Genomic DNA, 137,617 nt, shown 5'->3' on the forward strand with positions numbered 1-137,617 from the left:
ATTCTCTCTTCTATCTCTTGTATTCTGTTGGTGATGCTTGTATCTCGGCTCCTTGTCTCTTCCTTTGGTTTCTATATCAGGGTTGTCTCCTTTGTGCTTTCTTTATTGCTTCTATTTCAATTTTTAATTCCTTCATCTGTTTGATTATCTTTTCCTGGAATTCTTTCAGGGATTTTTGTGATTCCTCTCTATAGGCTTCTACTTGTTTATTTATGTTTTCCTGCGTTTCCCTGAGGGAGTTCTTTATGTCATTCTTGATGTCCTCCAGCATCATGATCAAATGTGATTTTAAATGTAGATCTTGCTTTTCTGGTGTGTTTGGCTATTCAGTGTTTGCTTTGGTGGGAGAATTGGGCTCTGATGGTGCCATGTAGTCTTGGTTTCTGTTACTTGGGTTCCTGTGCTTGCCTCTCGCCATCAGGCTGTCTCTGGTATTACCTTGTTCTGCTATTTCTGACAGTGGCTAGACCGTTTTATAGGCCTGTGTGTCAGGAGTGCTGTAGTCCTGTTTTCTTTCAGCCAGTTATGTGAACAGAGTGTTCTGCTTTTAGGCATGTAGTCTTTCCTGTCTACTGGTCTTCAGCTGTTCCTGTGGGCGTGTGTCCTGAGTCCACCAGGCAGGTCACTTGGAGCAGAAAAGTTGGTCTTACCTCTGGTCCCGCAGCTCAAGTTGCTCGTGGGGGGCTGCTTTTGAGCTCTCTGTGAGGGCGGCAATCAGAAGGGCCTGCCCCACCTTTTCCCGGGCCCCTGTTCTAGGGGTCCCAGATGGAGTTAGGTGTTTTCCTCTGGAGTCAGAAATGTGGGCAGAGTGTAGTCTCTTCTGGCTTACCAGGAGTGTCTGACTCTCTGAAGGTTTAGTTCTCCCTCCCACAGGATTTGGGTGCAGAGAACTGTTGATCCGGACCCTTCAGGTCTGGACAGTGTCTGGACTGCAGAGGATCTGCCGCTAGTGTGCCCCTATCTTCCTGTTCCCAGAGGCCCTATACAGTTTCCTCTTGGGCCAGTGATATGTGCAGGGGTGGGCAGTATTGGTGGTCTCTCCCGCTCTGCAGTCTCAGGAGTGTCCACCTATCCGGGCGGTGAGCTCTCTCTCCCAAGGTGTTTGGGAGCAGGGAGCTGGGGGCCGGGATCAGGGAGATTCAGGCTCCAGCTAAAAACTGGAAGTGTCCAGTCCCAGAGGAATTTTGCCTCTGTGTGTCCTGAAGTACATAGTTTTTAAATGGCCTCAGGGCATAGCATTACCTTGATTCCAAGGTTTAGCAAAAGTTCAATCTCTTTCAAGAAAAAAAGATATCTTCAGAAAAATGTATCACCACCTCAGATGACCAAGATTTGGAGGTACAGCCTTTATTCAGCTCTTCTGACTATATGTCCAGCCACTGTTCTATTGGATAATACTAACACATCGTTCATAGAAAAAAGCCTATGAACGCCACCAAGTCTATTAAGTCCATTAAGTGCTTGGATAATGGCAAGGATCAAGAAATAATGATAGACATTTTAAGAAGAAAATTTATTTTTCTTTATTAAAGGAAAATTTTAATACATTTGCTAGTGTTTAAGTACGAAAGATGGTTAGAAGTGTCTTGGAAAACTGAGAAAGTAAGAATGGTCAAACCAAAATGAAACCAGGAATAAAAACAAAACACCCCAAAAGCAAGATAATTTGGTATTCTATGGCATATATGAAGTGGTCTTAGTGAATGCACCTTTCTGGTTGTCTGATGATGTGACAGTCTGTGCTTACCTTTATTTTCTTGTAGCTACTGTCCATCCATGTCAGGGGGTGCACAAATTTAACTTCTTGATTGTTTTTTTATTAATTAATGACCTAAATACAAGCTGTGACACATTTTAAAATTGTATGAGAGGTATGGTTTGTCCTATCTTTTATGGGAAAGAATACTAGCTAATTATTCTACCACTGAGTCTAATTTTGTTTTTTGAAAGCGATGAACCCAGTGCTTTTTTAGTCTTGATCATTGTTCTTACCAAGGAAAGCAAGAAAACTGATCTTCAGAGCATACTGTAGTGTCAAGAACATCTCAGTTCATTCTTTAAGCTCATTCAAGGTGATCAAGACCTTGACATATGTGCATAGATGTTTGTATATTGAGGCCTCTAAGTGTACACATGTTTCCTACTGTGACCATTGTATTTTGCAGTTCAATTTAGAAAAAGATTGAAATGATCGGGGTAAGACAGTGGGGGAATGTAGAGAGAATATCCTGGGAGAAAATGTTTTGGTCACTGTCACTTATGAACTCCTTGGAGACTGGTCCTAGACAACAGGCCAGGATGAGACAGGCACTTAAAAGCAGCTTTTCTATAAAGCACTGACTCCTCACTTTGGACCCATGATGTGACTGAAGCAGGATGAAAGCCAGGCATCTGCCTTCCTGTTGCATCTGTCTGCTTCCTTTACTTTTACTGAAGGCATGGAGATAATGTTGTCTTTAACCTTTCCCCTTGAGTCCTTGAGGAGTTTCAGAGCAGCAGAACCTCACAGCATTACATACCCCCAGGACATTGGTCATTACCCTTGAAGGGAGACCTCCATCCCAGAACAGAAGTGATCATCTTGTAGAAAGTAGATTGGTCTCTTTAAGATTAAGAGTGATAAGGATTCCTTGGAATTATCTCGTAGAACCTGAAAGAGACAATGATAAACTGGACTACAACTTGGAAAGACTGCTTCTGAACACACACCTGTTAGTTTTCCAGTTCCAGCTCTCTTCCTCAATTTAAATGTAAACCTAGTATCAGCAAGAACTTGGTGCCACTGGGTTCCTTTATTTGTTTCTCTCTCCAGTGTGGTTACACAGGATAAAATCTTCTCTGCTTTGTACAATAGTTTACCTCTTTCACTGATAGATTCTGCTTGGGTTGTATATTTTTGAGACCAAGTTCTCATCCTAGAAACTCCAGTAACAAGAAAGTGACCAACTATAGGATAGTACTTCTGCCAAGGAGTAAGTAGACCTTTCTTTCTGAAACTGAAAGAAGAAGGCTCTTTTCTTAAAAGACCAAAGGTACATTAAATCCAGCAATTATAAGGAATATGAAAAAAAAGGAGAAAAAAAGAGATACATAGAGACGGGCATACAGATAGATCAGACAGAGCAACAAATACACACACACACACACACACAGAGAGAGAGAGAATGAAGAGAAGAAATATAGGAACCTAAAAAGAGTAGGGTTGAAAGATATTTGTGCTGGAATTGGTGAAGTGCTACTAAATTATGTCTTCTGTATTTCTCACAGATGATTGTGATCTTACCCAACTACCTTAGGAGTAAAGAATAAACATTGAGCCAATGATTGAAGCTATGCTAGCTAAATCTAGTAGCAATTAAACAAGTTTAGAAGATCATATCCCCAAACAATTCCTATTTATGCTCAGAGACCTACTGGGGCAGGTCCAGTCGAAAGCCAAGTCAGCCCCCTGGGGCTTGGTGGAATCAAAGTGGACAGGGAATTCTCCAGAAATGAGATGAAGAGTGAGAACAGAGAAACAACCAGAGTTCTAACTCCACAAATCCTCAAGCCCCATGCCTTTCCCTGGTAAAGGGGCAGTGGGGAAGAGCTGGCACATGGAAATGTGTGCTGTCCTCAGAGGAAGGCAGGTTCTCAGAGGTTCAGCTCTATTGAACCATTAGGAGGATCATAAGGTTCAGTTAGTCGTGTGCTGCGTATTAGTGCCAGGTCCAGGTAGGGGAGACCTGTCTGAGCTGCTGTGTTGTCTAGACCCTGAGAATGGGTCAATGAATGGTCTTTTGTTTGCTATCTCGTGAGAGGGTCTTTCTGGTCTTGAATGACAGATAGATTAGAGGATAGTTTAATCTCTTATGGATAGCTACTGAGGAGTCACCCATTTTGGGTACAAATAGTAACTATTACAAACCAGTCTTTAAAGCAAACATCCTCCCTGCAAGGGTTCAAAGGAGAGATCCATTTCCTTAGAATTGTGGGTCAGTTCTTAAGGTTGTCTGAAAATGGTCAGAAATATATCCTTCCTTGAGGAATGAATGCTTTGTTGCGATAGCCAGAATATTTACTGCAATTTACACAGCTTCTACATTACACAGTCAAAATCAAATTCTAGGAAGAGGAGAGACTTGTAGATGATGTTTTTGGAGACATACTGATTCTGAATAGTGATACCAGAGGATGACATATTGTTAAGGTAATGTGAGAAAACGACCAGAGCTTCTCAACCCAACCTTCAAGAGGCAGAGAGTTGTGGAGTCACAAAGGCAGCTTGGGAACACCAAAGGAGAGCACTGTCACCTGCAGCAGAAGCTCACATCTTTCACTCTTACTGTTTTGCAAAGTCCTCAGAGGAGCAATGAATCGAGCAGGGGAGCCTGGCGGGCTTTCTCAGTTATTCATCAATGCCTTGGATGAAGCCAAACAGCCAAGAGTAAGTTTTCATTTCTATGTTTATTATACTTTGGATGCTCTTAAAAATAAAATAACTCACAATCAAACCCCAAAACTCTAAATAAAATGCATAGAAAAAATTAAAAAAAAAAACTGGAGATAGAAATATCAATTTAATTTAAATTTGGGCTCAAGGATGTTTAATAATTGACTATCAAGCTTAGTTTGGGTTTTCTAACAGCCACCACATGTTTTCCTGATTGAGCAAAACATGGTATATTTTTGTCAAGTTGGATTCCATATGTATGCATGTCTGCTCAAAAGAAAATGTGTGTGTGACTCCAGAGTATGCTACACATTTGTAATACCAGCACCTGAGAGGTGATATGGGGAAGTCATGAGTTCCAGACCCGCCTTGGCTATAAAGTCAATATATGTCTCAAAACAAAACAACGGTATGTAGTGGTTCGTGCCTTTTAACACCACTACTTGGGAAGCTGAGGCAACAGGTTCTCCATGAGATTGAGTCCAGCCTGGGCTACATAGGTAGTTTCAACCTGTTTGGAGTACATTTTACAAAGTAAGACCCCAATTCAAAAACAAAAATAACAACAAAACAAAACAAAAGAAAAAATTAAACACAATGCCAAACAAACAAACAAGCCCAGCTAAGAACAAGTAATAAAGCAAAGAAGAGGAACACAGTGTGTAGTGTGTGAATGAGAGGAGTGGTACTCACCCTCTTAGTAGATGGCGTTGGTTTACAGACATGAAACACATCTAGGGTTTGAGTCTTTGGCATAGTCTACATCATGATCCTTTCCCTCTTTGGTCTTCTGACCTTTGAACTTACTTGAAACTTGTGGACTAGAAGAGTCTGATTGAGGGATGTAGCTCCCTGGAACTGAGGTTCAGTGAGCAGACTTAGCTTTGGGGCACAGATTCCTTGTAGTTGCAGATGCCAGTGTGGAGAACTTGGCTATGTATTGAATCAAAAATTGGAACTCTTCCCAGGATTTCAGAAGGCTGGAATGTTGAGTTAAGTTTTGTTGGCCCTTTAAAAATAATAGTTTTTTTTTATTTTCGAGAATTCAGATATGCATATAATCAAACTCAGTTATCCCCAAATCCTTAACATGCACCCCTACCTTCATGTCCTTTTTTTTTTTTAACCAGTAAGTCCAGTTAATGCAGCTCGTATATTCATAGCTGTGGGGCCATCCACTGGAGCATGAGAAGTCTATCACTGGCCACACATTAAGAAAAAAAATCTGTCGATAGTTCCTCAGTAATGTGCTAGAAGCTTGCTTGGATTATCTTGTTCAGGCCATAGCTGACAGCCGTAGCTACTATGAGTTCACAATTCCATAGCCATATTAAGTCCAGAAATTTGCATTTCATAGTACCCTGAGTTAATTTTAAAATTTTGTGTGTGTGTGTGTGTGTGTGTGTGTGTGTGTGTGTGTGTGTGTGTGTGAGAGAGAGAGAGAGAGAGAGAGAGAGAGAGAGAGAGAGAGAGAGAGAGAGAGAAAGAGAGAGTGTCTGGGGTATAGATACCCCTATGTGCATATACTGAGGCCAGAGCAGCACATTGGCTGTCTTCCTCTATCCCTGCCTGCCTGATTGCCTTGAGATATGATGTTTCCCACAAGCAGAGGCCTGATTCTTTGGCTAGACTGTCTGTCCAACAAGTTCTGAGCATCTGCCCATCTCTGCTTCCGAGGGCTGTGGTTACAGGCACAACCAGTCACACGTGACTTCTTGTGTGGAGTCTGGGGATTCAAATCTAGGTCCTCAAGCTTGCAGAGCAAGTGCTTTAAACCACTGCGCCATCTCCCCAGATCCTGTCCTCTAAATCTTACTCAGTAAATCTTCAGTATAGTAGTGGTCACTGCATGATTTTAGAGTGCCAGGCACTGGTTTAGGCTCTAAGCAACAGTGAATGTCAAGCAAAGTCATTAGTGCTGTTAGGGAGCTTGGAGCCACAGAGGTGTGGCTGTAAACAAACGAACAGGGAGGTAAACATGTCATCAAATGGGAAGAGCGACCCTTGATAGGTACAACAGTTCTCTTTATGGGCACTGACTGTTCCCTTTGTGTTTAATCATGGAGAGCAAATGCCAGGGATGGAGGTTAGTCTGCTCGTTCTCCTCAGTGCCCTGTGCACACAGAGAGGGTGGGAAGTGTTTTCTGCTCACATTCAAATCCAGGTCCTCAGCTTACAGAACAAGTGCTCTAAATCACTGAGAAGTTTCAACATTTGGAAACCCCCATCCAGGTATTCTCCTGTATTTCTTTTTCTAAAAATGAATTGAAGTATTCATTCAAATATATATTGTATATTGAACATACGTCTCCCCCATTTTTTACCTTCCCCTTTCTCACCTCTTTGCCTCTCAACCATTATCTGTGTCTCCCTAGAGTTTTACTTCTGCTTTCATGCCCTGTATACCCCATGATTTTATGTATCTCTGTGAAGTCTAATAAGCACAACAAGAGAAAGCAGGTACTTATCTTCCTGAGGTTGATTCATTTAAGTGTCTCCAGTTGCATCTATTTTCTTGCAAATAACAGAACTTCATTCGTCCTCATGGTGTTCTGTACATGTACCATGGTTTCCTTACCTGCTCTGCTCTTACTGGGAGCCCAGGTTGGTTCAATAACTTAGCCATTGTGAACAGTGTCACTGTCAACATCGATGTGCAATTATCTGTACCATATGTTCACTTGGAGTCTTTTGGATGAGTACCCAGTAGTAATGCAGCTAGCTCAAAGAGACATTTTAGATTTGTGAGAAAGCGCCATCCAGATTTCCACAGTGACTAGACTCATTTACATTCCCAGCAGCAATGGGTAAGTATTTCCTTCGTTTTAGATCTCTGGGAGCGTTTGTTGTTGCTTTCCTGTTGACTGACATTGTGACTCACCGGAGATGGAGATGGAATTCTCATGCCGTTTTGGTTTGCTTTTCTTTTCTCTGATGGCCACTACCGTGGCTGAGCCTTAAAATTATTTTAGGTTCATTTTTATTTATGTGTGCATCCGTGCGTGTAGTGTAAAATATGTTCACATGTATGTGGGTGCCCACAGGGGCCAGAAGAGGGCATCAGATCCTAGGGAGCTGCAGTTACAGATGGTTTTGGGCTGCCCAGAATGGGTGCTAGAGAGCAAACCAAAGTCCTCTGCAAGAGCGAGCAGTGCTGTTGATGTACAGCCACTCTCCCACCCCCTGAGCATTTTCATTTATTTATCTTTCCTAAACTGTCTGTTCCCTTCAGTAGCCCATTTATTAATTGGGTTGTTTGATTTCCTGTAGTTTATTTTTCTTTCATTTTCTAACTTCCTTACCAAGTGAGGCTGTCACAAATGCCTTGGCAGCATCAGGCAACAGCACAGAGGTAAATGTCTTTAGAGAGGGGAAACAACATTTTTTACAACATGAGCTTGAAATTATATTTTAAAAGGTAGGGTTATACCAAAATTGTGAAAAAAAGTTAAAGGAAGAGCTGCAACTAGTACAAATACTGTTAACACATTTTTCTGTGATGGAAAGGAACAATGTCCTTATATGACTGTCACAAGTACAAAGGTCATGGCAAGTCTTCAAACTGGAGCACAGCAAATATGGGCTGAGACACATTCTTCTAGAGATGTTCCTGTCACCTTGCAGGGCTGTACTGCTAACTCAGGGAGTGAGATACACAATAGCATTCTGTCTGCCATGGAAGATGGGATGCTTTTGAATGGAGTGTCTGTATCCAGCCCTGTCCAAATGCTGGTGTTGTACTCTGCCATGTGATGCTATTAGTTAGTGGAGCCTGAGGAGAAAGTAGGTTTGGATGAGAATGTGGGTATCAAAGCCCTGTGACAGGATTAGTATTCTAGAGGGGGAAGGGAGTACACTTTCCTCTCTCTGTGTGAGGATACAGAAGAAGGCAGCAATCTGCCATCCAGACCAACGGCATTCATGGTGACCCGACCCATGACCACCTTGAACTTGGAATTTTCCACCGTCAGAATTTTGGACAATAGAAATCTATAGTCTGAACTACTCAGTCAATGGTAGTTTAAAATAACATCCTGAATGAAAACAAACATTTATATTCTAGAGAATGAAAACAGATGTTTGTTCTTGCTTATACAAGGGTTCTGTGGCGAAGGCATGTGATTGCATATATGGTTCCCTGTGTTTATAATTGTGCATCTTTCTCTCTCTCTCTCTCTCTCTCTCTCTCTCTCTCTCCCTTTCTCTCTCTCTCTTTCTTTCTTTCTTTCTTTCTTTCTTTCTTTCCATTTTTTAAAGAATTGGGTATTTCTTATTTACATTTCAAATGTTATTCCCTTTCTCAGTTTCCTGTCCATCAGCCCCCTAGCCCCTCCAATCTCCTTCTATAAGGGTGTTCCCCTCCTCATCCATCTCCCCTTACCAACCCCCTGACAATCCCCTACATTGGGGGTCCAGCCTTGGCAGGACCAAGGGCTTCTCCTTCCACTGGTGCTCAGCAAGGCCATCCTTTGCTTCATATGCAGTTGGAGCTGTGGGTCAGTCCATGTAGTTTTTGGGTAGTGGTTTGGTCCCTGGAAACTCTGGTTGGTTGAGTTGTGCATATTCATCTAATTTTTTATTGTAGGCACCATGGAAACTTGCAGTGAAGTCTGTTTCTTTTAATTATAAGTGAGGAATACTCAATATTGGGACTTTAAAAAAATAAAACAAGAGATGTTTCTTTAAGCATCCATTAATCATTCATTATAACCTGCATTATATAGTTTACTATGGGTAGGCATCTAGTGTTGGGATTATTTACAAAGGCAAAGGAAGGCTTTAGGTATCCCATAATGGGCATCGGACCAGCAAGAGGCAGCAATGATGAGAGGCGGTTTCTACCCTTGGGACTGGAGTAACATGGTAAGGGAACAGTGCCATTGGAACTCAGTCATACCTCACACTATGGAGGCTAGGGCACTCACTCAGAGCTGGGGTCACTGAACCAAAGGGTTGGGGAAAGATGATAATTTGTGGGAGATGAACACCCTATCTCTTATTTCATAATTCTTCATTCTCCAGCCAGCTCCTACCTTTGATTAAACCTAACTGGAAGCCAGAGGGTGATGGGCCCAGCTGTACAGTTCTTAGAGACCAGCCTTCCACAGGATATGGAGGATGTGGTCACTGAACCAAAGGGTTAGGGAAAGATGATAATCTGTGAGAGATGAACACCCTATCTCTTATTTCATAGTTCTTCATTCTCTAGCCAGCTCCTCCTACCTTTGATTAAACTTAACTAGAAGCCAGAGGGCGATGAGCCCAGCTGATGCAGTTCTTAGAGACCGGCCTTCCACAGGACATGGGAGGATGAATGTAGATTTGGTGGAAAACACCTGAATAGTTGGCAAAACCTTTCCTGGGTGAGCCTTGCTAAGGAAGAGCAGGCTTTCCAAGGATTGAAAAGGGAGTATCCAGAGAGATGGGAGGATAGATTGGTATCACTGAGACAAGAAATGGGGAATTCCAGGAAAGGGGAGTAGCCAATGGATGTAGATGCAATATAGATGGACTCCAAACTACCTATTTGATTCAGGAATAGGAAGATCCTTGATTACCTTCATTAATATGGTCTCAAGGAGTAGAAGGATTAAATATAATCACACATTGTCTGCTTATAATAAAGAACAGATAATGACTGTTATAGGAAAGGGACAAAGAAGAATTCTTGTTTGCCCACCTTTCCTTTTCTTCTCCTCCTTCCTCTATTCTTTCACTTTGTAGACATGATCCCGTGATCTGATGTAGCCCAGGCTGACCTCAGAACTACTATGTGACTACGAATGACCTGAACTCCTAGTCTTTCTACCTCTGTTTCCAGAGCAGTGGGATTATAAACAGTTCTACCAAATCTGGCAAAAACATCTTAAAGGGTAACACTGATAATAACTGTTTTATATCACAGGAGGTAAAGATGCTTTAGAATGGGGACCAGTGGTGTAGATATTAGATTGAGCAAATACCTTATGGAGAAAAATCCCAGAGGAAGCAGGAAGGTCTGAGAAATTAGTTTGGCAATGAAGAATCCATATACCAAGACATATGATAATTTGTGATGTCCTCAAAGGTCAGCAGAGGGTGTTATGTCTAAAGTTGATGTGACTGGTATTAAGTGCAGGCAGCTTTTTATGATGATGGAGGCAGGATCATCAGTTGTGGTAGCTTGAATGAGAATAGACCCAGTAGGCTTAGATGTTTGAATACTTGACCCCATTTGGTAGATCTGTTTGAGAAGGATTAGGTGTGGCTTTGTTGGAGGAGGAGGTATGTGGTGGAGGGTAGGCTTGAGGTTTCAAAAGTATGCGCCATTTCCAGTTAGTTCTCTCTCTCTCTCTCTCTCTCTCTCTCTCTCTCTCTCTCTCTCTCTCTCTGTATCTCTGTCTTCTCTGAATCTCTGTCTCTCTGACCAAAAAAAGGAGTTTACTCAGAAGACTGGTAATTGTTGGAATTGATAATACCACTCAACTCTGGTGTCCCTGGTCATAAAATGTTACGATCTTGTCATGTCTAGTCTGTATTAGAGATGCTGGACATCACAAATGGTAGCAAGGTTACAGAAGGTCAAGGAGTTTAGGATGGTGTGTATTGGCAGAAGACTAAAAGGAGATGAGTCTGATGTTTTGATTGGATAGGATCAGGAGGGAACCCAAAGAAGACCTTTTTGGGAAGCTGGAGGTATCAAGGTAGTCTTGAAGAGATAGAAAAAAAAACAGAAATAGAATAGAAAAAAATACTATGTATATTTATGTTTATACTATATGTGTGTGTGTGAGTGTGTGTGTGTGTGTGTGTGTGTGTGTGTGTGTGTATGTGTGTGTTTTGTCGTTTGTATGTGTGTCTATGCACCACATTTGTGCTGTGCCCACAGGGGCTACCAGAGAGTATTGATCTCCGGGGACTGAGTTACAGACAGTTATTTTCTACTATATTGCTACCCACCACAGGTTCTCTGGAAGAGCAGTCAGTACTCATGACAGCTGAACCATTGTTCCAGCCCCTAGAAGAACAACAGTTTCCATGATTATTACTAACATTCATGGAGAGTTTACTAGGGCCCAGACAGATTTATTCTCTTAATGTTTCTATGAGTGGAGTCCCACTGTTTTTTTTTTTTTCCTGAGTGAGGAAATTAAAGCAGAAAGTATCCACAGGTCCATTTGTTGGTCTGTGTATTCTAACACTAGCACCTACTTAATCCAACTCCAGAGATTATCCTTTTGACTAGTAGGAAAAGGATCAAGAATGTAGAAGGGCTTCTTTCTGGTATACTCTGACTTAAGATTTCAGTGCTGACTTGAAAAGTCACTGGTATGCTGAATTATTCTAACATTACTTTCAATGGCCGAAAAAGGGAGAAATTATACATTGCTGATGAACTGATGAGTGGATAAAAACAACCATGCAGCATATATATTATATATAACAGAATGTTATCCAGTCATGTAAGTAATGTAGTTTAAAAGCCTGGTACAAGTTCATGCATGCATTCAATGTGTTGTGATCATATTCATCCCTATGACCATCTCTTATGTCCCTCTTGCTTCTGCTGATCTTCTTTCCAACTTTTCTCCTACTTTCAGTTCTTTGTCTTTTTATTTTTATGCAATGAGTTTAATTAGGCTCCCTTTTTGTTTGCTTGTTTGTTTTGTTTTTAGCCAAGGTTTCTTTGTATAGTTTTGGTTGTCTTGGAACTCGATCTATAGGCCAAGCTTACCTTATTTCAAAGATCAGCCTGCATCCTGAGTGCTGGGATTAAAGGCATCCACAATCATGCCCCATACTAGGGCTACTTTTATGAACATGATGACTAGGGACTATTTATGGGAGCATGGGAAAATTACTGGTGGGTATACCACTGAAGAAAATGATTCTAGCTCTCCAGGCAATTTGTCCATTGCTTCTTAAGGAGGGGTGCACCTTACAAGCTTCCCCTCATTTATGATGGAATGTTAAATGGCTTTATCTTGTGTAGGTAGATGCAGCTGCTGTAAGTTTGTGGTGCAACTGCTAGGCTACATTCAGAAGACAACATTTCCCAGCACTCCTCCCTATCCTCTCGCTTTTCAGATCTTTACACCCCCTTTTCTGCAATGTTCCTTTGGACCTTGAAAGTAGTCATTTAGATGTTTGCTCAGCACTCAACAGTCATCTAGCCTCTGCATTTTGACTACCTATGAGTCTTTATATAGCTCTCATTCATGGCAAAATAATTTTTTTGAGCAAGACTGAGAATAGAACTTGTCTATGGATAGAAATACATTTTTTTTGAAATTTAAAGAAAAAATTTATTGAAGATCTGAAAAACAACTCCTATAAGATTAACTTTTCCACAAAATTGTAGCTATGAGATCATGGTGTCTATCATGTTAAAACGTGCATTAGACACTAATACAAAAACCATGAAAACAAGCCACCATTCCTTAACAATTGAGCAAAGACAAAATGCCTAAGGAACAATATGGATGACTTGCAAAGGATGGGCTGTTTAAGCACCATTTAAAAAAAAGCACAGATGGATGACTGTTCAGTTGTGTGCACTGAAGGGAACCTTGGCACTAGGAGTCAGAGCATTTTGTCACAGAGCATTAACACATATAAAAGTGCGTAGTGTCAAAGGAACAGAACCACCAGCATTCAAAAGCAGCTTTGTCAACGAGGCAAACACTGTACAGCATGTCTCTCTGTTGTCCATCACTGATACACTGGTAGAAACTTTGAAATGAAAAAAAGAAAGAAAAAAGGAGCAGCTACTCCTTTTATTTTCTCTGTTTAAAATCAAACAGAAAACAAACATCAACTCTGTTATACACTAACGGTCTTCAAAGTATATCATTTGTACAAGAGAAGGACCAAGAACCAAACTGTTTACCGAGATCCAAGCACAAGTGAGAGAAAGAGAGAGAGCGCACTCCTCACACGGCTTTCCGCTGGTACTCAGGAGGGGCCACTTCATAATCACTGGCACTGAAGAGAGTTGCAGAATTCTTCGCCAGGTACTTGAGGAAATCATGTAGATAGTTCAGTAATAAAGCAAGGCTTTTCTCATCTAGAGGTGTATATGCCAACATCGCTCCAATTCGCACCAATAATCTCAGTAAATGTGGTGCTCCACACACCTGGGACATGGGTTCATCTGGGTGATCGGCCAGAATTTCAGCATGCTGTGGTCTCTCAAATTTGTAGAGTAGCTGAGTGCCCAACATTACATTGAAGTACTCCTTTATCCCTGCTACAACCTCATTAACAGCATACTCCTTATTATCTATATTTCCTGGAGACTTCTTATAGTTTGCATAATCCTCCAAAATGGAATCCACACTCTTCTTGGCAGATAAAAAAGCTGCTTTTGTCTGGTGATCAGGTCCCAGTTATCCACAAGCCATGGTTTCAGCTCCATAGGAATCTTCACTTTAACTTCATCTCTGTTCATCGATGTTTCTTCATTTTCAACAGTTGGATCTACCCCGGCTCTCTTCTTCCTAGGAGGCTGAGGTGTCTCACTGGTACTCCCACCATCTCTGTTTTCAGGTGTTTTCTGTTTGTTCTTCTTTGTTTTCACTTCAACATTTTTCTGTTGCAGACCAGATGTCTTCTTCCCTGAAGCAGCCTTCTGCATATTGTTCCTGATTGGCCTTTTGAAGTTCTCGCTGTTTCTGCAAATTGGTGTCCCCACATTTATGGCACCCATTCATCCCAATTTTTATTCCAACTACTGTAATGGATAATATATTTCACTTGTTTGTCCTTTATGGCAACCTTTACACACTTTGCTTCATAAAGAAGAGGCCCATGAAAGCACAGCACTCACTCACCCTCCTGGAATTTAGGCTTTGGGTCCTACTTGGGCGCCATTTTTAAGTGATTTGTTGCCTCCTCTTTCTCCCACCACCCCCAACTACAGCCCCCTACTCTCTACTCCACCCAATTTCAAAATACAAATATTCATAAAGCAAGTTTACTATATGCCCATTTATTAAAACAGCAGTAGTAAATCATCCCCATTCTCCTATGCCATGCTTAAAGAGTCTTTGACTATCCCAATCACAGGCTTTTGTTTTTCTAGAATTATGAACTCTGGCCAGCAGAGAGGAAGCTTCCAATAAAGTTTCAGCTTGATTTCTCTGTGTCTTGCAATAAAAGTATGTGGTGTGTCTTCAGCAATAGGATCCCACTACTATCTCTTACTGATAGGCAATCAAGAACCTCTGCTGTTTTGAGAACCTTTCAGGCCTCCTTAATCAACAACTCATAGGGAGTTATCCCTCCCCTGGTACTGTGACTTTCATTTAAAAGTCTGTGACTTTAGGGAGCACATTCATAAAAGATACTTTAGTTCAAGCTTTTTAAAAATGTATTTTGATATGGATATCCCTTGAAAGATTATGTTTAATAAACAGAATAATTTCATGTCTTTTGAGGTACCTTGAATAGGCAAATTCACAGAGACAGAATGAAAAGCAGGGGTCACTAAGACTCTGTAGAAGACAATGGAGAGTTATTGTATAATTAACTAGACTTTTGGGGAAAATGACATGATTGAGAGAAGTACAGTTATAAAATGAGAATGTAGTTAATGTTTTATTCCAAAAAAAAAAATTAGTACCAGAAATGAGCTGCTGACTGTAAGCGGGGTATAAAAACAGTTGATTTGAGCTGACAAGGGTGGGTGAGGGTAGGAGTCTAGCATATCATCCAGCAAGAGCATCAGGTACTAACATTTGTCTACCCTCAGGGTCATCACCTGTGCCGGTGGCAGACCTAATGCATTAAGTACATGGAGAAAGGAAATCAGACTAGCATGGTCCTCTTCCACTTCCGCCCCTTTTCCAAACTCCCCGAGGTGCAGATGCTGATCTTTGTGCTTTTCCTCACGATGTACCTGATCAGCATTGGAGGAAACATGTCCATTGTCCTCACCATCTGGATCAATCGGTGTCTCCACACCCCTATGTACTTCTTCCTGGCCAACCTGGCTAGCCTGGAGATCTTCTATTCCTCTACCATAGCCCCTCTGACTCTGGCCAGCATCCTGTCCACAGAGAGGACTGTGGTCTCCCTGGCAGGCTGTGGTGCCCAGATGTTCTTCTTCATCTTCCTGGGCAGCACTGATTGTATTCTGCTGGCTGTCATGGCCTATGACCGGTTTGTGGCCATCTGTCACCCTCTGCGCTACACCCTCATCATGAGCTGGCACCTGTGTGTCCAGCTGGCCCTAGGGTCCCTGTTGTTGGGTTTCATCTTGGCCATGCAGTTGACTGTGCTCATCTTCCAACTGCCTTTCTGTAGCAGTAAGGAAATCAGCTTGTTCTACTGTGATGTCCTCCCTGTCATGAGACTGGCATGTGCAGACACCCATGTCCACGAGGCTACTCAGTTTGTGGTCAGTGTCATCGTCCTCACCATCCCTTTTCTCCTCATCACTCTCTCCTATGTCTTCATTGTGAATGCCATCCTGAAGATCCGCTCAGCTGAGGGGAGGCACAAAGCCTTCTCTACTTGTTCTTCCCACCTGATGGTTGTCCTCCTGCAGTATGGATGTGGAAGCCTCATCTACTTGTGTCCCAGCTCCAGTTACTCTCCTGAGCGGGGCCAGGTAGTATCTGTGGTTTACACATTCATCACCCCTGTGCTGAATCCTTTGATCTACAGCATGAGGAACAGAGAACTCAAGGATGCTTTGAGGAAGGTGGTGATAAGGTTCCTCCTGCTTGAAAAACAAGGAGCACTGTGAATGACCCTCTCCAATACTAGGGAGTAGAGATGCTGTATTGACTTAATGAGATGAGGGATGGGGGCTTGCAGGCTATAGGTTTGATGTAGTTAAATTTTTCCAGTCATATTACTATTCAATGGTTGGAGTTTGTTTTCCTATCTTCAGTTAGTCATTCAACACGGGATGAAGAATATCTAAAGAATCTAAATGTTGAAGGTTATGAGGATTAGCAGACATGAGAGACATAACTTGTCACTTTAAAACTGAAATGTATTAGTGAACATAGCTGTCATCTCCCAGTCATCATCTATAACATCTCTCTCACCTTGGACTTTTCTCCAGATACTGATCTGAGGTTTATGGCAATCTTGAATACTGAACATGAGGAAAGTCAAAACTAGCAGCAAGACAAACATTAGGCCTGGAACTGTCTACTCTGACCTCTCTCCCATGATTCCCATTGCATATAAAGTTTGATTTCCTTTGAGTACTTCATACATGAGTACTGTATTTACATCTCTCCCTCTGTCCTCTCAAACTCCTCCCATATCCTCCTGCTCAACCCACTCTCAAATTCATGAACTCTTCCCTAATTAATGTCACACACACACACACACAGAGTATATAAACATTCAGCCCAAAGAATCTGTCCAGTGTGGCTGATTTGTTTCATTATGTAGCCCTAGGGTAGGCATAGTGGATGAATGGAGGTGTATGATAGAGGGTTTGGTATGTAGTTGGTTCTTGAATAGGAACTTATTAGACTGACCAAAGAGGCTTTCCCTAGTCAGACCCAAGGCAGGTCTGATAAGGAGACAAAGCTTGCTATTTACTATCTATCTATCTATCTATCTATCTATCTATCTATCTATCTATCTATCTATCTATCTATCTATCACTTTACTGCTCCCCTCCTAGTCACTCCCTCCCACAAGGTTTCTCCATTTCTCCTCTGAGCAGGTGGGGGTCCCTCTGTGTATCCCCCATCACCCTAGCACTTCAAGTTTCTGAGAGGTTAGGCACTTCCTCTTCCACTGAAGTCAGGAACGGCATCCCAGCTAGTAGAACATATCCCATGCAGAGGCAACAGCTTTTGGGATAGTCTCTGCTCTACTTGTTTGGGACCCACATGAAGACCGAGCTGTACATCTGCTACATATGTGTGAGGAGGCCTAGGTCCAGGCCAAGTTTGTTCTTTGGTTGGTGGTTCAATCTCTGAGAGCCCCAAGGGTCCAGGTTAGCTGATTCTGTTGGTCTTCCTGTGGAGTTCCTATCCTCTTAGGAGTTGCAACCCTACCTCCTATTCTTCCATAAGAGTTCCCAAGCTCCATCCACTGTTTGTCTGTGGATGCCAGCATCTGTCTGAGTCATTTGGTAGGTGAAGCCTCTCAGATGGGAGCCATGCTAGAATCCTGCCTGCAAGTATAACAGAATAATGTCAGGGACTGGTGCTTTCCCATGGGATGGGTCTCAAGATGGGTCAGTTATTAGTTGTCCATTCCCTCAGTCTTTCCTCTGAAGCCAACACTTTTTTTTAAATTTTCAGAGGATTTATTGGAGAAAGGTTAAAAAATAACTTTGAGAGCAGCAAATTGTTTATAATGGAGTACAAGTCTTTTATCCAATTTGTAAATGTCTTCAACACTAACACCAAATGGAAGAAGGAATTGTAAATGGCTTTTGTAAGTACTTTATACTCTAAGGATTTTGTAATTCCCACAGGTCAAAATATATTCTAAGAGCCAGGCTTTACTGTCAAACTGACTCCAGTGAAACTTCAGCTGACCACCACCTAACAGGTGGGTGACGTAAAGACATGATTTTACACACTTCAGTTTCCCCCATACCTCTCTTTTTTTCTTTTCCACTTTTATCTTGCATGTAGAACATAGGGCCTCACATACATCAGGCTAGCTTCTACCACAGAAGTGTCCCCAGATCCTGTACTGAATTTCTCCATTGATTAGTGTCTTTATTACTTTTCTGTGGCCAAGATAAGACACCATGACCAAAGCAACTTATTGAAGAAAGAGATAATTTGCGAATTACAGTTTCAGAGGGTTAGGATCTATGGTGGGAAGCCTGGCAGCAGGCGGGCAGGCATGGTGCTGGAGCAATAGCTGAGAGAGTACATCTCCATCCAGCAGCACAAGGCAGAGAGAAAAGAACGTTAACTGGAAATGACATGGGCTTTTGAAACCCAAAAGGCCACCCCCTCCCAGAGACACACGTAATCCTTCCCAAACAGTTCCATCGACTCAGAACCAAGTGTTTAAGCATCTGAGCATATGGAGGCCATTCCCATTCAAACCACCACACTTAGTTTTCTCAGTTGTTCATTTCAGTTGATAATTAACACCTGTTTCCTAGAAATGCTGTTGTGATTAAAGAAACAACACAGGTAAATGTCTTAGAATAACAACCAACATGTACTAGGCACTCAATTGTTGGTATGCTGATATGATTTATTTATTTTTTTAAATTAACTTGAGTATTTCTTATTTACATTTCAAATGTTATTCCCTTTCCCGGTTTCCGGGCCAACATCCCCCTAACCCCTCCCCCTCCCCTTCTCTATAGGGGTTCCCCTCCCCCCCTCCCCCCATTACCGCCCCTCCCCCAACAATCACGCTCAAGATTCAGTCTTAGCAGGACCAAGGGCTTCCCTTCCACTGGTGCTCTTACTAGGATATTCATTGCTACCTATGAGGTTGGAGCCAGGGTCAGTCCATGTATAGTCTTTGGGTATTGGAAGCCATTAACCCCTACAACTTTCCAGTGTGGGTGGAGGAATTGGGGTTGGTAAGGTATTCTAAGTTATAGGGGAAAGGCAGAAACAGACCTCTTCCCTGTGAGCTGAAGAGTTTGGCTGCAGAAAGGAAGAAATGAAGAAGAACAAAAAAGGTAAAGCATTCACTGATCCCTTTACATTAAAATAGCTTAGAGATTGGCTAAGATACAAAAATGAGCATAGCCAATAAATATTGTTTACAGAATCCTCAAGATTTATCATGACATCCTTTCAATCGGCATAGATAGAAAGTTATATTACAGCTTGGTTATACAATCCAAACTAACTTATAAAGAAAGACAGATGCCTTATCTTCTCAAACAGAACAGAAAATCATCTTTGACTAAATTGTGCATACTGCAATTCCATACATTATGGTCAATAACTGTTTCAGCTAGCTTTCTTAAGACTTGACAATTTTCCTAATTTTCTTGGGCCCAAAAGAAAGAAAAATGATTCCCCAAATCATCAGGAAGCAAGTTTAAGAAAACTATGCCTCATTACCAAGATGTGGGGGGATGGATGTTTTTTGGTGGTTCTATGGATGATGAATATTTCTTGTCAATTAGGGGTTGGTTACAAATTATAACAGTATTGGATCAGGGAGGAAACAAAATATAGGATGTTAGGCTCAGGGAGTTCTCTTTCTTTCCTATATCTTTCTTTTTCTCCTATCTAGTGTTAAGGAGAAAAGAAGATATTAAAAGAACAAAAGGGGAGAAATAGGAATAATATAGAAATAATAGAAAAAAGGATATATTGTTGAATTTATTTTTAGACCAAAGACTATTTATTAGTAAGCCAAAATAATACATCAGTATAGATCTTTGTATATTGATACAAATTTAAGGTTATATTTGGTTATATCTGGCTACAACATACTATGTTTCAACTCTGTTTAAGTTATTGTACCTATATAATTCTTAAAAATGCAACGTTCTAATCCATTTGAGATCTGCTATTGTAAACTGTTTAGGATAAATAAGAAATTCAAGTTAGTAGTTAGACAATTGAACTCATAGTCATTTTAGATACTTGTCTAATTTATTGTAGAAATATCTCTTCAAAATGGAACAGATCATAAATAGCTTAAAACAACAATTCAGACATGTTATAGATAGATAATCTTGAAAAACCTCAGTGATCTACAGGGTATGGCATTTAAAGATGTTTTATTATTAAAAGATTTTTTTTTTGACGTGGAAGTAGGTTTGCTCACTCCACTTCAGTGAAGATGATGATGAGCATCAAAGAACTTCAATATGGCGTTTGCTTCACATGAGGCCAGCTGCCCGACAGAATACTGTCCAAACTGGACAAACAAGATGTGGGAAAGTCTACTGCCAAGCTGTGCAACAGTGAGGCAGACAAGTCCTAAATAATTCCTGATTCACAAAATGTCTGTCATATATTGGGCCAGAAGGCTGAATATGGATGCCCAACATTATAGAGACAATTTTTTGGATGACTGTCTACACAGCCAGAAACCACTGTCATTTCAAAAGTTTCTTTTTTTAAAATTTTAATGTATTTACATTGTATTTTATGCATTTACATTTCAAATGGTATCTCTTTTCCCGGTTTCCCGTCCATAAACACTCTACTCCATTCCCCCTTCCCCTGCTTCTATGATGGTGTTCCCCCACCCAACCACCCACTCCATTGCACCTTTCTGCCTTGACATTTCCCTACACTAGGGCATCAAGCCTTGGCAGGATCAAGGGCTCCTCCTCCACTGGTGCCCAACAAGGCCATCCTCTGCTATATATGCAGCTGGAGCCATGGGTCTGTCCATGTATAATCTTTGGATGGTGGTTTAGTCTCTGGGAGCTCTGGTTCACTGGTATTGTTGTTCTTATGGGGTGGCAAACACCTTAAATTCCTTGAATCCTTTCTCTAACTCCTCCAATGGGGACCCCATTCTCAGTTCAATGATTGGCTGTGAGCATCTGCTTTTGTATTTGTCCTGCTTTGGCAGAGTCTCTCAGGAGACAGCTATATCATGCTGCTATCAGCATGCACTTCTTGGCATCAGTAATATTGTCTGGGTTTGGTGGCTGTGTGTATATGGGCTGGATCCCCAGGTGGGGAAGTCTCTGAATGGTCATTCCTTCATCTCTGCTCCAAACTTTGTCTCTGTTTCTCCTTTTATTAATATTTTTTCTTAGCCCTCCATCTAATGTAGGATTGGTAAAGATCTTTTCCCAATATGTTAGTTGCTGTTTTGTCCTAATGACAGTGTCCTTTGCCTTACAGAAGCTTTGCAATTTTATGAAATCCCACTTGTTAATCCTTGATCTTAGAGCACAGCCATTGGTGTTCTGTTCAGGAAAATTTCCCTAGTGCCCATGTTTTTGAGGCTCTTCTCCAATTCTTCTTCTTCTTTTTTTTTTCTTCTTTTTTTCGGAGCTGGGGACCGAACCCAGAGCTTGCTAGGCAAGCGCTCTACCGATGAGCTAAATCCCCAACCCCCAATTCTTCTTCTAATAGTGTGAGTGTATCTGGTTTTATGTAAAGGTCATTATCCACTTGGACTTCAGCTTTGTACAGGGCAATAACAATGGATCGATTTGCATTCTTCTACATGTGGACCTCCAGTTGAACTAGCACCATTTGTTGAAAATGATATCTCTTTTCCACTGGATGGTTCTAGCTCCTTTGTCAAAGAACAAGTGACCATAGGTGTGGGTTCATTTTTGGGTCTTCAATACTATTCCACTGATCTACGTGCCTGTCTCTGTACCAAGATCATACAGTTTTTTCTTTGTTTTGTTTTCTAATCACTATTGCTCTGTAATATAGTTTGAGGTCAAGTACAGTGATTCCCCAGAAATTCTTTTTTTATTGTTGAAGATAGTTTTAAGCTATCCTGGGTTTTTTAAATTCCAAAATGACTTTGCAAATTGCTCTTTTCTAACTGTATGAAGAATTGAGTTGGAATTTTGATAGGCATTGAATCTATAGATTGCTTTCGGCAAGACGGCCATTTGTCCTGCTCTTTTACCATATTAATCCTGCCAACTCATGAGCATGGGAGGTCTTTCCATCTTCTGGGATCTTCTTCAATTTCTTTCTTCAGAGACTTGAAGTTCTTGAAATACAGATCGTTCACTTGCTTGGTTAGAGACACACTAAGGAATTTTATATTACTTGTGACTATTGTGAAGGATATTGCTTCCCTAATTTCTTTTTTTTTTATTATTTTTTTTATTATTAACTTGAATATTTCTTATATACATTTCGAGTGTTATTCCCTTTCCCGGTTTCCGGGCAAACATCCCCCTCCCCCCTCCCCTTCCTTATGGGTGTTCCCCTCCCCACCCTCCCCCTATTGCCGCCCTCCCCCCAACTGTCTAGTTCACTGGGGGTTCAGTCTTAGCAGGACCCAGGGCTTCCTCTTCCACTGGTGCTCTTACTAGGATATTCATTGCTAGCTTCCCTAATTTCTTTCTCAGCCTGTTTATCCTTTGAGTAGAGAAAGGTTAATGATTTATTTGAGGTAATTTTATACCCAGCCACTTTGCTGAAGTTGTTTATCAGGCTTAGGAGTTCTCTGGTGGAAATTTCGGGGGTCACTTAAATATAGTATCGTTATCATCTGCAAATAGTGATATTTTGACTTATTTCTCTCCAAATTGTATTCCTTTGACTTCTTTTTATTATCTGATTGCTCTGGATAGAACTTCAAGTACTATATTGAATAGGTAGGAAGAGAATGGGCAGCCTTGTCTAGTCCCTGATTTTAGTGGGATTGCTTCAAGTTTCTTTCCATTTAGTTTGATGTTGGCTACTGGTTTGTTGTATATTTCTTTTACTATGTTTAGGTATGGGCCTTGAATTCCTGATCTTTCCAAGACTTTTAAGAAGAAGAAGTGTTGAATTTTGTCAAATGCTCTCTCAGCATTTAATAAGATGATCTTATGTTTTTTATCTTTGAGTTTGTTTATATAGTGGATTATGTTGATGGATTTCCATATATTGAACCATCCCTGCATCCCTGGGATGAAGCCTACTTGATCATGATGGATGATTGTTTTGATGTGTTGTTTTGTAAGAATTTTATTGAGTAATTTTGCATCACTATTCATAAGGGAAATTGGTCTGTTGGGTCTTTGTGTGGTTTAGGTATAAGCGTAATTGTGGCTTCATAGAGGAATTGGGTAGTGCTCTATCTGTTTCAATTTTGTGGAATAGTTTGGATAATATTGGTATGAGGTCTTCTATGAAGGTCTGATAGAATTCTGCACTAAACTCGTCTGGACCTGGGCTCGTTTTGGTTGGGAGACCTTTAATGACTGCTTCTATTTCCTTAGGAGTTATGGGGTTGTTTAACTGGTTTGTCTGTTCCTGATTTAACTTCGGTACCTGCTATCTGTCTAGGAAATTGTCCATTTCCTGCAGATTTTCAAGTTTTGTTGAGTATAGGCTTTTGTAGTAGGATCTGATGATTTTTTGAATTTCCTCAGGTTCTGTTTTCATGTCTCTCTTTTCATTTCTGATTTTGTTAATTTGGAACCAGCTCCTGGTTTTGTTGATTCTTTGTATAGTTCTTTTTGTTTTTACTTGGTTGATTTCAGTCCTGAGTTTGATAATTTCCTGCTGTGTGTGCTCCTCTTAGGTGCTTTTTTTGTTCTAGTGCTTTTGGGTGTGCTGTCAACATGCTAGTGTATGTTCTCTCCAGTTTCTTTTTGGAGGCACTCAGAGCTACGTGTTTTTCTTCTTTTTCTTTCATTCATTGTGTCCCCATAAGTTTTTACAGGTATGTTGTGTTTTCATTTCATTAAATTCTAAAAAAGTCTTTCATTTCTTCCCTGACCAGGTTATCATTTTCTTTCTTTCTTTCTTTTTTTATTAACTTGAGTATTTCTTATATATATTTTGAGTGTTATTCCCTTTCCCGGTTTCCGGGCAAACATCCCCCTAATCCCTCCCCCTCCCCTTCTTTATGGGTGTTCCCCTCCCCATCCTCACCCATTGCCGCCCTCCACCCAACAATCTAGTTCACTGGGGGTTCAGTCTTAGCAGGACCCAGGGCTTCCCCTTCCACTGGTGCTCTTACTAGGATATTCATTGCTACTTATGAGGTCAGAGTCCAGGGTCAGTCCATGTATAGTCTTTAGGTAGTGGCTTGAGTCCCTGGAAGCTCTGGTTGCTTGGCATTGTTGTACATATGGGGTCTCGAGCCCCTTCAAGCTCTTCCAGTTCTTTCTCTGATTCCTCCAACGGGGATCCTATTCTCAGTTCAGTGGTTTGCTGCTGGCATTACTTCTGTATTTGCTGTATTCTGGCTGTGTCTCTCCCAGGAGCATCTACATCCGGCTCCTGTCGGCCTGCACTTCTTGCTTCATCCATCTTGTCTAATTGGATGGCTGTATATGTATGGGCCACATGTGGGGCAGACTCTGAATGGGTGTCCCTTCTGTGTCTGTTTTAATCTTTGCCTCTCTATTCCCTGCCAAGGGTATTCTTGTTCCCCTTTTAAAGGAGTGAAGCATTCACATTTTGATCATCTGTCTTGAGTTTCATTTTTTCTAGGCATCTAGGGTAATTCAGGCATTTGGGCTAATAATAGCCATATCAATGAGTGCATACCATGTGTGTTTTCTGTGATTGGGTTACCTCACTCAGGATGATATTTTCCAGTTCCAACCATTTGCCCATTAATTTCATAGTCATTGTTTTTTGATAGCTGAGTAATATTCCATTGTGTAGATGTACCACATTTTCTGTATCCATTCCTCTGTTGAAGGGCATCTGGGTTCTTTCCAGCTTCTGGGTATTATAAATAAAGGGCTGCGATGAACATAGTGGAGCACGTGTCTTTTTTTATATGTTGGGGCATCTTTTGGGTATATGCCCAAGAGAGGTATAGCTGATCCTCAGGCAGTTCAATGTCCAATTTTCTGAGGAACCTCAGACTGATTTCCAGAATGGTTGTACCAGTCTGCAATCCCACCAACAATGGAGGAGTGTTCCTCTTTCTCCACATCCCTAGCATTTGCTGTCACCTGAGTTTTTGATCTTAGCCATTCTCACTGGGTGTGAGGTGAAATCTCAGGGTTGTTTTGATTTGCATTTCCCTGATGACTAAAGATGTTGAACATTTCTTTAGGTGTTTCTCAGCCATTCGGCATTCCTCAGCTGTGAATTCTTTGTTTAGCTCTGAACCCCATTTTTTAATAGGGTTATTTGTCTCCCTGCGGTCTAACTTTTTGAGTTCTTTGTATATTTTGGATATAAGGCCTCTATCTGTTGTAGGATTGGTAAAGATCTTTTCCCAATCTGTTGGTTGCCGTTTTGTCCTGACCACAGTGTCCTTTGCCTTACAGAAGCTTTGTAGTTTTATGAGATCCCATTTGTCGATTCTTGATCTTAGAGCATAAGCCATTGGTGTTTTGTTCAGGAAATTTTTTCAAGTGCCCATGTGTTCCAGATGCTTCCCTAGTTTTTTCTTCTATTAGTTTGAGTGTATCTGGTTTGATGTGAGTCCTTGATCCACTTGGACTTAAGCTTTGTACAGGGTGATAAGCATGGATCGATCTGCATTCTTCTACATGTTGACCTCCAGTTGAACCAGCACCATTTGCTGAAAATGCTATCTTTTTTTCCATTTGATGGTTTTGGCTCCTTTGTCAAAAATCAAGTGCCTATAGGTGTGTGGGTTCATTTCTGGGTCTTCAATTCTGTTCCATTGGTCTATCTGTCTGTCTCTGTACCAATACCATGCAGTTTTTTATCACTATTGCTCTGTAATACTGCTTGAGTTCAGGGACAGTGATTCCCCCTGAAGTCCTTTTATTGTTGAGGATAGTTTTAGCTATCCTGGGTTTTTTTGTTATTCCAGATGAATTTGCAAATTGTTCTGTCTAACTCTTTGAAGAATTGGATTGGTATTTTGATGGGGATTGCATTGAATCTGTAGATTGCTTTTGGTAAAATGGCCATTTTTACTATATTAATCCTGCCAATTCATGAGCATGGGAGATCTTTCCATCTTCTGAGGTCTTCTTCAATTTCTTTCTTCAGTGTCTTGAAGTTCTTATTGTACAAATCTTTTACTTGCTTGGTTAAAGTCACACCAAGGTACTTTATATTATTTAGGTCTATTATGAAGGGTGTCGTTTCCCTAATTTCTTTCTCGGCTTGTTTCTCTTTTGTGTAGAGGAAGGCTACTGATTTATTTGAGTTAATTTTATACCCAGCCACTTTGCTGAAGTTGTTTATCAGCTTTAGTAGTTCTCTGGTGGAACTTTTGGGATCACTTAAATATACTATCATATCATCTGCAAATAGTGATATTTTGACTTCTTCTTTTCCGATCTGTATCCCCTTGACCTCCTTTTGTTGTCTGATTGCTCTGGCTAGAACTTCAAGAACTATATTGAATAAGTAGGGAGAGAGTGGGCAGCCTTGTCTAGTCCCTGATTTTAGTGGGATTGCTTCAAGTTTCTCTCCATTTAGTTTAATGTTAGCAACTGGTTTGCTGTATATGGCTTTTACTATGTTTAGGTATGGGCCTTGAATTCCTATTCTTTCCAGGACTTTTATCATGAAGGGGTGTTGAATTTTGTCAAATGCTTTCTCAGCATCTAATGAAATGATCATGTGGTTTTGTTCTTTCAGTTTGTTTATATAATGGATCACGTTGATGGTTTTCCGTATATTAAACCATCCCTGCATGCCTGGGATGAAGCCTACTTGATCATGGTGGATGATTGTTTTGATGTGCTCTTGGATTCGGTTTGCCAGAATTTTATTGAGTATTTTTGCATCGATATTCATAAGGGAAATTGGTCTGAACTTCTCTTTCTTTTGTTGGGTCTTTTGTGGTTTAGGTATAAGAGTAATTGTGGCTTCATAGAAGGAATTCGGTAGTGCTCCATCTGTTTCAATTTTGTGGAATAGTTTGGATAATATTGGTATGAGGTCTTCTATGAAGGTCTGATAGAATTCTGCACTAAACCCGTCTGGACCTGGGCTCTTTTTTGTTGGGAGACATTTAATGACTGCTTCTATTTCCTTAGGAGTTATGGGTTGTTTAACTGGTTTGTCTGTTCCTGATTTAACTTCGGTACTTGGTATCTTGGTTTCTCCATCTATGTTAAGTGAGAGTTTTGATAGAGTTTTGAGTAGATAAATATAGTAACCTGGGCTGCCATTTGTGTTGTCTTAGGGTCTGTATGACATTTTGCATTATTGATGCTTGTGTCAATGTTTTCTATGGTATCTTCTGTCCCTGAGATTTTCTCTTCTATCTCTGGTATTCTGTTGGTGATGCTTGCCTCTATGACCCCTGAACTCTTTCCTAGGTTTCCTATCTCCAGGTCTACTTTTGTGATTTCTTCATTGTGTCTATCCATTTTTAGATCCTGGATGGTTTTGTTTAATTCCTTCATCTGTTTCGTTGTGTTTCCCTGACAATTTTAAAGAGATCCTGGTTTCCTCTTTAAGGGCTTCTACCTATTTACCTGTGATGTCCTGTATTTCTTTGAGGGAGTTATTTATATCCTTCTTGAAGTCCTCTGACATTATCATGAGTTGTGATTTTAAATCAAAATCTTGCTTTTCCTGTGTGATGGTATCCAGGAATTGCTGTGTTGGGGGAACTGGGTTCTAATGATGCCAAGAGGTCTTGGTTTCTCTCGCTTGGGTTCCTGCCCTTGCCTCTCACCATCAAATTATCTCTGGTGTTAGCTAGTCTTGCTGTCTCTGACAGTGACTTGACTCTCCTATAAACCTGTATATCAGCACTACTGGGAGGCCAGTTTTCTTTTTTTCTTTTTCTTTTTCTTTTTTTTTTCCCGGAGCTGGGGACCGAACTCAGGGCCTTGTGCATGCTAGGCAAGCGCTCTACCACTGAGCTAAATCCCCAACCCCGGGAGGCCAGTTTTCTACAGGGGGATCTCGGTACACAGAGCTGTGGCACAGCATCACCTCAGGGCACAGAGAGAAACTAGAAGGATCCTGTCCCAGACTGCTCCCTTGTTCCTGTGTCCTGAGGGCTCCAGGCAGGTTCCTTTTGGGCCAGGAATGTGAGCAGAAGTGGTGGTCTTACCTGTTCTCTTAGCAGTGTCAGCACTTCTGAGAATCCAGCTCTCTTCCTGTGGGATCTGGGAACTGAGAGCAGTGGTACAGGGTCAGCTCCAGGTGCAGGCAGAAACCGGGATGAACCTGTCCCAGATTGCTCCTTATTCCTGTGTCCTGAGAGCTCTGGCGGGTCTCTAGGAGCAAAAGTGATGGTCTCACCTGTGCTCTCAGGACTGTCAGCACTTCTGAGAATCCAGCTCTATCCCAGTGGGATCTGGGTACTGACAGCTCTGGCTGGTCTTCCTTCTTCTTGAGCTTCGTATGATCTGTGAATTTTTTCTTAGGTATTCCAAGCTTTCTTAGTGAGTACATACCATGTGTGTTCTTTTGTGACTGGTTACCTCACTCAGGATGGTACATTCTAGTTCCATCCATTTGCCTAAAAATTTCATGTAGTCATTGTTTTTAATAGCTGAGTAGTATTCTGTTGTATAGATGTACCACATTTTCTGTATCCATTTCTCTCTTGAAGGGCATCTGGGTTCTTTCCAGCTTCTGACTATTATAAATAAGGTTGCTATGAACATAGTGGAGCATGTGTCCTTGTTATATGTTGGAGCATCTTTTGGTTGTTTGCCCAAGAGTGGTATAGCTGGGGCCTCAGGTAGTGCCAGCATCCAGTCACCTGAGTTTTTGATCTTAGTCATTCTGACTGGTATAACGTGGAATCTCAGGGTTGTTTTGATTTGCATTTCCCTGATGTCTAAGGATGTTGAACATTTCTTTACGTGCTTCTCATCCATTTGATATTCCTCAGTTGAGAATTCTTTGTTTAGCTCTGTCCCCCTTTTTATTTTATTTTTTTTTCTTTTTTCTTTTTTTCAGGGCTGGGGACCGAACCCAGGGCCTTGTGCTTGCTAGGCAAGCGCTCTACCACTGAGCTAAATCCCCAACCCCTGCCCCTCATTTTAAAATAGGACTATTTGATTCTCTGGAGTATAACTTTTTGAGTTCTTTGTATATATTAGACATTAGCCCTCTATTGGATATTGGATTGGAAAAAAGACCTTTTCCCAATTTTTTGGTTGCCATTTTGTCCCATTGTCAGGGTCCTTTACCTTACAGAAACTTTGCAGTTTTTTGAGGTCCTATTTGTTGGTTCTTGATCTTAAAGCATAAGCAATTTGTGTTTTGTTCAGGAAAATTTCCCTGTGCCTATTTGTTCGAGGCTCTTCCCCCATTTTCTCATCTATCAGTTTCAGGTATCTTGTCTTATGTGGAGGTCTTTGATCCAATTAGACTTTAGCTTTTTTCAAGGAGATAAGAATGGGTCAATTTGCATATTTCAATAGTTTCTTAAGCTGTTTGCTTTGCACTCCCTGCATACTCAAGTAATATGTATTCCTTCTCAGGCTTCTGATAGGGTTGATGCTTACATTGTCAGGATTTAGAAAAACATTATGAAAAACATTATCATACATGTTAGGAAAGAAAGTGATTTAAATAAAAACTCTAACTCACCAAGATAAGACAGATAGTAGAGCACTTTCTCAAAAGTTGCCAAATACAAATTTGATTAGAAATTGTGAGTATAATTCTTACTAGATGTTTTTCATAATTGTTAATATTGTATATAATGCATAGATGTGAAAGAGCCTCTTATTAAACTAAAAGGGGAAATGTTGAGAAAATCTCTTATAAGCATACCTGTCAATAAAAAAGCTGATGGCCAATGAACTAAGGCAGGAAATAGGAGGCAGGACACTGGCCAGAAGAGAGAGGTTTCTGGGAAATAGGAGAGTACAAAAGAGAGATTCAAGAGAATGTGGGAGACAGACTGAGGATAGGGGTGTAATCCAGCAGGTAGATGAACTCAGGGAGATACTGAGGAGATAGGAAGGAAGAATTAGGGAAGAACAAATGAAGTGGTAGACATACAATAGCTTAAATGGTTAAATAATTGAAGAGCAAGTCAGGGTATGAGCCACACTTATAGCCTAGGCATTTCATTATAAATAATTAGTCTGCAAGTCATTCCAGGAGCCAGGGATGGGCTAGAAAAGCAGATTTAATATTTTTACACTGTTTAGGAGGAACAAATGTTGCATGATCAGACAATTGTGATCATGATGATATTGATTAAAATGATACCTGCTTACCACAGGGTTGCTCAGTATCTGCAAATCCCAATGCATAGTTTTGATGTAAATGAAGGATACAACTTTCCTTTTATTTTGCATATATATGTACATGTTCTCTGTGCATGTGTGCACTCATGTATATGGGTGTTTTTATGTGTGCAGGAACACATGTGTGTCTTAGTTCTATTACTGTGAAGCAACACTTTGACCAAGGTAATTCTTATAAAAGAAAGCATTAATCGGGGGCTTGCTTACAGTTTCAGAGGGTTCATCCATTTTCATCATGGCGGAAAGCAGACAGGCATGGAGCTGGAGCAATAGCTGAGAGCTTTAGAGTTTGATCCACAGGCATCAGGCAGAGACACAGACACTGGGCTTAGCTGTAAGCTTTTGAATCTTCAATATTCAGTCCTGGTAACACATCTCCTCCAACAAGGTCACATCTCCTCATCCCCTCCAACTTGTACATCAACAAGGGACTAAACATGGGAATATATGATCACGGGGAGGGGCATCCTTATTCAGACCACCACAGTAGGTTTGTTTGCATGCATAGGACAGGAGTTGATGTCACGTGTCTTCCTCAGTAGCTCTCCACTTTGTTTATTGAGGCAGGGTCTCTTGTTGTATGTGGAGTTCATGGATTCCAGTGAATCTTGGTAACTAACTTGCCCCAGTGATTCCTGTCTCAGCCTTCCCTGGCTGGGATGTAGGCAGCTGTTATGCTGGTGGGTTCTGGGGATCCAAATTCTGGTCCTTCCATTCACATGTCAGGTGCTTTCTCCACTGGCCCTCACCCGGTCCTGACCCTCCTTTGATCAGTGCGTCTGCAGGTATGTTGCCAGTGAATACTGAGAACGTTATTGTGTACGTGACTGACAATTTCCAGGCATTTTCAGTTCCTCACATCATTTTCTTTTTCTTTTTTCCTTTTTTTTGAAAATAGATTTTTTTCTCAAATAATACATTCTGATTACACTTTCCCCTCCCAGCCCCTCTTTCCTTCTTTCCCATCTGGATGTAACCTCTTTCTGTCTCATTAGAAAACAGAAAGGTTTCTAAGAGATAATAATAAAATATAATAAGATAAAACAAAAAACTAACATCAGAATTGAGCAAAAGAAGGAAAACAATCCAAGAGAAACAAGAAACAGAAACACTCATTTGCATACCCAGAAATCCCATCAATACACTAAACTGGAAACCAGGCATAATCTATATGCAAAGGGCCTATAGGGTAAAAAGAGAGAAGGAAATAAAATAAAAATAAAATGAAATTAAGAAAAAAGAAAAGAAAAAAGGGAAAAGCATTGTCATGGCACTGCAAGAATCCCCAAAGACACCATTGGATTCATGTTCTGTGGGTCACCTACTGCTGGGCATACCCACGAGAATAGTTCACTTCCCTAGTAAGACTAGCTTGGAAAAAGTTAAAATTTCATTTGCAAATTGTTATTAAGCAGGGACCTGGAAGAATGCAAGATTGGAAATCTCCTCAGGCCTTTGCTTTTTGATGTGCACAGCTGTAAGTCTGTTACGTTTCTAACCTGGGACACTGGTTTGAATAGGCTGAGGTGCCTGTTTAACATATCAAAATAGACCTGGCCTCCAGGTTCTCCCAGCATCCCTCACTCCACACGGTTACAGGTTATGCCTTGTAAACCCTCTACTCTGACCTTTCCAGCCCCGGGTCTGGGTTGCCCTTCCCTATGCAGTTCTCCCTACACAATCCAGACGTTTTGGTGACCCACCCCGCCTTTGGTCCTTTTGTATCTTTGTCCTTCCTTCCCTTCCCCATCTCCTCACATGGTTCAGGGTTATGACCAGATGTGTCCGCCTCTGGCTATTCTCTCACAAATCTACAATAAACTTCCTCTTCCACCATACCTAGGAGCAGTCATATTCTTTCCTTTTTATTTCTTTAAATTTAAAGATATGTATTGAAAAACTGAGGAAGCAATCAGGGAAGCAACACTTAGTCTGAATATACACTATCATATCATCTGCAAATAAAGATACTCTGACTTTTTCCTTTCTAGTTTGTGCTTCCTTGATCTCCTTCAGTTATTGCTCTAGCTAAGTTTTAAAATGCTTTATTGAAGAGGTATGGAGAGTGTGAACAACCTTGTCTTGTTTCTGATTTTAGTGGGGTTGCTGTTGGGGTACTGTTGTGGTAAATATTGAAAAGTGGGTAACAGTGGGTGCCATGGCTCTGCAGGAATCTTTATCTCAATGGCTCCACGCTGCCCCCCAAGTACTCTCAGACCCAAAGTCTGCGATACGCTTCAAGTGTGGCAACACTGGGCCCAGAGTTAGTACTAGAGTTAGCCATATGAACTAACTCCTTTTATCTCTGGTTAGTATCTCTCCCGGATGCTCTCTGATGTCTACGAGCTCTCTGGTTCCAGCTACCAAGACTCAACAAATTCCTACCCGACAATCAGATTTATATGTTAAATTCTCAATCCACAATACATCCACACAATAAACTCACAACCAATTGATAAGGATATAAAACACCCACCAAGATAAGATAAATTTACCTATAGAAATCCATCCCTTAAAAAAAATGCTACTTAGGGCCACTCAAGACCACCCGGATCTGGGACATCCTTTTCTGTCTTCATCTTGATTCTCCTCCTTTTTCCTTTTACTTCCCACCTTACAAAAGCTTTGCTCCCACCTTATTCTTTTTACTGTCCAATCATGGCCTTGACCTAACTTGTGCCAGCCCTCACCTGCATATAGACATCAGCCTACAGGGTACTCTATGTGAAGGTATGTCTCTGTATACTCAATTGTTAATTCTGTACCAGCAGAGAGCAGCAGTCTCATATTTTGTAAATATTCGCTCTTCCTTACCTGCCTGAGGCAATCTAGAATTGTATCTGATTGGTTGTAATAAAGAGCTGACAGCCAATAGCTGGACAGGGAATGGAGGGCAGATCTTCTGGGCAGAGAGAGGGACACTGGGAAAAGAATTAAGACTGGGGGATTTAGCTAGGGGATGTGGAGGTGAATGAAGGGAGGTGGATAGAGGGAGGGACCAGAGTGGAGCAGAGAGGGCAAGCTGGTCACATGGTGGGATATAGTGCCAGGATTAGTTGGGTTAGAGTAGCTGGGAGATTGTCCTAGCTGAAAGGCCTAAGCTTTAAAATATTAAAAAGCCTTTGTGTCATTATTTCTTTTGCTGGCAGGCCCAATGTAGTCACGCTATAGATTGCTTTGTGTTTATCTCCATTTATGCTGATGTTGGCTATGGTTTTCCTGTAAACTGTCTTTATTATATTTAGGTGAGTCCCTTGTATCCCTAATCTCTCTAGGACTTTTATCAGGAAGGGATGTTATATTTTAGCTTATTTATATGGTGGATTACATTTATTGATTTTTGTATATTGAGCAATCCCTGTATCTCTGGGATGAAGCCTACTTAATTAAGGTGAATGATTTTTTGATTGTTCTTGGATTCAGTTTGCAGGTATTTTGTTGAGAATTTTTGCATCTATGTTCATAAGAGAAATTGGTTTGTAATTCTCTTTCTTTGTATGCCTTTATGAGTGACTGTGGCCTCATAAAATGAATTGGATAATGTTCTTTCTTTTTCTATTTTGTGGAATAATTTGAGGAGGAGTGGCTTAACTATTCTTTCAAAGTCTGGTAAGATTCAGTACCCAAACCACTTGGCCTTGGGCATTTTTTGGTTAAGAGACTTTAACTGCTGCTTCATTTCCACTAGGGTTACAGGTTTGTTTCAGTTGCTCATCTGATCATTTGAGTTTAGTGAGTGGTATCTATCAAGGAAATTACCCATTTCTTTTACATTTTCCAATTTGGTAGAGTGTAGGTTTTTAAAGTATGTCCTTGTGGTTCTGAATTTCCTCAGTGTCTGTTTTTATTTCCCCCCTTGCATTTCAAATTTTGTTAATTTGGATACTTTCTCTCTGCCTTTTATTTAATTTGGATAAGGGTTTATCAATTTTACTGATTTTTTCCTAAGAACTAATATTTTGCTTCATTGAGTCTGTGTATTGTATTGTATTGATTTCATCCCTGAGTTTGATTACTTATTACCATGTACTCCTTTTGGGTGTTATTTCTTCATTTTGTTCTAGAGTTTTAGATGTGTTGCTAAGTAATTAGTTTGAGAAGCCTCCAACTTCTTTTAATTGTATGTACTTAGTGCTATGTGTTGAGTGGATTCCCTCAATTCTAAGAATAGAATATTCCAAGGGTGATGGAATTCAAGATATCCAATTATAAAAACACCTTAGGTGTGGTCCCCTGCCCTGCCCCCTGTTTTTTGAGACAATATCTTTTGACTGGCCTGGAGCTCACAACTAGGTAAATCTGGCTGACCAGTGAACCTCAGGGATCTACCTGTTTCCACTTTCCCAGTTCTGGGATTACTGGTATGTATCTCTGTGTTTGATTATCATCGTCGTCATTGTCATTGTTATTATTATTTTAAGTGTGTTCTGGGAATTAAACTCAGGTCCTCATATTTGTGGAGGAAGCACTTTACTGACTGAGTTATCTCCTAAGCTCTGATTTATTTTAAGTGTCTGGATAAAGGCAAGAATAATGGTGGAAGTTATAGGGAAGAAAACGTGTTCTGTATCATAACTTTTAAACAGAGTTGGTACCATTCAGTCATGGAAGATACTACGTTGGGAGTATACAGAAAAACTGAGCAAATTAAAATGACCAGTGACCACTAACAGAAAGCTGTTCCATGCTATGTATCCTATGGTGGCCTTAATTAATGTACCTTTCTGATTATATAATGGTCTATGCTTTTCATTGCCTTACAACAATTGTCCAGTCGTCGGTAGTAACCAAAGTGCTTCTATTCATGGAAATGAAAACTTTGTCTACAGAAGAAGCACAGTTTCTTCTCCCACCTCTCCAGAGCTGGTTTTGCATCAAGTAACCTATTCATTTCAGCAGTCCTGCTGTTTGTGAATCTGAATGAATTTAACCTCTTACTGGTTGCTTAATTAATAAGCTAAGCAACAGTTAAAATATTATTCATTTATATTTGCATGAGGGTCACAATTTTACCCTTTTGAAATTATTTATATTGTTTAAAATAATTTTCTGGGACCTTAAATTGTTTTTTACTCCTATGAATGTTTTTGCCTGCATATATCTGTATATCACATGTGTGCAACCTCTGCAGAGCCCAGAAGAGGGCGTCGCATCCCCTGGAACTGTGTGTCACAATGTGGATGCTGGGAATTGAACCCAGGTCCTTCAGTCGGTGCTCTTAACCGCAGGACCATCTTTGCAGCCTGAAAGCAATCGCGCCTTAACTGGAATCCTGTGTTCTTGTTTCAAAATGAATCCATCCTCTTTCCTGACTTCTGTCAAGATCTCAGATGTCTACACTTCTGGAGCTTTTCATTGTAACCACTATTACGGGAGAGGTTGAAACAGGAGAATGGCAAGTTCAAAGCTTGCCTGGGCAATTTAGGGAGATTCTGTAACAAGAGAACAAAAGGGCTGATGCTAGAGAACTAGCTCGGAGGTGGAATGCTTTTCCAAGTGTTTGCTAGGCGGGAGGTTCAGCTTTGGGGTTTACGACCACCAGGGGGCGTGGAAGCTTTCGCAGTCCGGGCGAGGCCAGCATCAGGACAGGAGCGGGATTAGACAGGAGAGAGGATTAGAGTAGAGAACCGCAGGGTTGACTCAAACAGCTCAAGCCCAGCCTTACTTGACTATCTTTATGGCAGCAGAGGAAGTCAATAGGAGCGTGCACATCGCAGAGGGTAAAGTCCGGTTGTAATTAACAAAGTATCTATGGCCTTTAAAATTGAACGGAAAGCCGAGGATACTTCTCGAACTTGAGACTAAGTCTTCGCTAGCTCCAATTGTTGACCACTATACTGGTTGATAGACATTTGTTACCCAAAACCAAATAGGGGAGGGGGATAGGGGCATGGTTGAAGAGGAAGGGCAGTGAGAGGAATCACACTTTTCTAAAAAATAAAATCAAATCCCGGGGCTTTTTACAGCAAGGAGGAGAGAGGTGGGCTTAAGTTTTCTAAATCAAACGTCTTTATCCTATAACCCTGCCAGATAGTTACAAGTTAGTCACTTCTTGTACAGGCTTCGCAGCAAATTGCTAAGCAGTTTCTGATTTATTTAGCTTTGGAAACGGAGTCCTCTAGAGGATCAGGATTTCCTTAAGTTATTCAAATTGTTAGTAAAAGGTGACTGAACCACGTACACGTCTAGGAGAGGCCCCAAAGCCACTAACAGTATAATCCCTCAAATTCCTCGCCGCTGCCAGATCCAGGGCATTTCATCTGCAGTTACGCTCCACCGGAACAGGTCTCTGAGCCTGGACCACGCAGATTCTATACCTCGCAGGTCCTTTCTTTAAGGCAGTGTATCTCTTGAGTATCGTGGGATCATCACTTTGCCTTATCAAGGGAGCAGGCACCAGCTTGTCTTCAACCGGACGAGTCCGCAGATGGCTGGACAATAAGCACAGTGAGGAAAATACCGAATCGAAGCCAGACAGATCCCCTCTTTTTTTCTCTGCCTTTCATGGGCGGCGGAGGGAGGATATCCCCGAATGCTTCCGGCGCTGGAGCGCGCGCTGTCCCTTTAAGCAGGAGCGCGGGGCGCGGCTCAGGTATGGGGCGTGTCCAGGGGGCGGGCGAGCCCTGAGCCGGCTCTGTCTCGCAGCCGGATTTGGAGCACGGCGCCGGCGGGGGCCGGAGGGGGCGGCGCGGCGGACCTCGGTGGCCTCGGACGCTCCTCCTCGAGAGCGGCCGCCGCCCGCCTCCGCCCGTGCTAGCGCTGCTCTCTCGCCCTGGCCGGCACCCCCGCAGTTGCTCCAGGCCGCTCACTTGGGACGCGCTTACCTGAGACGAGGCGCCCGCCACCCTCACCTGGGCCAGGATGAAGGACCGACTGGAGCAGCTGAAGGCCGTGAGTCCGCCGCGCTTGGGGATCAGGCGGGCCCAGGGCTGCGGGGATCCGCCGTCAGGAGAAGTGGCGTGGGAGAGGGTCTTTTCCTAGCTCCCCTAACCCAGGCCGCAGGGGTGCCCTGCGCGCTAGGCCTCACTCCCCAAGCCCCCGCCTCATCCCGCAGAGCTTTGAACCCTCCCCTCCCCTGTAGGGTCATGTGCTCGGTGATTCATCACCTAGCTGCGATTTCCCTGGACGCCCGCAACCTCCTACTTCTGCTCCCCTAAAGCTGGACAGGGTTCCTCCAGAGCTGGACCCACTCGGGTACTTGAAATCAGCGGGGCTAATGGAAAAGTCAGGGGGCTCACTGCACCAGCTGTCTTCTGCCGCCAGGCACTGTGACCCAAACTGGCCTCCTCCTCTTTCTGTTTTCCTCCCAGAGCACCCGGCAGGGATACTCCATCCCGGGAGTAGCTGAAAGTTCCGGGTGACTTCCGGAGCACTGAGCCTGTTAGGTGCTGGGATGGGCACCTCTCCTCCCATTCAGTGGTCTGTAATTATTTTGTCTTGAATGCCCTGAGACAGCTGTGGTCGTCTGCCGCACAAAAGCTGAAAAGCTTATGTCACTTACTCTTTTGAGCCTATTTCCTTGTTGGTCAAGGGAGAATCTTCCTTCCTTCCTTCTGTTATGAAGATTGAATGACACAACGGGACTTGACATAGGGACGTGCTGAGGCGTCATTTTTTTTGAAATATAGATTCATTTACTAAGTCACTGACTACATTCTAGGGGGCAGGGCTAGTGTGAAACTTTGGGAACCCACCCAGTGATACAGGCTGCCACTTAATGGGATATAAAGTGCGGTCCTGGATACTCAACAGTGGAGTCCACCTCCTAGCTAGCCTAGAAGCGAATCAGCTTAGGCCTCAGACTGGACCTGGTGAAGGTCTCACTGAGGCTTCCCAGGAGATTAATGAGCTTCTTACAGTAGGGAAGTATTAGTCTGCATTAGCACTGGGGTTTTGTCCTGGCCCTATTGCTTACTGGTTACCCTTTAAACTCCTAGCTTAAGTTTGGTTATCTGTAAAATGAGTAGTTGTGTAAGCTAAGAGCAGGTGAACTGCAGAAGAGCCCTTTGTATGACCCCTAGGACTTATGCTAATGACTGTTACTGTTTCCCCCCCATCCCTCCCCTCCAAAATGAAATAGAAATACTGGTGAGAGTGTGTTGGTGTTGTCATTGTTTTACTTTGCATGAATGAGATCTTCCTCACCCAGTTTGCATGCTCTGGATCCTGGGCTGGGGAGTAGGTTTGGGAGATAGAGAAAGGAGGGAAGGAAGGGACCCGTTACTTATTGTGGGAGGCAGCCTCTGTCCCCATATTTGCTTTTTCACCTTTGAGCCTCAGGGCATCCTGGTTAACTGGCGGGCAAACTACTTCTTTTGTAGTTGGGGAACCTTGGTGGAGCTCCCTCTGGATGGGAGGGGTGCCCTCCATCAAAAAGAGTTCAAAGCTTAACAGCCGGCAGAGGCGACTCCCTTTCGCTAGTCGGGCAATCTATTTCTAGACTAAGATACTCCCTGTCTCTTTGCAGTAGTTGGTTGTCAACAAAGTAGTCTTGAGTGAGCTTTGAGTTCCAACTATAAGGCATTTTCCAGGGAACTGGAACAAGCTCTTTTGCCTTTCAGTCCTTCAGGTTTAGCCTCTTGTAAAACAGGGCTAACGCAAGGGAGATGCTAGCTGGTGCCATATTATGGTAGTGTTCTAAAACCATAGGGAGGTCACTGTCCTGTTTTGGAGCAGTGCAATACAAAGAGGACAGGGCTGAGGTTCAAAGGCTTCTCTAATTGAAGCCTTGACACTTAATAGCTGGGATCCTTTTGCAACTCCACCTATGTGCTGCTGCCGCCACTGCTTCTTCTTGATTATTTTTACTTATTTATTGACAATTTTATACACGGATATAATGTATCTTGATCATATCTGACCCAAATCCTCCCTCCACTATCCTCAGATAACCTCCAATACACTTAACAGTTTTGTACCCTCATGTCTTCTCTTTTCTGTTCCTCTTTAAAAATTTTACATAACCAACTGAGTCTAGTAAGGACTTCCTATATGCAAATTAGTATGGGGCCATCTACCAGGTCATGGGTAGCCTGCCAAGGGGACACACTCCAGAAGGAAGAAAAATGATTCCCCCCTTCCCTGGAAGCCATCAACTGCCAATAGCTCCTCACTTGGGGTGGAGCCTCTCGAACCCTCCCCAATCTGTGATAGAATGTCAAGTGACTGGATTTTGTGCCAGCATTCACAACTTCTATGTGCTATAGCCATGTTGTGTCCAGAAGACAGCATTTCACACCGCTTGCCCCCATGCCCTGGCTCTTCAGTTCTTTCTGCCTCCTCTTCACCATAGCTCAAGAATCCGGATGGTGATAGCAGAAATACCCCATCTCGGGCTGAACACCGAACTACTCATTTTCAGCACTGAGCAGTTAGCAGTCTGTTGCCGCCCCATTGTACATAGAAGGTGCTCTGATCAAGGTTGAGGACAGCCCTAATCTATAGGCATGGACATAATTACTTGCAAGACGGCTTGACAGCATGACTATTTAGCAAAGCATCAGTAGTAGGTACACTCGTCTCTACGCTCCTTGATGCTTCCTTTGTAGAATAGAAAATTCAGTTGGTCTCAAAACATGCTTTGCCACTAATAATGGTTTCTGTGAATAATGTTGAGGTTTCTGAGCATTATCAGCGATGCTGGGTTGTATCATCCCATTTCTCTACACCGTCCCTTACCCAGGAACCACCTTTTTTTGGGTAATAAGAGAGGGTATGATCTGTTTTTGATTCCGATTATCTACAAAAAAGATTTGCTAATCTGCATGCAATACATTTCCCATTGAGCAGCCTATGCAATGTCTTTCTAAACCAAGGGGAGAGAGGGTGATGGCTGCCTTCAGATAGCTGGGACTGTGTCATGTGCTTGAAGTTAGTCTCACTGTGAGTAGATAACAGGGGAAGACAGGGGCTAGAAATCAGAATTCTTTAAGAAAGTAATTTTTTTAAAAAATGTAATTAGTTGCTCTAGGATTGGGCAGGCCTGCTGAATAGACTCACCCAGCCTGAGAGGCAGTCAGGAAGACTTTTGAGGTGTTGATTGCTGTAGGAATTTGAGTGTCTCTTGAGGGACGGAAGATGAAGTGTAGGAGATTGAAGGCCACCGTGACCCCAGGAGTGTCCGGTTCTGTGAAGTTCTAGTCAGTGTTCTCTGACTTACCGTTCTGGAGTCCACAAGGATTGGAGCCTCAGAGTCTCACCTGTCAAGATGGTCATCGGTCTTTCCCTCGGGGTCTCTGTGCAGGTGAAATGAGATCATCTGTGATGGCCATCTAACAGTGCATGGGAACTGTCCACACTTAGGTCCCTGGGAGCAATGTCCACCCTAAACCACACACGGTGCTAAGGCTGCGGTCACAGGACCTGGCTTAGCTTATCTCCTGACTGCTCCCCCTGAGGGGTTGCCATCAGCGTTTTCTTGTTTATCTCCGAGTTTGCTGGGAATGTGCAGTGTCTGCACCCCGCCCTCCTGTTCTTCTACCTCTCAGTAACTGAACTTTGAATCTGTCGGACAGTTCCCGACCCAGGAACCTTTTGTGTGGTCCTGTTTTTACTCAGTAAACATTTACTAACTGCTGATTGTGTGCCGGGCCCTGCAGAAAGTGCTGGGATATATTGGTGAGCAACATTTGTTTCTAGAACTTAGGAGGTTCACAGTTGGGTAGAAAGAACAGAGGACTAGACAGCATGACGTGTAATTCTTGAGATAGAAGCAACCACAGGAAGACCCTTTGGACTGGCCCTCTAGGAGGTAGGAGTTAAGTCTGGGGTGCCATTCCCAGCAGTAGTTTTTAAGTGGAGATCCCTCTTCAAATCTAATATAGTCTCTTCAAATGTAAATAGAATTTATTTGGAAGAACACATGGATCCTAGATTTTCTCATGTAATCCCTCTTTGGCGAGTGCATTTGGTGAACAAAGCCTTAAGAACATAAAAATATGCATTGTAACATCAGAGGTGTGTGTGTGTGTGTGTGTGTGTGTGTGTGTGTGTGTTCACACTACATCCTAGCCATCATATTCAGAACTTTTAGAACCTTATGTATCTTGCTGCATACAAGGTTTAACAGAATTATTGTATTAAGTCCTTATTTTAAAGAATATGGGTCAAATAGGGTAAACAAATGTACTACTTGGAAAGAGAAATGAGATCAAAATCTCATAATGAAAACAGAGCAGCCAGTGATGTATAGTATCAAGGTCAAGACTTTGGCATCCCCCCGCCCCCCATCCTCCCAGACCTACTAAGTAAAACTGAAATGACTTGGATGTGTTGGACCTTCTAAGACCAGGACCATCAGGGAACAGTAATGAATTAGTCACTCTGTAACCTTATCTTGGCCTTTTATTCTGCCTGTCTTGGTTTTGCTGATACCTCAGCCTGCACTTGTCCTTCTCCACAGGAAGTTCAGTGTCTCTAAGGAACAAAGTTTCTTAGGGTAATGCTATGTGGTAATCCTGTCAGAAATAAGGGGCTGCCTAGTGCTTGCCTAGTCCCACCCACTGCCAGGTGCCTTGGATCATAAGGAATCCTAACAGACCAGCTTGCCCTTTGTTGAGATTTTTTTTTTCTCTTTTTAGTAATAGGTTTTCTAACCACTCTGGACTCCTTCCTCATCTCCTCTCTGTGCCAGGGAGGATTCATTTCCTGGGAGGGATGTTTTGCTGTGAGTAGACAGAAGCAGAGATGAGAGTGATAGGGATTGAGAAGGGATTATAGACCCATCAGCTGGAGGCCAGAGAGAAATGCTTGGAGAGAAGGGGATTAATTTTATTTTTATTCCTGTGAGCTTGGGGGAGGTTAGGGGACTGGCAGGAGTGTGCCCATGCTGTCCTCTCTCCTCCCAGGGTTTCCTTCCGACCATTGCTGCTCCTGCCCCACTCCCCAGGCTCATTCTTCACCCACAGTCACTCCCTAACCGCATCCTAGGATACTCTCCATCCAGTCCCACCGCTATGTGTTGTTTTGCAACTAAGTAAGTTAGTGATTTTTAAAAATTTTATTGCTACAGAGTAGGTTTGAAGCCACCTTCCGTTAACTTCTTTTTCATTTTTTTTCAAGACAGGGTCTCACATTATAGTGGCGGCTGTTTTGAAACTCACTATTTAGAACAGGCTGGCCTCAAACTCAGAGAGATCTGCCTGCCTTTGCCTTCCAAGTGCTGGAGTTAATGTCGTGCACCTCTGCACCCAGCTTCACTAGCTTCTTAATGAATTACACTTTGTATTCTACATCATCTGTTTAAATAAGACTTGTCATATGAACTATTGCAAGTCTCTCCTATTGAGCAGATTATTTTTGTCCAGGACTTCAGTTTGAGCCTGGCACACCTTTCCCACAGTCATGTCCATTCTACAAGGAGAGGTGGTGGTATATGTCATTTCCCTTTTACAGGTGAGGCATGTGATGCTTAGATTTGACTGACATGCATGCTTAGCCTGGAAGTGATGGGATCAAGAATGAACGGGTTTGTTTTGCCTTTTGGGTCATCTTCCCACACCGTATCTGGCCACTTCCCACTGTACTGTGTATCCCCTCCCCATAAGCAATAAGGCCTCTGGGGTTCCAGTACCCAGTATTCTGCACAGTAGTCACATATTATACTTTCTCTGCCTGCTGGTCTGCATCAGCTTGGCTCTTACACATTCCTTATTCATATCAGGATTGGCATTTGTCGTTCCACTCCCTGTGGTTGGTGAGGACTCCTGACTGGAATAGAACATTTACTCAGGGAATCCATAATTTTGTTCATGAAGCCAAGTTGCTGATTCATCCCCATGGTGATTGAGTTCCAAGGCATTCCCTTTATTAAAATTCCACTCCAGGATGTCACAGAGGCTGTCTTTGATCAGAAAGACAATGACAGACAGACAGGGGGATACCTAGGTGAAAACCCAGCTACCTCATTTTTTCCTCTGGTAAATCCTTCTCATCCTGTAAGGTGTCATCACCATGGAGAAGCTTCCAGGGCTAAATATGTTAACCCTGCATTCCATGCTTTCTTCTCTGACTCCACAGATTCTTGATGTTGTTGATACAAATACAGTCATATAGCTAATATAGTATTATTGCTGTATTAGGTTACAGTTTGTATAGTTTGTTTATATATATGCATGCATATGTATATGTCTATATGCGAATACATTTTGCAGTTTGCAGTTTCAGAAGCTGCCAGCCCTGTCAGGTCTTCACGTACTTCATTTACTTCTTATCCAGTTGAAGAGTAGAAGGCCGAATGCCAAGCCATTCAGTAGGTGAACAGAGTTCTGCTGTTGATGAATTTACCTGCAGATTTTATAGTCCCAGACAGACTTTATCTCTAGCCTCCTTTATGTACAGCCGCACTTCAGCTTTTTCCCACCACTGTCTTTCCTGTTAGGTCACCCTGCTTTGTGGCCTTTGGCTGTTTCTATGGAAACATTTCCCAGTGTGTGTGGAGACAGAAGTATGGCTACTGCCTAAAGAGATTAGTAGAGTGTGTACTGTCTGGGTTAGGGCAGCTTGGCATAGCATCAGGTTTGTTTATTTTTTTCTTAAAATAATTTCTTTCTTTTAAAATACTTTCAGATTTCCCAAAGATAGTGCAGAGAGATTCTGTCTACTTGTTTCACCTTTCAATGTACATTCATCAAGCAAAGAAAGTGATCCTGGCACAAGATCCCTCACTAAACACCAGGGTATTTCTTTTATCCCACTAAAATCCCTTCTGTTCTAGGATTTAAGCCAGAATGCTGCATTGTACCCACTTGTCATTCCTTTTCCTTGTTTTTCTATGACCTTGCTTTACATTCTACTTGTTGACACTGAAGTCCAATCCCCATACATCTCTTTGATACCTTCTAATAATCCTCATTACTACATTACCTTTCCATGACATTGCTTTACATTATTTTTGAAATCCATATCCCTGGGCCAGGGCTTCATGCTGCAGCTGGGGTGGGGTCAGAGGTGGGAAGTCTCTCTAACTGGATGGTACACATTCCTGGCAGGGTAGCTGACATCTTTCAGCACCAGTCCCTAGAAGATTAGTGTAGGGATTAAATGCCATGGTATAAAGTACATCCTAAGAAGAGTCTTCAGTTCGCCTTGACTGTCAGTTAGTGCTAACTGTTGCCTTGGTGATTTGAGTATTTCAGAAGGATCATGCTGGGAAAGAGGTTAAGGGGTCAGCTAAAAGAAAGGATTCAACAGAGAGTTAGGAGGCAATAAGATGCTGTCAGTTCCTTCCTTCCTCTCTGTATCCCTGAGAGGTACTCAGGTCAGGACTCGGTGGAGAGGAAGAAATGAACATCAGAAAAGGAGTGAAGGAGGCTGGGGGAGGGGACGAAAGACTTAAAGGGAAGCTGAGCTCAGAGGAGGAAGAAGAAACTATTTTGTGAGTTTTCTCTTACAGCTTCAAGGATGACAGAGAATGCAGGGCTTGGTTTTTTCACTCAGACTGGTCTTGCTGGAAATTTCCTCTGGGTAAATTCTTAGTTTTCACAATTTCCAAACATTTTCTCATAAGCTTCCATCTCTGACCGCTCCCTGTGTTAAGGTGAGGTTGGGCACCCTGTCTGTCTTCTGTGTGTAATTTCTCATTATAATTGCTGTCCCCCTCCTCATGTGGTATTGTAGTCATCTGTTTGTCCAGCTGACTCCCAATTTAGCTGGAGAGAACTTGGAGAGTCAGGGGTGCTGAGTTTGCCCCACCAATCTCCAGCATTTGAACTATGACTTGACAGATGTTAGATGTCCTCTCTGTAAGATAAGTGAAGGGACACAGTTGCCTGTAGGGGAGGAGAGTACTTTTGGGGGTGGAGGTTGATTATAAAACCTTGAGATCCTTCTCCAAGTTAATGTGGTAATGAAGATTAGAAGGTATCCAAGAGAGGTCAGAATGAGCACTGTCCCTTAGCTGAGTGGCTCCAAGGGAATTAACCTTTATTCATAGCTGTAGCATCTACCACAAGGCCTCCCTCCGTCTCCCTCCTCTCTTGAGAACATTCACTGTTCTACTCTGGGTCTAGCGTAGGTCTTGAGAATCAAAACCAGGTGGCTGCTAACTCAACATATGGGGATGGGATTTCAGTGTTTGTTTCAATAAGTAGAATGGAAGGTATTTTGAAACATACATAGAAGATTATAAATGTTGACCCTGTACCAAAACACAAGAAAACCTTCAATTCCCTAGCATATATGAATTAGTGATAGCCTTAGAATAACAAAATGATAGTCCTTCAGGTTTATCCAGTGGAATTTCAAATTTTTCTTCTAAATAACACTTAGTATAAATCAAAACCAAAAGGACAAAGCATTAAGAAATGAATCATAATAAGTAGTAAATTTGTGAGACTGAAGCTGGAGCACAATTCAGAGGGGTTTTTTCTTAAACTCAGATCAAAGACTTAAAATAAATAAAATAAATCCTGATTGTATGACTTTCTTCCTCTGTGACCTCTGAGAGCTGGCATCGGAGTCACATGTAATGTGTACCCAGAGTTGCTCTAAACATTTTGTATGTAATAGCTGATTTGATCCTCACAAGAGTTTTGTGAGCAGAGTATTCTGGTCATGTTGCAATCGAGGAAACTGAGGCAGAGAGAAGTAACTTGTTCAAGATGGCAGCTCACAGCCGTGAGGTGCCATGCTGGGTCTTCACTATACAATTCAGATTTACTTGCTTATGTCCGTATTCATGAGCAGAAGTAGGAATATATTCATAATATCTCTTTCATTTGAGCATATAGAGTCATCTAGCTTAGATTTTTGGGTGTTGTAGCATTCTCTAAAATAGGTGAAGATTTGTCATTGAGACAGTGGAGAGGCACCTTCAGGCACTAGAGCAGGTACAAGTGTGAGCTCCCATGATTGCTAGAGCAGAGTCCTAATGACGCTATTTAATAGCTGAATTGCTTTGGATGAATTAATTAACCTAATTAGCAGTTACCATATCTGTGAGGAAAGTAATATTTATCTCTCAGAGGGTTGATGTGAGATTTAGATAATATGTTTGAAGTCATGGAAGTGCCTATGATAAATATATATACATCTACCATCATTGTTGTGACAGAGTGCACAGAATGAGTCCTCAGGGGCTTTGGCTCTTGTCCTGTGGCTTGCTGGTCTTGGACTAATCTTATAATGACTTTATTCCTCAGGTCTCCTCCTTTTAGGTAGGGCCAATGTTTTGCCTTCAACTGCTCAGCTAGAACACAATGTTGAAAGTAAAAGCAGGAGGCTCGCTAGGGTATCATTATCTGCTGATTTCCTCTTTATTCATATGACCAGGGTGTTGCAGAAGATGAAATTTGGTGAAAAGAGGAAGTGTTTTCTCAGGGAGGGTTTTGGTACTAAAGAAAATTATCCTTAGGAGAACTGGACATTGGCAAGGGTCATCTAAGTCTTCAGTGGGGAACAGAGAACATTTTCTGTACCAGTTGAGAACATTGAGAACCCACATACTCACTTCAAATTTCTGGCTCTTTAAACCACAGAAGATGGACAGAGTACTCAGATTGCTCTCCCTCCCCCAGTAGAGTGTGTGTGTGTGTGTGTGTGTGTGTGTGTGTGTGTGTGTGTGTGTGTATGTGTGTATGTGTCCATGTGTCTGGCTCTCCATGAATAGTGGTGTCTGTCTTTGAGATTCCACAGACCCTGCTCCTAGAGGAGGCAGCCTTAGAGCAGTGGGCAGCAGGGATAAAGAAAAGGGGATATAATTGTCCCTCTGAAATGGATCAGGAGAAGACTGGGTTTATAAAGAAGAGTCTATGCCTGGAGCAAAGAGCTGTTTCAACCAGGGGAGACGATAGAAATATTTGTGTTCTGTGCTGGGCAGGAAGGCTTCTTCCACATTGCACAGTCCTTTATTAGCCCTCTAAGGGGAATGATGGTGACCAGATGTCTCCTCTCGTTCATTGATTCAACTGTCTCCCTTCCTTCTCCCTCCCTCTCTTCATCTCTCTAAAGTCCCAGTGAAGGATACTGCTCCTGCACACTGAAAAGAGATGTGGGGCCCTGAATCCTACCTTCTGCGCTCCCCTTCCTTGACTATGCTGGATAGTTTCTGAGGCACATTTGAGGTATCCTGGGGTTTTCCCAGACCACAGTGTAGAGCTTAGGTCCTTACTTTGTGAGCAAAAGACATGTATTGTGTCCAAGTACTATAGCTCCGGTCTCTCAGCAAAGGGTGCTTCCTGCATGCATGAACTGCCAATTTTATGTTTCATGCTGCTGCTGGTGGTAGCCTTTGAGTAGGAAGCACTATAATAAGAAGGCCTTAGGACAGAGGCCCAGTGCCCAAGCTTTGGCACTGCAAACCAGTAGCCGTAAGACCTTGACTAATTGTAACTTCTGGTGTCCAGTTTCTTAGCTACAACAAGTAGATGGGATTTGTTGACATGATGTGGAAAAAAAAATTAAGGGTCTTATGGTCACCAAGCTGCTATTAGTGGATATAGATAGCAAATACATCTATTTATTCTATAAGCTGATGTAGATTGATCTGTGGTCAGGCACACGGTGATAGAGAAGGCCTTTGAGAGAAAGGCAGTCCCCAGAATTACAGGTTAAGTTGCTTGAGGTTGCATTCCGGACTCCTCAACAGTCATTATTGTGCAGAAGGAGTCAGCCTTAGTCATTGTCTTTGAAATTTGGACTATACTTTAGGCTTGAGGAGGGGAGATAACTGGGGAGCTTACTGGTGCCAGGTTCGTTGGTGGTATCTTTCATCTCCTCACGGGAGAGTCATCAAGAGGAAGTAGCTGGCTGGGCTTGTGGTTCTCCTGCACACTTTCCCCGGCTGTGGCTGAACTTTCAGCTGCTGTAACATCCTCATTACCACACGCCTTGATTCTTTGATACCGATGCTGATGTTCTCTTGTTTCAGTTCAGTCATGTGGGCAGAGGATAAAAGGCAGAGTGTGTTTTTCTTGTCCTATTCCCAGAGGGGGGAAACAAAGAGGGGGTCTGAGGACCTGGATTTACCACAGCCACCTGTATCAGCGGGAGAGGAGCCCCACCCTCTTCCTGAGATTGTTTGTAGAGAAAGAAGCCAGAGGATAGGTCTGAGTCCAGCGATGTCAGGTAGCATGTGACCATAGTCCCTTCCTTGTATTTTTTGATGTGTGTTAAATGTTCTTGTTACTTAATGTATTTAGAGGCTAAACATGTGAAGAACCTGAGAAGATGGACATACAGACTCCAGAGTATTCCCATTAGTGTCAGTCATCCTTAAGGTCCTTGTTTTACCTTAATGACACATAAACCCATAGTGAGGCCATTAAGAAGTAGCTCTCATGTACAGTATTTCACTCAGCAATGTATATGTTTCTTTTTCTATTATTTTTTAATAGATATTTTATGTATTTACATTTAAAATGTTAGCCTCTTTCTCCCCTCTCTATTCCTCCTCCCCCTCACTGTGTTTCCATGAAGATGCTCCCACTCCCACCCACCAACTCAAACCTCAATGTCCTGGCATTAACCTACACTGTGGAAATGAGCCTTCACAGGACCAAGGGCTTTTCCCCCTATTGCCTCCTATAGATGCCAAGCAATGCTATCCTTTGCTACATATTCGGCTGGAGCCATGAGTCCCTCTATGTGTACTCAGTGGTTGGTGGTTTAGTCCCTGAGAGCTCTGGGGAAGGGGGTCTAGTTGGTTGATATTGTTGTTCTTCCTATGGGGTTGCAAACTCCTTCAGCTCCTTCAATCCTTTTTCTAACTCCTCCACTGCGGTCCTTGTGTTTAGTTCTACATTAGCTGTCCTCATCTGTATCAATAAGACTCTGGCAGAGCCTCTCAGGAGACATCCATATCAGGCTCCTGTGAGCAAGCACTTCTTGGCATCAGCAGGAGTGACTAGGTTTGGTGGCTGTATGTGGGATGGATCCCCATGTAGGGCAGTCTCTGGATGACCTTTTCTTCAGTTCCTGCTACACTCCTTGTCCCTGTATTTCCTCCTATGAGTATTTTGTTCCCCCCACTAAGAAGGACTGAAGCATCCATATTTTGGTCTTCCTTCTTCTTGAGCTTCATATGGTCTGTGAATTGTTTCTTGGGTATTCTGATCTTTTAGGCTAATGTCCACTTATCAGTGAGTATATACCATGTGTGTTCTTTTGTGAATGGGTTAACTCACTCAGGATGATATTTTCTAGTTCCATCCATTTGCCTATGAATTTCATGAGTCAATGCTTTTGATAGCTGAGTAGTACTTCATTGTGTAGATGTACCACATTTTCTGTATCCATTTCTCTGTTGAAGGACATCTGGGTTCTTTCCAGCTTCTGGCTATTATAAAGAAGGTTGCTATGAACATAGTGGAGCATGTGTCCTTGTTATATGTTGGAGCATCTTTTGGGTGTATGCCCAGGAGTGGTATAGTTGGGTCCTCAGGTAGTACTATGTCCAATTTTCTGAGGAACCACCAGACTGATTTCCAGAGTCATTGTACCAGCTTGTAAAAACACCAACAATGGAGGAGTGTTTCTATTTCTCCACATCCTTGCCAGCATCTGCTGTCACCTGAGTTTTTGATCTTAGCCATTCTGACTGGTGTAAGGTGGAATTTCAGGGTTGTTTTGATTTGCATTTCCCTGATGACTAAGGATGTTGAACATTTCTTTAGGTGCTTCTCAGCCATTCAGTATTCCTCAGTTGAGAATTCTTTGTTTAGCTCTGTACCTCAGTTTTAATAGGATTATTTGATTCTCTGGAGTTTAACTTGTTGAGTTCTTTGTATATATTAGATATTGGCCCTCCATCAGATGTAGGATTGGAAAAAAGATCTTTTCCCAATCTGTGGGTTGCCGTTTTCTCCTATCGACAGTGTCCTTTGCCTTACAGAAGCTTTGCAGTTTTATGAGGTCCCATTTGTCCATTCTTGATCTTAGAGCATGAGCCATTGGTGTTCTGTTCAGGGAATTTCCCCCTGTGCCTGTGTGTTCGAGGCTCTTCCATACTTTCTCTTCTGTTAGTTTGAGTGTATCTGGTTTTATGTGGCGGTCTTTGAACCATTTGGACTTGAGCTTTGTTCAAGGAGATAAGAATGGGTCAATTTGCATTCTTCTACATGCTGACCTCCAGTTGAACCAGCACCATTTGCTGAAAATGTTATCTTTTTTTCCACTGGATGGTTCTAGCTCCTTTGTCAAAGAACAAGTGACCATAGGTGTATGGGTTCATTTCTGGGCCTTCAATTCTATTCCATTGATCTACCTGCCTGTCTCTGTACCAATACCATAAAGTTTTTTATCCCAATTGCTCTGTAATACTGCTTGAGGTCAGGGATGGTGATTCCCCCAGAAGTTCTTTTATTGTTGAGAATAACTTTTGCTATCTTAGTCTTTTTGTTCTTCCAAATGAATTTGCAAATTTCTCTTTCTAACTCTATGAAGAGTTGAGTTGGAATTTTGGTGGGGATTGCATTGAATCTATAGGTTGTTTTCAGCAAGGTGGCTATTTTTACTATATTAAACCTGCCAATCCATGAGCATTGGAGAACAAAACTGGAAGATCTAGAGGAAATGGACAATTTTCTAGTCAGATACTAGGTACCAAAGTTAAATCAGGATCAAATAAACCATCTAAACAGTCCCATAACTCCTAAAGAAGTAGTCATTAAAAGTCTTCCAACTAAAAGCCCAGGACTAGATGGGTTTAGTGCAGAATTTTATCAGACCTTCAAATAAGACCGAATACCAATACTCTTCAAATTATTCTACAAAATAGAAACAGAAAGAACACTACCCAATTTGTTCTTTGAAGCCACAATCACACTTATACCTAAACCACACAAAAACCCTACAGAGAAAGAGAACTTCAGACCAAGTTCCCTTATGAATGTCGATGCAAAAATACTCAATAAAATTCTTGCAAACCGAATCCAACTATACATCAAAATGATCATCCATCATGATTAAGTAGACTTCATCCTAGAGATGCAGGGATGGTTCGGTATATGGAAATCCATCAACATAATCCACTATATAAACAAACTCAAAGAAAAAAGCCACAAAATCATCTCATTAGATGCTGAGAAAGCATTTGACAAAATTCAACACCACTTTATGATAAAAGTCTTGGCAAGATCAGGAATTCAAGGCCCATACCTAAACATAGTAAAAGTAATATACAGCAAGTCAGTTGCCAACATCAAATTAAATGGAGGGAAACTTGATGCAATCCCACTAAAATCAGGGACTAGACAAAGCTGCCTATTCAATATAGTTCTTAAAGTCCTAGCCAAAGCAATTAGACAATAAAAAGTAGTCAAAGGGATACAAATTGGAAAGGAAGAAGTAAAAATATCACTATTTGCAGATGATATGATAGTATACCTAAGTGACTCCAAAAGTTCCACCAGAGAACTACTAAGCTGATAAACAACTTCAGTAAAGTGGCTGGATATAAAATTAACTCAAACAAGTCAGTAGCCTTCCTCTACTCAAAGGATAAATAGGCTACGAAAGAAATTAGCGAAGCAATATCCTTCACAATAGTCACAAATAATAAAAATACCTTAGTGTGACTCTAACCAAGCAAGTGAAAAATCTGTATGACAAGAACTTCAAGTCTCTGAAGAAAGAAATCAAAGAAGATTTCAGAAGATGTATCTGTTGTGAACAGACACCATGACCAAGGCAACTCTTAAGAAGTCAACATTTAATTGGGGCTGGCTTATAGTTTCTGAGGTTCATTCTTTTATCATCAAGGTGAGGACATAGTCTGGTAAGGTGCAGGATGAGCTGAGAGTTCTACATCTTCACCTGAAGGCAAATAGAAGACTGGCTTCCAAGCAGCTAGGATAAGGGTCATAAAGGCCACACCCACAGTGACACAACCACTCCAATAATGCCACACCTCCTAATAGTGCCACTCCTTGTGTTAAGCATATTCAAATCACCACTGTATGTATGTATGTATGTATGTATGTATGTATGTATGTATGTTTGTATGTATGAATGTGTTTATGTATGGAAAATGAAGCTTGAAAGCATTGTGTAAATTATGTATGTATAAAGTGGTAGAGGGGTAGGGGGCTCCTAATTATGAAGACTTTTCAGTGGGAGGGAGTGAAGGGCCATGGTGCTAGTAGAGAGCCCAGGAACAGGAGTAAGCATGACATGTGCAGATGATGTAGGTTCAGGTTGGAAGCTTTCCTCAGGTAGCTTCTTCCTACTTCTTGTAGCTTGCATGTTTGAAAACTGAATTCATATCATGTAGGTGTTTCTGTGTGTAGATGTGTGTATCAGATGTGTTCTTGAGGTCTCTTCCCTTAGTGGAGTTTCTAGGCCATGTTAGAAAAGAACATTCTTGGAACTGGAGTGACGGCTCACCAGTTAAGATTGGTATTGCAGAGGACCCTGAACACATTCTGAGCATGCCCATGGTGGCTCCCGGCTGTCTGTGACTCCAGTACCAGTGGGTAAACATCCTCTTTTGATGTTTGTGGGCACTGTATACAAGTGGCACATAGGCATTGCAGGCACACTCACGAAACATAAAACAGATTAATAAGTCCTTTTAAAAAAGGACATTTTGGACAAAAGCTCCCTAGACGAAGAATGGCTTTGCCTTTTTTAGGAAATTGCCCAGGTGTCTTCCCTGGAAAGAAGACCACATGGAGGCTTCGGAGAGGCTTAGATGTTGAGGGTGCTTGAATAATGGAACATTTTGTTCCAACTTTGGAAACGGATACGTGAGTTTGAGTGTGCATTCAGCTAGAAGTGATTAATTTTCTGTTAACTACTTGAGAAATGTGGAATAAATTATTGACATATGTCTTAGTCACCCTTCTATTGCTGTGAAGAGACATCATGACTAAGGCAGCTCTAACAGTGAAAGCATTTAATTGTAGGCTTGCCTGCAGGTTCAGAGGTTACTGTAATTATCAGCATGGCGGGGAGCATGGGCATGCAGGCAGACATGGTGCTGGAGCAGTAGCTGAGAGATCTACTTCCTGATCTGCAGGCAGAGAGAGAGACAGAGACAGAGACAGAGACAGGGACAGACAGACAGAGGAGGGAGGAAGCGGGGAGAGGAAAGAGAAGGAAGGAGGGAAGAGACAGAGACAGATATACAGAGAGACAGGGCCAGGCATGGGCTTCTGAAACATCAGAGCACACACCTAGTGACACACTTCCTCCCTCAAGGCCACACCTCCTAGTCCTTCTAATTTTTTCAAATCGTGCCACTTCCTGCACTAAGCATTTGTATGTGTGTTGCTAGGCCCAAGGGCCTCTTCCATTCTTGTCAAGGGGAGTGCTAACCTTCTCTCCTTTCATACAACACTTAAGCATTCAAATATATGAGCCTCTGGGGGCCATTCTTATCTAAACCACAAGTATGATGTTGCTCTTTAATTGCAGGTGATGAGACTGATTTTGGCTAAATAAACACAAGAACCTTTGAGCTAACCGAAAGAATACAAGTTGAGATCTTTAGAACCTGCCCGCAGCCAAGGGAAGTGGGGCTCAGGAAAGGAAAGGGGGCAGCTCTGTTGGATGCTGCCATTGGAGTGCTAGGCTTCATTGTCTTCAGGCTCTTCTCACAAACTCAAATTCCTCCAGGAGCTTGAGTGGTCCCAAAGGCCTTCCCAAAATCAGGTGGGAAGGGTGAAAGCAAGTTCCACAGAAGGTGCCCTGGGCTGGCAGTCAGGTAAGCCAGTGAATGTACTCTACAGCGAATGCACTTGATGAGCCCAACCTTCCCAGAGTTTGTCATCACTGGATACAGACTGATAAGTAGAGGGGCAAATGACAGTAGACCATGGAGGTTGATGTGGAAGGTCTTTAGAGTGTGGGGGCTTAAGGGAGGTTTAAAGTTTGCATGGGAGAGACGAATATTGGGCTGTCTGAAATGAATTTTTAAGATGAAAAAGATTTTGGGAGTTGGACGGATAAGTTTTTGGTTAGAACTCCTGTGTCTATAGCAGCATGGAAAGAAAGATGCTGCGTATAGAGGAATGAGGTGTCTCAGAAATGCAAGGAATTTCAACTGGCTGAACCCAAGGATGCATAGAGGGAGAAGTATGGGGCTGCATTTTAAAGACCCTTGTGTGATTATTCTGGGCAGAGAGATTTTGGTCCTCGGAGATGAGCTGTCATATGTGACCTTGGTGTCAGGAGGACACAATTTCTTTAGGAGTTTCTTTAGGAGATAGTCGTGGGATGGGTAGGAGACCCTCAGATTCAAGTGTCTTGAATGTAGCTATTAAGCTTGGGAGGCTGGCTGTTCCAGACCAGACAGAAAATGAGATGCTGAAGATTTCCCAGGTGGATGTAGATGTTGATGGGAATTTATGGGAGGCCTGGTTGCTTTCTTGCATGTGGAGTTCTGAGCCTTTGAAGATGATATAGCTGGATGTAGAAGGTTAGAAGGCACTGAGGGGTATTGTGAAGGCAGGTGTAAGGGTTCCCCCGACTTCACTTTCAACAGCCAGTGTTCTGTGTGCTTAGAAGTCAGCAGTGCCCTTATACAGGGGCAAGTGTCTGGGAGAGAGCAATTAGGAACAATGTGGAAACAGCTCAGGCTTTTGCTGCTGGGTGGGAATGGGGTCACTTCCTCTAGATAGCCATTTTGTAACTCTGAGGAGGAAGGCAAATGAGGTTGAGGAGGCTTGCATTCCCTGCAGTTGCTGGGGACTAGTGAAAGAACTTCCCTTTCCTTATAAACATGGGCTCCGTGACAGTGAGCACATGATTCTCTTTGCAGTAAGTAGTTTCTAAGCACAAGAAAATCTCTCCTCCAGCTGTGAGAACCAGTGGCTCATGCTTTGAAGGCACTGCCTGGAACTCATTTAAACAGTATGGACAGGTTAGAGTCTGCCTGTTACCAAACCTCTCTAAATTTTAGGTTCTTCAGCTAGAGTAAGCTTTAAAAAAAAAAGCTACCACCTATAGCCACAACGTTGGACTGGGGATGGAGTTCAGTGACAAGTACTTTGCTAATGCATGCAAAGGCCTAGGTTTTGACCCTCAGTATAAAACAAAGCAAAACAAGACAGATGAACAAAAACCAAGGTCTTAATTGTACAGTGTACTAGATTCTGTGTACATGTTTATGTTCATTATTTTCTATTTATTTATTTATTTATTTATTTATTTATTTATTTATTTATTTATTTATTTATTTATTTTGATAGGGTTTCTCTGAGCAACCCTGACTGTCCTGAAATTTGCTTTGTAGACCAGGCTGCCCTCAAACTCAGAAAGCTGCCTGCCTCCCAAGCGTTTGAGATTAAAGATAGGCACTACCACCTCCCAGATTATCTCATTTATTTGTTAACTAACTCTATGAAGTAGTGCAATTAACTTTTTGATAGTTAAGATACCTCAGGTCCGATAAACTGGATAGTCACTTGCTTGTCCTGTCTTTCTTCCCTCGCACAAAGTCAGGAGGTAGAGCTTGGATTTAATTACAGGCAACTCCAGAGCATGACAACATCAAATTTCTATTTATTTTAAAGAGAATCGTGAGTGTGTGCATGTGTGTGCGCTTAAATATAACATCTTCAATTACAGTGGCTGTTTATTGTGCTTTTAGCCTTACTCTCGCCTGTTCTGGTCTCTTGCAGAAGCAGCTGACGCAGGATGATGACACGGACGAGGTTGAGATTGCTATTGACAACACAGCATTCATGGATGAGTTCTTTTCTGAGGTGGGCAGCCTTCCCATGGCTTTTTGTTTTTTGTTTTGTTTTTGTGTGTGTTTTTTTTTCTAAATGTATATGAGGAAACAGAATTTCCTCAGTAAGAATAAAGAAACCTCAGATCTTTCAATGCTGGCAAAGGAACAGATGGGCAGGCAGAGTAATTCCAGGGAGATTCTGTTTTTAATTCTTGAGAGTATCTAGACTTTACATCTTATTAAGGAAGTCAGTAGAAAGAGGCCGCAGAGTTGACACAATGGTTAAGAGCACTTTGTGTTCTTCTAGAGGAACAAGGTGTGATTCCCAGCACACAAGAGGTGACTCACACCATCTGTAATTCCAGTGCCAGGGATCCAATGCCCTCTTCTTGCCCCTGCAGACACCAGGCATGCACATGGTACACATATACATGTAGACAAAACACCCATGCAAATAAAATAAAAAAAAAGATTTTTTTTAAAGTTTTTTTTTTTTTTTTTTTTATTAACTTGAGTTTTTTTTTTTTACATTTCGAGTTTTTTTCCCTTTTCCGGTTTCCGGGCCAACATCTCCCTAACCCCTCCCCCTCCATAGAGAGGCAAAGATTAAAACAGAGACAGAAGGAACACCCATTCAGAGCCTGCCCCACATGTGGCCCATACATATACAGCCACCCAATTAGACAAGATGGATGAAGCAAAAAGTGCAGGCTGACAGGGCCGGATGTAGATCTCTCCTGAGAGACACAGCCAGAATACAGCAAATACAGAGGCGAATGCCAGCAGCAAACCACTGAACTGAGAACAGGACCCCGTTGAAGGAATCAGAGAAAGGACTGGAAGAGCTTGAAGGGGCTCGAGACCCGATATCTGCCAAGCAACCAGAGCTTCCAGGGACTAAGCCACTACCTAAAGACTATACATGGACTGACCCTGGGCTCCAACCTCATAGGTAACAATAAATAGCCTAGTAAGATCACCAGTGGAAGGGGAAGCCCTTGGTCCTGCTAAGACTGAACCCCCAGTGAACATGAATGTTGGGGGGAGGGCAGCAGTGGGGGGAGGATGGGGAGGGGAACACCCATAAAAAAAGATTTTTAAAAGTTACATGTCATTAAAGATAGACTTGTAACATCTTAAGTACGTGACAACACTTTAATGATGTCTTATTCAGATCTTTGATTTGTATCGGTGAAATTTGTTGTTTCTGAAAATTTTTCTAATTGCTTTAATTCTGGTGGTGACAGAAAACAAGATGCTACGGGCTTATATTTGTAAAGCCGCACATGCCTACAGATTCATGTGCACTTTGAGCACGAGGTCTTACAGGATTCAGTTATAGTAACACTGAGAGGTTGAAGCACCTCTTGCTGAATTAAAATTATAATAATTATAGCTCACAGTCTTTTATTATTAAACATATTGGCATTAAAGTATTTTTATTTATTTTTTAATTGGATATATTTCTTTATTTATATTTCAAATGCTATTCCCTTTCCTGGTTTCCTGTCTATAACCCCCTATCCCCTCCCCATCCCCCATAAGGGTGTTACCCCCCCATGCACCCCTCGTTAAGACTTCCTGGACATTTCCCTGCACTGGGGGTCCAACCTTGGCAGAACCTAAGGCTTCCCCTCCACTGTGCCCCAACAAGGCTACTCTCTGCTACATATGCAGTTGGAGCCCTGGGTCAGTCCATGTATAGTCTTTGGGTAGTGGTTTAGTCCCTGAAAGCTCTGATTGGTTGGCATTGTTGTTTTAATGGGGTTGCAAGCTCCTTCAGCTCTTTCAATCCTTTCTCTAATTCCCCCAAAGGGGGTCCTGTTTTCAGTTCAGTGGTTTACTTCTAACGTTCACTTCTGCGTTTTACACGCTCTGGTTGTATCTCTCAGGAGAGATCTATATCTGGTTCCTGTCAGCATGCACTTCTTAACTTCATCAATCTTATCTAGTTTTGGCGGATATATATATGGGCCACATGTGGGTCAGGCTCTGTATGGCCGTTATTTCAGTCTCTGTTCTAAACTTTGCCTTCATATCACCTCCTATGGATATTTTTGTTTCCCCTTTTAAGAAGGAGTGGAAGCATCCATATTTTGGTCATCCTTCTTCTTGAGCTTCCTGTGGTCTGTGGATCGCATCTTGGATAATCCGAGCTTTTGGGCTAATAGCCACTTATCAATGAGTGCATACCAAGTGTGTTTTTCTGTGATTGGGTTACCTCACTCAGGATGATATTTTCTAGTTCATTCCATTTGCCTATGAATTTCACGAAGTCATTGTTTTTGATTGTTGAGTAGTACTCCATTGTGTAGATGTACCATATTTTTGAATCCATTCCTCTGTTGAAGGGTATCTGGGTTCTTTCCAGCTTCTGGTTATCAATAAGGCTGCTATGAACATAGTGGAGCATGTGTCTTTATTGTATGTTGGAGCATCATTTGGGTATATGCCCAGGAGAGGTATAGCTGGGTCCTCAGGTAGTGCAATGTCCAATTTTCTAAGGAACCTCCAGACTGATTTCCACAGTGGTTGTACCAGTCTGCAATCCCACCAGCAATGGAGGAGTGTTCCTCTTTTTCCACATCCTTGCCAGCATCTGCTGTCACCTGAGTTTTTGATCTTAGCCATTCTGACTGGTGTGAGGTAGAATCTCAGGGTTGTTTTGATTTTCATTTTCCTTATGACTAAGGATGTTGAACCTTTCCTTAGGTGCTTCTTATCCATTTGATATTCCTCAGCTGAGAATTCTTTGTTTAGCTCTGTACCCCATTTTTTAATAGGGTTATTTGTCTCCCTGCAGTCTTAACTTCGTAAGTTCTTTGTATATTTTGGAAATAAGCCCTCTATCAGTTATAGGATTGGTAAAGATCTGTGCCCAATCTGTTGGTTGCCGTTTTGTCCTAGTGATAGTATCCTTTGCCTTATAGAAGCTTTGCAGTTTTATGAGGTCCCATTTGTCGAGTCTTGATGTAAGAGCACAAGCCATTAGTGTTCTGTTCAGAAAATTTTCCCCAGTGCCCATGTGTTTGAGATTCTTCCCCACCTGCTGAGTCTTGTTCTCCTCATCTGTGAAGTGGGATTTGTTATATAATGATTTTCCACAGGGTTGGATTGGGTCTGATTATGCTCATAAAGCATCTTGAATGTTGCCAGGCATATATGCACTCAGTGAGTAGTACTTAACTCCCCTCCCCCTCCATAGTCTTTTTGTCACTGAAGTTTTTGTCTCTACTATTTGCCTTACTTAGGGTTTTACTTATATGAAGAGACACCATGACCAGGTAACTCTCATAAGGACAGCATTTAATTGGGGCTGGCATATAGGTTCAAAGGTTCAGTCTGTTATTGAGGTGGGAGCATGGCAGCATCTAGGCAGGCATGGTGCAGGAAGAGCTGAGAGTCCTACATCTTTATCTAAAGATTGCTGGCAGAATACTGGCTTCCGAGCAGTTAGGATGAGGGTCTTAAAGCTTATACCACCAGGGCACACCTTCTAATAGTACCACTCCCTGGGCTGAGCATACACAAACCATCACACTATTTATCTTTTTATTTCCTGGAAAGAAACAGAGACTCATTTTCTTTCTGAGGAGTAATTCAGGAGTTTTCCACAATTTGGATTGTGGGTGTGGAAAAGTGGACCTCCAGAGTTCCCCTGAATGGAATGGGTTGAATCCTACTGGGGAGCCTTGTCTAGTCTCAACAGGAGAGGATGCACCTAGTTTTACTGTAGCTTGAGAAACCAGGGATGGTTGATATCCATGGGAGACCTCCCCTTTTCTGAAGAGAAATGGAGGAGTGGTGACTGTGTGGGGATTGGGAGGAGAGATAGGAAGGGGAAACTGAGATCATGATGTAAAATAAATAAATTAAAAAAAAAGAGAAAGAACTGTGTGAAGAGCTAACCTGAGTTTGTTTTGTCCTGACTGGAAAGTTGGCTGTGAGCTTCCACAGTGCCTAATCTGCTCGTGGGTGGGCACCGTCTTTCAGTCAGTGACTCAAAGTGAGGTCAAACAACACTTGTGTTGTTCTACTTTGTGACAGTGGAAGGCAATGCTCTTGTTCAGTGGTGGAGGTGCACTTGAGTTGATGTCAGAAGACAGCTTCGTTCTCTACACTCTTTCCCTGGTGACTCACATGCAGTAAAGAATATCTTCTCTGTGGTGAGGAATTTTCTCTAGTACCTCTGTTCATCCTCTTTTCCTGAACCACAAGAGGGCCCCTAAAAGGCAGTATTCCTTGCAACTTAGAAAGATGGTGGGCTTTCGTCTGTGAGTAAAGGCTAGAGTCTGTTTTCCTAGTTGGTACTGGGTACATGGTCATAACCATCCTTTGTCGGAAGGGACATAGTGTGAGTGCTTCACAGAGAGATAAGATCACCAGGATTGCCATAGACCCTGGCATAATACACCCTCTAGAAATGAGCACATTACTGCCCAAACACAGCCATGGACTGTGTAAACAACAGGTCAGGGGTTGGGCGTGACTGTTTGGTCAGTAAAAGTGCTCATTCTGGATGGCAGTGTGAGATGCCTTAAGCCCTTGTGGTCAAGTATTTGAGAAATTGCCTTTTTTTCTATTAGAAATTTATTTGTTTAAAGATACTGCTCTTAAAAAATTAACTTACATTTATTTAGTGTGCACACATGGGTCTCTTCAGCACACATGTAGGTCAGAAGATGACTTGACTTCTGGGAGTTGGTTCTCCCTGGCCAGGAGAGAACACACACACACACACACACACACACACTGAAGGGATGAAACAAAAGGCAGAATTCAATAACCTGATACATACAAATATACATGCATATATACATATACACATAATACATGTGTATATACACACATAATATATGCATACAGACCTACAGATAGACATATACATATTGACACATAGAATGGTTAGACCAAAGCTCCAGCAAGCAGGCTCCAAGTATTCCGCACATACATACACAAATACACACAATTGGTGGATGGAAGAAACTATGTTCTAACCCCCATTCACACAAACTTTATACATACAAATAATGAATGGATGGGAGAAATAATGTTCCAGCCATACCATACCTTATTCTTTCTTCCACAGCTTGTATATCCTGGGAAAATCTTTCAAGCAGTATACAATTATAATATGATTATTGTGTTAGTTTTCTTCTAGTGAATGAATATGAAAAACAATGTTTTCCCCTACCTTTCCAAGAAATAATATCACTTAGTACAGTTATTCTGTTTTTTTTTTTTAAGATTTTATTTATTTTATGTATATGAGTACACTGTAGCTGTATTCAGACACACCAGAAGAGGGCATCAGATCCCATTACAAATGGTTGTAAGCCGCCATGTGGTTGCTGGGAATTGAACTGAGGACCCTAGCAAGAATAATCAGTGCTCTTAACCACTGAGCCACCTGTCCAGCCCTATACTATTCTGAAAGACCCACATACATCCATAAACAAGCAACTTGTTACTGACTAACAAAGTGTAAGGAAGCAAGGGAGTTTCCTCAGCCATTTTCTCTTACTGCCAGGCAGCAGTTTGCAGTTACAAAGAAAGAAGTAATTATTTTATTTATTATTTATCTTTAAAACTAATCTTGTAAAAATCTTAAAAGAATCACAAATCTAAATTTTTATATAAAAATCAGTCTTATCTGCCTTAAATCCTCAAAATACACATCTACTCAGCAACAAGTCTTTTTTTTTTTTATTAGATATTTTTTTATTTAAATTTCGAATGTTATCCCCTTTCCCGGTTTTCCCTATCCCATCCCCACTACCCCTTCTTCTATGAGGGCGTTCCCCACTGATCCACCCGCCCCTTCCTGCTTCCCCACCCTGACATTCCCCTATACTGGGGGGTCCAGCCTTGGCTTCTCATCCCATTGGTGCCCAACAAGGCCATCCTCTGCTACATATGCAGCTGCAGCCATGGGTCTGTCCATGTATACTCTTTGGATGGTGGTTTAGTCCCTGGGAGCTCTGGTTGGTTGGTATTGTTGTTCTTATGGGGTTGCAAACCCCTTCAGCTCCTTCAATCCTTTCTATAACGCTTCCAATGTTGACCCTGTTCTCAGTTCAATGGTTTGCTGCTAGCATTCATCTTTGTATTTGTCGGGCTCTGGCTGAGCCTCTCAGGAGACAGCTATATCAGGCTCCTGACAGCATGGACTTCTTAGCATCAACAATATTGTCTGGGTTTGGTGGCTGTATGTATATAGGCTTAATCCCCAGGTGAGGCAGGCTCTGAATGGCCTTTCCTTCAGTCTCTGCTTCAAACTTTGTCTCCATATCTTCTCTTATTAATAGTTTTGTTTCCCCTTCTAAGAAGGACTGAAACATCTGCACTTTGGTCTTCCTTCTCCTTGAGCTTCATGTGGTCTGTGAATTGTAGTTTGGGTAATCCGAGCTTTGGGACTAATATCCACTTATCAGAGAGTGCATACCATGTGTGGTTTTTTGGGATTGGTTTCTTAATACACCATTTCAGGAAGCTGAGGGCAAAAATGAATATAAGAAATCAATCCTCATCAGTCTAGCCTCAGTGAGAGTCCCGTCAGCCAGTGCTGCCGTTGTACTTGTTCCCTGACCATAGAACATCCCTAGCTTAACTAGTAAGAGCATGCCTTTCTGAACTTCAGATTGCTCCCTAAGAATTTTTATATCAGAGCCAGTAATAAAAACATCTCAACTTAGCTTCACTAACAACTTTATTTTTCCAAATATTTTCTAAGATTGTTGACAATCTGTATCTCTAAATTCTTCTGTAGGGTGGTCGTAAACTGCTCCAGCAGCAATGCCTGAAAGAGATCAAGCCTTAGAATTGCGAATGCCAGGGATACTGCCCAGTGAGGGACTGGAAGCCCCCTTAAAGTTTTCATATAATTCTTAGATTAAGATGTAAGTGAGGCAGCAAGCAGAGCAGAACTCATAACAGCATGAAGTCCTCAGCACACATAGTTCTCAAGGCTGTGCCACACCAAGGCTCACGCATGGGCTGCCTTTCATGAATTTTAAATCCATTTGTCATTCCTCCTGCATGGCTTTTGGAAGTCTTTCTAGATTACAGAGCACTTCAGCTTCTTATAGCCTCACAAAATGGAAAGAGCAAAGACAACTAATTCTATTCACATGAAGGGATCCACCTTCATGACTTAGTAACCTACAAAAGCCTACATTCAAATACCTTTACATTAGAGTCGGTGTGTGCATTTGTCGGGGTACAACATTCAGGTCATTCTGGGAAGGAGACTGTTTTGCTGTGAATATGAAGCCTCTCTCTCTCTCTCTCTCTCTCTCTCTCTCTCTCTCTCTGGTGTTATGCATATGTGTGCATGTGTGTGGCGAGACTGAAGGACAACCTCCAGTCTCAGCCTCAGGGAAATCCGTCTCTTTTGAGCTATGTTTGTTCACTGGCATACAACTCACCCGTTAGGCTAAACTGGCTGGTCAGGGGTCCAGGGGCCTTAGAGAAAGGGGTCCCTGCCTTTCCAGTGCTAGGATTCTATACCTTGTGTTTTTATCTGCGTTTTGGGAATTGAATTCAGCTTCTTAAGTTTATAAGACAAAATGCTTTACCAACTGGACCATTTCTCACAGCTGCAAGCATGCTTATTTCTTGAATTGTGTAGCCATACATTCATTGAACAGACATTTACAGAGTGACCCTGTGTTTGGTACCATGAGGTCTATCAAGTAGTCTGAGATGAGAAACACAACCCTAACATTTGAAGTGATCTTCACTTAACACCCAAAGTTTTCCAGAGCTAGGCTGGGGCAGGGGTCGGGGTGGGGTTAGGTAAGGGTGTGTGTAGACAGAACAGTAGGAGATACAGAGGGACTTGAAGTGCAGGGATTTGCTGTTTGGGCTTGAGTTCTGTTAGAGCTGGGACCTTTCAAAGTAATTGTAATGTGGAAATCTAGGCATTAGTGTCAAATCCAGCGGGTTAAGAACTTGTTAACTCTTTGAGCAGGGTATTGTAGGGGTAGGCAAGCTTCCGATTTCTAGACTCTTCAGTTAGTGAGGCAGGGGGCTTTGGCTAGGCACTTGGCAGTTTGTTTTCGACCTGTCTTTCCCACCGCCTTTTCTGCACTTTGCTCTTTATTGCTGGGAATTACATTACAGATGTGTATATTATACAGATTAGCAGATTTATATGTCATATATGTGTATACTGTGCCCTGCTTGACGCCACTGTCCTTACTGTGTGCCCTTGCTTTCTACTGTGTTCCCTCTCTTAAGTTCTTAATACTGACTCACCTTTCATGTCTGTGTGTGTGCTTGGTGTGTGTATAAATTCTGTGTGAGAGAAAATCTACCTAGTTGCCTTTCTGAGACTGTTTTAACATATTTCCCCCTTCACATGATAACCTCCATCCACTTTCCTACAAATGACAATATTTTACTCTTTTTGTCTCAATAATGTTCTTATATGCACACATTTTAAATCCATTTATCACCTCACAGATACTTGGGCTGATTCTATATCTTGGTAATTGTGAATATTGCAACAGTAAACATGGGCGTGCCATGTCTCTGCTGTGTGCTGACATCATTTCCTTCAGGTGTATTTGTAGGAATGATGCAGCAGGGTCATAAACAAGGGTCTGATTTTAGTTGTTTGAGGAAACTCCACACTGATTTCCATAGTAGCTATACTAACTGTATTGCCATTAACACTGTATCTCCTTATTCACTGTGTTCTTTTATGGTTGACATTCTGATTGGAGAAGATTAGTGTTTCAACTTAGTTGACTTGAGAATACTGTCTTACAAAACTTGTTCTTATTGGTGAGCACATCTCTGAGGTCATTCTTTTCACTCATAAAAAGAAGCTGGAACACTAAGTCTTAATAAAACTCGTTAGGGACTTGGGGGTTTAGGAGAGGCAGAGATTAATTTTTTTATTATTTTATTTTGCTTTTTTTTTCTCTCAAATTTTACATCCTGACAGTAGTTTCCCTACCTTTCACTCTCCAGACTCTTTACCCCGACTCCACTCTCTGCTGCTTGCTGGGGCTGGAACATGATCCCCTTTTTCTATCACATTATCATCAACTTTCTGTTTTCTAACTCCCTCACTGCCCGAGCTTGGCTGTCCTGGAACTTGCTCTGTAAGACTGACTTTGAACTCAGAGATCTTCTTGCCTTAGTCTCCTGGGATCAAAGTTGTATACTACCTTGCTTGGGCCTAAGCTTTTCTTAGCTATTATGCCTCAAGATCTTCATGCCAAGATCCAGGTCAGAAACCTGTGTTTTCCAGCCTCAATCTGGATCACAGGTGAGCTCTCCAATTCTGGATTGTAGTTCATTACAGATGTAGTCAAGTTGTTAACCAGGAATAACCATTATATCCATTAACACAAAATTTGACTTAGTGACCCTGCCTCAATGAATAAGGTGTTTTAGGGATTGAAGAGATTCCTGACATCAATCCCAGGCTTCCACACATGCTCACACATGTGCATTTGTACCCTGTGGTGGTTTGAATATGCTTGGCCTATGGGAAGTGGCACTATTAGGATGTGTGGGCTTACTGGAGGAGGTATAGCCTTAGTAGTAAGTGTGTCATTGTAGAGGTGGGGCTTTAAGATTTTGTGTGTGCGTGCGTGTGCGTGCGTGTGTGTGTGTGTGTATGTGTGCGTGCGTGTATACAAGATGTAGAACTCTTGACTCCTCCAGCACCAAGTCTGTCTGTACAATACCATGCTTCTTCTCATGATTATAATGGACTGGACTTCTGAAAGTGTAGGCCAATCATAGTTAAATGGTTGCCTTTATAAGAGTTGCCTTAGTCATGGTATCTCTTTATAGCAATAAAATCCTAAGACACACCCATATGTGCTCATACACTTGCAAACACATGTATATAAATATGTCTGGAAAAGGAAAAAGACAAAAACAACTTCCTCCTTTCAGTTAGATGAGCCTGGTTAGTATTATGTGGTCATTCTAATTGGCAGCACCTCCCATCAAGAGTAGTGACCTCATATCTTTAGGTTTCTGTAAATGGCTATTGAGGACTCTAGAATTGCTGTAGGAGTAAATGAGACATACCTTTAAAGGTGTAGCAGAGTGCCTGGCATATGATAAAGGGAGGTTATTGTTGCTGTTTGTATTTAGTATTTAACATTCCTTATGTACTTGATGTGGTGTAAGCTTGTTCAAGGTCATAAAACTGCTAAGAGGTAGAGCTGAACCCTGAACTGCTCTGCTTGCTGTTGTTTTTTTTAATTATATCATCTAGAGTCTCACATTGCTGACAGATCATTGATATACAGTCTGAAAATCAATATATGGTAAAAAGGCACTGGAGATGAATTAGCCTTGAATTTAGTGGTGATTTGAAAAACTCATTTTTGGTTATTTTCAACCCGTCAGCAATGTTCTGTTCACTGTATGAAAAGCTTCTGATAGGGAGTTTTCCGACAGAGCAGTAAGGCACAACCTGATCTCTGCTGCAAAATGCTGCTGTAACCAGTGCTCCCCCCCACTCATGTGTACGTGTACATATGAGCGTGTATCCATGAACATGCATGTATAAGTCCGCAGGATGTGAGTGCAGTCCTCTGTCACTCTCTGCTTACTGTAGTCTTCAGGCAGGGGCTCTCACTGAACCAGAAACTCACAGTTTTGACTGGTCTTGCTGGCCAGTGCTTTCAGTCAATGCTGCCCATCAATGCTGGGTCTACAGGCATGAGCAACTGTTCCTGGCTTTGCAGAACCAGTCTTACAGGATATTGGTTGGACATGAACATTAACTTGATGTACAGCAAATGAATGCACGTGAGCTTAATAAAAGAAGGAGTCTTCCACTGTGGTCCTTACCTGGGTGAGGAGACAGGGTCTGGATGCTTGGTTCAAACCTTAGTTTCCACTCGTTTGAAGGTTGGTTTGAAGCCTCTGCTTCAATTCTTTTGTATGAAAGGACACAGTGATGGTGGCCTCACAAAATTACTGCAAAGGGCCAAGCATTGACTAAATATATGATACTGTGGGGTAATGTCCAGCACAGGCTTTTAAGATTGAGTACTTATCAGTTCCTACAGAGCTTTTCCCCACCTGATGATTCTTTGATGATCGGGTGAATGCACAGGAGGAAATCACAGGGAACTGTCACCAAGACAGAAATTCAGAAATTCATCCTTCAGGAAGATGAACATTTTCCAGAAAAAACTGACTCAAAGCTCAAGGAGAGACAGAGGAAGGGCAGAGACGGGTGCTTTAGAGACCACCAGTGTTCACAGGCAGTAACATATGTGATCACACCTGGTAGGACCTATAACTTATTAAACTTTAGCTTTCTAATATGCATAACAATACTAATATACTCTTTTTTTTTTTTTTTCCGGAGCTGGGGACCGAACCCAGGGCCTTGTGCTTGCTAGGCAAGCGCTCTACCGCTGAGCTAAACCCCCAACCCCACTAATATACTCTTAAATGTTTTGGTCAGCTATTAAACTGCTGTATAAATATTTGAGTAGTTATACATGTTTGTACTCTAATATGATTACATTAATAAGCTATGGTACATCCAAGCCAGCATATTAATAGAGGGTGGAAAAGTCCTTTGAGTGGCAAAAATGCTAGTGTGAAGGATAGAAAGGTCAAGCTTGATCTTTGCTGTTTTTATTTTTATTTTTTGGGGGCACTGTGATTAGGTTTTTAAAAAGATGTGACCCATGCATTGGAGAACAGGGACGCTGGAAACCACCTGTGTTTTGAATCTGCATTCTGTACGTTAAGACTGTACTGTGTCAATGACAAGGCCCTTGTTGGTTAATTGTTGCAGTGCTAATGTCCTCTTCCCTTTGGAATGGGGCAGATAGGAACATTGGGTGCTGAAGTCTCAGAGTTCTGTATCTGTTGTCCCTACTGTGATCTGCTTCAGGGCCCATGGTGTCCAGGAAGTTGGTTCCTGTGGAGGGAGCTGAGGTACACTTAGTGCTCGTGCAACAGTGTCCTCTGATGTTCTGTCATGAGCCAGAGTGCTTTATGGCACACTCCTGTGCAGACAGGAAGCTTCACATGTGCAGAAATGGCCCAAGGCTGTAATTCCAGGTTCTGATCAGTGTTGGGGTTAGCTTGTAAGTGTTGGTTCGCAGAAACATGTGTCCAGGAGGAGCCTGGCTGTGTTCTGAGATGGCCTTGCTGAGTTTTTTGATTTTCCTCAGACCCTGTCTTCTTCGTCTGTCTTTCTTCTCTCTCACTTTTCTTTGGTTTTCATTTTCTATTTTTGCTCTGTTCTCTTCAACTTTCCCTTCCTCCTTGCCCTATCCTCATTCTCTTCTACTCTCACTTTGGGGCCAAAGAATCTTCCTTATACTGTTTGCAGTTACTTCTGGTTGTCTCCACCGATTTCCCCAAGGTGAGTGTGGAGGGGAGGAGGACTGTGGCTTTTAATGACTGTTCTTTATGGACTAATTTACTGGACAATGGAGATGGCACTCCCTGGGCAGCTGAAGACTTTTTTTAATGCTCTTCTACAAACACAGAAGGTAGACAGCTTGCAGCAGGAAGCTGTGCTAAGCATTCCTTTCAGGAGTGGACATATTTTCCCTCTTTGATCACCATCAAGGCTGTTGTCTTTCTGATTATAGATTGAGGAAACACGGCTCAACATCGACAAGATCTCAGAGCATGTGGAGGAAGCTAAGAAACTCTACAGTATCATTCTCTCTGCACCGATTCCAGAGCCAAGTGAGTGTTGACTGAGTTGAGTTACTGTATTGACCCTTGGCGTTGGGGCTGAGACAGGCTTGTTTTCCTCTGCTCTGGGAAAAGCATGGGAGCATACACATTCCCTTGTGCTAATATACATATGATATCACATATCACCTCTCTCCCTCTCTCTTTGTCTCCTAAGCTCTTAGTCCCAGTGTCTACCAGCTCTTCTCTTCGTAGTCCTGCTCAAACCATTGGCCAGCCTCTTCTACTTTGCAGCTTGTACCTCTCCTGACTAGCATTGCCTCTTACTGATCCTCACATTCCCCAAGCTCCATCCCAGCTTTGTGTCTTGGTTTGCATTCTTCTGACTGAAGTACATTTTCAGGCTCCCTTCCAAAATCCTACCAGATCAAGTACATTTATTTTTCATTTTTATGAGGTATTCTGGAATGGTTCACGTAAGTGCCCCTGTCTTTTACCTTGCATGCGTTACTGCTGTCGAGGCAAACTTTTGTTCTATATTTGGTGAATACAGTTTAGCACTATATTTATGTTCCTAAGAAAAGTGACTGTTCACTTGCTTTCTAGTTCCTGAGGGCTAAAACCAGAATACATATGGGAATTGTATGCAGAGCATATGGGAATTGTCCCGTCATGTTCCCACCTTCCTTTCTACGTTTCCTCTGCCACCACTGCCCACCCTGCTGACTTTATTCACATTAACCTCTGGCAAGTCTTCAAACATTACTTGTTCCCTCACACTCTTTATATATCATTCCTTCTCCTTGGGATTCCTGCTCTTAGTCTCCTTTGCTACCTAGCTAAGCTACAGACTTTTTTGACTGGCATATTCTCTCTCTCTCTCTCTCTCTCTCTCTCTCTCTCTCTCTCTCTCTCTCTCATCTATTTATTTATTTTTACCATTTGCTAACCTATAGTTTTTGTTGAGACTCAGTTCTACTATCTCTGCCCTTATGCCCTTAGGGGCTCTTCCAAGTTCCTTGAGGCTGTGCTAGGGTTTCTCCATAACCATCCCATGCACATCTTCCTCAGAACTAAAGCCATACCTTGTGCTACATATCAAGACTTCAGATGAACTCCCTCCGTATCCCCTGCCAGGCTCTGCCCCTTGACTGCTGAGTTTATATCTTCTCTCTGGTCCCTTAAGTTCTCACTCAGTCACAAGAGTGGAGGTTCCAAAGACTAATTCTGGAATGCATGGTTATTGTTAACTTTGCTCCATATTCCCACCCGAGTGCTCCGCGCATGCATCAGCTGCGACAGCTCTGGGAGTGTAGTAGGTGCATCATACACACGTGCCTTATGTAAATTAATGGGCTTTGGTTGAAATTTCTTTTCCTCAGAACTTCCATGGAATCCTCTCCTATCTCCTGAGATTGAGCTCACATGGTAAACAAGTTAATTCCTCTAAAAGCATGACTTGGATTGAGGAGGCTTGTTTTAAAAAGAAAATCCTATGCTCTAACCCTGTATTTGGTTCTTTAGGTCTGGAATAGGGTACCAAAATATGTCTTTTAATTTAGTAAATTAATAATTTTATTTTGGATATGAGAGATTGTACCCAGGGCTTGGTGCATGCTAAGCATGTAATCTACCACTGTTATTTCCTTAGTCTAAAAATGCTTTAAAAGAAAAAAAATTCTTTGTGACTGACTGCAGTGGTAGATTCTAAAAAGCACATTGAGATGAACACTGGTGGCAGAGGGCATCTGAGAGCCTCTGCCTCATCTGCTGACTGATCTATCTCGCAGAGCAGTTTGCTGTCTTTTGTAACTGAGCCTGCCTCTTATGTTTACCCAGAAACCAAAGATGACCTTGAACAGCTCACAACTGAGATCAAGAAAAGGGCCAACAACGTCCGGAACAAACTGAAGAGTAAGAAGAGAACACAGAAATAAGCCAGTCTCCACCACAGCCAGATACAACCTCTGAGGGCTCACCTCTCACCCGCCAGTCACCCCAACAGGAGTGACATCATTTGGCTTATTTTTACTGGAGTCTAGGGCACTGTCCCTGGACTGACCTTCTGTATCCTTAGACATTCATCACCTCTTAAATTCTCACTGTAGTTAAAAATGCCCAGCACCGAAGTTAGGAAGTGAAAGTTATTATGTGTTTCCCACCACTGTCGTTGTTATTTAGCTTAGTCCTTCAGTTCTCTCCTGCTGCTTTCTCAGCACCTATGTACATTTGAGAGGTAACTGTAGAGACATAGGTGCAGGGTCTGTCATTCAGTCAGCAGACATTTCTTTGTCTATACCTTCTCATTCCTGCTTCCCTCCCTGGTTTTGGAGCACAGTGTTCAGCAACGTCACTGTCATAGATTTAATCCTCCTGGGGATCTCCAACTCTTGCTTAGTTTTGCAGCTGTAATCCCTATTCCTGTCAAAGTACTTGCCGAGTATGTGCTATTGGTCAGAGAGGAAATCAGTATTATTTCTTCCTTCTCCAATAAAGTTTAACAGTTATTTTAATGGATAGTGAGGGGAAGGCAGCTTCCAAAAATAATGTTAATGTGACCGCCTCCTTGTTAAGCCGCTTGTTCAATCTTTGCATTGGTATTTTAAAGAGGTTCAGGTTGAGCATACTTAATCCAAAGTTTCCAAATTCAAAATATTCCAAAATCTGGAACTTTCTGACATTTATATGACACTGTAAGTAGAAAGCGTCATACTAAGCCTCACAAGTACACTAAAAATGTAGTTCTAAATTATCTCTAGGCTCTAAGATATATATGAAAAACAAATGAGTCCTGTGAGCCATCCCTAACATTATGTATATGCACATATTCCATTTTTTTTAGATATTTCAATTTTGACAAAATCCGAAACACTCCTGACTCGAAGCATTTCACACCAATGCTGCCCAGCCTCTGTTGCTACTTTTTCCATTTTATAAACAAGAGGACAGATGGTTGAAAGAGTTACACAGCTAGTCCATGGCAGGGTAGGGATTTAAGTGTCAGTCCCTTGATGGCCTGAACAGAACTATTAGTTGTGTTGCTGAGGTCTTAAGTGTGTAGCTTGTGGGGGTGGACACTGATCTTTTGTTATTGGATCTCCCTGTTGTCATCCATCTTCATAGCCTCTGTGTGTGAGGATGGCTAAGCAGGTCCGTATAGAATAGGGTGCTTTGTAGAAGGAAGGACAGATGTGTTGCTAGAATAACCCTCTCACTGCAGGCATGGAGAAGCATATTGAGGAAGACGAGGTCCGGTCATCAGCAGACCTTCGGATACGAAAGTCCCAGGTACCTTTGTTTCTGGTTTAACAACTATTTTCACCACTTTATAAAAATTATTTTTTTACCATGTGCATTTAAAAAAAAAATTCTATTGTATTGGAACTCAGTTTGAGGAACTGGAAAGGGGAACCATCTAGGCTAAAGCAGTGGCCAGGGCCCATTGTTCCCCTTTGGCCTTCTCTCACATTCTAAAGGAAGCCCCTAAAGTGCTCCCGTAGCTCCCCTAGACTCTTCAGACACACCTTCAACACTGCTTTGTTTTATAGGCAAAGAAAGTTATGTCTTTCTTCTAACAATTGTTAGAGTCACCAAGTTTGGAGTCATCAAAAACATGTTTCTTGTCCTATGAGAACCTGGGCATGGTGGCTGCCTCATATAATCCCAACACTTTCGAGGCTAAGGCAAGAGGACTTCTGAGTCTTCAAGGATATCCTGCCAGAAATATAGTGTGAGAACATTAAAAAACAAAAACAACAGGAAAAAAATGAGGGAGGAATCTGTCATGATGTTTAAGTGGTGCAGTAAATACTGTATAGCAGGAAATCAATGTAAGAGGTATAATCGAATCTGTGGTCCTCACATCACTGAAAGATCTCACAGCGAATTGGCGGTGGCCTTGGGTGAGCAGGAGTGCTGGTGTGGTGTGTGTGTGTGTGTGTGTGTGTGTGTGTGTGTGTGTGTGTGTGTGTGTGTGTGTGTGCAGTGTTGGCAGCAACAGAGAGTGGTGTTGGTGGCAGTGGTATGAAGATGGTGGTGGCAGCATTGGGATGAATTCAGGACAGATAAAATGGGAATACCCTACCTTGAGAAAAGAGTGTGTTGTTGGGTAGCAGTACTAAATTTCCAGCTGATAATGTAATGCCACACTCCAAAGGTCTTCAAATACTAGACGGGAGCATTTGCAGCTGATCCAGTAGCTGCCAGTCATTTGTTTCAGTCTACACAGCGTCTAGGGTCATATGCTAGCCCTTTGGATACGAGTGGGGAAGAGGCTAGGAGCTCCCTAGTTAGGCTTTCGTGATGATTTAGTCTGAATTTACATGGTAGTAGTATGTTTGGTAAACAGAGGAATAAGTAGGCTTGATGCTGTGAGGTAGGCAAGGAATAAAAGTTATTATTAAGTCTGTTGAGAGAAACTGTTTATTTGTAAGCAAGAAACCTTGAGGTTGTCATTTGGCATGTGACCCGAAGGAACATTGGCAGGCACTGCTTATGGGAATCATAGTTGAGAACTTTAGCCAAGGTTATGGTGGAAAATGCTACTCTCAGGTTCTCAGTAATTCTGTTTTTGACTAAAAAATATTACATTAGTTCAGTAAAGCAAGAAATGAGTAATGGAGATTACACATTGAAAGTTCAGTGGATGTGTCCCACAGCACCAAACTAGCTTAACAAAGTAGGGGTTTGCATTTTGGTCTTTTGGTTCCAAGCCTAGGACTACTGCAGACTAGGCTGTGTCAAGGTGGGATAGTTTTACATGGCCTCCTGGGGGGTCTACTCATTTAACATTGTCTCCATAGCACTCCGTCCTCTCCCGGAAGTTTGTGGAGGTGATGACAAAGTACAATGAGGCACAGGTGGACTTCCGTGAACGCAGCAAAGGGCGCATCCAACGGCAGCTTGAAATTAGTATGTGTTTGAAGTTGGGCCAGTGTCTGTCTCCACCTTTTCCTGCTATGTGGTTGTCCATCCTGAGTCCTGGGAGAAGCAACAATGACCCTGCTGCTTGTGCTTTCTTTATTCTATTTGACTCTCAAACACAGAGCAGATGCTATTGATTGATATATCTGTAATATGGTATCCTACATTGAAAAGTGACACATTTATTGAGCCAAGGAATTTTATTGTTTATGGGATCCATCCAGCACTTCCCTTACCTTTAAGGGAACCCACTAAATAGTTGGCCTCCTGAGAACTCATTACCATTTTGCTGTTAAATGAAAAAGTACATTTATGAAAAAAGATGTAGTGCTAGTTGCTGTGAGGAATCAAAACATTAATAAAACTGTATTGTTTAGGAATTTAGTGATATGGAAGAGTAGTCCCTACAAGGCACATGGCTTCAAGTGAGAGAAGCTGTGTGAACAAAGATGCTATCAAGGAAACGCAGATGTGTTTGTTTAGAAGTGGCAAGTTGTCCAGGGTTGGAAGGAGGGTGTGTTTGAAACTGCAGTGTAGGGTTGAAGGAGGGCTTCCCACAAATTGTGCACTGTCATGAGGCTCTTGGGCTCTGTGGTATGGTGGTTGGACTAATAAGCAGTCTGATCTGGAGTATGTGTTTAGAATGAAGATTATTGCTGATAATGTTAAAGATTGAAAGCGAGAGAAGTCAGAAGAGTTGGGAAGTTGTTGGGGGAGGTGTTTGGTAGGAAATTGTAAGTGGAATAGTACTTTAAGCTTATATTTCATGTATTTCCTTTGTTACAAAGCTGGCAAGAAGACAACAGATGAGGAGCTGGAAGAAATGTTGGAGAGTGGCAACCCAGCCATCTTCACTTCTGGGGTGAGTGGCCAAGGCACTCACTTCAGTGGACAGGGATGAGCCCATGTGGGCTGCACTTGCAGCTCTTTGGGGGGAGGGAACCTATGTGGACTCTGAGGGCTGTGCAGGGGCCAGTCTGTTACTAGGGTGGTTGACAGCCTGTCTGTCTGGGACCTGTTGTAGATCATTGACTCCCAGATTTCCAAGCAAGCCCTCAGCGAGATTGAGGGTCGGCACAAGGACATCGTGAGGCTGGAGAGCAGCATCAAGGAGCTCCATGACATGTTTATGGACATCGCCATGCTGGTGGAGAATCAGGTAGCGGGCACGTAGACAAGCAGACATTTCCTTCAGAACCACAAAGGGCATTTTGGACGTCAGGCTGGGCGGGGGACAGAGAATGTTCCTCCTGGGGCAACAGGATTCTAGTGTCAGAGGCAGAGGTGTGCATTCTTACTTATCAAGTGCTGGCCCCTTGAGCCACCTCAGTCTTGTTATTCTTGCTTGTACTTCACAGTGATTCCAGTTAGTAGTGAAGTTTCATATGTCATGACATAACCCAGTTTGCTTAGCCAATAATCACTGTGTTCCTTCCCTTTTAAAAATTAAAGACATGGGCTTTTTGCCTGGGGAATGTGTAGTTCAGTGTAGGATGCCTGCCTAGCATTCACAAGGCCTTGGGCCCAAGCTATCTTCTGGCCCAGGTCTGCATAAACCAAGCATGGCGGGATACACCTGTAATCCCAGTGCTTAGGAGGTGGGAGCAGGAGGGTCAGGGCTCAAGGTTATCTTCTAATACAGGGTGGGCTTCCTCAGACTCACCTCCCTAAAAACATAAAAAGGAGGTCTTATTGGCAATGCCTTGACAGTCTACTGATCTGAACTATTTTACTGAAAGCCTTTTCTTTTCCTGTAATTCACCATGGAAATTAAAAGCAAATTAGTTATTTTTTCCAGTTTTGCTTTTACACTTTTCTTGAGCATTTTGGTACCTTTTGCTAAGAATCAACAGAAGACATGATCGAAGGATTTCTTATGAAAAGAATATTTTAGTGAAAGAATATAGAAACACTTGAACCACTTACAGTTTTTATAGTTCATCCCTAGGGATGGGAGTAGAATTCGATATTGCTTGCATATGGCATTCATTTCTGTCAGGTTGTTGGTCCCCAGTTCTTGGGATAAAGTTAGGTGTCATGCAGGGTCACAGTGCTAAGCAGCTTTCATCAGGAACTCCCAGCTGTCAGCCACTGGGACAGAACTGGGCATGCTTGCTTGGTGGTTAGACCACAGAATGTAGTTGAAGCCTGCGCACTGGCTAACCAGTTTTTCATGAGTTCTTTGCCCTTTGGCACTCTCCTTCCATTCCCCTTTCTGGCCTTCGAGACCCCTCTCTCAATCCCCCCATTCCCACTTTTCTTTTTTCCCATCACACTGCCTTGCTGAGGATCTGGTTTGAGTTTCAAGTGATGGTAAGTGCCTTGCTGTGTCTCTTGAGAGTCCTATGGCAAAAGGGTGGGGATGACAAAGGTCTAGGTGGGTAAGAGGAATTCTCACTTTTAGATTCCCAGGAAGTAACTGGGGTGACCAAACTTCCTTGACAGGAAGTAAAAGCCAGGAAACGATCAGGAATCTTATTAAAAGATGGGTGTCTAGTGGGGAAGATTCAACCAATAAATAGCATGGGTAGACCCAACACCCGTGCTTAAGGGGCTTGGTGATTTATCTTGAAGGATTTAAGTACTTTCTACTGTTGCTAACTTGATGTCATTACTGAATACCTTTTATGTACCAGGCACTATTTCACAGTAGTGAGTAAACCTGGCTTAGGCTGAATGAACTTGGTTTGGGTTTGAATGGTTAATAACAGGCTAGCATCCTGGTGATAGTCTAAAAATATGAGGCTTTCTTATTTTGGTTCATCCCTATATGTTTAAAAAAATAAGAAAATTAAAGAAAACTGTGGGAGAGTGTGTTTGTGTATATATATTTACATGTAGTTACTGAGCATCTAGAAAAACTGCTTGGTATAATTAGTCAAGGAGTAATCCAATAGTTATTGAATAGTTATTGAATGAGTGACCACTGCAAAGGACTGGGGAATTGTATGTTATCACATGTGAAATGGGAAAGTTTGCTGTACAGAAGGCTGTGCTCTAAGGTTTCTGTATATGCCTTCGCACTGAAGACTGTATAGTCCTTCCCACATTAGCTGGGCTTTTGTAGGGTGGGGTTAACAGGTGTGACTTGTGTCTTCTTTTCAGGGTGAGATGTTAGATAACATAGAGTTGAATGTCATGCACACGGTGGACCATGTGGAGAAGGCACGGGATGAAACTAAAAGAGCCATGAAGTATCAGGGTCAGGCTCGAAAGGTGAGGTTTTCCTTCTGTCTTCAGACAAGAGAGTCCATTTTGTTTGCTACTGCGCTTTTTCTTTTCTCTCTTCCTGTCTGTTTCTGTTGCTACCACATCTTGCATCTGGGGAAAGGGAGCCATGATTGACCGTATTGAGAACAACATGGACCAGTCAGTGGGCTTTGTGGAACGTGCTGTGGCAGATACCAAAAAGGCGGTCAAGTATCAGAGTGAAGCCCGGAGGGTGAGCGCCTCAGTCTCTGTTTGTTGTACCTTCTCTTCCTATCCTTTGTTACCTTTATACCCTGATCATGAGCCCATGTCTTTTGTCTCTGTCCTAGACTTAGTCTCTTCCTACCTTAGAGCCTTTCCTAGACTTCCTTCCTCCCCAGGGTTCTGTGCATGGATCTGGCTGTCACATGCTTTTGGCCCAAGAATCCACACTTGAACAGCTCAGTAGGCTGGCCACATGGCCTAGATCTTGTTAGTAATCTCCTGAATTTGGCTTGTGAACCCTTAACATATTACGTGGCTCCTTGGAACTCTGGAAACCACATCCACTATTCTTTTTTTCTAACTTGAACCTAGCACAGTTGCTAATTGTTACGTAAGTTACTGCACATTCATGGAAGCACTTCTTTTCTCTCCTTCTAGATGAAGTAATTTGAGGGTCAGAGGATAAGTAGTTGGCCTCAGGCCACTCAGTAGTATAGGGGGTGGACCTGGCATTCACACCCCACTAGTATGTTCTACCATATCTTTGTGCCTACCTTTCCTACTGGCCTATGCTTAAGAACGTTGAAGCTTCTGTCTTCAATGACTATGGGTGCCCAGTTATGGCAGCCCCTGCCTTTTTTTGTTCTTTGTTTCTCTTGAACTCTACAATTTTCTTTCTGTAGTTTGTTCTTTTCCAGCTGCACCTATCGCTTGTGCAATTATTGTGGGAGTTGACAAGTTGATTTTCATCTGAACTATGCTGAATTGCATTTTGGACACCTATTCAGTATATGTAGTCAGAGGTGTATAACTGGGCTTTTAAGAATTCAGATAGATACAAGTTGGTAATCAGAACTGTGTTACAGCTATCTTTATACTCCCCATTGAAAAGGCAGACTTAAATGAGGTACTGCTTGGAGACCTCATGATACTGATTGCCATGAGTCCACATATGCAAGTGTGTGAGCGGAGAGCTGTAGGTGCTCCACATTTCCATTTGCTGGCAGTGCTAGGCAAGAAGAAATTTAAGAAATATAAAATACCCATGAATACATTTTTATAGAGAGATATATACTTCTTATGTGGGTTGAGATTACTTTTTCATTGTAAAAGAGATGAGAAAGGCTAAATTTTTGATGAGTTGCTACTACTTTTTTTGTAATAATGATTTTTTATTTCTTATTCCTTTCTCCAGAAATTGATAATTATCATTGTGATAGTAGTTGTGTTGCTGGGCATTTTAGCATTGATTATTGGATTGTCCGTTGGGCTGAAATAAGAGTGGCCTAAGGGGCTGCTGCACTGAAATGTAAGTAGATGAATGGTTCTGGATTGGCTTCTCCTGAGGAATTCGTCTGGGATTTCATTCTACTCTTTCCTAATGACTGTCATAATAGGCTTTCAAACTGTTGGTTGCCTTAATTCTTTAAATTCCTTAAAATCCCATTCGTGGGTTCTGGCTGCAGGATGTGGGTCAGGTCTTCCATTTTTTTTTTTTTTTTAGCCTGATTGCTTGTTTCTACTTTCTTGTCACTTAGAACATTTAGTACCTCATTCTGACTGTCTGTACCCAGGAGGCATGGGTAGATGTTGGATGTAATCTGGGAGCCATCTTCTAAATTCTTAGTGGCTTTCATGGATGTTGGGCTTAGCATTCCTTGTCCTTTTTCAGTAGAACTGAAGCTTTATACTGCAGTCTCAGGCTTTAAGAGTTATGTTTGTGGCTGAATGTTAGCTCTTGAATGAGGTACTTGATAACATTTTAAAGTGCTGAGTCATGGCAGAGAGAAACACTTAAAAAAAGAAAAATTTAAATCTTAAAGAAGGGTCAAATTTACACAGCTAATAGTGGACCTAGGAGAGTGCTTTACTACATCTTAATTTCTTTTTGTAAAGTAAGTAGTGTTTATCATTGTGTACAAAGTCCAGTGAACTCTAGGCTATCAACCAAAATTTATTAAGATACAGCTGGCCAGTAAATTAGGCTTAATAACGGTGAACTTGATAAAGATGATCTAATAGTCCTTGAGCCTTAAGAACTTTGTTTTTTTTCTGGATAAAATAGAGTAATGCTATTTTTAAAAGTGTTTAAGATACAGACAAGTGAAAGTTACCCTGTAGTATTATTCTTCTTAACATGTGACAGGCTCACACACTTAGTTTTGCACAGTTCAGACTATATTAATTATATAGTGCTTTTATCTAGTTAGAAAATCATAAGGATCATTCTTTATTACTAAAATCTTATTGAAAGCTATTTCTCAACATAAGGACATTTAGCATTTCCTCAGTGTTGGAGTTTATATTATTTTGCTATCATTGAGTGTGATGAGATTCCTATTTTTCTATTCTCTTGCTATAATTCAGAAACCAGATTACTGAAGTAACAGGCGTGGACTTCTTTGAGGGTTGATGCAGACTTGCATGTTCACACTGAGGCTCATCCTTCATTTTACTTCAGCCCCACCTAGGTGTGTCACAGTGTGCACTTTTTCCCTGACCATGTGGCTTGGGGATCTGGAAGTCAGATTATTAAATCTTAAGTGTTCAACTTCGAGAGGTACAGTGCTGAGGCAATCAAGCTCTTGGGTTCTTCTGATCTCCTTCTCTTTCTCCTGCCATCATTCTAGTCCTTGATGACTTCTGTTTATAAAGTTTCAGTTTTGTGCTCAGTCTTGACTATCTCAATGAAAAGTCAAAGCATTAGGAGGGCTGAGAGCCACTGACCTAGAGGTTTTCTTAGTTCTTTCACAATAGTTCTTGTATTTCACATGTCCAGCCTTAGGCTTGTCTCCGGGCTATTTCAATTTAGTGTTGACTTCTGTATGCTCTTTTTAGTAGGCATTTCTGATCTTTGATCTCCACATTTGGGGTTGTGGCTAATTCCCCTTGTTCTTTAACATTGTTCTGTATACTGATCAGCTTCCCCTCTCCCTACCTTTCTTAGAACCAGATTTTACTCCAGCTTGGCCTGACCACTCTTGTCTCCAGATGGGAACAAAGATTAAATGGCCTTCCTGAGAATGAGGGGTACCTGTTCCTTTATTTCCTTGTAACCATCCTTGGACCTGGCTCAGCAAACAATCTACCCCTGGAGGGGTCTAATCTACCCGGTGCAGTCCTGAGTTCTCAAAACACCTCCCATCCTAGCAGCTGAAGTACCCTCCTCCGGACCGTGTGAAGCAACCCAGTGTGTTGGTGTGTCAGTTATGCCTTGTGACTTGGAAAATCCCAGTGAGACCAGCCAGGGTGCTGTATTTCTACCTCATGGAGTATTCTCTCGGAATATACTTTGTAGGGGAGTAACTAACAAAGTAGAGGGTTTCTTCTAAGTTTAGCAGTAGTGTGGCTTGGATCAGAGTCCCTAGCTGGCAGGATACCAATCTTTAGTTTGTAGTCTGATGTCCTGAAAACATGAAAGACTAATGGATGCCATTTTGGTCTTACAAGTTGGCTTTTTTGAAATTCACCTTTTAATTAAGCTCTAACTTCACCTTGTGGGGCACATTGATTTTTCTCTATATTCACTCTTGTTTACTCAGAGAGACCAGGGTGACAAGTCCTCTGAAGCTACCATTGGCAAAGACTGAGGACATAGAACATACTTCCATGTCTGAGTCTTGGAAACTGGTTAGTCACTGTTAGAGAATTGCTCTTTGTGAAGACATTACCTTGAGGCCAAACAGAACTAGGGATTTACAACTGGTCCAGGGACAAGGTGCTACTGTCTCAGGCTCTGGAAATGTCAGTCATTTGTGTGTTCCAGGTGTACTTTTGTAACTGTGTATGTGAGAGGTATTTATATAACTGTCTGCCTCTCAGGAAGTAGGAAAACTAGAAGATACTATGATCTCAAAAAGAAAGAAAGAAAGAGACAAAGGTAAATAGAGCTTAGCTAGAATCAGGTAAGGAATATGTGCTTACCTCAGTGAATCATTGTAGAAATGTGATTTTCCCCTTGCTATCAAGCTTGTTTTCTGGATGGCTGCTGCCATGGGAATCAAATGAGACCTTTGGAGTAAGGACTAAAGTGATTCCCATTGAAGTTTTCTGCATAGCAGATAGTGAGTGTGTAATGTTATTTACCTCCATCTGCTGCTTACAAGAGGGTTGGCCAGAGAACATCTCCCAACTGTCTGATATTATTTATACTGTCCATGTGATCTTTCTTCTCTGGCAGGAGACTCGGGAGTCTATAGAGCAGCTCTTCTGCTTTCTTTTGTCCCCTGTAATTCCTATCATGGAGGCAATAACCTGGAAATCTTTGCTAGTGATTGCAGCCCAGTGGTAAGCCTTAGACCTTTGGTGATCCCTGCCAGTATCCCTGATTTGGGGTATTTAAACTCCTAATTTAACGTGTTTTGTGGGATGAGTGCTCTAGTCTGGGCACTGCCTATGAGCTTCCTTTGTAAAGGCACCTCTTCAGTCAACCAGCACTCAAGATGGAGCCGTAGGGATGCCCTCCTCCCTATGGCTGTGATGTCTGGCAGGACTGGCTCGAGCTAGGAGAGGAAACAACCCTTAGTAAAGGCCTTTTCTTTCCTCCTTCAGGTCAGGGGCTAAAAGTTTGAAATGCTACATGTGAAGGGCTTTTGTTGTTTGTAAATTTTTAAATGTAAACTTGATTATTTTATTGCTAATTTAAAAATAAATGACTTTATATTGATTGCAAAACTGCTCTGGGGCCATCTCTCTGCAAAATTGTTTTGGTGATTTGGTGCCACCATGTGGTGACTTGGTGCCTCAGAAGCAATTGTCCCTCAGTGGCTCTAGAAGAAAGTACATCTGTTGGAATGCCATCCAGAAGGCAGAGAAGACACAACACCTCCTTGTGAATCTGATTCTACGTCTCTAACCTGGAAGTATTGTCTGCACAAGCCAGATCCATCCATTTTCCTCCTGTATTCCCTGTCCTTTCTGTCCCTCCTCCATGTCCGGTCCCATCTGTCTCCTTTTTGTCAGAATGTGTTTCTGCACAGTGATGCCATTTCTCATGTATTTCTCTCTCCTTGTGACGAGCAGAAGAAGATCATGATCATGATCTGCTGTATAATCCTTGCCATTATCTTGGCTTCTACCATTGGGGGCATATTTGCCTGAAAAGGTGAGCTTTCTGGGGAGGGCCTGGCCTGCTGTCACTTACTTGACACACTTGTATTCTGGGTGCTCTCGATGTATGTCACCAGGTTGCATAATAAGGGGTAGGTGAGGGCTGGGCACTAGAATAGCTGAATGTTAGAGAAAACCAAGGAATAGGGATGTTTTGCAGAGAAGTAGGTGAAGAACAACTGGGAGTAGGTAGTTAGTGAGGGGGATGGGTAAATAAGGTAGCAAGCAGTCCATGTCCCATGACTGATCCTGGCAGTATAATACTTCTCAACAGTGAGGGATGTCCAACTCTTGTAAAATCTTAAGCCCTTGTATCTGGAAATGGTAGTAGAATTATTTTTGCATTGAACTTGATTTAAAATCCCCTGCTCCTAAGGATAGGGCAAGCTTGTGCAGTTTTGAGAGTAGTTTCTCACCCCTGCCGAGGAGAGGTGATGCCCTGGCCATGAACACCATGCTGCACAATATATGATTTGTCTTTCCATTTTCTGTTACTTCCTTCTGCTCTCACGGATGGGATCTCAACAGGTATCTCCAGTCTTCCACCTCTGTGGTGCCATCATGTCTTCCCTTCAGAGTCTTCCTCCGCTATGCCTCTTTTCATTAGGAAACTTTCAACACAGGGCACCAATCAACTGTTTATTAAATGTTACAGAAAGGGTGAACAAATTAATGAAAATATGGAATTGAAAGGCAGGGATGAAGGAACAGGGAGCACAGCAATATCCAGTGGGTTTAGATGGCCCTTAAAGGGCAGACCTGCATGCTAGAGAGGCATAATGGGTCCCTGTTTAGGGTCCCTCTGTGTAGACTCGGAGCCTGAAGGCCAGGGTGCTGGTGAAGAGGCAGGTATTACAACAGGCTCAACTGCACAGGGTGTTAACTGAAATCTGAGGCAGTCTCTCAGATCATGGTACTCCCTTTGATTCTTAACGGCCCTTCTAGGGCGCACTCTTAACCCACCAGATGTCTGCTTCCTTCTTTAGGGTCCAAAAATAGTTTTTACTTTACAGATTGTTTAAGGATAGATACTATGCCTGTCTCAAACACTACCATGTCCCTACTGCTTAGCACATACAGTGCCTGCCACTTTCAGATATCTGCTTGCTTGTAGTCAAGCTTTGATTTCATTCATGGATGAGCACTTGGGCTTGGCTTTTAAACTCTTTAAAGTATCATCAGTATTATGCTTTATTATTAATCAGAGGTGTATGGAAAAATACGGCAACACCCCTATTACCATTCCATACACTTCAAAGGTTTTGTTTTGAGGGATGGTGGTTAAGTAGAGGTTGGGTTTCTATTGGTGGTATAAATTTCCATCAGTAGCCTCTCATTTGTCAGATGATGGTTGGTCTCAGGATGGAGGTTCTGAATGCAAATTCATCCTTCCAACAAAAGAAGTTTATACTGTAACTCAGCTTCCAAACCAGCACACTGTGTTATCCAGAGTAACAGAAGCCAGGGGATAAAGCTGCTGCTTCAGTCCTTACCAGGTCTGTGTTAGCAGAAGCTGCAGGTCAGTGGCATGTAAGAAACTGGTCTAAACACGTTCCTAATTCTAGGTGTCATCGTGCTTCACTTTAAAAAATAATTTACTTAGAGACTATTATATCTTACATTCATTAAAAATAAATGAAAAACTGGGTCTAACTTTTGAAAGTAAGTGAAATGCTTCTGTTCTTTGCTGGATCTTGTTTTTTAAAAAGCAATGTTTTACCAGTATGCAGTTTTCTACTCACCTTCAAAAGCAAGCGGTTTATACTTCTATCCATTCCTATTTCCCTGAGTTTGAATAAGGAATGCTGGTTCCCTCAGAAAAACTGATCAATCTTGTTATGGACAAATGAAGCTGGCACCATGAAGTTTTGGATCACATGGGACCCTCTTTTATCCAGCAATAATGTGTGTGTTCCATATACATTAGCTCCGAAAGGGACAGAGGAGCCAAATGCCTCTCCTTACATAGTTTCAGATCTAGGAAGCTCCAAAAGGGGTTCAACTTTTGTTATCAGTTCTTTTGCTAAATGGTATATTGCTTGTCATACTCCATGTTTCCCCTTCTGTGACTGACAGAAGATGGGCAGCTGGGCATTAAAAAATATCTGTTGAACCTACTAGTCTAGGTATTGTCGTTTTTATCCTTATTATCCAAAAAATGCATTTGTAATGAGCAAAATATCATAGACTACGTAGTGTACACATTTATATTTCCAGAGCTGTGACATGCAAAGACTAATTTCAGCTCAGCTCTGGAGGTATGCCAGGTTCCTTTTTTTTTTCTTTGTGGAGACAGGGTCTTGCTTGTAGATGTGAGTGGCCTTGAACTCAAATGAGACCCACCCGTCTCTGCCTCCTGAGTGCTGGGACAGCTGGCTATGTCGAACTGTCCTTAATCCTTTAAGCAACTGACACTGACCAAAGAGAAGTTGTACCCTGAGATTACACTCGAACTTTAATTAGAGCCAATCAGGCGACACAGTGTTTCAGAAGTCACTCACTCATGTGCTTAGTTAAGATCCAAGAACCACCAAAGACCCTAAGGAAGTAAGGGTGCGGATTCTCAATGAGTCTGAGTCACGTTCCTGTGTTTTCACTACACGCGCTTGGGCATGTAGAATTTGCCCCAATATCGCCCTTTCTGAGTCAGGTCATATGGGCTCAGGAATTTCCGTATGCCAAACATGTTCGCAGTGGCTATGCGCTCAAAGGTCCAGGGATTCTGGTTATTAAGTTCTCTTTCTTTTTGATTTTGGTGCATCTTTTCTAGAGTCTTACGGCTCACGGCCTTTGCTGGAAAGGGCAACTTGTGGGCAACCTGGTTCAGGACACGCTTTACCTCTTCAAATTCACAGCGTCCACCCATCTCTACTATGAGGCATCCAGTCTTCACAGGTGTCACATAGTGATCAATGGCACCTTTACCTCCCCCCATGCGCTGCCCAACACCTTTGCGAGTGATGGGCTTGAAAGGGGCTGGCACTCGCCATATGGCAAACATGTTCTTGGGATCCATAAATCGGTTGATTGTCAAGCGCATCATTTCAAAATGGCCCCAGTGAAGATAACCACCTCCAAGTGCCTAAAAATGAATAGAAAAATTAGAACATGGGGATTTATAAGTTATGGAGTCTATTATCATGCCTTCTCTTTTATAGTAACTGGCTTTAATGATACATATGAGAAATAAACATCTAAGTTCTAATTAGTAATATGGAGGAAACACCTAGGCTACAGTAATAAAAGACAGCAAGGGTGGGGAGAGCCCAGGGAGGACTTTTACAGATACGACACTGAAAGCTGAGGAGAGAAGCCTAGGAACCAGTCAGAAGAGAACAGGAGAGTCCAAGGTGGAGAGAAACATTGATGTAAATGCCCTGCCACAGCAAAGGGCTGGGTGGGTTTAAGGAGAACCAGTGTAGCTGGGGTGGAGGAGGAATGCAGAGTGGACATAAGGTTCTGGGAGGTCAGCAGCTGCACTCTAGGGTACAGAGCAGGCCGGAGAAGAGGACTTTGCAAACATCACTCTGGCTGCCAGAAGTGCCAGAGCATATCCACGTGTGTGACACTGACATTAATCTTCACAGAAACCACTTTATAGAAACAAGTACTGAAGCAGCTGTTCTAATACTTCATTTTTACCAGAGGCTTGAAAAGGATCTTGTTATAACTGGGGGAAGGGGGTAGCACCTTTGCTCTCTGATTTTATAGTAATCTTCCTTACCACCTCTATAGTTTTAATCATTCTGAAATAGTAAGTGGACATCCTGCTGTAAACAACTTATAATGTTTCTGGAATAGCAAGATAAAAATCTAACATTACCCTGTTAGATTTCTGTTAACACAATTTCACCTGGATCTGAACCTCTGTCATTACCTGCCCAGTGTATACCTGTAGTATAGGCAACCTGCTTGTTGGGTACATTATCACAGGGCTTTTAGACACAGAATTTAGAGCAAACTCTCAAGCATCTAGAATGGGACTCCTGTTTTCAACCTTACACTGAAGAAAGACATAGAACTCATGTTTACTTGCGAACCCAGTAGCTTCGATCTACATCTGTGTAAAGAGCAGTTGGACTATGGCATGTAGGTGTGGCACTTTAAATATGGAAGAAGAGACTAAAGAGAAGAAAACTTCGTTAATCTCTTTTATCACTTACCAAAATTGCAAAATTGCCTTCTGTGAAGTCAGTGGCTTCAGCTGAAGGCCCTCGTATGTCCTTCAGATTTTTAGGTTCTCTCCTTACTTTTGGCACAAGTGGGACTCTTTCAACAAATTTAAGTTTGGATCTTTCAGGGATGGAGACATCTAGCAGGAGCAAAGACAACCGTGAATAAATAAAAGCGTGCTATTCAGAAGACCTCCTTCCTCTTATGGAGATTCACGTCAAGCAAGTGGAAGCCTTAGGCTAATGAATAATAATTCCAGTGGTCGTTATTTGCCTGTGGATGTTTCTAGTGATACTGGAATCTTTCAGCCATAACAATGCTTACACAAATGTTTCTAAGCCAAATTCACTCATTACCCCTTTGTATGTTCAGCACTGTAGGGACTGTTCTACATTTACTTTACTCACCGCTAAGCAGCTTTGGTATTTTGAGACTTTTTTAAAAAACATCCCAACTGTAGTTTCCTCTCTACCTCCGTCTCAATCTGCTCATTCCTGTTTCTATTCAGAAAAGGGCAGGCCTCCAGTGAATATCAACCAAATGTGGAAAATCAAGTTACACCTCCTGTCGAATTAAGGCAGGATGAGGCAACCCAGAATGAAGAAAAGGGTCCCAAAAGCTGTCAGAAGAGTCAGAGACAGCCCACTGTTAGGAGTTTCACAAGATGACTTAGCTATACAACCATAACATGTATACAGAGGGTTGAGGGAGTCTTAATGGGTGTCACGTGATCACTGTGTAACCTCGAACCTGTAAGAAGGACTAGAATGAGTGTTGTGTTACAATGCCGGGCAACTTTTATATGTTTTAGGGCTTCAACACTAAACAGACAAAGGGGGGAAATACAAAGTGAAGTTTTATAAATTGAAAACAAGGGGCCCATGAGATGTCTCAACTGGTACAAAGCACTGCTTGCCTATCTGACTTGGATCCTTAGGGCCCATATGGTGGAAGGACAGAACTGACTCTCCTAAGTAGTCCTTTGGCCTCCACATATATGCCATGGTACATATGCACCCACACAGGTACATGCATACAAAATAAGAGGAAAAAGTAATTAAAAATAAAAAAAATGAAAACAAGAACATATATAATTTTCACCTAGGCCAAGAATCATAATTGGGCAGGTAGTATTCTAATCTCCACTTTAAAGAAGAGGAACTTGGGCTGGAGAGATGGCTCAGCGGTTAAAAGCACTGACTGCTTTACCAGAGGTCCTGAGTTTAATTCCCATAAACCACATAGTTGTTCACAATCATCTGTAATGGGATATGATGCCCTCTTCTGGATTATCTGGAGATAGCTAGAGTGTTCTCATATAAATAAAATAAATCTTAAAAAAAAAAAAAAAGAAGAGGAACTTAAGGTGTAGAGACATCTCACAATTAACCCAGTTAAAACATAAAAGCCAGAAGCATGTTTTTAAAAAAGAAGAAAAGGGGCCACTGTTCCTCTATATTCTAATGGGGGCACAGAATACTATACTGTAGAAAAAAGGTCCTTCAATTCTGTTGGGAAACTTACAAACTAGGATTTCTCTGGTCTATTAACATCTTTACCCTCCATATGGGAACTTGAGAAAAACAATTGTGATTGATAAAAAAAAAATATGAAAAAGAACGGCTCCATGATAGAAATAAACAAAACAGGAAGCCTCAAGAAGTCATCAGATTATCAGTGTCATTAAAAGTTGGTGTTCCAGGTTATAACCCCACCCCCCACCTCTGACTTCTATGGGCAGCTACTGTGAAACCCGGTAACACTTTCTTTTAGAAGTCAGTATGCACTTCTAAGCGCACACAGCACTTTATTCAGAATTTTATGAGTGTTTTGCCTGCATGTATTGATGTGCAGAAGAGGATGTAGAATCCCTGAGGCTGGGATCACAGATGGTTATGAACCATTCTGTGGGTTCTGAGAATTGAACCTGGGTTCTCTGCAAGAGCAACACACGTTATTAACTGCTGAGCCATCGCTCCAGCCCACAAGACCCTCAGATGTCCAGGTCATTTGCATTTTGGGAGTTTTTAGTATATTAAAGACTAACGTTAGATTTACAGGACTGCAGTGCACCTGGTTACTATTGCTAACTGTCTGCATATATGTACTATTATTTAGAGAGAAGATAAAAAAATCTAATAAATGCCCAGTTAGTGCGGACTGGGTAGATCATGGGCCACACAGATCAGTGGTAGGATGCCTGGGAACTAACCCAATAGTTACTTGCTTTGCAATAGCGAGGGACTTCGTTGCCTCTAATGCTTATCAGAACACTGCTTGGCAGCACAGTTCTCCTTCCTTACATATATCTGTTGAATCACTCAATGGAGGGAGGAAGCACAAGCACACCTACGATATCTTTTATCAGAGGGGGAAAAAAAGTGGAAATGATAGGTACTTACTTTCAAAAGTTGGAACTGGGAGGAGCGTCTTCAGACCAGCACAGGTGGGAAGGGCTGCCCAAGAATCTACAAAGACAAATCAAACCATTGTTGTTATACTCCGGATCACTCCTGGCAGAGGTGTCTAGAAGTATGGGGGTACGAGTTCCACTAAATGTGTTCCCAAGGAAACAACTAGGATCACGGAGCACCGTCTCCCGCACAAGACCAGGACCCATGCATCCGCATAGTGGAGGCGGAGGAAGGAAAGCGCAGGTCCTATTGGAGTAAGCATATACTTTGGAATGTGGGGAGGAAGAACAGGGAGATGCCTTTTTAAAAGATCAAACAGATTTTCTGACCTGGAAAGTGCATTCGCCGGAGCGACGCGGGCGCGCGCGTCAGTAGCCTCCACATGGCCACGCGCGTGCAGCCGGGTCCGGATTCTCTCGGCGACAACAGTAGCTTTCCTCAGTTCAGCGCTCGGTCGCCTGCGGACACAAGACCGGAAGTGGCGTATTCTGTTCCATCTTTTACAGAGTCCTGACGGAAGTAGAGGAAATTTGAGCCCAGCACCTGGTTCCGGAGCAGGTATCTGCAGGTTAAAAGTCACGGAGGCCAAGCCACGCCCAAGGTGTTTCAAGTTTCCTTGAGGGTTGGCTGTTTTTTTTTTTTTTTGTTTTGTTTTGTTTTTTCTTTTTCCCCTGCTTAATGATCGCTCTGGGTTTACTTCTTAATGTAGAAAGCTGTGAAAGCCTGAGGTTTGGTGGTAGGCAAGTTGTTGCCTTAACTTTCCCTACATTTTTGTCCCTTCTCTAGGGACATAGAAAGATACCATTAATTTATCATTGGCTTACTTACTGTGCGTTTGCTGAATTTGGTCTTGACAAATCTATCATAAGAGCTGTAGCTGGACCAACCGGCTGGGTTCGATCGCCTGTCCTCAATATACTAATTAAAAGAAAATAAGGGCGAAAAGCTATTCATTTAAGGTGGCTTCACTTGGAATAACAGATGACGGGCTCCAATGACCATCCAAGATTGTCTTCATTGCCCCGAAATGAGCTTTAAGCCTGCATCTGTCCATCCATCCATCCATCCATCCATCCATCCATCCATCCATCCATCCATCCATCCATCCATCCATCTATCTATCTATCTATCTATCTATCTATCTATCTATCTATCTATCTATCTATCTATCTATCTATCTATCCATCTATGAGACAGAATCTCTATGTAGTTCTGTCTGTCCTGTCACTATGTAGATCAGGCTGGCCTCAAACTCACAGAGATCTGCCTGCCTCAGCCTCCTCAGTGTGGGATTAAAGACACGTACCACACCTGGCATCTTTAAGTTTAAATAGAGGACGAATCGGGGCATTGAATGGGGAGTGGGCTGAAAAGTATGCATAATTAAGCAGTCCAGGATTAGGTGTCTGGTTGATCATTGCTTCAGTTCTGATCTGGCACAGTGGTCATCTCAAGCTGGCACAGTTTAACAGGATTAATCTGTTTCTATAAATGATCAGTTTGGTTCAGATTTAGCCTTGTCTTCACAGAAGTGGGGCAGTGTTCTGTCTTCAAATTTTTCCCTTCAAGAATTCCCAGAGAGGGCTGGAGAGATGGCTCAGCGGCTAAGAGCACCGGACTACTCTTCCAGAGGTCCTGAGTTCAATTCCCAGCAACCACATGGTGGCTCACAACCATCTGTAAAGAGATCCGATGCCCTCTTCTGGTGTGTCTGAAGACAGCTACAGTGTACTTATATATAATAAATGAATAAATCTTAAAAAAAAAAAAAAGAATTCCCAGAGAAGGAGCTGGAGAGATGGCTGGGTAGTTAAGGGGATTGGCTGCTGTAGTGAATGGATTACACCATAATTTAATAACAAAGGGAAATGAAATAATGTATATTATACTTTTGGAAATAGTGGGCATGTTATTTTTCCTGAGGCTGGAGTTTTGTAATCATTAGAACAAGAGGATTTGTATCCAAGCATTTAGGGGATTAGCAAATGAGACCGATGTCTGCTGTGTTTAACTCATGTTAAATCTGTCTGCCCTTAAGAATTACCTTCCCAACAGTAAGTACAATCTACAATGCTTGTAGATAAGCTATACTGGGGAAATTGCTTACAAACCTATACACCTGTGCAACACATCTGCTTCCCAAGTATTAGTAGACTTTACAAACCCACCCTTTTAACTTGTTTACCTTTGTAAAGACCGCATTCCATTTTCTGCCCTGGCAAAAGACCACATTTTGAAGGACCAGAGAGGGGTCAGGACTCCAACTCCCCTTTTAAACAGAGATGTAATTCATTTCACGACAAGTGCCACCCATCCCAGGAACGTCAACAAAGGTGCTTGATCAGAAGCAGGCACCTTGATTGGAGGAGTCTAAAAATGAAGAAATAGAGAACCCCCTCCTTTCTGTCTTATTTTCACTATTATTTCTCTACTTAAAATAGCACTGAGCCAAGGAGCAGGTTTCCCCCTAAATTTAATTCAGTGTTGTATTATGTGTTGGGCATTTAGGTTTTAAAATTATGTTCTCTGTAACTATAAGAGACAGGTTTTTTTTTTTTTGACTTTGTGGCACACATCTTTAATCCCACGATTTGGGAGGCAGAGGCACTCAGATCTCTGTAAGTTTGAGGCCAGCCTGGTCTACAAAGTTGTAGGGCAGCCAGAGCTACATACTGAGAACCTGTCTGGAGCAAACAAATGGAAAAACCCAAAGCCAAACCAACTAAATGAACAGCAAACAAACAAATAGCCCCCCAAGCCCCCTAAGATTAAAAAGTAGCAAAATGTCAATTCAGGAAGGAGAAGCTGGATATCCTCAGGTCCTTTTTTTTTTTTTTGTCAGCTTAAAAACATTTCAGGCTGTGTGGGTGTTCTTTGGTTGGTAGTTCAGTTTCTGAGAGCTCCCCTTGGTGCATCAACTTTCTGCAGGATTTGTTGCATCCTCTCTCTCTCTGAGGCCAGACATGGCAGCCCTCTGCTACCTAAGTACTGGGAGCCTGGGACCAGCTCGTGTATGCTCTTTGGTTAGTGGCTCAGTCTCCGGGAGCTCTCAGGTCCGGGTTAGTCGACACTGTTGGTCTTCCTGTGGGGTTGCCATCTCTCTCTCTCTCTCTCTCTCTCTCTCTCTCTCTCTCTCTCTCTCTCTCTCTGGATATTTGGATATTTTTTATTTACATTTCAAATGTTATACCCTTTCCCGGTTTCCTGGCCATAAGCCCCCTATCCCATCCCCCTCCCCTTCTTCTGTGAGGGTGTTTCCTTTCCCCAACCACCCCCCTTCCCACTCCCCTGCTTCTCCTCCCATTGGTGCCCAACTAGGCCATCCTCTGCTACATATGCAGCTGAAGCCATGGGTCTGTCCATGTGTCTTTGGGTAGTGGTTTAGTCCCTGGGAGCTCTGGTTGGTTGGTATTGTTGTTCTTATGAGGTTGCAAGCCTATAGGGGACAATTTTAAGACATTTGCACCTATGTGCAGGTGTCTACAGAGGCCAGAAGAGGGAGCCATAGTTCTGCCCAGGTGCTTGTAAACTGTAGGTGTTTGAACAGATGGTCCTCTGAAAGAACAGGAATTGCTCTTAACAGTAGAACATCTCTCTAGCCACTAGCAGTTGCCATTTTTAAGTGGGGGAGTAATGAAGAAACACAATGGCAGCAACAAACAGCAAAATATAAAAAGGATACAGGTAGTGAACAAAAGCTGGGTGAAATAGACTAAAGTCGATGTCTGATGACCTCTTCCAGTCTAATGAATGATAAGTCACACAGTGGTGATGTGCCGGTTCTCATTTCTTCGTGGATGAGTGATGTCGTTTTTTAAAGCACTATTTTAATTGGTCAAGCCACAGTCCCAGTGTATAAGTAATTTGGCTCCAGAAAAAAATTTGAGTGGGTGGAGGATGCTTCTGCCTCAGTAGACAAGAAGTCAGAAGACAGAAGTGTAGAGCATGGGCTAAGGCAGGAACCACAGTCTCTCACTTTCCCTCATGCTCTTGATTTCAACATTCGTGATTTGTTTGTATGTATGCTAGTTTTTATGTGCATTTGTTCACTTTTCCTTTTATCGATTCAAGACTGCTTGTTATGTCTCATAGGCAGATTCTCGATTTAATTTGTGTGTGTGTGTGTGTGTGTGTGTGTGTGTGTGTGTGTGTGTGTGTGCTGAAACTAGAAAGGGAACCAATGGGAGGAGGAGTCTTAGAGGGTTGGGGAAAGCGGAAAGAGAAGGAGGGTAACGAATGGAATACATGGGGCATGCAAGCAGAAGCAGGATGATAGGGAAATGGAAAGGTACCAGCAGGAGTTGGGACAGGGGAGACGGTCAAGAAGAATAATATATCTGAGAACACCTCATAACAAAGCCCACTACTATGCATACTAACTTAAAAATAATGCTTATTTTAAAACCTTTTGTTATGTGTTGGTTTCCTATCTACTGCCTAGGCTTATAGATTGAAGCCATCTTTCCCACTCTGCAGACTTGCCTTTTCTGTGTCTCCATCGAAAGGGGTAGAAGGTTTCATTTATTTGGTTCCAGCTCCTTAAGAGGGTGTTGCACTTGTACTTAACATAAGTCACTTACACCTCTTACTTGGGGAAAACATCCACCTTTCTGTCTTCCCCCACAGCATTACAAAAACCTGTGGGACTGACAACTCCTCCAAAGTTTAGGCTTTACTATCTGTGGCCATTAGAGGGCCCAGTATGCCTGTGTAGTCAGACACCCAAGCCGAGCGCACTCCTGAGTGCTATGAGTGATGTAATCATGAGCTTGTGCTTGTGTTTGTGATCTGCTGGGACAGTTACATTTGAATTCACTTTTTAAAAATTCCAGTTAGTATGTTTTTGTTTTTGTTATATTATTATAAACTTACATATCTTAAAGGGTTCTTTCTCCTCTTTCTCAGTTTATATCCCAGTCTGGCTCAAACTTGGGATTCCATACCCTCCTATGTGTTGGGATTACAGGTGAGTACCACCATGCCTGCTAGGATGACAATTCTTTAACCTTTTCTAAGCTAAGGATAGACCAGGCTCCTCATTTTACGAATGAGGAAACTGGTGTCTTGGTTGGATACTCGCCCAGGTGAGCCGGTGTGTCTCTTACAAGCATGATCAGAATGCTGGCTCAGTCCTTTGGGTCCCAATCCAGATTTCTTCTCACACTGTTTGAAGACTATTGCTTTACTTTTGGATATGTTTGGTCTAGGTGGGTATACATTTTTGGATGTGCTTGTCCATGTATTGTATGTACATGTGGACTCCAGAGACCAACATCAGGTGCTTCCTAGAGTGTGCTCCATCTAGTCTTTGAGATGGGCCTTTAACTGAAACTGGATTGTGTTGCTCACTTAGCTGTCTGGCCAGTAAGCCTCCAGCACTTGCCTCTCTCTGTTTCCCCAGTGCTGTTGTGGATGTTCACACGACCCCACGCCTGACGATTTTATGTGGGTGCTGGGGAACCAGACTCAGTTCTTCGTGATTGTACAATGTGGACTTTATCCACCAATCAACCTCTTGATCCTTAGGAACATTTTCATTTTTTTAAATTTTATTTTATATGTATGGGTGTTTTGTGTGTCTTTATGTATGTGCATGTATGTCTGTGTACCATGTGCAGGGAGTGGCCAGAAGAGGGTGTAGGATTGCCTGGGATTGGAGGCACAAACAGTTGTGTAAGCATTTTTAAAATTCATTTTTCCTTGTCAGCCCCAGCTCCTGGAATGACAACTCTGAGACTAATTATTTATTATTAAATGTCTAGGCCATAAGCTTTGGCTCATTCCCTGACTAGCTCTTAATTTATTTAACCCATTTAAACTATTCTATGTCTACTATGGGGTTAGTTACCTCCTCTTCAGTCCCGGCCTGCTTCTGCCTTTGTGTTTCCTCAGTTTCTCCCTAAGTGTCTCCCTGAGTTCATCTACCTGCTGACTTATGTCGATCTCCTGCAGCTTTCTCCTCATTCTCTTAAATCTCTCTTTTACACTCTCACTATTTTCCAGAACCCTTTCTCTCCCTGCCAGTTTCCCACCTCCTGTTTCCTACCTTAGCTCCTTGGCCATCGGCCTTTTCATTGACAGGTGATGCTTATAAGAGATTCTCTTTATGCAGGTGTGAGCTGAAGGGCAGCCAAGTGCTCTTACCTGCCACCCAAGCCGCCTCTCTGGCCTCCTCCACAACCATCACACAGTTTAAAACACAAATTCACCCAGAAAAACTAGAAGTTATGACATCATTTACTGAGCTAAAAACCATTCTGGAATTATATATGGAATGATTTTGCTTATTTAATACAAATGTATCTGTATATATGTCTGTATTAGGTGAGTTGTGAAGGAACACTTAGTATAAGAAACCCAAATTGGAGTTTTAATAGTTCATCTGAATAAGTAGTTGCATCATTTAGTCCAGAAGATTGCTTTGATCTCCCCAGATATCACCGAGGCTTTCCTTCTCCCTTGCAATTGGTATAAATGACAACTGACAGTCTGTTTTGAGAAGCCAGAAATTTTATTTCATGAGTCACAGTGGTGAGCACCTCAGGAACCTGCATCATTTATTCCACACCGTGGCTCAGGAATGGAGTAGCACTGTTAACATCTGCTTTTCTTGGTACAGATTTGAAATGATATGAAAAGAAACCAAACCATCCTTTGGTCACATACAACAGAAGATACTCCTTCTCAGTATTGGGTGAAGTTGGCTGTGATGTGCTCGTAGTTGAAGGGAATATAGTACGCAACCCCTGGAATAAGGCAGAGGATAACAAGTGTTCACGGTGCACATAAACTTTCCAAATCAAACATCAGCATATTAACCTTGAGAGAGGTAGGTATGATTACCGTAGAGAGAAGAGGGCAGAAATGTGAGTTCTGTTTAAGGATTTCTTTTAAAATGTTTTTTTGTTATTGTTATTTATCTATGTGTATGTATGTGGATGAATGCATGTGAAACTCAGAAGACAACTTGTGAGAGTCAATTCTCACTTTTCATCATGTGGGTCCCAGGAATCAAACTTAGGCCTCTAAGCCTGGTGCCAAATGTTTTTAACCAGCTCTTGCTAGACCTGTAGGGATTTCTTTCTTTTAAAATTATTATTATTATTATTATGATGATGATGATGATGATATGTGTGTGTTTGTGTGTGTGTGTGTGTGTGTGTGCACGCACACGTGCACCACATGTGTAAAGGTGCTTGTGGAAGACAAAAGAAGGAACTGGGATTATAGCCGTAGAGACTGATTCCATATTTGTGTACTGTAAGATTGTGATTATGAGAGGAGCTTTTTACAAACCCTGTTGCTGCAGCCCATGAATTCCGCTGCCCAGCTCTTCCTAACTATATGGTAGATGGCAAGCAAACCATCTCTCCATGGTAAAATTGGAGAATGGAGCCTTCAAGAGATAGCCTTGGCCTCCTGTGACTCTGTTAGGAGTCACAGTCCTCTTCATAGTGACAGTCAGTGTCAGGTTAACATGATCCTTAGACAAAACCATGCCCAGTACTCTTTAAGTGGGAAGAAGTTTCAGTGCTTATGCAAAACCTTTCAGGAATATTAGTTGCTGGAGTCTGAATTTCATTCTTGCCATGTTTATTCCGTAAATACATAGTTACAAACATTCCTTTATCAGAGATTAAACAGAAGGCAAGGACTGAAGTTTTGATGACCCTAGTTAGAAAGCTCACTTATCTTAGGGTTTGGAACTGAACTTGATTTCTGTTCTGTCGAACTCTAGGCTCATTTTCCAAACAGGTGCCCTTGACATCTTGTGGCGATGCAATATTCTGAAATATCTCTTACATTCTAAGACACTGGGACTTTTGCTGGACCTCACTGCAGGGTTAATACTACACCTTGAGGTTACTTCTGACTTAAGACTGCTACCCTATTGCATACTCAGCCCGTTTGCTTAACCTGCCTTTAAGAGAAGTGCAAGAATCGACATACTTGCCTTGAATCCTCCATGTAGTCAACCTTTACAACCTAAGATAACGCACAGGTATAATCTTAAGTTCTTATTATGTACTCTTCAAGACCCAGACCCAGAACAATGCATGTTTATCATTTGCTGAGAGCAGCAAATTCATAAGATGAAAGCAATTTCCTAAACTCTACCATGAAGTTTGAAAACATCTATTTATGAAAATTGGCTGATAAACACTGGTGTTTATAGGACTGTTACGTATTTCTGTAAAGTGTCCTATTCCATCCCCGTATGATGCTTTCTGTGCTGTTCAGTAAAGACACAGTAAAGCTTTTGCCAGGGACATACACACAGCCGTCTAGCAGACACATAGCAGGTACACACAGTCACGCACAGGGCCAGAGAGACTGACAAGACAGCTCTTTATAGCAGGCACAGATTCAGACTCGTGCAACAGGAGGACAGAGGATGGAAGACACAGGGTTGGTGAAGTAGAGAATTCAAGTCTGAACTCGATCTTGGTGAAATGGCCCCCAGGGGAAGTGGGAAGAATTTTTATTTCTTTCCTTAATGCTACGCTGATGTACTTGGTGCCTTGGAGTTAACCACCAATGTATAATTTATTTCACATCTCTTAAATTTAGTTACTTTCCTGTAAAAAGAGTCACTAACAATTGCAGAGTGTTTATGTAATGGTTATCTGTGACACTCAATTCCTACACATATCCTTAGTATGAGCACACACAGTATAATACTAGCCAAGTATGTTAATTAAAGGACTAGTAAATGTAGCTTCCAGCTGGAAGGAAAAGGCATTCCTCTGCTCTTCTTACCTTCACCCAAAGGTGTTTTGCCACTAAGGAACTCCCAATAGGTCTTGTGCTTAACATTTTCAGCGATATTGTTGATAGAAGAGACAATAAGGCCCCAGGATGTCATTGTGGTTTCAAATCTAAGAATAAAATGTGAACAACCTTGGTTGAAGCCAGGCAACAGGAGGCAAGACAGAGGGACAGGTGTTCAAATGCTTTAAAGAACAGATAAAAATAATGTTCAGAGAGAAAATACAAATGACTAGTGAGCATGGAACCGTGCCACTTAAAGTGGAATTTCAACGAATAGCATTTGAATGATTTTGATTAATGTTTTCAGTTGAGTGGGTTGAGAGGCATTTCTATATTTAGGTATTCATGTTTTATGGATATGTTAGTTGGAACAAACACTTTACTTTGCACAGTACCCATTTGCCAGATTCCATAGGCTTATTTCTCTTTGGTATGTTGAGGACTCCAGGTGAATGAGTACCTCCATGTATGTACAATTCAACATTTCTACTCATTAAATTACATATATCTCCATGGCACAGTTGAAATCCAAGGTTTTTCTTGTATAGAATATTGTGTGGTAGTAAAAAGAGTAGCCATTGTAGAGGACAGTGTGCATGAGGGTCATATGGGGTGCACTCTGTTAATGATCAACTCTAGAGATGTCCAAATTCTTAAAGGATCTTACATAAAGAATCACGGAATTTGGTGCCTCAGGCCTCTGTAGGTACCTGCACTCACATGCATATATCTGATCCCCACATCATTAAAAATAAAATGTCATAGAAAACAAGGGACACAAATTTTAGAGGAAAATATGCCAGACCATGAATCTGATGAGTCACAGCTGTTTGTACTACATGTAGAAAAAAATTCTATGAGATTATTAAATAACTGATTATAATGTGGTTGAGGAGGCAGTTGGTCCTTTGTTTTTTCTCTCTAAGTTTCTACTATGTGTCATGTGTCATTTTTATATTTACAGACAGAAGAAGAATCGGGCAATATTAAATGCTAAACTTGTAAAGCATATCCAGAGGGTTTGGGTGTCAAGTGTCCTCTTTTCTTTCTCATGCATTCGCCCAATCCTTTGATTCCTTCTAAACTGTGACCTCTAATCTTCCCCTATTGCTTCCTCTTTTTTTTAAACAGTTGGCATTTCCCAACATTTAATTCTCTCCTCTGTAATCCATTTCCATATTCTACTCTTTCCTAACAGAATAGTGGGTAGAATATACATTTCAAAGGCAGACAAATTCATGCTTACCCGTTATGTGCTCTTAGGAGAGAGAAGATGGGGAGGAGAATATAGGGATTTGAGCCAGGCTTGGGGAGGGCAACACTGCTTGCCCCACTCACTTGAACATGTGGTTTCTGCGCTGCGCTTCTTCCAGGACAGCAAGGAGCACAGATCCACTTTTCACACTAACCTCGATGGTCACATTGAAAAGCAGATCAACCCCCCTCAGCTGGTTGTTTATGGTGTATATGACTGTGATATTAGATATTGAAGTGGGGACCGGGGTAGGATAGTCAGTTAAAGTTGGTGGCACTTCATGATCTGTGAGGAGCAAAAACACCAAGTTTATCAAAGGTTTTGGGATTTGAGTTAAGGATGCAAAAGCATTGCTATTGACAATATATCCCAGAAAAGATTTCAAGGAAACAGTAACCTTTAAACTATTTAACAGAACACTTGGACAACTAACTAGAGTCCTGGCAAAGACTCCATGTTAAACTTGTGATGTTACTGGCATCCTAGCAGCCTAGGCAGTAAGGCCAAGGTAGCAATGCTTCATACTATGACAGTGGGTTTGCTTGACTTTGGCTCCTGTAGATTCAGTATTGAAGTCTATGAAGATCCTATCATTTTTTCCTGTCACATGAAGCTGGTGAATCCAGGAGGAAGTATTTGATAAGAAAAAAGAATCGAAGGAATTGATTTCAGAGTTTTTTTTTTTTCCTGGAGTGACAAATATTTTAGGAAGGCTCCACACGGGCAATCTGAATTTTAAATATTTTGGTATTGTGTTAGATTGGATACAAAGATGCTATAAAGTAACATGTCAAGTTTCCACCCTATTCTGTTGGTGTTCTGTGAGTGTCAGGCTGTCATTAGATCTTAAAGGCTTGGATGAATTTCATCTGTGCCTTTTAAGCCCAAATAAGGTCAACGATTGGTAGTTTCTTCCTGCTTTTCTTCTTTTTGCTTTTACAATGTAGATGACATTGATTTCTATTTAATACTGGCTTCATTATGGTAAAGACTGTAGTTTTGTCTGTATGTCTGTTTTATGACTTTTTAAAGAGTAGAGAAGACATAGTGATCTTGGCAGTGCATTTGTAGAATGAATGACGCTCCTTGTTGTGACCATGGGCTTTCCATCTTCTTAAAGTAGATGTTTAGTGTAAGGAGATGAATTCTGAAGGCTAGACTCTGTGGTCGTGTGCTAGTACACATAATTTTTTTCCAACTTTATTAAATTGGGTATTTCTTATTTACATTTCAAATGTTATTCCCTTTCCTGGTTTCCAGGCCAACATCCCCCTAACTCCTCCCCCTCCTCTTCTATATGGGTGTTCCCCTCCCCATCCTCCCCCCATTACTGCCCTCCCCCCAAGAATCCCGTTCACTGGGGTTGGAGATCAGATGTAGCTCTATCCATGTGGGATAAATTAACAAAACAATCTTATATGCTGCTCAACATCAAGCCACATGCTATTGAACTATAAGTAGCAAATTTATGATGTAAGAAGGAAGGGTCATTGAAAAGTACTTACCAGGGCCACACGTTACTTGGGGCACATCTAGGTAAGTCTTGCCTTTCAAGGAAGGGAGAATCTGGGCAATGGACATGGGGTTCTGGAATTTCCCCTGCTTAATCTCCTTGAGTATCGTATACATAGTCTTCTCACAATCCCACTCTTTGGTAGGTTGCTCAGGTGTCACAGAGAGAGCCTAGGGTGGGCATGGGCAATGAGAGAGAAAGAGAGGGAAGAATAGGTATAGTGGGGAGTTGGCTCTTATGAGAGGTGAACTTGATTGCTAATCCTTATGATCTTCCAGAATCCAAATGAAGCAGCACATGGATTGAAATTGCGTTGTCTTTCGCAGCATTTGTCCTGTGATAGTTGTAGAAGGAGTGGAGGGTAGCACAGTGGCAAAGGCGTTTGCCTAGCATGAATAGCTGTGGGTACAGTTTTCTAGTTAACAGTAACAAACAAATGCTTATTGAAAGAATTAACAATGAGGGGCTGGATAGATGGATCAGTGGTTACATCACTGTCTGCTCGTCTCGGGGACCTTGGCTTAATTCACAGAACCCACATGGCAGCTCACAACCATCTGTAACTCCACTTCCAGGGAATCCATCATCCTCTTATGGCCTTCCCCTCTTATGGCCTCCTCAGGTACTAGGCATGCATGTGATGCATAGACATATATGTAGGCAAAACACTGTATAAGATAAAATAAAAATAAAACAACAACAACAACAACTAGCCACTGAACGATTATCTGGTCACTGATAAGAGTCAGGAAGTAAGGCCAAGGCTGCTGTACTCATGAATAGTTTTTAGCTGTAGAACAAGGGTAACAAAGCAAGCCTCAGAAGGAGCTGTAGTCTAGGGCGACCTGGACTGGCACATGCAGTACACTGCTTTTGATTTGTGTTGTCACGCACAGCTTTTGGTGAACTTCTCCCAAAGCCCGCGTCTTTGTCAGGACTGTTAGCCATAGTCTCAGCAGCCCTGGCCTCCAGATGGCGTCATGGCCTGGGTTGCACTGGTCTCCTTGGGAACAGTGACTGGAATCAACATGCACCAGTTGATTCTTCCCGGATACACCAGGACTGAAAGGAAAACCATTTCTCCTCTTGTGTACTTCAGCTGGGACTGTATGAGTAAACACCAAGCTGTCATTAACCATCGTAAATTCCACACTGTGGGAGAGAACGAGTGAAACCAGGGATGAGAGACTACTAAGAGCGGGCCCTGATGTCATCATTTGATCTTTTTATTCTTGAAACCACTTCATCTAGCCTTGGACATCCCCAAGTATGTGAAATATTAAATTGTCCTCTTAAAGTTGGACTTCTGGTACTTGCAAAACCAGTGTGGATTACTATATCAAGCAGTTTACATACTCTTGTAAAGTTTTCTGTCTCCTAGGGCTGAATTAGAAACTATAAATCCTGCTTGTCTTTGGAGGGGGCATCATTTGATGTTCCAGTGACCAGTTTGGGAAAGCATTTTGCAAGGCGTGATGTGGAAACTGTCATTGCGTCCTCCCTTCCTTTAACAGTTATGCTGACTAGAGCCACCAAGTGTGGTAGTGAGCCTCGTTGGCCAATGACAAGCGTGCATGAAGCTGGGAAGAGAAAATGGGAGAAGGAAGAGAATGAGAGATGGTTGTCTCAGCTAGGTAGAACAGAGTGGGCACTTGGACATCTGAGATAAGTATGATCACCGTGTTAACCTCAGCAAATGCAGACTGCAACTCTCTATAAGAGGCCACTCTACAGGGCCGGCTAGTCTGAGAGTACCAGCTACATACTCCTCAGCAGTGGCAGCTTCTACTGTACGTAATTTTTTCCTGGGAGTAAAACATTTATTCCAACATGCTAGAGCATTAAACCATCAGAGATAATTGCTAACTCTGTATGAAGAATCTTACCAGACTCCTTGTCGAGGTCAGTTCCTACCAGAGGAAACTTGGGTGCAGTAGATGGTGATTGAAGGACAAGAAGTTTCAGGGTAGAATTGCCTTTAGGAAGGCTTGAGAGTATCTCAGGTCATACAGGGCTGCCATTCAGGAAGAGGGTGAGTGAGAAAAGGCTGGAAAGGATTATAGTACTCTTGATGTGCTTAGATTTCATGGGCAGTGAGCAGGCATAGCACTGTACTTGTGATGGTTTTGTATATCGCATATCATTCAACTTGGTTACAGCCTTGCTCTTATGGGGAAAATGAAACTCAAGGAAAGTCAACATTTGTCCAAGACAGGGGCAGCCTTGAAATTTAAACCCTCTTGTAATGGGTCTAGAACCCTTTGATCTCAACAGCAAAACTTTTCAGATTAGATAACGGTTATAGATTAGACACCTGCTGGTCTGACTTTTCAGGCTATCTGGGTAAACTCCAGGTGCATGTGTAGGCAGGCAGGTAGGGAGAAGTTATGTGTCTTATAAGTGACAAGGAATCTACATGGGGAGTGGTATCTGGATATGGATAAGGTCTTATCCTTTGATAGGAAAAGTTTTTCTTCTCTGATATAATCTACCAGAGTACCTAGAAAGCGATGAAATTCCAAATAGAATTCAAAAGCCAAACTGGCAAAGTAAACAGTTTTGCATCTGGTACTAAACCAATCAGAAATCTTAAACAAGATTAAGCAAAGGTCCCACCCTGGCAAACCCAATCTTAAACTCATTCCTTCAGGCTGCCTGCTTTCCACAGAAATTTCTAGACCTGAGTTTTGGGGATGCTGTTTTATGGTTCAGTCATAGGAAATGGTTTTGTTTCATGACAAAATTGTGGTGACCATGACAAGAAGTGGATTTTGCTCTTAGACATTTCCACACATGGCATTTTGGATTGGTGATCTGTCTTCATTTTTATGCTTAGCATTGATTATTACATATGCTCTGTGGACTCTTCTCTAAATTTTAGTGTGTGGAGGATACCAACACCAGTCTCTTTTTTTCTCTCAGGAGATAATTTCCTTCTAATAGTAGCCCAGAGCTACACAAAACTTAGGCCTCCAGCCCTTTCCCTTTCCTGGGGTTTCTGAGGTTTGGAATTTATGATGTAGTTTTCTCTTAATCTCCTAAGATATTTAGAAACTTTAGACCACCAATATCTCAGTATGGCCAGAGGATTTGACCACATGTGACTTTATAATTTATGATTCTAGTTGATGATCTCTCTCCATCATCACAGATGCATCTATTTTCCATGGAGGATTTCTGCCCTAGTCAACAAGGGCTAGAGGATGGTGACAGATTTAGGGTTGTCAAGAAGCATCCTTTTCCCTATGGGCCCAGAAGAGGATAGGAACACCACAGGAAGACCAAGAGAATCAACCGTCCTGAACCCTTGTGGTGCTCAGAGACTGAACCACCAACCAAAGATCATACACCAACTGGACCTAGACACTCTCCTGCAACATATGTAGCATATGTACAGCTTGGTCTTCATGTGGGTCCCAGACAACTGGAGCAGGGGCTATCCCAAAAGCTGTTGCTTGCATGTGAGATATGTTCTTCTAGCTGGGCTGCTTTGTCTGGCCTTAATGGGAGAGGATGCAGCTAGCCTCACTTGAAGTGCCATGGTGGGAGGTATTCTGATGGGGTGGGCGTCCTAACTGCTAAGAGGAGAAGGGGAGGGGATGGGAGGAAGGACTGTTGTAGGGGATCACTGGGAGAGGGGCAGTGAGCAGGATGTAAAGTGATTAAGAGAAAAATAGTTGGCAAATGGAGGCAGGAAGGGGATACAATTATATTTTAGTTAAAAGCATACTTTTTAAAAAGAAAAAAAAGAAGCATCTTTCCCAGTTCAAGCCTGGGGATAAGTAAGGTAAATGTAGAGTGGCCAACAGACTCAGCTGAGATACAGGCTTGGCTTAATTATTCACTAGATCATTTTATTATTTATCTAGTTGCGTGTGTATCTGAGTCAACTTTACATTACTTACATTAACCATTTTAAATACAAACCAATTTTTTGTGGGTAAAGATAATAGGAAAAAAACCAATTTCCTGTTAAGTTTGAAGCAGAAAGTTCCATCAATATTTTGGGAAGACCTGCTTCCCGTAATGTATGACTGTTACTAGTACACTGGTCATCATTGATAGTAAACCCTTAAAAAACCTTGATTTATTTGTTGTATTTTTTTTCCAAGAAAGGAAAAATGAATTCTTTTAGGTTTGTCTTCACATTTTACCTATGAGCTAGCAAACACCTGCATTTTCTTAGTGGGGAAACTGAGGCAAGGTAGTTCAGGAATTGACCCCAAATCACATTGCTTAGACTTTCCCAGGCACGTTAGTAGACACACAGTCCTTTGGCCTTACAGTCCAAGGTTATTAGTCTGGCCTAGATTAGGAGCATGTAGGATATGATTACCTGCATGGCAAGGCCAGTGCTGTAGATGTCTCCAATAATACCATCAGCTTTGATCCTCAAGCTGATATTATCCACAATAACCTTCAGTGCCTGACCAAACAGGTCTCTGTAGTTTTCCTGAGAACCCACAGGAATCCTGTTGTACATGCATGTGAGGGCCAAGGTTGCCACTGCTCCTGTGTCTGTGGCAGAAGAGAGACAGATCCCCACCACAATCACTACCACAGCAGGTGTTGATCATCAGGTGCTTATTGTAATCTAGGTAGAGGACCTCCTGTAGCTCTTGGGACAGCCTATGGAACAGGACCTATCTTCATTTAAGACATGAAGAAATGGGAGCTCAGAGCAGTGAAGTAACTGCCCAAGGCAGAACAGCCAGTAAGCAGCAGACTTAAAAACATTTGCATACAACTCAGCAGCTCCAGGCATGTGGTCAGTCTCACTTCTCTCCTCTCAATATCAGCTGTTCTGGAAGGCCCAGCTGTCAGCTGCTCAGGGAAGCCATCTTGGTCTTCCCAGCACAGCAGCCTTGAGTCTCTAGCAGCTGTGGTTTATGCCTGTTTTGCCTGTCGGTGTTCTGTGTCACGTGTTGTGGCTCCTGGGCTCTGTGAATGCTTGGACAGTGGTGACTGTATATCCCCATTGCACCCAATACAGGGACTTTGTGTTATTTGCATGTACTAAACATGTGTGGACCAAATGAGCAAATTCTGACAAGACCAGAACAAGAAAAATGCTAGCAAGCGTCAGCTTTCGCCCGGCCTTCCCACCTCATCTGAATTCTCAGAGCACCATTAAGAGTGACAGTGTTATTGACACCTGAAGACAAAGAAGTCCATCACAAGTCCTGAACTGACAGAGATGTCCCAACTGTGTGTGAGATTCCAGATGGAAAGGGATTCCAGTCTGTTCTTGACCCCTGCGAAGACACTGTGTCTACCTGCTTGTCTAAGAGTAAAAGGAAAAAGCTTGCTGCTTGCCCTGTGCAGTGAGAGAAAGTCTGACATGACATTGTTGTTTAGAGGGCGGCAGAGGGCTCCATGCCAGGGGCCCCAACCGAGAAGGGATCAGTACACATAGAAAGATCAAGCACAGGAAAGACCATCAGGCAGGAAAAGGATTCCATTCACAGGCAGCCCAGTGTGAGCTGGTTATAGAAAGGGCATTTGGATGGCAAGAGGACAAACATCTTGAAACATAGAGTGTGGGAGAATTAATAACAATTAAGGAGCAAAAGGTAGGGTTGAGGCAAGACATCTCCATTTTATTTGAAAGATAACTTATGACTTGTGTGACCTGTTTATTGCCCCACTGGAGGTCTGTCCTTAGCTCACATGTCCAACAAACATCATTCAATGTTTTTATCCTCAACCACGTCCTGCTCCACTTCCTCTCCTTTGTGACCCCCTCCACCCCACCTCTCATCCACTGTGACCCTGATACTCTCAGCCTGGGCCAGTGACTGATGGCAGCAGCTTACCCACACTGAAGGGAGAGGATTCCATCATGAGGGTCTTAGCGAAGCGCACCGCGATGGGTAAGGTTGCCTCTGAGTTCTTCTGACACAGTGCGAGGATCGCCAGGGCAGGCCCATAGAAGGACGAGGATTCAGTACCCAGGTCTCAGAAGAGACAGAACCATCATTAGATTAACGCTTACCACACTGGAGATTTTTTGAGTAATGTGGGTCAAAGCTTTTAAATAGGAATCATTAGAAAACCTGTTGACATAAAAAAAACAACACAGTACCGACAAAGGAAGATGCCAGTGTTTTTCAAAGTATCATCTGCCATTTGAAGAGAAGGGATGGGTGGATGGTGGCTTCCCAGCCAGCTTCATATTGACTGAGAAGTGAAACTCACGGGGTGCAGGGTGTGTGTGTGTGTGTGTGTGTGTGTGTGTGTGTGTGTGTGTGTGTGTGTGTGTGTGTGTACTGTCAGAGCAGCGGTAGCCTCGTGCCTCCTCCCTGACTTTTCACTCTTCCCACTTCTAAGTTTTCCTTTTGGATTGAAAATTCTCAGGAAGAACCCCTTCACTTTTCCTTCCTCCCCACGAGATCTTACTTGAAGGTGTCCAGCTCTCCATATTCTTTTGTAGAATGGACACTTTACTTCCAGGGTCTCGGCAGGAGGAGGTGAGAGCCATAATGGTGAGGGCGAGCTGCCCATTTGTCAGGTCTGCGGAAGAGAAAACAGAAGAACCAGGGCAGGCATTCTCAGGCAAGGCAATAAGTGCTACACTGGGCATTGCACTTGTTTTTTAAACTTAAAACATATGTTGCCACCAAACCAAGACAATATAGCAGATGCCAAGAAGTGCATGATGACAGGAGCCTGATATAGCTATCTCCTGAGAGGCTCTATCAGAGCATGACAAATACAGAGGCAAATGCTAGCAGCCAACTATTGAACTAAGAATGGGGTCCCCATTGGAGGAGTTAGAGACAGGATTGAAGGAGCTGAAAGGGTTTGCAACCCCATAAGAACAATAATACCAACCAACCAGAGCTCCCAGGGACTAAACCACTATCTAAACAGTACACATGGACAGACCCATGGCTCCAGCTGCGTATGTAGCAGAGGGTGGCCTTGTTGAGCACCAATGGGAGGAAAAGCCCTTGGTCCTGCCAAGGCTGGACCCCACAGTGTAGAGAAATATCAGGGCAGGGGAGGCAGGAAGGGGTGAGTGGTTGGGGAGGGGAAACACCCTAATAGAATCAGGGGGAGGGGAGATGGACAGGAAACCGGGAAAGGGGATAACATTTGAAATGTAAATAAAAAATGCAATAAAAAGCATATGTTTATTATTATTACTGTATGTGTGAGTGGGTTCACTCACAGTGTCTGCATGTATGTATGTATGTGTGCATATGCACAGTGCACAAAAGGCACAGTGCACATGTGAAGGTCAAAAGGCCTCTTTGTGGAGTCAGTTATTCCCTCTGTTGTGATGTGGATTCTGGGGATTGAACTGAGACTGTGAAACCTGCACAGCAGGTGCTTGTACCCAAGAACAGTTTCATTAGCCTACTTCCCAGCTGCAGTCCTGCCCTTTAATTGTTTTGAGACAACGTTTCATTCTATAGCCCTGGCTGGTCCCTGACTCACAGAGATCCTCCTAATGAGTGCTGTGGTTACAGTTGAGTATCAGTACACACAGCATGCCCCAGCCTCACATCTGGGACTTTTCAGCAGTATACCCACATCATTTTAAAATCTCCTTTTTCCAAAGATGGAAATACAGAAACAAATCCTCAAGGAAACATTGAATCTAGTGTTGTCTGGTGTGATCAATGACTGCATAACGAAACTCGTTATTTAATATAATTAATATATGCTAAAGAAGAACCCCTGGTCTGTTTAGAAAAGAAATGAGAATGTCTGTACAAGTCCATGGAAGCTTACAGGCAGAAGGTAAACTTAGTTATGCACGTTGACGCTTCAGGCAATTCCTGTGAAGCAAGTCAACCCCGGACTTCGCTGTTACTATCAGTTATTGATTTTGTCCTTAGAGGGCAAGGCAAGTAAGTGACATCTGGTGACTTATTCATAAGCCACAGGTCTGGAACCAGAAGCCCCCACCTTTTTCCCTGAATCTGGTTTTCCTTGGGCATCCCTGCCCCCTTTCCTGATTATTCTGCTGTCTCATGTCTAGTTACAGATGCTCTGCCATTGTGTAGGGAAAAGTGAATGAAATGTCATCAGAGACAGCACTGAGGCGGGCGATGACATAGCGCTGGGAGCTGGAGGTAGCCTGTATGTGGAAGATTCAAGCTGCAGGGAGGGGTCCAGGGTCTAACCTGCACTGTCACTGGCCATGAGCTGGTAAGTCAGGAGCTTCTGGGCCTCCAGGTTGTAGGTGCCGGCCAGGTTCATGGCAATCAGGATGCTGGGGTTTGGGAAGTCTGACTCAGTTACTGAGTTTTCCATGAGCGATTGTAGGCCATCGACCCAGGGCTGTTGATCTGGGGGGACAGCTGAGAAGAGGAAAGCCACTTAGCACAAAATCACCACTCATCCCTCTTTCCCCTGAGCCCTCGGCCCCTTGCCCAGAAACATAGTTCTCATGTCTTTTAGGCCTCATGTCTTTTAGCAGAAAGTCTGAGAGCTTTGGGGATCAAGTGCTGGAAGAGGAATACAGAACAATGCCAACATTTTTCTATAGAGGTGCATTAATCCTCAGACATTCTCCAGTGATCTCTATTTTTAAAGTGAATTTTCCTGTGCAAACTTTGAGCAGTACAGCTCAGAGGTAATTAACATGATTTCTAGCCACTTCCCAGAAGCCACTGATTTCTTTTACATTCATTTCCCTCTACTCTTCCCTCTACGTGAAGACTCTTGGTGACTTGAGACATAACTTGCTCTCATCAAATATTCAAACCTCCCATGTGCTCTCAGTTACTGAGTATTGACCTTGTTCCAGCAACCAACATGTCTGCAGTCATAATCACTGTCTTTCAATAAAACATGCATCCACCTGACTCTCAGAGAATTGTGCTCTGAAGTCATGGAAGATGACTTCTAGGGATGACAGTTCATGGAACATGCCTCCACCCTGACTTATGCCTGCCTCTTTGGCACTCATATAGTGATTATCTGTTTCTCATCCATACAACTGTGCCTGAAATCTCTGTCTCTAGAGAGGACCACTCCTTTCCCATTAGAACAATCACTATACTCACAGCAAGAACGCTGGGCTCTGGTACTGGTTCCTGCCACAGCCCAGAGAACATTTAAGAGGTAGAAGGAAAGCCAGGCCATGCCTCTCCACATCTCCCTTTCCATGAACACCAGTGTTTGCTAGTGAAGTGTTCCTCTACCTTCTCCTGTGTGCACTTATTTTTATAATAATCCGCTCTAGAGCCAGCCACTCCTACCTACCTATGCTGACCCCTCCTACCCATTTGCCTATCTGAGTTTGCTTGCTGTCTAGGCCCTCCATGGTGTGTAAAGGTGACTTCTAAGTAGCAGAATGATATATGAACCTGCAGGTTGGGTAATGCAGCAAAGACAATTAATATCTCTTAACAAATTACTAATTACAGGTAGGAAATTTGGCTAATGTGTGATTATAGACCGTACTTCTCCTATGGCAATAGCCTCCCGATGCATATCTGCAATGATTTTTTAAGGTTTAGGTGTTTGGTATGTACTAGCTCATTTCAATGTGCAGGGCACATTTTTAGACTCTCTTTTTTATACCTCTAAGTAGATATGCTGACTATATGCAGTTCAGTCAGCCCGGATCTATGTTCCAGTTAGAACACTCTGAGGTTGTTTGATTTTAAGACAAGGGATAGAGTTTAATTTTCTGGAAATTGTTTTATTTAATTTTGTTTTTCCTACCCAGGGATAAAAGTAGACTCTGCTACCTGTAGCTTTCACAAACAACACGTTTTATTTTTAAAAGATTTAATTTATGCATATATGTATGAGTGCATACATACACTCACATACATACATACGTGTGTGTGTATGTGTGTGTTTGTGTGTGTGTGTGTGTGTGTGTGTGTGTGTGTGTGTGTGTGTGTGTACAGAGGTCAGGAGAGGGTGTCAAGTGTCATTCTCTACCACTTTCCATCTTTTTCCTTGGAGACAGGAGTATCTTCTTCAACTTTGTTTTTTTTCTTTTCTGCTAGGCTGGGCCAGAGAAGTCCAGTGATCCTTCCTTCTCTCTTCCCTTTGGAACATTTGTGAGAACATGTCTCATTATGTGCATGCCAAGAACTGAACTCTAGTCCTGATGATTTTGGAGTAAGTGCTCTTAACCTCGTGCTACCTTTCCAACTCCAGTACTATTTGTAAGGTAATTAGAAAATGTGGGCTCAGTGAGCCCTATGAAGCATGCTGCTTTTTCCACTGTTATAGTCATCTTGTGAAGCAAGGTGAGCTCCCCTACTCACAGGTCTGGAACTAGTGTCCCAAGGCTCCAAGGGGCTGGTTTGTTCCTAAGTGTTAAGTCACTGCCCTTAGGGAGAGATCATCATGTAGTGGCTCCAGTGTTGACTGAAGTCAGCCTGTTAATTACTTACCAGGCTCTGCAATGTGCTGGCTTCCTTTGTAATCATACTACTAACCACTTCTCTTGCCTATTCTGTTCCAGACATGCACATCCCTCATGTTGTGCTCCTGGTTGTTATCTTTTGTACTTCATGTCCCTTCTTGCCAAGGATACTCTTCCAAATATCCTCACAGCTCCTCACTGCTTTCACATATCTACAGAAAGGGACAATTTGAGAGGAGCCTTCCAGTTCACTCCATATATGACAGCCTTGCCCTGACCAACCACACCTGCTGTGACTCGTCCCTCTCTGGCTACCATCTGTTGTTGGTTATTCTGTTTTCTCTGCTAGAATAATGCTCCAAGGAGATGGGGTTTTGTCTACTTTTTCATGGATGTATCCCCAGCACTTGTGGCTTGAATGTAAAGTTAATGGACTAGGCAGGAGCGCTAAAGTCCTTTTCACGTTTTCAGGTAATATTGATATTTCATGAGGTGAGAGCATGGGTTGCCCATAGGGATACACTGGATAGCATCTACCATGGCCCCATGCCTCATCTTCTGCTCATATGTGGTTCTATGTCCCTGTGGGTGTTTTATGGTCTGGTCTCAGTTCTTGGGAATGCATGCAGGGAGAGCAATGGAATGAGGTTATAAGGGTGTGACTTTCTTCTTGCTTGAGTTCTCTCTGTGTGTCTCCTTGCGGATTTCTCTAAGGAATTCAGCTGCCCAGTTGTGTGCTACTTTATGGAGAAAGCCCATATGGTAAGGGAGTGAGAGAAGGTGCCAACCAGCTCCAGAGATGGGGGGGGAGATAACTCTTAGCATCCACATGTGTAAACCTGAAAGCAGACCTTTCCCAGTTGAACTTTGATTTGGAGGCAGCCCTCCCTCGCTGACATGTTCGTTGTAGCTTTGTGACAGATCCTAAGGCAGAGAACTGTTTAAGTCCTGCTGGTATTTCTAATTCACAAGAGCTTATGGGCTAATAAATGTTGGAGGTGAGTTTCAGAGTAACTAGTTGTATAGCAATTCACAGATCTAATACATCATAGTTTGAAGGAGATAGGGCCAGAGTGACAGTTTAGTGTCAATAATGGGGAGCTCCTATACCATGTGAAGGAGTAGTCGTGAGAACTATGCTCTTCCTCATTACCTCCCTATGTCTGTGGCCTAAACCATGGGATCTATGACTGTGCTAAGTATGTTTTATGGCAAGGCTGCATTAAGGTTATAATAGAGGTAAGGTTGCCAATGAGCCAATTTTGAGATAGAAGAGCTCTGATTTGCCTGGTGAGTCCAGTGTAGTCTTAGGGTCTTTGCAAGTGAAAGGGAGAAGCCAGGGGATCTGAGTCAGAGGAGACATGACCATGACAATGGAGACTGGAGTGGCAGAACAGCCAGCTTTGAGGATGTAAGGCACTGTGAATCTTGGAATACAAACTGCCCAGGTGTTGAACACGGCCTTTTAGAATTTTGATTTTAGTCCAGTGAGACTTACTTGGGATGTCTGACTTCTAGAACTGTAAAATAACAAATCTATTTGAAGCTCTCAGTATTCAGTTACGGCATTAAGGACTTAATGTAGGACTAGGAACCCAGTACGATGCTGACCTTGGGTTGCAGAGCCTGTGTGTGAGCATCCTGAAATGAAGCCAAGCTTTGCTATGTGCCAGCTCTGTAAACACACTCTCCTGTAGCTTATCAGTGACATCAAGGCTTGCTGCAAGTCTGACTAGGACACAGCTGCTGTGTTAGAAAATGTCTGCTACAGCAGAAACCTCACAAGCCACTCATTCTTAAACTAATACATTTTGACAGACCTCGGTTAACTCATCATTGGCACATTTATCTGTTGTTTGTTTTCCCATACCTGCCATTTTGTGCCACAGTGCCTTCTTGATGGACTCTAGACACCTCTTTGGTCTATTTGTGGTGCTCGGATTTCTAGGCTTTCTTTACTTAGAGCCCATCTGGGCTTTGTAAGAATTCCAAGCTTTAGGAGTTTCTCAAATGACAAGTGTGACCAGGGGAAGCTTACCATGGCAATGTTTTTGGAATTCTAAAACAAGGCACTCATTAACCTTAACTTCTATCTGAGTTTAAAGGTCTTTCAGTCAGCAATGCTACAGCATTCTCTTACTAAGCCACAGGCTGGGGCAAACTCCGTTTTCTCTTAAAAATATTTTTACTTTTTATTGATCATTGTGAGTTTCACACCATGCACCCCAATACCACTCATCTCCCCATCCCTATGTTTCCATCCTCTGTCCTTATAACCTCCCCCCCTGAAAAGAAAATAAAAATAAATGAAAAACAAAACAAAGCATAAAAAACATCTCATTGTTGATGCTGTGGTATGCCATGGTGTGTCCCACAGTATACGTTTTGTCTACACATCTTTACTTGCAAATGTTCATTGCAATGAGTCATTGGTTTGGTTCAAAGCCTCTAACTTCTGCTACACTCTCAATACTGGGTCTTCACTGGGACTCTTTTGAATATTCTGTTGTTGCCCTGTGTCATGGAGATCCTGCAGCTTTGAATCTGCAGGACCAGTCCTTTTACATGCTCTAGCAGTTCATAGATGAGGTAGATATTGGGGTGGCCCAACTCAAAGCTCTGTGTCTGGGCCTGGGTGGTAACTGAGTTAGTCACCCTGCCGGCTTCCTACCAACTGCACCACCAGGGTGAACCCTCCAAGACTGACCAGGCTAGTTCATACAATGATACAACCACTAAGGGGCAGGGTCAGTGCTCCTGCCCTCATGCCTTCAGGGTGGCTCACCCTCACCTGTGCTACCAGAGCTCTATTATGCTGCCCAGTTGAGGTGTGGGACCCACTCTCCTGAGTGCTGCAGCCAGTGAGGGGCAGGAAAAGCTCTCCTGCTTTCATGACCCCAGGGCAAGCTCTTAGGACTGCTGCAGGTGGTGAGATTGGGAGGGAATGCATCACCCTCATGCCCATGCCACCTCAAGGTAGGTGAGTGGCAAGGCAAACTGTTGTAAAATTATAAACAAAATAAAAAGCTGTCTTTATATCCCACTAGGTCTGGCACCGCAATGCCCCAAGATATCTGCTAAATATCTTAAGTCTCAATCAACAAAGCCTCTCACCCGCTTTGCTCCATCCCATATCACACTGCCAAGGCCTCTCTCTGAGCCTGGCAGCAATCTCTCTACCTATCTAGTTTCAAGGCAGGTTTTCATGCCAGAAACACACATCCCAATTCCGCGGCGGCCCAGCGTCTCCAGCTGCCGCACACTTTCTTTCTTTTCTTTTTCTTTTTTTGGTTGGGATCTCTCTCTCTCTCTCTCTTTCTTTCTTTCTTTCTTTCTTTCTTTCTTTCTTTCTTTCTCTCTTTCTTTCTTTCTTATTTTTTTCTCCATCTTTATTAAATTGGGTATTTCTCATTTACGTTTCAATTGTTATTCCCTTTGCCAGTTTCTGGGCCAACATCCCCCAGCCCCTCCCCCTCCCCTTCTATATGGGTGTTCCCCTCCCCATCCTCCCCCCATTACCACCCTCCCCACAACAATCCGGTTCACTGGGGGTTCAGTCTTGGTAGGACCAAGGGCTTCCCATTCCACTGGTGCCCTTACTAGGCTATTCATTGCTACCTATGCCGCACACTTTCTTACACTCAAACCGTCACATAAAAGAACATACAACACAATAACCTTTTACCCAACTGATAAGATATAACTGCCCACCTAAACATACAAAGCCCAGTACACATTCATTCCTTAAGAATATTAATAATAACCTGTAAGTACACGGAGTGGAATCTTAATGTCAGCTTCCATTTTCTCTCTGTAACTTTCCCTCTCTGTCCCTCCTGTTTCCTTCTCCTCTCCATTCCAGTCTCCTCCTCTACCTTCCAACTTTTCTCCCGCCCATCCTTCCTTATCATCCAGTGACAGGCTTCCTTCTATCCTGTACCTGCCCTCACCTGTATTTTACAAATTAAGTGGGGAGAAGGTTCTGGTGAGTCCTGAGTACCTGAGTCATGTGAGTCCTGAGTACGTGACTAGGCAGCCATCCTTGGGGCAGTGGAATTACCATCAAAATACAGATAACTCCAGGGCAAACCACAACAGCCAACTCTCCCACGCTCATGCCCTGTGGGCTGGCTCACCGTATCCCACCACCAGGATTAGCTCTACTGTGCTGCCCATCCAAAGTTGGGGACTTGCTCTCCTGAGTGCTGCAGCCTGTGAGGGGCAGGGCCAGCTCTGCACAGTCCTTAGACATCAACATGGTCCCAGGCAGCAGCCCAGACTAGAAACATGCACATGATCTTTATTTGTAATATGAGCTACAGACATTGACACAAAACCCTGTTGCTGTATCACCACAGACCCAGACATGGCCCCCAGCAGCAGCATGGGTGGCTAGGATTTCACTATGGCCCCAAGAGGCTAGATCCCATTGTTGTCTAGACCTGAGGCCATCTATATTCTCTTGTACAATAAAAGTCAGGGCAGAGTTGAGTGTTGAGAGTGGAGGACCAGTATTATAAGGTAGTATGTGGTGTAGGGTTTAGTTTCTATGAGGCAGGGCCTCTGGTATAAGAGAGGAATCTAAGGTTATTATAAAGAAAACAAGAAAGAGCCATATGGAAACGTGACTAAAATATTGTAATCCTGCATGAAGGTAGAAGTGCTACTGTAAGTGCCCGTTTTGCATCTTGGTATCTTTTTCCCATTTGTTTATTATTTATTCACTTTACATCCCAATTGCAACCCTCGACTTCCAATACCCCCATCACACAACCCTTCCCCCATTCCTCCTTCTCTTCTCTAAGGAGAAGGGGGAGGCCCTCCCTCCATGGGTAACAACCTGCCCTGGCACATCAAATCACCCCAGGACTAGGCACGTCCTCTCCTAATGAGGCCAGACAAGCCAATTCAGCTAGGTAAAGGGACGACAGAGTCAGAGACAGCCTTCACTTCAATTGTCTGGGAACTCACATGAAGATATCTGCTACAAACATGTAGGGGGCCTAGATATAGCCCATGAATGTATTTTGGTTGGTGGTTCAGTCTCTGAGCCTTCATAGGCCTAGGTTGCCATCAACAAGTCAAAACAGCAGCTTACAAAATGAGAAAAGATCCTCACCAAATCCATATTCAACAGAAAACTAATATTCCAAATATATAAAGAACTCAAGAAATTACACACACACACACACACACACACACACACACACACACACACACACACACACACATCCCAAATAGCCCAATTAAAAAATGGGAGACAGATCTAAACAAAGAATTCTCAGCTGAGGAATATCAAATGGCCAAGAAGCACCTAAAGAAATGTTCAACATCCTTAGTCATCAGGGAAATGCAAATCAAAACTACTCTGAGATTCCCTCTTTATCCATCAGAATGGCTAAGATAAAACATTCAAGTGACAACTCCTTGGCATCTTATAGGGACAGCTGCATACAGCTCAGGTACTCAGTGGGAAGTGTGACACTCTATGCTGCTTAGACACAACTCAGATTCTTTTATTTAAATCGGATCCTGCAGGATTGAACCTTACATTGCATGGATACTTAATATTAGGACAACTTGATTGAGAAATAAAAATAAAATAAATAGGCAAAGAGCCAATGGAATCCCTGGGAGACAGGTGGAAAAGGAATGGTTCTGTCTCTCAAACTGTGGGCTAATCTTAATGTTTGAGCTTCATCCTTCCACAGTTCTTCACAGCAGCTCTTTCCTCTGAACTCACTGCTTTTGTGAAGTGAGCATAATTGACTGGCAACCATAGGTCAGAGAGCTTGGTCTCTGAACAAGTGCCTTGTTGAAGTCATTGACTGCTGCTGCAGCACTAGACCTAGCACATATTACATACGTAATATGTTCTCATATTTCCCTGTTTACATGGTCTGCAAACAAGGGAGGAAGCTAGATCAGAACACAGTTTAATCTTGTTCACTTCCTTCTAATTATTTCAAATCCCTTTAAAAAAGGGATCAAACATAGCCTTGTGTGCAAGATTGTATTTTTTGAAAACTTAGAGGAGACCCTCTTACAGAGGGTGTGACAAATGAAAAGGAAGGTGGGAGCCCAATCTCTACATAGAGGTCTACTGGCCAGGGCCTTCGCTGGTTAGTATTTCCTCCAGCAAGCTTCCAGGTGGTCTCCATTTTGGACAACATACTTTCTGACTCCCATAAGAAGAAGAAAGGGACTGAGTCAAATCATCTGGCCAAAGAATGACCAACATCACAAGTACAATTTCTCCAACCCCTTCGGTTCATTTTTCTCATACCTTTTGGGCACATCTCTTCTTTACCTTGCCTCAGTGGTGGAGGCAGCCAAGCCTCTTTTGGAATGGTGTCCGAGTATAATGCAGACATATCTTTTTATGGCAAGGCCTGAGGAGCTGGGTCCCCACATGGCAAGTACTTGTGGGGATATTCACGCAGAATCTCCTGACCTTTCCTGAGGGAATGCTTGGTTCACTTTTGCCTACCACTTTCTGACTTACAAATTAGGTAACCCTGGCTCATGCTCCTGGAGATCCTATTCTTTCCTCTTCATGTGCATTGATGGTGTAATAGTGCGTAACTACTAGCATCTGATACTCACACTAGCACTTATTGATTCTATGACAGTAAGAGGGAGGGCAGAGCAATGGCGATTGGTAGAATGTGAAATTGCATGCACTGGAGCAAGGTAGGTTCAGCAGCCTTTTGAGTTCCATAAGGAGATGGTAGCTGGGTAAAGCATCCTAGAAGTATTAGGTATGGAGCAGTAAAGCCTAAGAGTAAGAGAGTGTGCTTCAGGCACAGGAGGGGAATAATTGCAAATGATAATTAATATAGGACACACACAATGCACATAAGATCAAAAGGCCCCTGACATTGCTTTTCTTCATAATTATTTCCTCTGCTTTCTGACTCATGTGTATAACTTCTGTGCTATAATCATTTCCAATGAGGCCACTTCCTTTCATATTAACCATAATCCTATGTACTAATGACATTAGGAAAAAATCAGTACTATATGCATAGTTTTCATTTGCTCTCTTCTGTCCTCCTTTAAAATAAAATGACCTTTTTACACAAATCAGAGCCAGGAAAGTCATTGCACCAGTGGCTGTCAGGAAACAGAACATTGCTGATAGGATGACCAACTTCCTGATTTTCTTCTGCACTGAGGGGTTTTCTGGGAAGTAGAATAACTGGGATGGTTGCTGAAGGCAATTGGTGATGGGAGAGGACTTCTAGGACTAGCAGCCTTAACTGTCTAAAGACTCATTCCAAGTTGTTTATATTTCCTGTATTTCCTTTTATATTATTCCTATTATGAACATAAAATCTCATAACTTACATGGGTTTCTAAATGTGTACAAATAACATGTCTTATAGTTTTAGATTCCAGTTGCTCTCATTTCCCCCTCTCTGCAGCCTTTCAGCCACACCGACAGAGGAATTGAGAAAACCACGGATAATGCATCAAACAAAATGCATTTGCTCCTGTTCAGTCTAGAACACTGATTAGAAATTAGCTCTCAATAGGCCTGTTGTCCAGCAAACCTCCCGAAGGAAGGGGATTAGCAAGGGGTGAGACGGAGGAAGGATAGGTGGTCTTTCCTGGCTGGCTTCTCCTTGTCCTTTAATATGGAATCCCCAGTCTCACTGCTGGGAAGTCTCCCATTCTCCGCGCCGTCTAGAAACGCTGCCTGGGGATTTGCTTTCAACTTCCTGGAGAAACATGCGTTTGCATTTAGATTAAATCCTGCTTGGTGTCATGGTGGCTGTCTAGAGGATTCCCTTTGGATGCTTAACATGACCCAGTGGTCCAGTCATTTTTATTTCCAAGAGAGAGGAATGGAGGAATCTTGGTAATTGAGAAGTTCCCATCAAACAAACATGAAGCCAGATATTCAGGCTGAGCCGGCAGTGATGAGTCAGGGGTCTGCCATGGTGTTTTTCCAGCAGAGAAAAGAGAATACAGCGTTTAGTCACAGAAATGGTACTGGGATAATGCAGTTTCCCACTCTACTTCCCTGTGCTTTATCCCAGCGTTTCTACATTTAAAAGGAAGGGAGAGATCTCTATGGAAGAGATAGTCCATAGAATTAGTAAATCTGAGAAATGGAAGGCTTTTACCTGAGGAGATCCAGCACTAAAGAGATTAAAATATTATCAAGACATTTAGGTGTTCACAGAGAGAGAGCACTAGGTAACAGGCTTCCTTTCCTCATAGAAAGGTTGAAGCATGGGTTGGAGGCATTTCAGAAGAAAATGGGATTGGAGCGAGTTAATAAGTAATAGGGTAAATCCAAACAAGGGCTGAAATCTAAAGAATGCTCATCACTAACATCCTGCCTGGTCAACCCATTGCTCCCTGTAATGAAGTCCGCTGGCCATCTTTATCTCTCCCATTAGCACTGGATGCTTTGCTGTTCATGCAGTTCAGGTATTTCTGCTGAATTAGTTATTTGCCTTAAGGCAAAGGTCCTTGTAGACAAATGCACTAGGTCGAGATCTCTCTCTCTCTCTCTCTCTCTCTCTCCACATGTTTGTAGCATCTGTTATAAAATACAAAGGACTGCATGATACAGGTCAATGCATACTTGAATGTAATAAAGAAAATTCAAGATGTCTACTGTGTGTGTGTGTGTGTGTGTGTGTGTGTGTGTGTGTGTATGACAGAGAGAGGGGGGGGAGGGAAGGGAAGGGAGGGAGGGAGGGAGAGAGAGAGAATAGACTAATCCTCAGAGATGGGGTAGAATCCACAGGATGCAGAGGATAACAGAGTCAGGGACAATGGTTCTGCAGTGTAAGGCAGTGGAAAAAACACGGTCTCCTGACATCTCTGAGCATTAGATTCTTACTCATATTTTTAGTTTCTTCTTGTAATTTGTCTTCTAGCTGGCCAATCAGATGATATTCATATATAAAGGGCATGAAATCAGTCTTACATGCTCCCAAAGCCAGTATAATCAAAGCAAGCTGCCCCGAGTTTAAATTCATCCCTAACAAGGAAAGGATCGAACTTTGACAGGGTGCTGCTTCTCATTTTATTAATTTTGCATTTTGTCTTCTTCGAGACTCATCTTGTCCATTTCTTCTGTGTCCACCTTGTACCAGTATTTTATTGCTCTCCCTATTATCCCCCAGGGGAGCTTTTAAAGAATGAAGTGTGGCATGAAAGGTAGCTAACAGTCTCTCCCATGATGTCATGGGATCTTTTGAGAATCATGCAGTACTTAGAAAAACACAAAATGGAAAAATAGATAAAAGGTAAAAATGTGGGATTTTTCTTTTTGTGGTACCTTTTTCCAGAACAGTAATAAGTGATATTCGTAATCTGCCTTATAGTACATCAAAATTCTCAGGATTTCATTCTTAGAACTACATTATAAGGAGGTAGGTGTGGATTTGCGTCTCTCTCATATTGCTTCATGCTTTTTCCTGTGAGCTTTCTTAGCTATCTCCTGTCTCTCTGTGTGGTTGACTCCAGCCAGCTTACACAGAGGAACGTGTTTTGCTTCCTGTTGTGGCCTCCTTTTCTTTTCAACTGTTTATTTGTATTCAGTGTGTAAAACAGGGGGTTTCATTATGGTATTTCATATATATATATATATATATATATATATATATATATATATATAACTGCACTGTGCTCCCTTACCCTGTCTCTTAGTGTTTTTAATGAAAATTGTTTTTAGGGCTCCAAATCTGTTTTGTATTAGACAACATATTGAGCTGTCTGTCTGTTGTCTATTTGTCTATCTACCTATCTATGAATCAATCTATTAATCATTATTTATTTAATTATTTGTATGTGTATGTGTAGGGGTGCTTGGTATGCTTGTAGAATTCAGAAGACAACTTGTAGGAGTCTGTTGTCTCCCTCTATCATATGGATTCCAGGAATCAAACTCAGGTTGTCAGGTTTAGTGGCAAGATTTTACCCTAGCTCTTGGATAGATTTTTTTTCTTGCCAGTATAATTATTTATTTTCACAGCATATTCTTACTATATAGTCACAGACTTCTTTATCTTTGAATATTTTTGGCCATGTACTATTTTCATTTAAATTTACATTTTTAATTTTTTTGACAATTTCCTGGGAGTCATACATTTACATCTCTTCCACCCCTCCCTCTACCTACTCCAAGTCCTCCTGTGTCCCCTCTCCAGTCCTTCAAACTCAAACATCATAGCCTTTTCTTTTTACATTATATGTTATAGATGCATATATGTAACATATATGTTGCTACGAATATGTGCATGTAATCTACTGAAACTGTTTAGTGTTTCTCTAAGTACATGTTTTTAGGTCTTACTTCTTTTGCATGGGTAATCTATCAGGAAATTATCCACAGGGTAAACTGATTTTTCCCTCTCAGCAACCATGGATTACCTGTAATTCTTCATTTAAGGCTGGGGCCTTATAGAATTTCCTGCATCTACATCAGTACACAGAGTCATGTCATTCTGCAGGTCTTCTTCAGTCAATAATACTGTTGAAATTTCATGGAGCAAGCTTCCCTGGCATAGAAGGTTCTGACATGTGATATATATTTAGAGTCTTCTTTTCCTCATCTTGAGCTGTATATTTACACAATGGAGTGCTACTCAGCTATTAAAAACAATGACTTCATGAAATTCTTAGGCAAATGAATGGAACTAGAAAATATCATCCTGAGTGAGGTAACCCAATCACAAAAGAACATACATGGTACTCACTCACTGATAAGTGGATATTAACCCCAAAGCTCGGATTACCCAAGATACAATCCACAGACCACATGAAGCTCAAGAAGAAAGAAGATCAAGGTGTGGATGCTTCAGAAGGGGGAACAAAATACTTGCAGGAGGAAATACAGAGACAAAGTGTGGAGCAGAGACTAAAGGAAAGCCATCCAGAGACTGTCCTACCTGGGGATCCAGTCTATATACATACAGTCACCAAACCCAGACACCATGCCAAGAAGTACATGCTGACAGGAGCCTGATCTAGCTGTCACCTGAGAGGCTCTGCCAGAGCCTGACAATTACAGAGGCAGATGCTCACAGCCAACCATTAGACTGAGAATGGGGTCCCCAATGGAGGAGTTAAAGAAAGGACTGAAGGAGCTGAGGGGGTTTGCAACCCCATAGGAAGAACAACAGTATCAACCAACCAGACACCCCAGAGCTCCTAGGGACTAAATCACCAACCAAAGGGTACACATGGAGGGACTCATGGCCCCAGCTGCATATGTAGCAGAGGATGACCTTGTTGGGCATCAGTGGTAGGAGAGGCCCTTGGTCTCTTTATGCCCCAGTGTAGGAGAATGCCAGGACAGGGAGGTGGGAGTGGGTAGGTGGGTGGGGGAGCACCCTCATAGAAGCAAGGGAAGGAGGAAAGGGATAGGAGGTTTCCAGAGGGGAAACTGGGAAAGGGGATAACATTTGAATTGTAAATAAAGAAAATATCCAAAAAAGAGAAAGAAAAAAGAAAAAATTATAGCAGACACACTTTGTGTACATGCTTTCCGTAATTAGTTGGAGAGAATCTTTTCAGATAGGTAATTTTTCTTAAATATTGGAAAGAATACAAGTACTTGTTGGGAGCATGAAGATCCTTGAGTCCACAGATCTCCAGAGAAACCAGGAATGTATAGCACCCAGGATTGTCTTTTCAATGGAAAACTCATATAGCTTGTCTTCCCAGAAGGCTGTGATTGACAGCCTGCTGATCTGTTATTTGTTGGGCCAGCCATATCAAGCTCCTACAACCAACACTGGAAGTGGCTAGGAATCTAAATGACTCTTATATTATCTGTATAGCCAGAAGTCCTCCAAGCTTCCACGACCAGGATCAGAGATACCAAGTAGTGTAAATGACCCTTACATTACCTGTACAGCCTGGGGCTTTCTGAAGCTCCCACAGCCAGGAGCAGAAGTGGTTAATAGCCCAAATGACCTGCAGGCTATCTGACTGAGACAAGGTCAGATTCCTCAACTAATAGTCTACATTCAGAATAACTTCTTGGATGTAATGACATGTACCCTGAGGTAAGTTTTAACATACTAGAAAACATTTTTTCCAAATTATATTTAGTTTAAATATGCTGGCAATAAACTGCCTGACATCAGACTCTCCAAAGTTTGATTCAGTTTGATAAAGTCAAACAACGGAATTTATTTATTTATTAATTATTATTATAATTAATTAGCTTATTCACTGTACATTCTGCTCAATGCCCCCTTCCTGGTCACCTTCTACAATCCTTTTCCCACTCTCCTTTTCCTCAGAGTGGGTGGGGTTTCCCCTGGATTATCCACGCCCTGCCCCATCCTGGCACATCAAGTTTCTGTGAGGCTAGGTGCATCCTCTCCCACTGAGAATGGACCAGGTGGCCAAGCTAAAAGAGTATAGCCTATGGACAGGAAACAGTTTTTGGGATAGTCCCTGCTCCAGTTGTTTGGGACTCACATAAAGACCAAGCCATATATATGCTACATATGTGTGAGGAGGACTAGGTCCAGGGTGGGTATATTTTTTGATTGGTGGTTCAGTTTCTGACAGCCCCAAGGGTCCAGGTTATTTGATTCTTTTGGTCTTCCTGTGGAGTTTTTAATCCCCTTAGGGCCACAATCCTTCCTCCTATTCTTCCACAAGAGTTCCCAAGCTCCATCCACTGTTGGCCTGTGGGCGTCTACATCTGTCTGAGTCAGCTGTTGGATATACCTTCTCAGAGGACAGCCATGCTAGACTCCTATCTGCAAGCATAACAGAGTATCACTAATAGTTGTCAGAGATTGTCAGAGATAGTTGTGCTTGCCCATGAGATGGGTCTCAAATTGGGCCATTTATTAGTTGACTATTCTCCCAGTCTTTGCTCCATCCCCCATTCCTGCATTTCTTGTAGACAGGATAAATTTTGGGTAGAAAGTTTTATGGTTGGGTTGGTGTCTATATCACTTCATTGAGGTTCCTGCCTGGCTACAGGAAGTAGCCTCTTCAGGTTTCATATCCCCACTGCTGTGAGTCACAACTGAATGGAGTTTTTATTCTTACCTCTTTGTGGATCATTTCCCTGATTGCCATGTCACCTGCAAGGGCCCTTTCAAGTACTTACCTTGGTAAAAGAACTGTTAGGTTAGGTTTTGGTTCTAGCAAGACTGAGGGATAGCTGGATGCTGGCAGACTGGCTTAGTAATTTTAAACATTTACATTTTATTAAATATTTATAAAAGAATTATCTGTTGTGATAAAATACGTTTTTAAAATTATTGGTTATTTTATTTATTTACATTTCAATGTCATCCCCCTTCCCAATTTCCCCTCCAGAAACCCCTATCTCCTCCTACCTCCCTGCTGCCTATATGAGTACTCCCATACCCTCCCACCCACTCCCACCTCAGTACCCTAGATAGCCCTATGCTGGGGTATCAAGCCTTCACTGGACCAAGGGCTTCCCCTACCAATGATGGCAGATAAGGCCATTGTCTGCTACATATGTAGCGGGAGCCATGGACCAACACTTTGGTTGGTGGTTTAGTCCCTAGGAGTTTTAGGGGGTCTGGTTAGTTGATATTGTTGCACTTCCTATGGGGTTGCAATCCCCTTCAGGTCCTTCAGTCTTTCCTGTAATTCTTATATTGGGGTCCCAGGGCTCAGACCAGAGGTTGGCTGTGAATATCTGCATCTGTCTTAGTCAGGTGCTGGCAGAACCTCTCAGAGGACAACTATACCAGGCTCCTGTCAGCAAGTACTTATTGACATCAGCATTAATGTTATAGTTTGGTGTCTGCAGATGGGATGAATCCCACGATGGGGCATTCTCTGTATGGCTTTTCCTTCAGTCTCTGCTCCATTTTTAAAAACAATTTTAGTGTCCTTCCTCATCATGCTTGATAACTTTTGATTGACAGTCTATTTTATTGGATACTAGGATGGCAACTTCAGCTTCTTTCTTAGGACCATTTGCTTAGAAGAGATTTTTTTCCATCCTGTCTATATTTGTTATTGAGGTGTGTTTCTTGTATACTGCAAAATTCTGGATCTTGTTTACATATCCAGTCTGTTAGCTTATGCCATTTTATAGGCAAGTTGAGTCCATTAATATGGAGAGACACTTCATATTCATCAAAGGGAAAATCCACCAAGAGAAAGTCTCAATTCTGAACACCTATGTCCCAAATACAAGGGCACCCACCTTCTTAAAAGAAACTTTATGAAAGCTCAAAACACACATTGAACCCATACAATAATAGTGGGAGACTTCAACACCCAACTTTCAATGACAGGTCATTGAAACAGAAACTAAAGAGATGCAGTGAAACTAATAGAGGTTATGAACCAAATAGATTTAAATATCTACAGAACACTTCACCCTAAAACAAAACAAAACACCTTCTTCTCAGCACCTCATGGTACCTTCTCCAAAATTGACCATATATTGGTCATAAAACAAGCCTCAACCTATACAAGATTGAAATAATCTGACGTATCCTATCAGATCACCATGGCCTAAAGCTGGTCTTCAATAACAGCAAAACAACAGAAAGCCCACATACATTTGGAAACTGAACAACTCTCAATGATAATTTGGTCAAGAAAGAAATAAAGAAAAATGGAATGTAATGAAAATGTTGACACCTCATACCCAAATTTACAGTACACAATGAAAGCAGTGCTAAGAGGAAAATTCATAGCACTAAGTGCCTTGGTAAAGAAACTAGAGAGATCTTACACTAGTAACTTAACAGCACATTTGAGAGCTCTAGAACAAAAAGAAGCAAACTTACCCAAGAGGAATAGAAGGCAGGAAATAGTCAAACTCAGGGCTGAAGTCAACCAAATAGAAACAAAGAGAACAATACAAAGAATCAACAAAATCAAAAGCTGGTTCTTTGAGAGAATCAACAAGATAGATAACACCCCAGCCAAACTAACTAAAGGGCCCAGAGGCAGTATCCAAATTCACAAAATCAGAAATGAAAAGGGAGACATAACAACAGAAACAGAGGAAATTCCAAAAGTCAGATCCTACTACAAAATCCTATACTCAACAAAACTGGAAAATCTAGGTGAGATGCATAGTTTTCTAGACAGATACCACATAGAAAAGTTAAATCAAGAGCAAGTAAATTATCTAAACAGGCCCATATCCCATAAGGAAATAGAAGTAATTAAAAACCTCAAGAAACCAAAACAAAACAAAAAAACCCCAAACAAACAAAAACAAAACCCAGGACCAGATGGATTTAGTTCAGAATTCTATCAGACCTTCAAAGAAGACCTGATACCAATATTCTCCAAACTATTCCATAAAATAGAAACAGAAGGAACATTACCTAATTCATTATATGAAGCCACAATTACTCTGATACCTAAACCACACAAGAACCCAACCAAAATAGAGAACTTCAGATCAATCTCGATGTAAAAAGACTCAATAAAATTCTTGCAAACTAATTCCAAGAACACATCAAAACCATCAGTCACTGTGATCAAGTAGACTTCAGGGATGCATATTTGGTTAAATATATGAAAACCCATTAACATAATCTACCACATAAGCAAACTCAAAGAAAAAATAAATCTCATGATCATCTCTTTAGATGCAGAAAAAGCATTTGACAAAATACAGCACCCCTCATGTTAAAAGTATTGGAGAGATCAGGAATTCAAGGCCCATACCTAAACATAATAAAAGCAATTTTATTATGTTCAAAGCAAACCAACAGCCAATATCAAATTAAATGTAGAGATACTTGAAGCAATACCACTAAAATCAGGGAAAAGACAAGGATGCCCACTCTTCCCAAATCTATTCAACATAGTACTCGAAGTACTAGCTAGAAAAATAAGACAACAAAAAAGATCAATGGGATACAAATTTGCAAAGAAGAAGTCAAGGGATCACTATTTGCAGATGATATGACAATATACATGAGTAACACCAAAAATTCTACCGGAGAACTTCTATAACTGATAAACAATTTCAGCAAAGTGTTTGGATATAAAATTAACTGAAATGAATCAGTAGCCTTCCTTTATACAAATGATAAACAGGCTGAGAAATAAATTAGGGAAAGAACTCCCTTCACAATAGCCATAAATAATATAAAATATCTTGGGAGTAACTCTAACCATACAAGTTTAAAGTCTGTATGACAATAACTTTGTCTCTCAAGAAAGAAATTGAAGAAGATCTTAGAAAATGGAGAGATCTCCCATACTCATGGATTGGCAGAATTAATATAGTAAAAATGGCCATCCTATCAAAGGCAATCTACAGATCAATGCAATCCCCATCAAAATCCCAACACAATTCTTCAAAGACATGGAAAAGCAATTCTCAAATTCATCTGGAAAGGCAAAAGACCCAGAGGAGTGAAAACAATTTTAACAATTAAAGAACTTCTGAAGGAATCACCATTCCTGACCTCAAGCTATACTACAAAGCAATAGTGATAAAAAGTACATGGTATTGGTACAAAGACAGACATTTTGATCACTGGAATATAACTGAAGACACAGAAATGAAACCACATACTTACGAACAATTGATCTTTGACAAAGAAGCCCAAAATATACAATGGAAAAAAGAAAGCATCTTCAATAAATGGTGCTGGTCTAACTGGCTGTCTGCATGTAGAAAAATGAAAATAGACCCTTATTTTTCACTTTGCACAAAGTTCAAGTCCAAGTGGACGAAGGACCTCAACATACAACCAGATACACTGAATTTAGTAGAAGAGAAAGCGGGAAAGAGCTTGGAACTCCTTGGCACAGGTGAAATTTCCTAAACAGTACTCCAATGGCTCACGTTCTAAGATCAAGAATTGATAAATGGGACCTCATGAAACTGGACACTTTCTGCAAGGCAAACAAAGGACATAGTCAATAGGACAAATTGGCAACCTACAGACTGGGAAAAAAACTCACTAACACAACATTCGATAGAGGGCTAATATCTAAAATATATGAAAAACTCAAGAAGCTAAACACCAAAAAAACAAAACAAAACAAAACCAAACAACCCAATAAAAAATGGGTTATAGAACTAAACTGAGAATTCACAACAGAGAAATCTTGAATGGCTGAGAAGCACCTAAAGAAATGTTCAAAGTCCTTAGTGATCAGAGAAATGCAAATCAAAGAACTCTGAGATTCCACCTTATACAAATCAGAATGGCTAAGATCAAAACCTCAGGTGACAACACATTTTAGCAAGGACGTGGATAAAGAGGAACACTCCGCCATCACTGGTGGGATTGCAAACTGGTACAACCACTCTGGAAATCAATTTGGAGGTTCCTCAGAAAATTGGAAATAGATTTACCTAAAGACCCAGCAATACCACACTTGGGAATATACCCAAAAGATGCCCCACTATGTTACAGGGGCACATGTTTCACTATTTTCATAGCAAACTTTTTTTGTGATAGCCAAAAGCTGGAAACAACCCAGATGTCCCACAATGGAAGAATGGGTACAGATGTGGTTCATACACACAGTGAAACAGTATTCAGCCATTAAGAATGAGGACATCATGAATTTTGCAGGCAAATGGATGGAACTAGAAAATATCATCCTGAGTGAGGTAACTCAGACCCAAAAGGACATGCATGGTATGTACTCACTAATAAGTGGATATTAGCCAAAAATGTACAGAATACCCAAGATACAGCCTACAGAACTTAAAAAGATCAACAAGTTGAAGGGCCCAAGTGAGGACGCCTCAGCTCCACTTGGGAGAGAGGAGAAAGCAACCACAAGGAGAGAAGGAGGGAGGGACATGGGTGGATGGGGAGGGAAACTTGATTTGGTATTGAGTGGGGAAAATGGACTGAAGTCTTGAGGGCCAGAAGAAAGAATGGGGACAGGCAACCTCGGGAGGTAGGAAGTTGGGAGGACCCTCCAAAATGCACCAGAGACCTGGGAGGTGAGAACCTGTCAGGACTCAAAGTGGGAGACCCTAGATGAAATGCCCTACAGTGAGGAGAGGGAACTTGTTGAGTCCACCTACAATGAAAGACAGGGCATCAATCGAGGGATGGGGTTGCTATCCCACAGTCAAAACTCTGACCTATAATTCTTCCTGTCTGAAAGAACTGTGGTGACGGCAATGGAGAAGAGCCTGAGGAAAAAAAGGTCTAGCAACATCCTCAAAGGGGGATCCAGCTGAAGGGGAGTCCCCAAGGCCTGACACATTACTGAGGCTATGGAGTGCTCACAAAAAGGGGCCTATCATGACTGCCCCCCAAAAGACCCAAGAAGCAGCTGAAAGAGTCAGATGCAGATATTTGCAGCCAATTAATGAACAGAAGCTGCTGACCCCTGTGGTTGAAGTAGGGGAAAGCTGGAGGAAGCTGAGGAGGAGGGTGACCCTGTAAGAGGACCAGCAGTCTCAATTAACCTGGACCCATGAGATCTCTCAGACACCGAATCACCAACCAGGCAGCATACACCAGCTGAGATGAGGTCCCCAACACATACACAGCAGAGGACTGCCGGGTCTGGGTTCAGTTAGAGAAGATGCACCTAACCCTCAAGAGACTGGAGATCCCAGGAAGTTTAGAGGTCTGGTGGGGTGGGTGGGGTGGGGACATCCTCATGGAGACAGGGGCAGAGCACAGGGAGGAGGTTTGGGATGTGGAACAGTCAGAGGGTAGACTGGGAGGTGAATAAAATCTGGAGTGTAAAAAATTAAAAATCCTTTTCTGATCATTTCACTTTGGGTAAACATCCAAATTTAAATATGATTTCAAAATGTATTCCCCCCCCCATCTTTCTCCCGATGGTTACTTCACTGACATATACCTGTGCCAATACTGTCATTTTCTGGAACCTTCACTATTTCAAATGCCTTATTGTCGGGCTTTGTGAATGTTCTTTCCTACTCTTGAGCTTGTGTTCTCAGTTGCTGTTGCAGCCTTCTTTGTCAAAAGGCTAGCCTACCCAGCTGTGCAAACGCTCCTTCTTCGGGGCCACTCTCTCTGAACTCTTAGATCTGTGTTTTGACCACTCTGTGGACACAGTACTTTCCTTCATAGCACTTACAGAAACTGCAAGTAAATATTTGTATGACTGTCTCTTAACTGTGTTTACATTTGTCTCCCTGCCAGACTCAAGGCAGGTGTCTTTCATGTTCCCTGTTGTATTCCTATCGCACAATGCAAAAAGTCTGCTCTAAAGGTTTGCCAAATATTTGCTGAAAGAAACCCCAGATCAGCAAGCCAAGTGACAATTAGTGACAAAAATAATAATCTCATGGGAGAAATGTTCAAAGTTTTACAGTAATAAACTTGAAAAAAATAGTTGAAGTGACTTGGCCTGGAAGAGAGTTGATTTAAGCATAGAGTCTAGTTAAAGTGAACCAAACATTAAGTATGGTATAGTTATCTACCTAGTATTTCTTCATAATCAAGAAAGTTGACACTCTTTTGTCCAGCTAAATATGCAGCTGGAGCCAAGGCTCTGTCCTTGTGTACTCTTTGGCTGGTAGTTTAGTTTCTGGGAGCTCTGGGTGGTTGATATTGTTCTTATAGGGTTGAAGCCCCTTCAGCTCCTTCAATCCTTTCTCTAACTCTTCCAATGGGGACCCTATTCTCAGTTCAATGGTTGGTTGCAAGCATTTGCTCCTGTATTTCTCATGTTCTGGTAGAGCCTCTCAGGAGACAGTTATATCAGGCTCCTATCATCATGCACTTCTTGGCATCAGCAATATTGTCTGGGTTTAATGGCTGTATGTATGTGGGCTGGATCCCCAGGTGGGGCAGGCTCTGGATGGCCATTCCTTCAATCTCTGCTCCAAACGTTGTCTCCATATCTCCTCCTATGAATATTTTGTGGTATACCTGGTTTTCAGGTAGTACTATGTCCAGTTTTCTAAGGAACCTCTAGACTGATTTCCAGCGTGGTTGTAACAGCTTGTAATCTCACCAACAATGGAAGAGTGTTCCTTTCTCCACATCCTCGACAGCATCTGTTGTCACCTGATCTTAGCCATTCTGTTCGGCGTGAGATGGAATCTCAGAGTTGTTCTGATCTGCATTTCCCTGATGACTAAGGATGTTGAACATTCCTTTAGGTACTTCTCAGCCCTTCAATATTCCTCAGCTGAGAATTCTTTGCTTAGTTTTGTACCCCATTTTTAGTAGGGTTATTTGATTCTCTGGAGTCTAACTTCTCGAGTTCTTTGGATATATTGGTTATTAACTCTCTATTGGATGTAGGATTAGAAAAAAGGTCTTTTCCTCAATCTGTTGGTTTCTGTTTTGTCCTAATGACAGTGTCCTTTGCCTTACAGAAGTTTTGCAATTTTATAAGGTCCCATTTGTCGATTCTTGATCTTAGAGAACAAGCCATTGTTATTCTGTTGAGGAGATTTTCCTCAGTGCCCATGTGTTTGAGGCTCTTCCCCACTTTTTCTTCTATTAGTTTGAGTGTATCTGGTTTTATGTGGAGGTCCTTGATCCACTTGAACTTGAGCTTTGTACAAGGAGGTAAAAATGGGTCAACTTGCATTCTTCTCCGTGCTGACCTCCAGTTGAACCAGCCCCATTTGTTGAAAATGCTGTCTTTTTTCCATTGGATGGTTTTGGTTCCTTTGTCAAAGATCAAGTGACCATAGGTGTGTGAGTTCATTTCTGGATTTTCAATTCTATTCTATTGGTCTACCTGCCTGTCTCTGTACCAAAACCATACAGTTTTTTTTTTTTTATCACTATTGCTCTGTAATACTGCTTGAGGTCAGGGATGGTGATTCCCTTAGAAGTTCTTTTATCTCTGAGGATAGTTTTTCACTATCTTGGGTTTTTGTTATCCCAAATGAATTTGCAAGTTGCTCTTTCTAACTCTATGAAGAATTGAGTTGAAATTTTGATGGGGATTGCAGTGAATCTGTAGATTGCCCTTGGCAAGATGGTCAGTTTTATAACATTAATCCTGCCAATCCATGAGCACAGGAGATCCTTCCATCTCCTGAGATCTTCAGTTTCTTTCTTCAGAGACCTGAAGTTCTTTTTTTTTTTTATTATTATTATTAACTTGAGTATTTCTTATATACATTTCAGTGTTATTCCCTTTCCCGGTTTCGGGCAAACATCCCCTCCCCCCTCCCCTTCCTTATGGGTGTTCCCTCCCAACCTCCCCCATTGCTGCCCTCTCCCCAACAGTCTAGTTCACTAGGGTTCAGTCTTAGCAGGACCCAGGGCTTCCCTTCCACTGGTGCTCTTACTAGGATATTCATTGCAACCTACGAGGTCAGAGTCCAGGGTCAGTCCATGTATAGTCTTTGGGTAGTGGCTTAGTCCCTGGAAGCTCTGGTTGGTTGGCATTGCTGTACATATGGGGTCTTGAGCTCCTTCAAGCTCTTCCAGTTCTTTCTCTGATTCCTTCAACAGGGGTCCTGTTCTCAGTTCAGTGGTTTCCTGCTGGCATACGCCTCTGTATTTGCTGTATTCTGGCTGTGTCTCTCAGGAGCGATCTGCATTCACATTTTGATCATCCGTCTTGAGTTTCATTTGTTCTAGGCATCTAGGGTAATTCAAGCATTTGGGCTAATAGCCACTTATCAATGAGTACATACCATGTATGTCTTTCTGTGATTGGGTTAGCTCACTCAGGATGATAGTTTCCAGTTCAACCATTTGCCTCTGAATTTCACAAAGTCATTGTTTTTGATGGCTGAGTAATATTCCATTGTGTAGATGTACCACATTTTCTGTATCCATTCCTCTGTTGAAGGGCATCTGGGTTCTTTCAGCTTCTGGCTATTATAAATAAGGCTGCGATGAACATAGTGGAGCACGTGTCTTTTTTTATATGTTGGGGCATCTTTTGGGTATATGCCCAAGAGAGGTATAGCTGGATCCTCAGGCAGTTCAATGTCCAATTTTCTGAGGAACCTCCAGACTGATTTCCAGAATGGTTGTAGCAGTCTGCAACCCCACCAACAATGGAGGAGTGTTCCCCTTTCTCCACATCCTCGCCAGCATTTGCTGTCACCTGAGTTTTTGATCTTAGCCATTCTCACTGGTGTGAGGTGAAATCTCAGGGTTGTTTTGATTTGCATTTCCCTTATGACTAACGATGTTGAACATTTCTTTAGGTGTTTCTCAGCCATTCGCATTCCTCAGCTGTGAATTCTCTGTTTAGCTCTGAACCCATTTTTAATAGGGTTATTTGTCTCCCTGCTGTCTAACTTCTTCAGTTCTTTGTATATTTTGGATATAAGCCCTCTATCTGTTGTAGGATTGGTAAAGATCTTTTCCCAATCTGTTGGTTGCCGTTTTGTCCTAACCACAGTGTCCTTTGCCTTACAGAAGCTTTGCAGTTTTATGAGATCCCATTTGTCGATTCTTGATCTTAGAGCATAAGCCATGGGTGTTTTGTTCAGGAAATTTTTTCCAGTGCCCATGTGTTCCAAATGCTTCCCTAGTTTTTCTTCTATTAGTTTGAGTGTATCTGGTTTGATGTGGAGGTCCTTGATCCACTTGGACTTAAGCTTTGTACAGGGTGATAAGCATGGATCGATCTGCATTCTTCTACATGTTGACCTCCAGTTGAACCAGCACCATTTGTTGAAAATGCTGTCTTTTTTCCATTGGATGGTTTTGGTTCCTTTGTCAAAGATCGAGTGACCATAGGTGTGTGAGTTCATTTCTGGATTTTCAATTCTATTCTATTGGTCTACCTGCCTGTCTCTGTACCAAAACCATACAGTTTTTTTTTTATCACTATTGCTCTGTAATACTGCTTGAGGTCAGGGATGGTGATTCCCTTAGAAGTTCTTTTATCTCTGAGGATAGTTTTCACTATCTTGGGTTTTTTGTTATCCCAAATGAATTTGCAAGTTGCTCTTTCTAACTCTATGAAGAATTGAGTTGAAATTTTGATGGGGATTGCAGTGAATCTGTAGATTGCCCTTGGCAAGATGGTCAGTTTTATAACATTAATCCTGCCAATCCATGAGCACAGGAGATCCTTCCATCTCCTGAGATCTTCAGTTTCTTTCTTCAGAGACCTGAAGTTCTTATCATACAGATCTTTCACTTGGTTGGCTAGCGTCACTCCAAGGTATTCTATATTATTTGTGACTATTATGAAGGGTGTCATTTCCCTAATTTGTTTCTCAGCCTGTTTATCTTTTGAATAGAGGAAGGCTCCTGATTTATTTGAGTTAATTTTATACCCAGCCACTTTGCTGAAGTTGTTTATCAGGCTTAGTAGTTCTCTGATGGAACTTTTTGGGTCACTTAAGTATACTATCACATCATCTGCAAATAGTGATATTTTGACTTCTTTCCAATTTGTATCCCTTTGACCTCCTTTTGTTGTCTAATTGCTCTCGCTAGGACTTCATGTACTATATTGATTAAGTAGGGAGAGAGTGGGCAGCCTTGTTTAGTCCCTGATTTTAGTGGGATTGCTTCAAGTTTCTCTCCATTTAGTTTGATGTTGGCTACTGGTTTTCTGTATATTGCTTTTACTATGTTTAGGTATGGGCCTTGAATTCCTAATCTTTCCAAGACTTTTAACATGAAGGAGTGTTGAATTTTGTCAAATGCTTTCTCAGCATCTAATGAGATGATCATGTGTGTTTTTTTTTCTTTGAGTTTGTTTATATAGTGAATTACATTGATGGATTTCTGTTTATCGAACCACCCCTGCATCCCTGTCATGAAGCCTACTTGATCATGATGGATGATCATTTTGATGTGTTCTTGAATTCGGTTTGCAAGAATTTTATTGAGTATTTCTGCATCTATAGTCATAAGGGAAATTGGTCTGAAGTTCTCTTTTTTGTTGGGTCTTTGTGTGGTTTAGGTATAAGCATAATTGTGGGTTCAAAGAATGAATTGGGTAGTTTTCCTTCTGTTTCTATTTTGTGCAATAGTTTGGACAGTGTTGGTATTAGGTCTTCTACGAAGATCTGCTAGAATTCTTCATTGAACCCATCTGGTTTTGCGCTTTTTTTGATTGGGAGACTTTTAATAACTGCTTCTATTTCTTTAGGAGTTATGGGACTGTATAGATGGTTTATCTGATCCTGATTTAATTTTGGTACTAGGTATCTGTCTAGAAAATTATCCACTTCATCCAGATTTTTCAGTTTTGTTGAGTATAGCCTTTTGTAGAAGGATCTGATGATTTTTTGAATTTCCTCAGGTCCTGTTTTCACATCTCCCTTTTCATTTCTCATATTGTTAATTTGGTATTCTCTCTGTGCCCTCTGGTTAGTCTGGCTAAGGGTTTTTTTTATCTTGTTATAGATAAAAAAGAACCAGCTCCTGGTTTTGTTGAATGTTTGTATAGTTCTTTTTGTTTCTACTTGGTTGATTTCAGCCCTGAGTTTGATTATTTCCTGCCTTCTCCTCCTCTTGGGTGTGTTTACTTCTTTTTGTTCTAGAGTTTTAAGTGTGCTATCAACTTGCTAGTGTATGCTCTTTCTAGTTTCATTTTGGAGGCACTCAGAAGTATCCGTTTTCCTCTTACCACTGCTTTCATTGTGTCCCATAAGTTTGGGTATGTTGTTCATTTTCATTTTCATTAAATTCTAAGAAGTCTTTAATTTCTCTTTTTTATTTCTTCCTTGACCAAGTTATCATGAAGTAGAGTGTTCTTCAACTTCCATGTATATGTGGGATTTGTGTTTTTGTTGTCATATAAGAACAGCCTTAGTCCATGGTGATCTGATAGGATGCATAGGATTATTTCAATCTTCCTGTATCTGTTGAGTCCTTTTTTGTGACCGATTATATGGTCAATTTTGGAGAAGGTACCATCAGGTGCTGAGAAGAAGGTATAGTCTTTTGTTTTAGGATGAAATGTTCTATAGATGTTTGTTAAATCCATTTGGTTCATAACTTCTTCTAGTTTGTATATCTGTTTAGTTTCTGTTTCCATGACCTGTCCATTGCTGAGTTGGGTGTTGAAGTTTCCCACTATTATTGTGTGAGGTGCAATGTGTGCTTTGAGCTTTAGTAAAGTTTCTTTTACCAATGTGGATGCCCTTGCATTTGGAGCATAGATATTCAGGATTGAGAGTTCATCTTGGTCAATTTTTTCTTTGATGAATATGAAGTGTCCTTCCTTATCTTTTTTGATACTTTTGGGTGAAAGTTGATTTTATTGGATATTAGAATAGCTAAGCCAGCTTGTTTCTTGGGACAATTTACTTGGAAAATTGTTTTCCAGCCTTTTACTCTGAGGTAGTAAAGTGTCTTTGTCATGATGTGTATTTCCTGTATGCAGCAAAATGCGGGGTCCTCTTTATATATCCAGTCTGTTAGTCTATATCTTTTTATTGGGGAATTGAGTCCCTGGTGTTAGGAGGTATTAAGGAATAGTGATTGTTGTTTCCTGTTATTTTTGTTTTTAGAGGTGGAATTATGTTTGTGTGTCTCTCTTCTTTTGGGTTTGTTTCAAGGAGATTACTTTCTTTCTTTTTCTAGGGTATAGTTTCCCTCCTTGTGTTGGAATTTTCTGTCTATTATCCTTTGTAGGGCTGGATTTGTAGAAATATATTGTGTAAATTTGGTTTTGTTTTGGAATATCTTTCTCCATCTATCTTAACTGAATTTTTTGCTGGATTTAGTAGCCTGGACTGGCATTTGTGTTGTCTTAGGATCTGTATGACATCTGCTCAGCATCTTTTGGCTTTCATAGTCTCTGGTGAGAAGTCCGGTTTAATTCTGAAAAGTCTGCCTTTATATGTTACTTGACTTTTTCCCTTATTGCTTTTACTATTCTTTCTTTGTTTTGTGCATTTGGTGTTTTGACTATTATGTAAAGGGAGGAATTTCGTTTCTGGTCCAATCTATTTGGAGTTCTGTAAGCTTCTTATATGTTTATGGGCATCTTTCTTTTCTTTTTTTTTTTTTTTTTCTTTTTTTTCTTTGTTTCTTTTTTTTTTTTTTTTTTTTATTAACTTGAGTATTTCTTATATACATTTTGAGTGTTATTCCTTTCCGGTTTCGACAAACATCCCCTCCCCCTCTTCTTTATGGGTGTTCCCCTCCCATCCTCCCCCTTGCCACCTCCCCCCAACAATCTAGTTAACTGGGGTTCAGTCTTAGCAGGACCCAGGGCTTCCTTCCACTGGTGCTCTTACTAGGATATTCATTGCTACCTATGAGGTCAGAGTCCAGGGTCAGTCCATGTATAGTCTTTAGGTAGTGGCTTAGTCCCTGAAGCTCTGGTTGCTTGGCATTGTTGTACATATGGGGTCTCGAGCCCTTCAAGCTCTTCCAGTTCTTTCTCTGATTCCTTCAACAGGGTCCTATTCTCAATTCAGTGGTTTGCTGCTGGCATCGCCTCTGTATTTGCTGTATTCTGGCTGTGTCTCTCGGGAGAGATCTACATCCGGCTCCTGTCGGCCTGCACTTCTTTGCTTCATCCATCTTGTCTAATTGGATGGCTGTATATGTATGGGCCACATGTGGGGCAGGCTCTGAATGGGTGTTCCTTCTGTGTCTGTTTTAATCTTTTGCCTTTTCTATTCCCTGCCAAGGGTATTCTTGTTCCTTTTAAAGAAGGAGTAGAAGCATTCACATTTTGATCATCCGTCTTGAGTTTCATTTGTTCTAGGCATCTAGGTAATTCAAGCATTTGGGCTAATAGCCACTTATCAATGAGTGCATACCATGTGTGTTTTTCTGTGATTGGGTTAGCTCACTCAGGATGATATTTTCCAGTTCAACCATTTGCCTACAATTTCATAAAAGTCATTGTTTTTGATAGCTGAGTAATATTCCATTGTGTAGATGTACCACATTTTCTGTATCCATTCCTCTGTTGAAGGGCATCTGGGTTCTTTCCAGCTTCTGGCTATTATAAATAAGGCTACGATGAACATATAGTGGAGCACGTGTCTTTTTTATATGTTGGGGCATCTTTTGGGTATATGCCCAAGAGAGGTATAGCTGGATCCTCAGGCAGTTCAATGTCCAATTTTCTGAGGAACCTCCAGACTGATTTCCAGAATGGTTGTACCAGTCTGCAATCCCACCAACAATGGAGGAGTGTTTCTCTTTCTCCACATCCTTGCCAGCATCTGCTGTCACCTGAGTTTTTGATCTTAGCCATTCTCAGTGGTGTGAGGTGAAATCTCAGGGTTATTTTGATTTGCATTTCCCTGATGACTAACGATGTTGAACATTTCTTTAGGTGTTTCTCAGCCATTCGGCATTCCTCAGCTGTGAATTGTTTGTTTAGCTCTGAACCCCATTTTTTAATAGGGTTATTTGTCTCCCTGCGGTCTAACTTCTTTAGTTCTTTATATATTTTGGATATAAGGCCTCTATCTG

The 137,617-nt window shown here is 42.1% G+C and overlaps 5 protein-coding genes and 1 pseudogene across 11 annotated transcripts; 2 read left to right on the top strand and 4 right to left on the bottom strand.

Moving 5' to 3' along the window:
- Nucleotides 1-13,344: 13,344 nt before the first annotated feature.
- On the bottom strand, nucleotides 13,345-14,072 carry LOC116893653 (mortality factor 4-like protein 1). Its single transcript, XM_032895370.1, is given in 2 exon segments — nucleotides 13,345-13,757; nucleotides 13,760-14,072. Coding segments are annotated over 2 exon segments (702 nt in total). The 5' UTR covers nucleotides 14,049-14,072.
- Nucleotides 14,073-15,206: 1,134 nt separating this feature from the next.
- LOC116893654 (olfactory receptor 10V1-like) lies at nucleotides 15,207-16,163 on the top strand. Its single transcript, XM_032895371.1, has one exon. It carries the CDS (start codon nucleotides 15,207-15,209, stop codon nucleotides 16,161-16,163), a length of 957 nt encoding a protein of 318 aa, XP_032751262.1.
- A 20,267-nt stretch (nucleotides 16,164-36,430) lies between these two features.
- Stx3 (syntaxin 3) lies at nucleotides 36,431-83,975 on the top strand. 7 transcript variants are annotated; one of them, XM_032891654.1, is made up of 12 exons: nucleotides 36,431-37,043; nucleotides 55,712-55,795; nucleotides 68,364-68,463; nucleotides 69,795-69,840; nucleotides 70,252-70,326; nucleotides 71,633-71,700; nucleotides 73,215-73,323; nucleotides 74,124-74,197; nucleotides 74,360-74,494; nucleotides 76,667-76,777; nucleotides 81,772-81,853; nucleotides 82,372-83,975. In XM_032891654.1, exons 2-11 carry the CDS (start codon nucleotides 55,728-55,730, stop codon nucleotides 81,847-81,849), a joined length of 864 nt encoding a protein of 287 aa, XP_032747545.1. In that variant the 5' UTR covers nucleotides 36,431-37,043; nucleotides 55,712-55,727; the 3' UTR covers nucleotides 81,850-81,853; nucleotides 82,372-83,975. The 7 variants fall into 7 exon arrangements, with proteins under 7 accessions (XP_032747545.1, XP_032747544.1, XP_032747543.1 ...); XM_032891653.1 differs by lacking the exon at nucleotides 69,795-69,840; XM_032891652.1 differs by lacking the exons at nucleotides 69,795-69,840; nucleotides 76,667-76,777; nucleotides 81,772-81,853; nucleotides 82,372-83,975 and adding exons at nucleotides 76,441-76,551; nucleotides 77,945-78,058; nucleotides 79,715-81,423.
- On the bottom strand, nucleotides 53,309-53,427 carry LOC116895089 (annotated as a pseudogene).
- Mrpl16 (mitochondrial ribosomal protein L16) lies at nucleotides 82,485-88,936 on the bottom strand. Its single transcript, XM_032891657.1, has 4 exons — nucleotides 88,775-88,936; nucleotides 88,434-88,499; nucleotides 86,022-86,170; nucleotides 82,485-84,940 (listed from the first exon to the last, which is right to left on the bottom strand). Exons 1-4 carry the CDS (start codon nucleotides 88,827-88,829, stop codon nucleotides 84,455-84,457), a joined length of 756 nt encoding a protein of 251 aa, XP_032747548.1. The 5' UTR covers nucleotides 88,830-88,936; the 3' UTR covers nucleotides 82,485-84,454.
- A 6,193-nt stretch (nucleotides 88,937-95,129) lies between these two features.
- Cblif (cobalamin binding intrinsic factor) lies at nucleotides 95,130-109,101 on the bottom strand. Its single transcript, XM_032891656.1, has 9 exons — nucleotides 109,006-109,101; nucleotides 108,121-108,297; nucleotides 106,385-106,498; nucleotides 105,802-105,942; nucleotides 104,322-104,503; nucleotides 99,978-100,155; nucleotides 98,556-98,757; nucleotides 97,206-97,324; nucleotides 95,130-95,191 (listed from the first exon to the last, which is right to left on the bottom strand). Exons 1-9 carry the CDS (start codon nucleotides 109,094-109,096, stop codon nucleotides 95,130-95,132), a joined length of 1,266 nt encoding a protein of 421 aa, XP_032747547.1. The 5' UTR covers nucleotides 109,097-109,101.
- Nucleotides 109,102-137,617: the final 28,516 nt, after the last annotated feature.

This window comes from Rattus rattus, chromosome 2, assembly GCF_011064425.1.
Source record: "Rattus rattus isolate New Zealand chromosome 2, Rrattus_CSIRO_v1, whole genome shotgun sequence".
In the NCBI taxonomy this organism is placed as follows: domain Eukaryota; kingdom Metazoa; phylum Chordata; class Mammalia; order Rodentia; family Muridae; genus Rattus; species Rattus rattus.

What these genes read in the sequence shown, in the direction of transcription:
- Mrpl16 (XM_032891657.1), bottom strand. Translation starts at nt 88,829, where the DNA reads ATGTGGAGGCTACTGACGCGCGCGCCCGCGTCGCTCCGGCGAATGCAC. An exon ending in CCGGCGAATGCACTTTCCAG is followed by an intron (nt 88,500 to 88,774) that starts GTCAGAAAATCT and finishes TTGTCTTTGTAG; the next exon opens with ATTCTTGGGCAGCCCTTCCC. An exon ending in CCCAGTTCCAACTTTTGAAA is followed by an intron (nt 86,171 to 88,433) that starts GTAAGTACCTAT and finishes TGCTCCTGCTAG; the next exon opens with ATGTCTCCATCCCTGAAAGA.
- Cblif (XM_032891656.1), bottom strand. Translation starts at nt 109,096, where the DNA reads ATGTGGAGAGGCATGGCCTGGCTTTCCTTCTACCTCTTAAATGTTCTC. An exon ending in CAGAGCCCAGCGTTCTTGCT is followed by an intron (nt 108,298 to 109,005) that starts GTGAGTATAGTG and finishes TCCTCTTCTCAG; the next exon opens with CTGTCCCCCCAGATCAACAG. An exon ending in GGAGAGCTGGACACCTTCAA is followed by an intron (nt 105,943 to 106,384) that starts GTAAGATCTCGT and finishes GTCTCTTCTGAG; the next exon opens with ACCTGGGTACTGAATCCTCG.
- Stx3 (XM_032891650.1), top strand. Translation starts at nt 55,728, where the DNA reads ATGATGACACGGACGAGGTTGAGATTGCTATTGACAACACAGCATTCA. An exon ending in CAGCCATCTTCACTTCTGGG is followed by an intron (nt 74,198 to 74,359) that starts GTGAGTGGCCAA and finishes GACCTGTTGTAG; the next exon opens with ATCATTGACTCCCAGATTTC. An exon ending in CCATGCTGGTGGAGAATCAG is followed by an intron (nt 74,495 to 76,666) that starts GTAGCGGGCACG and finishes ATCTGGGGAAAG; the next exon opens with GGAGCCATGATTGACCGTAT.
- LOC116893654 (XM_032895371.1), top strand. Translation starts at nt 15,207, where the DNA reads ATGGAGAAAGGAAATCAGACTAGCATGGTCCTCTTCCACTTCCGCCCC.